This window comes from Mytilus californianus, unplaced genomic scaffold (genome assembly GCF_021869535.1).
Source record: "Mytilus californianus isolate M0D057914Y unplaced genomic scaffold, xbMytCali1.0.p SCAF_11, whole genome shotgun sequence".
Classification (NCBI taxonomy): domain Eukaryota; kingdom Metazoa; phylum Mollusca; class Bivalvia; order Mytilida; family Mytilidae; genus Mytilus; species Mytilus californianus.
In genome coordinates, this window is record NW_026262593.1 from 26,445,504 (window position 1) to 26,589,682 (window position 144,179).

Consider the following 144,179-nt stretch of genomic DNA (forward strand, 5'->3'; position numbering starts at 1 on the left):
GGAAGTTACAAAAATGCTTATTTTTGGCCCCTTTTTGGCCCCTAATTCCTTTACTGTTGGTACCATAAACCCCAAAATCAATCCCAACCTTCCTTTTGTGGTATTGAACCTTGTGGTAAAATTTCATAGAGATCCATTCACTTAAACTAAAGTTAGAGTGCGAAAACCAATGTGTCTTCGGACGACGCCGGACGACGACGCCAACGTCATACCAATATACGACCACATAAATTTTTTTGCGGTCGTATAAAAACTGCAAAATTTCCTTAAAATTACCAATTCAGGGGCAGCAACCCAACAACAGATTGTCAGATTTGTCTGAAAATTTCAGGGCAGATAGATCTTGACCTGATAATCAGTTTTATCCTATGTCAGATCTACTCTAAATGCTTTGGTTTCAGAGATATAAGCCAAAATCTACATTTTATCCCTATGTTCTATTTTTAGCCATGGCGGCCATCTTGGTTGGTTGGCGGGGTCATCGGACACATTTTTGAAACTAGATACCCTAATGATGATTGTGGCCAAGTTTGGTTAAATTTGGCCCAGTGGTTTCAGAGGAGAAGATTTTTGTAAAAGTTAACGACGACGGACGACGACGACAGACGACGACCACGGACGACGGACGACAAGTGATGAGAAAAGCTCACTTGGCCCTGTGGGCCAGGTGAGCTAAAAACTTATTTCATTGAAATGGGGATTCATTCTTACTTGCGAAAATACACTTCCTGTATTCAACATACCTTTTTTATATGTAGATTTCATAGTTTGTCTTCTTTTGAAAAAAGAGATCATGTTAATCCTTTTAAAGTCATTTATCTTTCAGACATAATTTAGAGAATCACTTTTATATTTAGTGTAGATCAAAAGTAATAGGCAATGAATAAATCTATTATTTCTGTATATCTAACATCTAATATATACATTTGTGTAATCAATAATGAGGTCAAGTATTTGTGTATTGAGATGTATAATGAAGGGTCTGTTTAATTATGCAAGACTGAGGTTGATTATTAATTTGGTCAATATGATTGTCATATGTGTTTTTCATTGATTGCTTTGTCATAAAATCAGGTTGTTTTTCATTTTTTGTCGTTTGAATTGCTTTCACATTTTGTCATGTCTGGTTTTTTATAGCCTGCTCCAAAGCAAGGCCATGGCTATGTTTGAAATTTGTGTTGCCTTTTTTTTTAAACTGCAAATCAGAGCTTCATAAAATTCTTTATCAGGATTGTGTCAGCATGCTATACTGTTCATGTGAACAGGCTTTATCGTACAATATGTTTTAAATTTTTTTCTCTTCAATTTCCTGATTACCAAAAACTTAAAGCAGGGGTATCATTAGGGAGTAATAGCTCACAGTTCTACTTATTTATTGTTCATTTGGACAAGGACGTATATTAGATAGTTATACGTCCTTGTTCCACACTGGGAACAGTATATCTAATATATAAAAGGAATGTGATTACAACAAATTTGAAGTGACAGAATACAAGTTTGATACACTGGCATCACTATAAAACTAGTTTGAATGACATTTTATTGATATTATCAGAAATTATTAGGATAATAGCGAGTACGTTTTTAACACATGTCCGTTTCCGTATCGTATCTTTATTACCTATGACCCGACGATAAAATCGGCTACAATTAGGTAGTGTCAAGTCCCGTCAATATATATGTTCCTGTTCCACATCACCATATTTTTATATCAACATACCTTTCAATACCTTTGATAAAACCATATAAAACAGAAAATAAGACATGAATCAGGTAAAGAATTTTTATATCTTAATTCAGCATAGTCAACAAAACATGTATAGTAAAATTCAAATATACAAGGTAATGTACAAGAAAAATTATATTAATATACATTTGTATAAGGAAATGTACAAAATTTGAATAATATTTATATGCAAATATACAATAAGTCGTCAACAAAAAGGAAAAATATAACAAACAAGAATTATTTTAATATCTTGACAGGAACACATAAATCTACTGTTATTTTATATATCATCTACATAATCTAAGGAACAAAATAGCAATATATAATTGGTCAAAAACAAACTATTTTGCCAATGTTTGTTTGTCTATAATTAACTCCACCCTTAAGCAAATGAAAATACCGCTTTTCTGGATCAGGAACGCTCAAAACCCAAAAATTTTAAAGCAAGTGATGTTTAGGTTACCTATCCTGATTTTGCCTGCTCTACATGTTGAACCAATAAACAAATAGATATGGTTAAAAAAAAAATTCAATATGTCCTTGTATAATAAAACTAGACAATTATTGAAATTTTAGGGTATCACCACTCTTTTTCATATATTTTGAATCTTTTTTAAATTTTCACAAAAATTATGGTTTTAATGGAACAATGTCCAATTGAAATTTCAAGTTACATGCAGGTTTTATATGTAAATAAACAGACATCAAAAACATGAACGCAAAGGTTGGATTTGAAATATACACCACAGGCTGCCCATTTTACGTGCTTTCTATTAAAACATCAATTTACTATATTAAAAGTGGTTGCATAGTATGTAACAGGCATTATCTACATGGTAAGCTGAATGAGTTTTCATATTATATGGTATACATTAATATATCTATATTCATGGGATTGAATCATCATAGATAATCTAAAGTGTTGTTATCAGACAAAGATTTCATCACATTAAAGGTGTTAACTCTATTAAGAATAAAGAAAAGATTACATTTTTTCTATAAATTTTGAAAGACTGACATTTTGAAGGGGAGCTTAAATATAACTTTTCTTATAAAAAACTTTAAAGAATGCCCTATCTTAATTATCATTATATGATTATGAGCAGTTATTCTATGGTAAAGAGTTGACACATTGCCAGAAAAAGGTATAAAACACTGTTTATACAACAAATGAAAAAAACATTTTCTCAGGTTGAAATCTCCACTTCCGGAGGTTTTAAATTGTTGTCAATATTGAAATCAAAGGTCAACACTCCATTGAGCATTATTTTCTTTATACATTAAAACACATTTATTAAATATAATAAGGAAAGCCTATCCTATTTCTAAAACTTTGACCAAAGTCGTAATGCTAGATTTTCTGATATAATAAGACATCTGTAAATAAAATGCTTCGCTGGGCGCAGCTTTATACGACCGCAGAGGTCGAACCCTGAACAGTTGGGGCAAGTATGGACACAACATTTAAGCTTGATACAGCTCTGAATTTGGATTGTGATTAAATATTTGACACAGCATAGGTTTCTGACACAGAAAGAATGTGGTCTAAGAACTTCAATTTTTTTAATTTACCTATTATTGTCCAATGTCCAAAATCAAAATACATGGTTAGATTCAGCATATCAAAGAACCCCATATATTCAATTTTTGTTGAAATCAAACAAAGTTTAATTTTGGACCCAAACTTGGACAAACTTGAAAACTGGTCCCATAATCAAAAATCTAAACACATGTTTAGATTCAGCATATCAAAGTACCCCAAGAATTCAATTTTTGTTAAAATCAAACTAAGTTTAATTTTGGACCCTTTGGACCTTAATGTAGACCAATTTAAAAAACGGGACCCAAAATTAAAAATCTAAAAACACGGTTAGATTTGGCATATCAAAGAACCCCAATAATTCAATTTTTGATGAAATCAAACAAAGTTTAATTTTGGACCCTTTTGACCTCAATATGAACCAAATGATAGCGGGCCCACAAAATAAAAAATCTAAATACATGGTAAGATTCAGCATATCAAAGAACCCCATATATTCAATTTTTGTTGAAATCAAACAAAGTTTAATTTTGGACCCCAATTTGGACCAACTTGAAAACTGGGCCAAAAATCTAAAATCTAAATACATGTTTAGATTCAGCATATCAAAGAACCCCATATATTCAATTTTTGTTGAAATCAAACAAAGTTTAATTTTGGACCCCAACTTGGACCAACTTGAAAACTGGTGCCATAATCAAAAATCTAAACACATGTTTAGATTCAGCATATCAACGAACCCCAAAAATTCAATTTTTGTTAAAATCAAACTAAGTTTAATTTTGGACCCTTTGGACCTTAATGTAGACCAATTTAAAAAACGGGACCCAAAATTAAAAATCTAAATACACGGTTAGATTTGGCATATCAAAGAACCCCAATAATTCAATTTTTGATGAAATCAAACAAAGTTTAATTTTGGACCCTTTTGACCTCAATATGAACCAATTTGATAGCGGGCCCACAAATAAAAAATCTAAATACATGGTAAGATTCAGCATATCAAAGAACCCCACATATTCAATTTTTGTTGAAATCAAACAAAGTTTAATTTTGGATCCCAATTTGGACCAACTTGAAAACTGGGCCAAAAATCTAAAATCTAAATACATGTTTAGATTCAGCATATCAAAGAACCCCATATATTCAATTTTTGTTGAAATCAAACAAAGTTTAATTTTGGACCCCAACTTGGACCAACTTGAAAACTGGGCCCATAATCAAAAATCTAAACACATGTTTAGATTCAGCATATCAAAGAACCCCAAGAATTCAATTTTTGTTAAAATCAAACTAAGTTTAATTTTGGACCCTTTGGACCTAAATGTAGACCAATTTAAAAACGGGACCCAAAATTAAAAATCTAAATACACGGTTAGATTTGGCATATCAAAGAACCCCAATAATTAAATTTTTGATGAAATCAAACAAAGTTTAATTTTGGACCCTTTTGACCTCAATATGAACCAATTTGATAGCGGGTCCACAAATAAAAAATCTAAATACATGGTTAGATTCAGCATATCAAAGAACCCCAAGAATTCAATTTTTGATGAAATCAAACAAAGTTTAATTTTGGACCCTTTTGACCTCAATGTGGACAAAGTTGATAACGGGGCCCAAAAATCAAAAATCTAAATACATGGTTAGATTCAGCATACCAAAGAACCCCATATATTCAATTTTTGTTGAAATCAAACAAAGTTTAATTTTGGACCCCGATTTGGACCAACTTGAAAACTGGGCCCATAATCAAAAATCTAAATACATGTTTAGATTCAGCATATCAAAGAACCCTAAAAATTCAATTTTTGTTAAAATTAAACTAAGTTTAATTTTGTACCCTTTTGACCTTAATGTAGACCAATTTGAAAACGGAACCAAAAATTAAGAATCTAAATACACGGTTAGATTCGGCATATCAAAGAACCCCAATAATTCAATTTTTGATGAAATCAAACAAAGTTAAATTTTGGACCCTTTGGACCTCAATGTGGACCAATTTAAAAACGGGGCCCAAAATCCAAAAACTTAATACACGGTTAGATTCAGCATATTAAAGAACCCCAAGAATTCAAGAATAAAACCCCATTGAAATTGATCAAGAAATAAGCAATTTATACGAAGTATCTTCTTTTGCACAATACTGTGCAATTGAATATTTCTTGCTATTGTGCAATACTGTACAATTGACAATTTCTTGCTATTGCGCAATATTGTGCTATTGGATATTTCTTGCTATTGCGCAATACTGTGCAATTGAAGATTTCTTGCTATTGCGCAATACTGTGCAATTGAAGATTTCTTGCAATTGTGCAATTTTTTCTGTGCAATTGAAAATTTCTTGCTATTGCACAATACTTATTATATAATAATTTACACATCCTGTTTGGTGTGTATCTCCTACTATATCATTATTATTTGCTTTTAAATATTAATCAGAAATAACCAACTTAAAATGGAAAATTTTAAAAGAAAAAAAAAAAGGAAAAAAAGAAAAAAAAAGAAAAAAAAAAAATCCCCCCCCCAAATTTTTTGAACCCCCTTATGATTCATCACCTCCAAACTCAATCCCAGCCTTCCCTTTGTGGTATGGTACCTTGCAGTACAATTTCAGAGAGATCCATACACTTGAACACAAGTTATTGTCTGGAAACTAGAAAAATGCTTATTTTTGGCCCCTTTTTGGCCCCCTATTCCTAAACGTTTCGGGCAATTACCCACAAACTCAATTCCAGCTTTCCCTTTGTGATATGGAACCTTGTAGTACAATTTCAGAAATATCCAAACACTTACACACAAGTTATTGTCATGAAACTAGAAAAATGCTTGTTTTTTGCCCCTTTTTTGGCCCCTAATTCCTAAAATTTTGAGGCAATTACCCCCAAAATCAATTACAGCCTCCCTTTGTGATATGGAACCTTGTGGTACAATGTCAGAGAGATCCATACACTTACACACAAGTTATTGTCTGGAAGTTACAAAAATGCTTATTTTTGGCCCCTTTTTGGCCCCTAATTCCTTAACTGTTGGTACCATAACCCCCAAAATCAATCCCAACCTTCCTCTCGTGGTATTGAACCTTATGGTAAAATTTCATGGAGATCCATTCACTTAAACTAAAGTTAGAGTGCGAAAACCAATGTGTCTTCGGACGACGCCGGACGACGACGACGCCAACGTCATACCAATATACGACCAAAAAATTTTCAATTTTTGCGGTCGTATAAAAATACTTGGGAAAATGTACCAGTCAACATCATAATATATAACTTATCACTTTCTTTCGGCAAATTCATTCTACATTGGCTAGAGGTATAGGGGAGGGTTGAGATCTCACAAAACATATTTAACCCTGCCGCATTTTTGCGTCTGTCCCAAGTCAGGAGCCTCTGGCCTTTGTTAGTCTTGTATGTTTTTTTATTTTAGTTCATTTATATGTTATGGAGTTTAGTGTGATGTCCATTTTCACTGAACTAGTACACATTTTTATATAAGGGCCAGCTGAGGCCCGCCTCCTGGTGCAAGGTTTTCTCGCTGTGTTGAAGACCCATTGGTGGCCTTCGGCTGTTTTTATGCTCTTTGGTCGGGTTGTTGTCTCTTTGACACATTCCCCATTTCCATTCTCAATTTTATTGGTCTACATTTGGAATCCCCCTCCCTTCCTCCCTCCCTCAGTGAGACTTTATTTTCACATTTTCTTGTTCATATCTCTAGTCCTTCTTATACCTTTAATTTATAAGATGGACATATTTTCATGATTATATCTTTATTTAAGAATTTAGAAGAAAAAACCTTTGTGAAATGTACCACTTTACAATATTTGGATGTTAATATTCTGAGTCTATGATTTGGAGAATATACATAACAGAATTATCAATGATGAAAATTAATAAAAAAAATGAATAACAAAACTATGATGATAAAATAAGTACTGTTTTTTATATTAATTCCACATAATGAAGTAACTACTTACAAACATGATAAATGACATATTTTACTGTCAGAAAAATACAATTTCAACAAAAAAATTCTTTCTTAAAAAAAAAAAAGAGTATGGAATGTCAAAATTAATATCTGGAATTTATTGCAATGAAATTCAATATACCATGGGGTCAAACTGTTGGAAAATATATTAGTTTATAAGCAAAAAAAAAATTAGGGAAAACTTATGAAATTAATTTGACTTATTGAAAATAACTTACACAGTGGCTTTGAACAACTTACATAGTTTTTTCATTAAGTTAAATGTCAGATATCTTATTCTTATTTTTTGTCAACTTTAAAGCTAATTAGGCATACAGCTCACATAGTCTTGTAAAGGTATGCTTCCAAAAATTATTTTTAATTTCATACATGTAGAAAACTTTTTTATGTAGTAGTGGTAACAAACTAGCTGATTTGATTATTTATATTTGAGTATTCAACCCCTTTAAACCATGGAAGCTCTTTAGCCTATCATGAATGATCGTACAGACATTGCACAGATGAAGAACAATAATTAAAATCATGCTCCATTAATATATAGTTATTTCTCATCATATTGTCATGTGGACAGCCACTAAAGGTTACACAATATACTCTAGTTTTGCTTGTTGTTGACTTCCTCGGTATAAAGGATAGTCATTTATTTTTAACCACAATCATAAAGTCCTATTTTGATATATTTCAAACCTTTGACATTCATATATGTATATTATTTCTATACTGCTGCAAAAACTAAAGTTGAAAATAATAAAAGATGACAAAGGAGTAGGTCCGGTAAGGGCCGATTTTGGCCTCAAATTCAGGTTCTTCTGATGAAAGATTTTGGACACTTTTTAAACACTTAAGTGTCTACTTCAGTCTATTCAATTAGTTTATGTGAAAGATTTGAACTGATTTAGTCATTAAATACGCTCAAATACAAGCTTAAATATGACAAATCTATCAAATATGCCATAATTTGTCACTTTTCAGATGGTTTTTGTCAAAAATGAAAGTGGCCGCATCCGTGTTCACTCTCAATCTTTATATATGTTATGTATTATCATCAAATACAACTTACATTTAAATATTAAGAATGAACACAAATGCGGCCACTTCCATTAAAGACAAAAACAGTATAAAATTTAACTCAAATGCTAAAATTGTGAAGATTTCATGATTTAGCATGACTTAATGATGCTAGTACCCGATATATGTGCATTGTTTTGTCAAAACAAGCCCATATTTATGCAGCAGAAGTATTCTACTTTCCAATAAATAGCTAAAAGTTTACATTTTAACAATTTTGTAAAACTGCTATATTTTGGGGCCAAAAAGGGGTCTTACTGGACCTACTCCTTTAAGAATGTCACATTTTAACAGCCAAACAATTTGCACCATATATGCCTACTCTGTATGGACAACTATGATTTTCCTGTTTTATATAAGTTAGGTTAAAGTTCCTACTGTGAAAATATCACCGAGACAGAAATAGTTACCGCAATCTTATTATCACTGCATGTGTCATTTTTGTGTGAGGTATATGCAAAAATTGAGTTATGCACCTTTAATAAATAAGTCAAGTGAACTAACACCTTCTATTGGTACAAGTTGGTAATCATCAATTGGAGTTGGACAACGAAGTATGCTGCAGTTGTCTTATGCACCTTTAATATGAATTATTATACATATGTACCAGTATATCCTTTTTTGTTATGACTTTTCCACAATATAAATGCTTCAGGTCCTTCAAACATTATCTTTATACCCAAATTATTCATATAAATTTTACTTTACATTTATAACATTGTCTATTTTCACTATCAAATAATAAAATCATGTTCATGTATAAATCTTCTGTGTCAATAATCTTATAAACATAACAAATCATTTATTATTACAAAACAATTCAAATGCAAAAGTGGTATTGATAACTTTAAGCTTTACAATATAACAACCTTCATAAGTACACATTTTGAGAGAGAAAATATACATTTCCCAAAATTTCACAACAATACAGCACAAATCAGCTGAAATTCTCGAGTTTTTTTGTTATTTATCCAATGTGTAAAACATTTTTCTGAAAAAAAAAACAACTTCCTTAAAAACCCAGAAACTGTCAATTTAAAAAAAAATGCAAACATTTCTTATATACATAAAAGAGAATAAAGATATATATAAGTCAATGAGACAGCAACCTATCAAAATCATTAATCAAAAAAGAGACACCTACATCAATTTTACTTGATATTTTACAACCCTTTCCCTTAACTGTAAACACTGGAATTCAACTATAACATTGTGGTATGAAACCAAAATGTGGTAATTTTATAAAATATTCAACAAGGCTAGACCTTTAGGCCAAGGTGATCTACCAAAATGGTAACTTTTATATCCTTGCTGAACCCCAATTTGATGCACTAGTGATTTCAACATTTCTCGAAAATAAAGTTCCATATTATTCTCTTAAACAATGTTACAGAGCACATATACCGGTACACATGAACAATATACGAATAAGTGATGCATGTATGAAATAAATACAAATAAACAAGTTTCTAAACATGTGGAACAACCTTCTCTTGGATGATCTTAATAAAATTATAGAGTTCTTGTAATAGAACTGCTTTGTTTAAAGAAACAATTGTTCAAATTTTAAAATGTTTTCATTTTTGTGACAAAATTGGGGGAGCAGATTTTTTCAAACATTATAAAGTAGCTACGTGACATAGCATATTGGTGTTGAATGAGGTATAGAATAACTAATATATGACAATAGTAACTTCTAAGTATAGTTATCAGATATTTGAACGTTGAATGACTTGTGATTTCAAATTTCCTGTTTTATTTTGTTCAAACTGAACATTTCTTTTAAATCATAACATAATTTTAGGGGTCTGTAAAATAGAATATTTAAGGATGAAGGATTTTTTAAAGATACTTACCTAAAATATACCAAATTTTGATAGAAAACTTAACTTGACAACCAAAAAATTAAAAGATAATTAACAACCAACAAATAACATATCTATAGTCCTAAAATTATATTGTGTTTAAATTATTTACCAATATGCAAATATATTATTTCTAACCAGTAATTGAATAAAATGAATATTCATTTTGTTTGAATACAGTAAAAATGGTTCAACAGTTCTGAAATTCAAAACTTCATTTTTTGTGTAGGTCATTTTAGTATAATCAATACATTTCATATCTCGAAACAATAGAGCAAATTTTATCCAGAAATTCTATATTAAATATCACAGAAACTACTTTTGTATAGTAAAAGACAAATTGAAAAAATAAAATATGGAATAACTTCTGAAGAAAATGAGATTACCCTGAAATTCATTACAATGAGTAATAGTCACAAAGAAAAAATAACATTATTTGCAAGTATTATTTTACAGTAGTTTAAAAAGTATTTAACATTACAAATTGAAATATTACCACAGCTAAAGAGGCTGCTCTCATTTTTGACAGGGTGAAGCAAGTTTTCCTCTTTGATTGGCATATAAAATATAGACCCTGTCAAATTTGAAAGAATACAGAAAAATTTTAATTTCCCTTGAAAACTGTGGCATATGCCAGGTATACCTCAAGAAAATTCTTTTTGAGCAAGCTCTCATTAAATTGGGAGCCAATATATTGCAAGCAACAACACAGCTTAGACATAAGCTCTACAACCTTTGTATAAAATACTGAAGATTCATTTAGATTGATTTTCATAGGTAAAAAATTTCATTGGATACCAAATTTCTTGGTCTTGATAAAATCTACACAAGACGCTTTAGTATATTTGTATTTTGTTTGACACTTTAATTTGGGGTTCATGTTAACCCATGAAATCATAGAAAATTGATGCCCAATGAATAACAATGAATCCAATAAAAATAAATTATCATTTGATTACAATTTCTACTGCTGTTTGCAGTTTCCTTGTTTGTCCTTCTTTGAATTCCCAATTGAAGATTTTCTTGTCTTCTGTTTATCTGATGCTGACCTTCTTTGACCTTGAACTGGTTGGAATTGACTTATAACTGGTCCCTCTTCAGAAAAACTATCATTTGCTCCTCCCATTCGGTCTGCAATTCAAGAAATGCCTTCAGTTCAATTACATTAACATGAATCTATCTTTTGAACTATGCCATTTGACATCTATTTGTTAGACATCATAGAAATTATCTACTCATGCAATTTCTCTCGAAGTAATAGTTCATTAAATGCAGGACATATAAAAATAATAGGTTATTTTCAGTAAAATATCGACTTTTTAGTATGAGGCTTAGAAACTAAAAAGTGAAAGCCACAACAAGCCATTCAAAAATTTTATGCTGAATACAAAAAAAGTTGATATTTTCTGACATATATCTAAGATTGTTTATAAATTGCAGCTAAAAGTTGCTACAATTATAGCCATATAAAAGTTAACACAAAAATATGACTTATTTTCCATCCCTAAATGAGCCCCTCATTGTGAAGAAAAGTGATGTGACATGTGATTGACCTTGTACGTATAATTACACATTTGAAGTGTTCCAGCAGCAGTATAAAAATCCTTCCTAATTAGTTTGGTTGAAAAATATTGTTTGCAATCATCTATATAACACATATTGGAGGTTCTAAAGTAAAAGTTAAAAAGCTCTCAGTGCTAAAAATACAGAAATTTCTGTATGCATTTATCATTGAGATTGGTGAAAAATGGTCCAGAATTGAAGATTTATAGCGATCTTAGGAAATGCTGCATACACATAATGCTTTCAAAATTTAAAATAAAGTTCTAAATTTTGCAAAACATACATGAAATTTTTGCAATAAGAAATACATCGCAACTATGTTCTGAATTTACAGCATTAAACTATATTTTTAACAGTAAATGTATTAGAACAAACAGACACTACTCTCTGCATTAATTGAAATCCGTAAAGTAGTATCCATGATCTCTGAAAAGTTGTCATAAAATTTTCTATACAGATGTCAAATAGAAATAAAATTGGCACTGTACCTTTAACTTTTCATCAAGTCATTTTTTGAGGATACAAAAGGCATCAATCAGCACTAAGGTAGATGGCTAGACCATGATGTTACGAGTGCATGTTTCTCTATGAAAATTTATATAGGTGGAGTTCCTTTTGATTTTATACATATAAATATTTTTGTTAATTTATTGCAACCTCATCTTTAATAATGTTTTTCTTTTCATAAAAGTATTACCTTTTGAGTAAGTTGAGGACACACAATTACGCAAATGTAATGATTGAAACAGATTTCCACATAAAAAAGTGGACCATGCTGTTCTAGTTTGACTCGATCTCTCTGATTAACCCTACTGTAAGGTGACAGTGCCCATATGTTGATGTTTTCAAAGAGGATGCTGTATTGACCCAAACATTGCATAGATTTTTTATGTTATCTGTGACTTTTCTGTGTTGGAAATTGGACACAGTAATACGGATTATCTTGGAACTAGAGTATTGAAGTAAATAAGCATTCTGTTTGGTTAAATTACAAATAACCATATACTGTAGCTCAAAGCAATTAAAATGTATATTGTAACTAATAATTTCAGAACACAAATATACAGAAACAACATAAAGAAAAATTTAAGCAGAATTAAAGCAAGCTTGTAGTAGGTAAAAACAGCATTCTTGTTTCAAGAGCATGCACACTTTGGTTCAGCTAAGAATACCAAAAACAACAACATGAACTATGAAGGACAATATTATTCACCTCAGAACATATGTGTCCAACCAAATTACGGTACTTTGACTTAGTATAATTTGTTAGAGTTAACTTATCTACCCCTAGAAAGATTGACTTTTAAAGGCATTATTAAATTATTAACTAAACAAAAACAAATTTAAATAAAAGCAACAGTAGAAGTGCATGCTTTAAATATGAGGAATTTAAATTGCAAATAAAAATTCCCAACATAATCTGAGGCAAATTCAGGTTTACTTATATAATCAATATTAGTACATTATCTTCAATTCTTTATTTTCAATGAATGTCTCTTGTAATGAGCTTGTTGTTCTAAGACTGAGAAGAATTTCAAGCAAAACAATTGATAACATAGTTTATATGCCAGATATACATTCTAGATTAAAAAGAATCAATTGTTGAATCTTCTTTATATTTTAATTTTTTACCATCTTAAGGCCACACCAATTTCCTTTTAAGGTTTTAGATTTTAGGCATGCAAAAAATTGTTTAAGCTGGTAAATTTTGTTTATTTTTTTTTTTATTACAAAATGATGGAATGGTACAAATAAGATTTATTTTCTTTTTCTTCTTAAATATTTTCCTTTAAAATTGAACCAGGAAAATTTAAAAAAAACATCTTCAAACTGAATTGGTATGGCTTTAAAACTGGTTGTCTTTTTAAGCTTTACAAATATGACAACCGAATTGAAGACAATATTTCCCACCCAATCCTCATTTCAAAATTTAAAGGTCAATCGAGAATGTATTTCATTTAGAAATTTGTAAGTAATAGATGTCTATATGTTGTGTATATATGTTTATATGAATATTAAAAGTTTCAGAAAGTTAGTAAAACTAATACTACCATGATAGTTGTTGGCAGCTAAAGGGTTCCAACTTCCTTTTGGTCTGCGAAGACTTCCACGTAAACTGGGGTCCCATTCCAGGTCGAATTCTAGTGCAACACAGAAATGAACTCAAGAGAAAGTGCTTTGTAAAATATGTGTGATAATGAAATAATATGAAATGAAGTATGAATGATATGATTTGATTTTTATAAGTTAGTATGATTTTGTTTGATAGCAATGTGCAATTTTCATATCGAACGGTGAACTAATTACTTTTTTATATTTGTTTCAGAATCATCAATAGTCCATATCAAGTCATTCAGTACAGTGGATTCCTTTATTTTTGTGGATACCAATTTTAGTGGATTGAAGAATTATATTTTTTTTTTAGATATTGGATCTTGTGGTATTGACAAATTCTGCATTCTGGCCTAAGGAAATTTTGACTTCGTTAAACACTAAAATTCATGGTTCACCAACAAATACCCATGAAATCCAAGAATAAAATAAATATGAAAAAATTTGAAAACTTAAAACATCATACATTGCGAAAAAAAAAAATATCAGATTGCTTGACACGAAACAAAAAGCACTTGAAATGCTAGGGAATACTGTGGATTCATTTATCTTAGTGGATACTAATTTTTGTGGATTGAGAAAATATAGTATTTTAATGTATACTAGATTTTATGGCTGCAACACAGTCTGGTATACAAGCTAAGGCTACAGTAAATTTTTACTATGTTGAGTACTTAAATTAGTGGTTCATCTATGACCAAAATCATAGAAAATTGGTAACTAATGAACAATTATGAATCCAAAGGAAACTTTAAAGAAAAAGAACTTTTAACGCTGTTCTTTATCTTGAATGTTGATGGGGAGGTCTTTCAGAAATGCACACTTAAAATGATGATCAAGGCAGATCTATAAGTCAACATGAAATTGGTCCAAAATGTCCAATTTTATGTTTACTAAGATAACTGAAAGCACAGGTTTCCTCTAAAAAATTATTCGGGACATTTAATAAATTCTAAAGTAATATTTAGACCTACAGGCAAATTTAAACTTTTTATCAATCAAAATCTGTACAAACAATTAAACTGACATAATAAATAGTGCTTTCAAATAAAATCATTAATTTCATCCAATAATAATTTCATGTATTTTACATCATCAGTATTCCTGATGTTCATTTGCCTGATTAGAGAATTACTCTACTACAACAAAGCGTAATTTGTATTAAAAATCTAATAATCCATGCATTGTTTACTCAAGTGTTAACTTTAAACAAATAACAAATAAACAAAACAGAAAAACATTTGAAGCAGAAAATCCTCAACATTTATTGATATTTTAAAAATGTTTGTCTACATACATAATGCATCTCTCGCTCAATTCTAGTATTGCAGACATAAGAGATATATGTTTATTTATGTTGTGAAGTTAAAGTAATAAGTTTGCAAAGGAGTACAAAACTGACTGACTAATAGACAGACGGACCAGGAATTTTAACCCCCCTCCTAATATCCAAGGGGAAGACATAAAATGACCTGTTAAAATTTTTTAATTCATATCAAAGGTTAAAATAAACATAGAACTTTCATAGAAATTAGAATGCAAGGGCGTCTTTTATAAATTTTTTGTAAAACTGAACATGAAAAAAACTTAGCAAACACAAAAACAGGTAACATCAATATTAAATAATAATGCAACTAAATATACTTACATAGACACAGCTTTAAACCATGCAAATATTGGATAGATGAAAACCACAATAAACATGAATGTAATGTGTCTGTTGGTATGTTAATTGAACTGAATAATTTGTGTATAAGTTTCAATGTGTACAAAAATCAGGAAGAATTAATAGATGTGGGGTTAGTTTCAATGTGACGGCAAACCTGTGACACAAATAATCACAACATATAGAGGGCAGATCAGAATGATGTGCTATAAACCAGAATTTAAGAAGGAATTGTGACTATTTTGCAAGATTGATAATGATGTGGATGATACATGAATGACATATGTACATGTATGATGTGTGTGTAAATCTTAAAATACATTAAGGGGTTTTCCATTAAAATGGACGTAAGAGTGTAGAAAGGGGTTTAAAAAATCCCCCCACAACCAACACACCAACTTCTTGGAGTAATTTAGCATACATCAAATGAACATTTAATCATAAATCTATGACTAATGTCCATAGATGTCCAAAATCAAAACATCTCTTCCTACCAATCCTCAAGTATTTTAATGGAATATCCCTCAGTATGGTTAGTACCCCTTTCCCTGTATATTATAGATGCAGTAACAAGATACTCTTGAAGAGGAATTATAACCTGATTTATTTTTTTCATGGATACTAATTATTATTGTATGAGGAAATTAGTATTTTTGTGGATGTTTGATTTCTTAAATTATACAAAATTTGAATACGAGCCTAAAAGAAATTTGAATGTTGTCAAACATTTAAATTTTGGTAAAAATTTACTTACAAAATCAAAGAAAATCAGTACCCCATAAATTATTATGAATCTATATAGCATTTAAAAAAAAAATACAATATGACACGGTAAAAAATCAATATAAAAGTTTTCTTAATTATTTTTTTTAATACAGGGATCTTCAAGAGTATCCTGGAATGCAATGCATTGCTTTTGTAAATTGACAATTTTGTATCACAGTTTTTAATTGTTAAATAAATAAGTTGCATTAGAAAATTTCATGAACCTTTACCATCACAACATATAAATTGAAAGTTAAACACATCACATTTAAAAAACACAAAATCATAGTTTGTATGTTTTTTGGCATGTTATTTTGAACCAATGCAGACACCATGCTTAGAAATAAGGGTAATTTATAGTGTTAGATAACATCACAATCATGTAACATAGAAAAGAAAACATATTACCAAATGTGGTGGTCCAAGCATTTCAGTATTACAAAATAAGTTATCTTTCATAATTTTTGAAAAACATGAAAGATGCTTATTTCAAATTCATTAAAACTAATAATTTTCTTGGACTTGTTTTTGCCAATCTTACCTTCGGGTAAAGGCATAGATGATGATAACACTGGCATTTTCATGTTAGTTTCGTCATGTGATCCATTTCTAGGTTGTCTTTTGTAAGTAGGATCTATTGCAGCTGCTATATTAAAACCAAGGGGATTACTAACTGCATAATGGTTACCATTTTGTTGGCTATTTACTCTGGGATTTGAGGGAGGTGGTGGTGCTCTGTAATTAGATATATATTTATCGAAATTATTTTGAACATAAATTACACAGTAATGAAATCCTGACATGTCATGAGATAGAAAACAAATATATATATTATGACTACTGTATTTTCAGAAATCAATTCGTGCTTTTATAATGGCAAAATCTAATTAATCATTTTCAAAAATGTTATGAAGGAAAATTTCTTCTCAAATTATGAATGCAAGTTTTTATTATTGCAAACATGATACTGTCTCATTTTTTGTATTCATAAAAATATCATAAAAATTTTTGAGTTAAGAGTACTTAATATATAGTGTTCTGTTGCAGGCCTACATTACAATAAATATCATTCTGAATATGCATGAAATATTTCCCAGTAGACAATAAGCAAGCACCAATCAATCAATTAATGAATCATACATTACAATATATGAAAGGCAACTGGATTTTTTTTTTAGAAAAATTAATCTCTATGACGAAAACAAACAAAACAACTGTTGACAAGACAGCAATCCAACAGAAAGTCATTGAAATCATGTGAAAACTGTGTATTACTGAAAATGGTTGACAAAAATGTTTAGTGAAATAATTGTGGATGATTAAATCATATATTAATGATTTTTAACTTCACTGGGCATGATGAATTATAAACAACACTTAAATATATGAATTATGAATATATCGAAATACTATACAGTGAAAAACGGAAACAAAACATTATCTCCCTTCCCAACAGAACTCTTCAATATTAGGAAAGTTCTCTGTGAGGAACAAATAATTATTAGATCAAAAGATAACATTTGGTTAATAAAATAGTAAAAAACAAATAACAATAAAAACGAGTAATCATATAATTTTATCATTTCCGTCTAAATATATATATGTATATGTATGAAAAAATAAGGATATGTGGAACAATTGCCAACAAAACCTTGAATGGCTGAAATAAAAATTTAAAGCTTTTTTTCATTTTTCAAAGCAGCATGGGATTTCTACGTTTTGTAAATCAAAACAAAATTCCCTAGACACTTTTAGTGGTGTTAATGATACAAATAAATGGTCACCAATTACTTCCAATATCATATATAGCAACACAGTCTGATTAAGTACAGAACCTGTGTCCAAGCTTGGCTTTCAACGATCTGACAATACTCCTATCTATTTTCTGTTCTGGTGATTGTTACATCAGCCAATGATTTTTCAGCCTTTAAATTTTTGAAGGTGTGCATCTATATGACAAAAACAAAGGATTCTGAAAGATCTCTAAAACAGAAAGTAAACGAAGCATTGTCAGATTCTTGTAAGCGAAGCTTGGACACGGGATCTGAATTTTTATCAGATTGATAGCAACAATAATTTAACTAATATTTAATAGATTAACCGAACAATAATACATTATGCTAGGCTAATTATTTAAAGATCTGGTTGATAATCATTTGAGATTTTTTGTAAATTGATATGTTAGTACGTACTTATAAAATAGCTTTAAAGAATCTGATAAATAAAAAGTATATATATATCTATATTGTATAAGATATAGAAATATGATGAAATCTGTTAATAACTACAAGTGTCAGTAGGACACTATATCCATCTCATACAGCAAAGTTTACGCGAACAAGGGCTGTAAGGTACAGTTTGGGGCTTTATTTGACCCTTTAAATTTACCAAAAAATCAAAATAGCATGCTTGGTAATTTTTTATCATCTTGAATTTTGAAAATGAATAAAAAGAGAGGTGAGGTTTACATCATAAGACAGCAATCCTACAACAAATATTACCAAGGACATCTAGAGGACAACATGTGGTACCAACAATACCATAGGTCTAGCTCTAAAATTTCCAAAGCATAAAAAAGTTTCAGTCAGGTTTTTGACCTTTATTACAATGAGTTAAACAATTGTCTTGTGATAAAGTTACACTTTACAGTGAGCATTCATTTAAGGTTAACATTGTCCAATCAACAAAATTCATAAGAAAGCAGACTTTTCACTCATAATTTGGATAAATTAAAATAGTACTCAGCTGTTCTGTAAGGTTTTTTTAGGTGATAAACCATAATAAGATACAACTACGTTCCAAAATTCAGATCTATATCTGGAGAAATAGTTAAAGAAAAGTGCTAAAAAGTATTTTTTAAACTTTATAATTTCTTCAAAAATAATTTTAAAAGTTTATATTGATGGAAGGACAGACAAGGGTAAAACTATATGACACTTGTTAACAGTAGTATAATAAAAATATCTGATATTTCTTCCATGCAAAAAAGAAAAGAGATACAGTATCTTAATTTATTTGGCAGTGAAGATTCATAGATGTAATTCATTTGATTTTCAACTCTTTGAGACTGTATTTATGCATACATCTATCTTTTTTAATAAAAAAATTCCTTATGATAAAGAGATGCAGGTACTGTAAATTCAGAAATTTGTGTGTACATTTATCATTGAAGGTGAAGATTAATTGTTGCTTTTTCAGGAAAATCTACATAGAAATAAAGCTATTAAAATCTGCTAGTATCATATTTGCTAAACTTTACCCATCAAAATTTAAAACATTAAAAAATTTCAGATTTTACAGTAGCTCTCTTATGTGGAATTATTTCAATAAGAAATCCCCCTTAATCTTTAAATTTAACATATCTGAATCTGGTTTATTCCAAGGATGAATTACAGGAATGAACTGTATCCCTTCTTACTAGCTGTTTATGTCCTATACTCTTAAGAAATACTGCTTATACTGGAATATTTACCTGACTAGATCATTTCTTATTACGCTTTAAAATAATCGTTTTCAATAAGAAATATTGAAGTAAGTGAAATAAACTTTTACAACATTCTATTTAAAATAATAGCGTGTGCGTCAACAAAACTGAAAGTTTGTATAACAATATTCCTACGAACAAAACAATAAAAAAATATTTTCAAATTTCAATAGACCCAAAAAATGAAGACATGAACAAGTTACAATCTATTGCTCAGAAAAACTTTTTTTTAAGTATTTATTGATTGACAAACAATATGATATAGTATCACACAGAATTCTGATATGAAAACTCCCATCATTCAAGTATGATTTTTTCTTTTAACAATTAAAACAAAAATTAAACTGAACCCTGGAAAACATGACATCTATTTGGTAGTATTGAATGTACCATCTGATTCTCAAGAATCAAATCTTATTTACCTGTAAGGAAGTTCATCTTCACTGTGGTAACTTCCTGGAGGTGAAGGTGATGGGATCATTTCATCTGAACGATTTGATGGAAGTCTTCGTCTTTCATGTTGATAATTTTGTGTCTCTCGGGCAGAATTAAGTACCCATTGTTCAACACTATGCACTGAATGTGATGGAACTTCATTAGGTGTAGGAAGTCGAGGTCGGTTTAATGGATCTAATGACTGTTGCCTTGACGGTTGTCGTTGGGAATTCCTTGACGATGTTGTGCTCTGCTCTGATTCAGGAGTTCGAGGTTGTTGGGAAGACCTATTTTCTATTGACTGTATAAAACTGTCTCTGCGTAATCTATGATGGTCATGTGACCTATTGACAGGTGGATCTGAGGAGATTCGTTTTCCAGGTAAATCAGGAAGTGGTCTTGTTGCAGGATTGGTCATTTGCATCTGAATAAGTATAGTTAACAATAATTCATTGAAAGAATTTGTAACACCTTTATATAAAGGTCCCCATTGGTACTAGAGGAAACTGACCTGATAAGAGAGACGACCTTTGAATCAAGGTTCAAAATGCATAAATGTCACTACAGCAGGACAAGAAGAGAAGTACCTAACAAGACAGGTTTTTCTTTCCCTTACAGTACTAGTGGATTCATTATTATTCATGGGATATCAACTTTCATGGATTCTGTGGGAAAGGTGAACCACCAATTCAAATGTTCAATGAAGTACACATTTTCTATAGGCATGTATGCAGACTAAGGTAAAACCATGAAAGGAGAAGGTCCGGTAAGGGCTTGTTTTGGCCTAATATTAGAAGTACATCTAATGAAAGATTTTTGACATTTTTCAAACACGTAAGTGTCTACTTCAGTCGATTCAATTAGTGTTTGTAAAAGATTTGGACTGATTTGGTTATTAAAGACGCTCAAATAGAGGCTTCAATATGAAAAATCTATCAAATATGCCATAAAACGTCACTTTTCAGATGATTTTTGTCTAAAATGAAAGTGGCAGCATTCGTGTTCAGTCTCAACCTTTATATATGTTATGTATTATAATCAAATACAACATATATTTAAATATTAAGACTGAACACAAATGCGGCTACTTCTTTATTTTAACAACTTCGATTTTAGACAAAAACCGCCTTAAAATTAGCACAAATGCTAAAATTGTGATGATTTCAGTAATATTGCATCAATTTATGATGCTATTACCTGATGCATGTGCATTGTATTGTCAAAATCAGCCCATATTTATGGAACAGAAGTATTCTTCTTTCCAATAAAAAGCTAAAAGGTTACATTTTAACAAATTTGTAAAAATGCTATATTTTGGGGCCAAAAAGGGGCCTACTCCTTTTAAAATATCCACAAACTTTTTTTTTTTTTTTTTACTCAATCCATGAAGATTCATGCATTTACATTCCTTTCCCAAGAAAGGATAATTTAGAGTTTTTTTGTGCGAATGTGCAGCTTACCCCTTCAGAAAATTACCCTGTACCTTATTCAAACAACTGCAACAACTCTATAGGAGCGGGATCACTTACAACATTAATCATGTAATGAAGACATTATTTTAACAACTTCGATTTTTAAACCATTCTGATTCAGTCCTAGTAAAGATTAAAATTTGAGACGTAAATCATGAATAACAAATGTCAAGATACCTTTAAATGAAAGCAAATCAATTGATGACCTTGATGATAGTATTCTATATTTTTTCCGCCTTTAAATTCTAGCTCATGTCTTTCAACAATTTATAGATTTTTTTTTTTTTAACAATTCACAGAATTTTTCTTTTTATCTTTTAAAAGAGTTTTCATTTTTCATAGATCTAGTAATACCTGTTGTTGTTGTCTTTTCACATCATCTTGCTGTTTTTTCTTTTCTTTTGCTCGTTTTGCCCTGAGTTTTTCTTGTTCCTGTATAATTTTTGCTAGTCGTTCATCTTGCTCCTCTATTTCCCGTAATTTGACACGATCAACTTCTGCTTTTGTTCTCTAATTAAACAATAAAAAATGTATATGTAGAGATGGCCATCACTTTTCAATTAATTCATATTTACATATAAAAAACTATGACACATAATTTTCTGCATCCTAATAAAGTATTATTTCTCCTAAGACAATGTTTTACCATGGCATTCATTACACAGAGAAATGGTGGAGGTATATCCAATTCTGATTTCCATATCCAATACAAAAAAAAATTAAATTTAACCTGATATCAGACAGACAAACACAAAAACAGACAAATTTCCCCACCAGGAAACAAAGTGCATCTATCCTAGGCAAGGCAAAAAAATGCAATTTTGAAACACATTCTTAACATTTATTTCACAAAATTTTTATTCATTCAATCTCTGGTAGTTCAAATATTTCACTTCTCTTTTTTTTTCATATTCATTATACAGTTAGACTTGTTCTTGTAAATGTATAAAATTTTTTATAAAAATCTGTATACTGTAAATTCAGAAATTATTGTGAGGATTTTCTTATCTCGAATGATGCATCTGTGTGACTATCCCAATAGTGTGAACTTGCATTCTAAAATCTGACACATATATTTGTATTCAGCTTTTCCTGTAATCGTAATAATTATTCTCACATTATGGTCTGTCATGTGGAAATTGCAATAATTTCTGAATTTACAGTACTTGGCCATGATATGTCATTGTCAAAATAAAGAATTTCCAACTTAAGGATGTATTCTTCTGACGTTTCAGTCTCGTTGAAATCTCGTTCTGGAATTATTTCCAAAACATGTGATACAAGTGGAAAATATCAATGAATTTAAAAAATATTGTAATCAAACTTAACTCTGTGAAAAAATTGTGTATTTACAATAAGTAGTTTTGAGTAATAAAATTTTCAAATTTTATAACCAATCAAGTCAGTCTCATCAGCCAAAATGTTGAGAAAATGGGTGAGGGTACAAGAAATGATTTTACCAGATACATGTACATACCATATCTTTTTTTCTTTTCAAATTTCTAAGATATGTATTTTTTCAATCATTTATGACAAAGAAGTTGAAATAATATGCTTTTTCTTCTAAAAAAAGAGAAAAATCCCAAATTTACAAAATTGACAACATGGTAAATTTGACACGAAAAAGCAACAAAATTTTATAAAACTTTCTTATATTAACACCTACCCATAGTTTTTTTAAGTCAAATTTATTCAGATTAGTCCACTTCATCTTTAGTGAAAGTATGAAAAAAAGTTCGTGAAACTGTGATTTTTTTTTTGCAAGACATGCACAATAAAGAAAAAGACATACTTAGGTGTTCTAAAAAAGTGTCTAAATTAGGTACATTGTATATCTAAATGGAACCATTCAAAAGATGAACTTAAGTAATAATTGTTTACCTTATGTTCTTGTTCTTGTAGGAGTCTTGCAAGTTCCTGAAGTAAACAAATACAATGTCTGATCACTTATAAAAACATTTAGCATTTTCATGATTATGAACCCATAAAAAATATGAAGAAAATCCTTACCAGAAAATAAATGACACATTTTTCATCAAATAAGAGCTTGCTTTACGTTTGTAAGTAACCTACATTTTTCTTCTTTGTGTTTCATTCATTTTTTTTTACTTTATAATGTTACTGCTATTTTTCTATTTAGCGAGACTTCATTATTCATTTTAGTGTAGACTTCATTATTTTACTAAGTGTATCTTTCATTTTCTAAATTTTTTCCTTTATCATCAATGACATCATGTTAGTTTTCCCTTCAATGCTAATTTTGATGATTCCTTTAATTTTTATTTAAATCTTTTTGTAAACTTTTGATAATCTTTTTCATGATAAAGGAGTAGGGCCACGAAGGGTTAAAAACGGCCCTGTCTCAGAAATTGACGTAATTACTGCAGAAGGATCACTAACTAGTGTAGTTCATAAAACGATAACCATTAGACTTGTAACTGTGTTTGTATAATTTTCCAGGGCGTCAGAAAAGACTAAGGTACAATGGTATTTTAGCCATTTGCGCGTAACGTTAAAATTGTTTTCATTAACGTTCTAGTAATATTATAATCATTTTACCACAAGAACTTTTTTCCAAAATATTTCTTGAATCTCGTCCATATATCTTGTTTGTTTTTTAAACTCTATTAACAGAAATTTACTAATATTAAGGTTTAAGCTGCACATAAGCGCTTCAATTAAATTTTGTATAAGTGGCCAGAATACTCGTTTTCTGTATTGATATTCTCGAAATAGAAATTGCAGAGACTACGTAAACAAACATAATTCTATAGCATAGATTAAATCAAAAGTCATAAAGGTTATTAAAACATACGCAATGAATGTCTTCTATTGGGCAGAAGGAATTTAGATTGACAACTATAAAATATCTTGGTACCTTTATCTCTAGTAAAGAAGTAAAAGATGAAAACACAGATAAAGATAAACATTGTGTATAGACAGTACATAGCATTACATGTACTTCAATAATCATAGAACACATTATAATTGTACAGACGTCATCAGACACCAGAACCACACGTGCACTCATAAACATCATCCTCATTCCGGAGGATTACATGCTTACTCTCAAAGCAACATTCAGAATTAAACACACAAATGAACAATATTTTCATATAATACCGCCATTCATACGTCACTGACCACATTACATAGTACTGCTATCTCTAATTCTACCTAAAGTGCATGAAATATGTAGTCATCTGTAAAAATTGAAATATAATTCTTTCAAATGGTTCAATGAATCCTTTTTATATTTTCCCAGAACTTTTTACTAGACAAAGTAATAGATTAAAGGCAGTGGCTATTTTGCCGGCGCCGCCAAAATTGAAAATATGCTATTTTGCAAACTCTCGGTAAGCGGAAGCCAGCCGTGAAGCCAGCATGCCAGTAAAAAAAATTTTGTTTACAGCTATGCAATTCAAAACTGACTATTATTTCAAAACTAAATTTAATTTAAACATTTTTGATTTTGAAGCTATGTGATTGATTTTTTTAAGACTGTATAATGTTTTTATCAAATCGATATGCTATGAGATTTTGTCTTTCATTTTTTTACAGCATAGTTTAAAAATCTGAGATTTTATTCTTATGCATACATGTAGCATTAGACTGATATTAGAAGTAATTTCAACTACATTTTTTTATATGATTTCATTGCTTCAAATGGATAGTTTTTGTTTTTATTCCTTTTTACAAATTCTTATTTTCACTTGGACTCATGCATGTTTTTAAACGATTATATGTATCTCAAATATTGTGACACTTATTTTATTCAGCTATATGTCGAATAATAATTTGATTCTTTTATGTTGACAATGCACATTTTCGTAGTATTTTTCACAAGTAAATACTAAAATTCACTCTTTACAAAGAACCGGCAAAATAACAAATTCACTATATTGCCGGCGGCGGCAAAATAGTCATTGCTATCGAAATATGCTATTTTGCTTGTTTTAATTAAGATATTTTAATCAAAGACGACAAAATAGCATATTTTCTATCTTGCCGGCGGCGGCAAAATAGCCACTGCTTAGTTTAAAAAACTCAAAAATTTGACAGAATACTCATTCTCAGTTGTCCATTGTGGACGATTTCATTTAGCGATTTAGCTAAATTCAATTAAATCTATCCGACTTTTGCATGTTTCTATCAATTACGTTTTAAAAGAACAAATACTTTTATTATTTTATGATTCGTGTTCTCGTTAAAGACAGACAGTTTGGTTCAGTTTTGTCAAAATAAGCAAGGAAACATCGCTAATGAATTATTCACTTGCAAGTGGATAATTTGACCTCATTAAATCCGTATTCATGTGAAGTTCAATTGAACCTCTTAGCTAGAGATGAGTTACGCATGAACTAGTCTTGTTCAGGTATTAAAAGAATAAATGTGGATAGTGTCCACATGTGGACACAGATGACGCCCCGCTTGCATATCATATAGTTATAAAGGGACATAACTGAAGAACAGTAAAAGTGACGCTACCCAAATTTGAACTTGATCCGAGTTTTGTGTGTAAGTCTCATAACATTTGGTTGAGGCTAACTTAAGTAGAGAACAGAAACTAAAAATTCAGCACTTTTTCTATTTATAAAGGGGCATAACTCAATAATGGTTAAAGTGACACTACCCAAATTCAACTTGATCTGTGTTTTATCAGTGAAAGTCAAAATTACACATTGCATTGTATAAAGCATTGATTGTAGTTGATTCAACTATAATCATGGACAAAGGACGATAACTCCAATTTTAAAAATAACTTGATATTTAGAAGAAAATAAAAATTTTGCAATTTTTTCCATTTATAAAGGGGCATAACTCTAGAACGGTTAAAGTGACGCCATCAAAATTCAAACATGATCTGTGTTTTGTGGTAATAAGCATTGTGAATAGGTTTCATAACATTTGGTTGAGGCAAATTTAAGTTAGAGAACAGAAACTAAAAATTTTGCAATTTTTCCATTTATAAAGGGGCATAACTCTAGAACGGTTAAAGTGACGCCACCATAATTCAAACTTGATCTGTGTTTTGTGGTAACAAGCATTGTGTATAAGTTTCATAACATTTTGTTGAGGCAAACTCAAGTTAGAAAACGGAAACCAATTTTGGGACGTACAGACGGACGTTCGTACGTACGTACGTACGTACGTACAGACGGACAAGGGTAAAACTTAATGCCCCCACCGCTACGGCGGGGGCATAAAAAGAATGTCAACATAAAATACACACGAAATGCTGATACATATTATCGAGTCTATTTTATACTTTTTTCAATTTGGATATACGTTTTAGTATGTTATAAGTCGAATATGAGAATTTGAGTCAAATCAGTGAACATGAATTTGACAGCTAATGCCCCTTTAAGTTTTAAACTGAAATTCTTTTTTAAGGTTTTCACAATTGTCAATTTATTCTTAATTAGCTTTTATCTTGTAATCTTAACTAGTCTTGCTCGTGGTTAAAGTGTTCCGGTATTCCACATACAACTATCATTCTTATCTCAAAAAAAGTTCGAGTGTACTTTGTTATCATCTTTATTATCATTTGGTCAAATTAAACAGATTCATGCCTCAATCCGTATGAAAAAAAGAAGATGGAATATTATTGCAAAGAAGACAACTTTCAACCTCAGATACCGAATGACATGCATGGATTCATTTGAAAACTAATAGAAATCCTTGAATTCAGGGTTTTTTTTATTTGGCGTTGATTGTAACGATATAAGTGTATGTAAGCTGCGTCCATTCAAGAAATGTATTATCTATAACTATAATGATATACAAGATCAATTATTTTCGTCTATATATAACAAGGAGATGTGGTATGATTGCCTATGAGACAACTCCCCACTATGTTTGTTTCCTTTAAAGTGAAATGAAATGTGAATTATTTCTCATGGATATGTTATATTAACCTGTAAAAATGTTTTAAGAGTTTTCAAAAAGTTTGCTTAGTTGCAAAAAGTACGATATAAACAAATAGGTTTCAAAAAGATGAGCAAGAGGAATACTGAGATAAACGTCAATGCAATGTGACAGCTACCTAACAGTGATAAAATTAATATTCTATTCTTCAACTACACTCTGCTCACTGCCACTTTCGTCCATGGCATGTGGGTTAAATTCTGCATCTTCAAGAGAAGCTCATCAATTCTGGACTCCATGTGTTATGTCCAGGTTATGTCTTGTATACCCTAGATACCAGAGTATAGAGGCAATGTGCGCAAATTACATGTTCTCGTCCAGAATATGCATCTAACTTGCCACAAGACGTTAAACAGTCATCCATCATCATGAGACAAACAACTCATGTAGTAAAATGGTGTGTTTCTTTGATATTAAATATTCTTTTTTTTTCTTTTTTCCCAAAAAGTGAAATAATAGATGCGTAAATATCTTCTAAAAAGATTTTAAAATCTTTAATCATTTATTTAATTATGTTAAAAGTCATTATTATACTGTAATTTTAGAGGAGATATGATTGATAGATGTTTAACGAACGTCCAGTGGCAAATACTTCATGCATATTTATGACGGAAAGCAATTTAGAGAATCTATTTCAAACAGGAAACAAGAAATTGCATGTGTTGTCATTAAACATAAGAGAAAATTCTCCAAAAGGAAGGGGGGGGGAATAAAGAATCATAAGACCAATAAAATCATACAACACCATGAACATATAGAGGCGACAAAAAAAAACCAGCAATAATAAAATATAAAAACAGGTAACTACAGATTAAACACGAACCTCGGGCCATCACAAGAAACGAAAAATCAGAAATATAAAGTTATCTGATAAATAATTCATTCATAGTAAGCAGCCATTTTTGTTGGTCGCTTGTAAAAAAGGGACGAAAGATACCAGAGGGACAGTCAAACTCTTAGATCGAAAACAAACTGACAACGCCATGGCCAAAAATAAAAAGACAGACAGACAAATAATAGTATAGATGACACAACATAGAAAACTAAAGACTAAGCAACACGAACCCCATCAAAAACTAGGGGTGATCTCACGTGCTCCGGAAGGGTAAGCAGATCCTGCTCCACATGTGGCACCCGTCGTGTTGCTTATGTTATTACAAATCCGGTAAATAGTCTTATTCGGTAGGTCACATTCGTAAAAGGGAAGGGTATTGTAGTTACGACATAAGGAACATATCTGATATCATCTGTGAAACGGTTATTCCATAACGGTCAACCAACTCGTGATGGCGTCCGAAAAATTTACGAAGGGATGATTTCAACTTCACCATTTGGAACTCTTGGTTTAATAGCTTCCTTGTGAGCAGCAATCCTCTATCAAGGAAATCATGATAGGAAATACAAGCCCGGGAATATCGTATCAAATGGGAGATATATACTCCGTATGCAGGCGCTGCTGGAATGTTGCTACATAGAAATGGAAATTTCACAATTGGGAAGCTGAAATCATCTCTTTTGTCGTAAAGTTTTGTTTTCAACCGACCCTCATTGTCAATTTCTAGATGTAAGTCAAGATATGAGGCAGACTTAATAGTTACTTATATGTTATATAAGTTATGTTTATACATAGTTTGATTTCCATTACACTCAGTAGTCATTATTTTAGGATTTTCCCAGGATTTTTTGTTTTCTTTACTATTGAGAAGAAGCAGATTTATCATATCTTAATCAGCTACATGTGAGTTTATCAGGTGTTTCTTAGCAGGGTGGTTTAATTACATCAGTTCCATTACAAATATACATGTTTTGTTAATTAGTGACCACTTGTGGCATCTGGCTTTCCTTTATCCTTTGTTTGTTTGTTTGCACATAAACTTTGGTATAGTTTAGCTCCTCCCATTTAGGAATATCCCATTAAGTAGTTGTATATTGAAAACCAGTACATGCTGCCTTTAGTGTCCAGTTTTTTCAATGCAGATTAAGCAGTTAAAAGAATAATTTTTGCTCAAAAAGTGGCTTAACTAAAAACTTGCCTCCCACCAACCCCAACCTTACACCTTCAATATTGCCATGACAGGGGAATCAATCTCAGCACAGTTTATATAAGATTCTTATTGATTTTTCTGTATATGTATATGTTACAAAAGTGCTTAAAAATTTCATTCCAACATCAGTTCATATCAGTAGATCTCAGCAACCAGTAGTGAAAAAAGTACTTTTAGGAGCTATGTTGGATTGGTGTGATGTCAAGCCAGGGGTCTATACTTTGCTACTTTTCAGTACGCACATGTACATAGGCTGCTGGTTTAGGCATGGATCAGATAAATAACCTCAGCATCTGAAACACGTCCATCATGTTTGGACATTTATGAAATTTTATCACTGGTTGTTTCAAAAATTTCACTCATCCCCCAAGAATTTCTGGGGATAAACTGTCAAATTTCATACAAATTCATTCTAACACCAATTCAACATCAACACTACTTGGCTTCCTCATAGCCACATACTAGGCTTCCTCATAGCATCATTATAGGCTTCCTCATAGCCTCATAGGCTTCCTCAGACATAGCCTCATAGGCTTTCTGATAGCCTCATAGGTTTCCTGATAGCCTCATATGCTTCCTGATAGCCTCACGCATTTATTTGGAACCATAGATCCAATTGGATTGGTGTGATGTCAAGCCAGGGGTCTTTACTTTGCTACTTTTCAGTACGCACATAGGCTCTTGGCTTAGGCATGGAGCAAAAATTTTAATTTTAGCTGAGTAGATTCCCAAGGGCCAAAATTAAGTGATGAATATAAAATAATAAAAGTTATAGTTCATTTATGATTTATGTTTCATTCAAACCTGGATACAACTGGCACTGCTACGCTATACATGTATTTACACAGAAGTTTATTTATAATGGGATAGAGCAGGATTTTGAATTATGTTGATTTTTTTGTTGATATGAGTACTAAATGCTTAATTTTACATATCATGAGTTCAAATGGAGAGTTCTGAAGCAAATCAGGATAATTAAAATGTTGCTTAAATTAATTGTCTTAAGAACTCATTATGTGTGACTTTGAGGATTTTGTTCATTGGGCACACATTTCAGCAAGTTAGACTTATACTCAGACAGGTTTTTAATGTCAGGTCAAAAGATTTTTGCAAGGAGGTAACTGTTTTTCTGGATGTTTACTCAGGCGTTATATACTTTTCATTATTACAAAACACACATCCACTAACCAAAGGAGAAATATGCACAGTATAAACAACAGACACTTTAATATTAAGTACAACATTACAACAAATTATGAATGGACCTTTAGTATATCTACAATCCAGAATCGGTACTCTAGTCAAACATGGAACAAATTACAGTTAAAAATATTCAGGAACATGGAACAAATTACAGTTAAAAATATTCAGGAACATATCTGAGGACTTTGTATAAACTGTATCTGTAGTATCCTTTGTCTCTAGATCGATGGGATAGATTCGTTCAACATAGTCACCAAATTTTGTATTATTTAGTGAGAGAACATCATCTATATAGCGGAACGTAAAGTTGAAGGATATAGTCTCACTCAAATTTAAACGAGACCACCAAAAAGGGACCAAATAAACAATTGCTCCTTTTATGCATTCTGACCAATTATGCACGCTATCCCGCGTGAATATCAGATATTTATTTGAAGTTACCCAAGCTATATGATTGTGTAGGATAGCTTTGTTTCATCTTTATTTCAGTTTTCATTGAAAACAAATATTAGTTCTGGTTGAATGTCACGGACAGAATACACCATGCCCTCTCATTGCGTCGTAATTTTTATTCTAATTAAAGAAATATTGAAAAGCTTATTTAACCACTGTGCAATATGATATCAAAATTCTCACGTGGTTTCTTCTTATGTCCTACGATTTTCTATGTATGTTATTGTTCATAGTTTTGTAATTTATTTACACCATCCGTAGTAATTATGTAAAATGTTAACTTGGCAAGCCAAACATGATAGAAAATGCGGACGTGAAAGAAAGCACTTCATCAAAGCGTCAACATGAGATTACATTCCGCGGAGGTTACATCTCGACGATTTCGTCTTTAAAAAACAAAATACGTGTATCTAAAAGGAAATTGGTATTAAATTGTTATGTTGACACCCATATCGATCTGCTGGATGCAGAATTTTACGAAAAAAAACTACAGCTCTAATTCAAAACTGTCATATTTGTGTTTGCATAGCACAGACCGGGCTAATACACCTTATCGCTAATCCCGCTTGACCCGAGAATCAGTCCCGCTCGAACTTTTGACGTCATACAACAATCACTTTTCCATTGTGGCGTCAGATATTTTCTATTATGACGTCAAAATTTTACGGGAACTTGTGTGATGTCCAGTAATGTCGGAAAAATAGCGATAAGGTGTATTATAACAAAATATCGTGGAAATGAACTTTAAAATAATTTGCAAATTCATAATTTTTATTTCCACCAATTGGTCTTGTTTTCTAATAAAAACAGTTATGAGGACGTATCTATCCATGTTTTTAAAAAACCTCACCAGATCGGCGGTTAACAAAGCTTCACTAAAACAAAGACTTGTTATTCCATTTTCTTCTTTTTTGTTTGTTATAAATAAGAAAATAATAAATTATAGAATTTATTCTATTTGTAGCTATTGTACAAGTTCTTGGTACAGTTATTTCGTCACAGAATATATCGTACCTCGGAAATGGCGGCGTTGAATCAGGATTTGCTTGTTAGCAAAAGTTAAATTTTTGATGTGGCCACAGGCCTCGACCACGCTAAATATTGTTGCAAACTGAGTCAAAGTGTCAAACAATCAAAATAAGAGTAAAATTACTTTGGTCGAGGCCTGTGGCCAATGCGAAATTTAACCAGGAAGTGTGAAATTCTTTAAGAATTTGGACACTTTGAGCGTTCCGGTTTGATTCCGGGTATTACGTCACATTAATGACGTCACAAAAATATGATTTTATACTATAATAACAAATAACGATATACGTAGATATGTTTTAGCTATAAAGGATCCACCTTATTTCTCTTTTATTTTTTGTCGCCTCACAGGGCCAATATCGGCACTTCGTGGCCATACTCCTTTAGTTTTATGTTAATATTACTGTTCAGCTTTTGTTTTTGTTTTTCCTTTATATATGTTGTTTCTCTCATTTTTTTTTTTTTAACTTTTTTTAGAGTTTACACTCTCATTATTTTAGTGTCCCCTTTGATCCATGCATACACAAATTTCTTTCAAAAATGTGTAGCAACTGGCTTTAATGTTAATCAAATTGTAATAAAACAATATTAGTATATTGTTCTCAAAAAGTGGTATCTATCTTATGTGCCCAAGTTACAAAATGAAAAAAAAAACCATAAAATAATTAGATTTTATATATAAGAGTGCAAGCATCTTAATTGTCGGAAACAGCATACCTAATTCTCATTTTTTGACTCCGTCAAGGCGAGACAAAAAAGCACTTAAAGCTTTGACTTTCATAAACCTTAAGTGGGCATATCAGAAGTTCAATTGTACACACATTTTCTTCTATTGTTTATTCAAGCCTTTGTTGCTTTAACTGTTAACGAAATATTTATCTTGCCAAATGACCAATTACTGATACCTCATCTTGAAGCTGCTGTAGACGTGACCTATGTTCTTCAGGAATGTTGTCAGGTACAGCAAAGAAATCTGTGAAGTCTCCTTCATCTTCTATTCTCCCTGATGGTGTTACTCTGTAAATGTAAATGAAGGTCAAAGTTAATCACAAATTGGTTGACCAATACTTTGTGTCTGTGTCTCAACTCACAAGTGACGTTTTTCTCAGTTTTACATCTTTAGATACCAGAATAGTCGTCCAATCTGTAAATTTATAATTTGTGTCCTATTCCCAATTGTGACATTTTGACTAAGTGTGTATTCGCAAGGCATGACTTACCCTGTATATTAGATTCCTTCAGGTTTTTTTTACTTTGGTTTCTATCTTCTGAATGGATTCATAAGATTTGAACATCAAGTAACTAAAATTGTCTTTTATCTTGGATTGAGTTTCTATTGAAGGAACTGAAAACTGCTATCTTAACACTTTTTACTCGATTCTTGAGAAAAAAGGCCCCCCTTTGGTAATTCAAAGCACTTGATGGCAAAATATCTGACTAATGTGAGTGTATCTTATTCTATATTTATTGGATGGGTCATTTATAGAAATTAGACCATAATTTCAAATCTTTTCACTGAAATGAAATGACTCTTTCATAAATATGAAAATTCCTACTTTAATTCATTAAGTCAAACTGCAAAACATTCAGTTTTTTGTGACTGAGCCAAGAAGGCAAATAATAATATGTGTCCACAAGACACTATACCCACTAACAATACTGTTCACAGCATAAGGAACATGTGTACAAAATTCAAGGTTTATGTAACCACAACATTATAGTTAATTGTATGCGCCTTAAACCAAAACTATACCCTACCTTACACAAAATAATAAACCTGATTCGGAAAGGATGGCTGGACAGACACACTGGATGATGCAGACACACCTTAACTGTTTATCAAACATCTTTAACTTTACACCTAAACAGTTAAATGTCCATATGAATGGATTAACAATATTTTGTATGGATTTTTGTTAATATAAATCTTTAATATGTTCCCAAAAGTATGAAGGAGGAGTGTGATAAGAGCCATTATTTGGCTCTTGAAATTGCCAAAAAATGTAAATTTATTCTAGCTTTCAAAATTACTGTAAATTCAGAAATTATTGCGATGTTTTTATTATTGCGAAAGATGCGACAGGGTTATAATCGCAATGACAAAATCGCAATAATAAATGCACGCAATAATTTCTGAATTTACAGTATGTTTATTTTATTGATAAATGAACAGGTTAATATAATCTGGACACTTTAGTGCAGAGAGGTCACCTGTGATGTCATTATTACATAGTAAACATGTCAAAATTTACACATATTTGCCCTGAAATAGCCATTTGATGCATAGTTTTTAATCAAAATTTATATGAGCAAAACTTGACTCAAAGAGATATTTTTCACATATTAACATCTCTGTAAAATACATTTCTAGCAAAATGTCTTTGTCGGTAAGGCTGTTGCTCATATCTAAGTATTAGTGACAAGATTTAAAATGACGCTATTTTGGTAGTTATTGCTTTTTTGCACTAAATGTAAAAAAGTTGAAGCCCTAATGTCAATATGTAAAACAAAATTATAAATACTGATCTCCTCCAACAAACTAATGTCTGATGAATATCTGAAGGATGTTATTTGGTAGGTTTATAATACTTTTTGGTCTTTGAATTCAAGCGGCCAAAAAAGTGGCCTTATCATACTTCCTCCTTTATGAGTCCTTTATGACTGATGCTGGGAAATATTCAAATGCAAACATGTATCTTATAACTTACAGGCTGAAAGGTCAAGAATTAAATATTAGGCGAGGCTACTAAACTTGGTATTGATTTCTAATGCTACAAGATTTTCTAATGCACTGGGAAATGCAAGGCAACTGAACTATAATATAATTTATAAACTATTGGGAAATGCTACTGTAAATTCAGAAATTTCAGCATTGATTAATTTTTCGTGAAAAATTGCGTTTTAAATTTCTATATCATTATTTGTGTGCAGCAATTTCTAAAATTGCAATAATTAATCTCCCATTTTTGTCCTTTGTTCAATGATCACAATAATAAGTGCACACAAAAATTTCTGAAATGACAGAATTTACTGATAATGCTAGGTATATAACAAAGTGCAGTGTGCAGATTTAGTTAAGGTTAGTAGTAAAGAACATCTCATGGATTCCAAGGTCAAAGTATGAGTAAAATAAAATCTAGAGGTCAAGATACAGTGTACAGAGATTGGACAGGTACCTTTACAATATGTCAAGCTTTAATTATTCCAGAGTCTAAAATAAATTTCAGGGGTTAAAAATTGTACAAATTACTTATACTAACAGAAATTGATTAGACAAAAATATTTATAAGTTTACAATCAGGCTTAACTGACAGGGTCTTCCAAATGTTTAAAAGAAATTAAATATAGACCCCTTATAACCTATTCCAACAATTTCAATGATTTTTTCAATTTTTTGTTTCAACAGTAATACACATTTCACTTTTTAATTTACAGTCCATCTTAATCTCAACTATGGGCAACTGTACTAATACTTCTCTGACAAGTCAGGAATATGACAGTTGTTATCCATTCGTTTGATGTGTTTGAGCTTTTGATTTTGTCATTTGATTAGGGACTTTCCTTTTTGAATTTTCATCGGAGTTCAGTATTTTTGTGATTTTACTTTTTTCTGTAATATATTTTCACACAATTCCCGTCATGTCTTAAATTATATTTAAATTTCAAACAGGATCTGAAAATCTGTGATTAAAATTTTTACTCTCTATGTTGCATAGTTTAAACTTGGGCTAATATATTTGACAATCTTCCTCCAAAAAAGATGCTTAAATTCATGGCTATCCCCAATGTTTGTTTAAAAGCAATTTTACTTGCTGATTGCTTTTGAATGAACATTTTAAATTCTTATCTTGCTGATAGTTTTCCTATTTCTAACAATAAATATCAAAGATGACCAATTGCATGAACTGAGATGAGCCGGGAAAAATCCTAAAACTGAAGAAAAAAATCCTTGTAGCATAAAACAGTTCACAGAATCTATGAAACCCTAAAGAACCCCTATAGTTAGTTTAGTATTAGTAAAGTGATGACTACCTGTACATATACCTAGTGTAACCATTACGTTCTGACCTGCTGTTTCTGCCTGATACCGCCATATCACCCATGGAATGCTGCACATCTCCGACATCTATAAATAGACAGAAAACAAAAGTCATCAGTATTATTATTTTGTTCATTGTGTATGTCATAATATACAAGAATGCACACATTGTCATGATACACATACCCCCATGTGGAATATTCATAGTATCTGAAAACTTGAATTTAGTGTCTGATAGATCTGAAAAGCACACACACGTTAAAATTCATCAATATAGACTTCCTGACCAAATATAAAGTTATTCTGTTAAGTAGTTTTTGAAAAGTTTGAATGGTGAACAGACAGATTGACGGACAAGAAAATTACAATATAGTCCCTACTTCTAGAGCGGGGGTATAATATTATTCACCAACCTCTTTATGTATTTGTGTGTGCTATATATAATCTATTGATGACACAATGAATTTCTTCAGTTGTGCAAGATATGGTCAGACAGGAGCAGCTGTGTAAGATTCATTTGCACAAAAAAAACCAACAATGTGTACTCAATCTGCCAGTCACTATGTGGTGAAGTTTGTCATTTTTTTCACTTAGCATTTTTAAGAACAGATTCATATGTCATGCACAACTTATGTAATACTTAATAAAAAAGTTTTCTTGATAAGTATGGTTATGCACATATAAATCATTTTATAACTTGAATATATGAGTATGTATTATCAATCAATTACTAGTCATGGGAATGTTAATGATCTAAAGAATGTTCACCCCATTGCCCAATGTTGTCTGAACTCTCAAAGGCAGAGATGAGGCTTGGAAGATATAGCTATTGAGCCTTTGACATAAAGTTTTTGAAGGCATTTCATGCATTCATTACCCCCAAAACATGCCATGGTTTTTAATTATGAAAATCATACAAATTAAGACCACTCAAATGCTGTATATCTTTATTATATTCCACTGTGGCATACTTGGCAAATTTTAGAACATGATATTTATTTGAAAATTACATGACTAATGGTTAAATTATGTTCTGGTGTTAAAATTCCTTGTATACAGTGTGGCTTGTCTAAATAATAACAAACTATGGCAAGAAGATACTAATTTGTTAACACTAAAATGTAAATACTATTGTGTGAAATAATATGGCAAAAAATATTATGTGTATGTCATGTTACATTAGGGTTAAACTTGAAGGGTTGTAGATTGTCATTTTTATAATTTTCCCAAATAAAGAAACTTGAAAAAAAATTTAAAAAAACAAAGAATCTTGTATTCCTTTTTTCTTTCAAGGGAAAAAAAGACAAAAATGTTCACTTAAAAGTTTGTACCTGAAATATGTAGGATTGAATTTAAAATTCAGAAAAAGGACATGACACATACATATTTGTTTTGTTGGCCTAATATTTGAAAGCAGTGCATAGTGCGTTGACCATATTATATTCATGGACATTTTTATTCAATCTTTTTATCATTTGAAATTAACAACCATTGAAAAGAAAACTTATCTTTTAAAAGTTCATAAATTCAGGACCTCACAAGGTAAAAATCTTTTTTTCTTCATCTTGTGGATTCTTAATTATTTGTGGATTTCATACATAAAGGTTAACACCAAATTTTAGCATTCAACAGAATTCAAATTTTGTATAGGTTTGTATGTAAATTTGTTACTACCACGAAATAATAAACCAAACATTAAGACTGTATGACTGCCTGGTGGATAATTTAAATGAAGTCACATTAAAAGCCAAAATGTTGGTTAGATATTTACCTAATTTATCAAATTTACAAATCAAGTATCCATGAATATAGATTTTTTTTCTCAATCCACAATAAAATGCTCCGCTGGGGCGCAGCTTGATACGACCGCAGAGGTCGAACCCTGAACAGTTGGGGCAAGTATGGACACAACATTCAAGCTTGATACAGCACTGAATTTGGATTGTAATTAAATATTTGACACAGCATAGGTTTCTGACACAGAATAAATGTGGTCTAAGAACTTAAAAATTTTTAATTTATCTATTCAAACCATATCATTATTATTTGCTTTTATATATAAATCAGAAATAACCAATTTAAAATGGAAAATTTTAAAGAAAAAAAGGAAAAAAAAATCCCCCCCCCAAAATTTTTTTAACCCCCTTATGATTCATCACCCCCAAACTCAATCCCAGCCTTCCCTTTGTGGTATGCTATGGTACCTTGCAGTACACATACATGTGATGGACTGTGAAACTAAGATCAGGAGTTTTGGAGATTAGGACTCAGATCAGGATGTTTTTAAGTGACATAAATTCTGTCGTAAATGTAACCGTGTGCTGTAGAAATTGTCTGTTAAAGTGTGTTTTCTTCAACTTTCCATCCGAATGTATTATGTTTATAGTACCTTTGTACTTATAAATTATATCTATCTATTTAAACTTTCAACTTGTTCAATCTAACATTCTTCTTTTTCAGTATGTTCTTTAAATTTTCTAGGTCATATCTTTTTTACAATTATTCATTGCAATCAGAACATTTGCTTATCTATCTGCAATAGATCTTTAATTTTTATCTTTATGCAAGTAGATTTTTAATGCATGATAAGTAACACATTCAAACTGAAATATGGGTCATAGTAATTATATAAATTTCAATTTAAGCCTTGAAAGGAAGTATAGAACCCTCAAATAATTTTCAAATTATTATTTTTTTATTTGTCCTAAAACATTTAAAATCATTTAATTACCATCCTTTTATGATTATTTGTTCAATTTATATTTTATTTATATTCTTTTAAAAATTTACATTATTTAAAGGAAAGTAACTTAAAACAAGATAAATCAAGGGAAGTAACCCAACATTCATTTTAAATAAATAAAGTTTTATTGCACAACGGCAGTTAGCCTGAGGTAAAAATCGTTTATTACCAGTATGTTTGACACCCAAGGTGACAAGTGAGGCCATGTAACTATGCATGTTAATTGATTTACAGGTAAAATATAACTTCAGTAATGTCAGTTACACCAGATATGTTGGGCTGAAATTTTTCATTCATGAAATATTTCATACACGGGATTTGTTTGTATTCAATGGGAGGTCGGGAGGAGACCCCTGAAAACGGGATTATTGTACTCCCGTCGGGAGGTTCACATGTATGAACTGTACAATTTCAGAGAGATCCATACACTTGAACACAAGTTATTGTCTGGAAACAAGAAAAATGCTTGTTTTTTGGCCCCAAATTCCTAAACATTTAGGGCAATTACCCCCAAACTCAAACCCAGCTTTCCCTTTGTGATATGGAACCTTGCAGTACAATTTCATAAAGATCCATACACTTACACACAAGTTATTGTCCTGAAACTAGAAAAATGCTTGTTTTTTTGCCCCTTTATGGCCCCTAATTCCTCAAATTTCTAGGGAATTACCCCCAAAATCAATCCCAGCCTTCTCTTTGTGGTTTGGTACCTTGCAGTACAATTTCAGAGAGATCCATACACTTGAACATAAGTTATTGTCTGGAAACTAGAAAAATGCTTATTTTTGGCCCCTTTTTGGCCCCTTCTTCCTAAACGTTGTGGGCAATTACCCCCAAAATCAATTCTTGCTTTCCCTCTGTGATATGGAACCTTGTAGTACAATTTCATAAAGATCCATACACTTACACACAAGTTATTGTCAGGAAACTAGAAAAATGCTTGTTTTTTGCCCCTTTATGGCCCCTAATTCCTAAAATTTGGAGGCAATTACCCCCAAAATCAATCCCATCATTCCCTTTGTGATATGGAACCTTATGGTACAATGTCAGAGAGATCCATACACTTACATACAAGTTATTGTCATGAAACTAGAAAAATGCTTGTTTTTTTCCCCTTTTTGGCCCCTAATTCCTAAAATTTGGAAGCAATTACCCCCAAAATCAATCCCAGCATTCCCTTTGTGATATGGAACTTGTGGTACAATGTCAGAGAGATCCATACACTAACACACAAGTTATGTCCGGAAGTTACAAAAATGCTTATTTTTGGCCCCTTTTTGGCCCCTAATTCCTTAACTGTTGGTACCATAACCCCCAAAATCAATCCCCAACTTCCTTTTGTGGTATTGAACCTTAAGGTAAAATTTCATTGAGATCCATTCACTTTAACTAAAGTTAGAGTGCGAAAAACAATGTGTCTTCGGACAACGACGCCGGACGACAACGACGACGACAACGCCAACGTCATACCAATATACGACCACAAAATTTGTTTGCGGTCGTATAGAAATTAGTACTCACTGAAATAAATTAATCCACATTCTACTACTTGTTTGTCTTTATTTATCATATATAATATGTAGAGACAACAACATCTGGGTTACCGCAAGGTGATAGTTTTATTGAGTCTACATGTTTCGCCACTTACGGTGGCGTCTTCAGGACAATTTAAACATAGAAAACAAATACTGAAGTACATGAAATGCGGTGCATATGGGGTTACAAAGGTTAACAAGACGTAACGTCACAATAATTGATTTGACAACTTTAAAATGAAAGTGAAAGTAAAAGTTAATAATGCATTGTCAGTGTCTTTTCCAAAATGGACAACACCTCACAGGACATTCCGTACCATTCCAAAAGGCTTCACTCGGAAAGAGGTACTACTTCCAATTGCGTCGGGAATGTTGTAAGATGTATGGTAGTCGCACATGTAGGGCATGGTGGAAGTTGTGGTGAATTGGTTACATTTTGCGGTTGTGGTACACTATCCATGTTGCAAGTTTATTTCAACAATAATCGTGCGGTTCTGCGGTTCAGTACGTTTTGCGGTGGTCTTCTTTTTCGCGGGTTTTCCTTTTCTTCGAGGTATGGGCGGTTTCTTCAGTGAGGTTGGTGGTAGAATGGAACTGGTCGGTAGACATGAGGCTAACGGTTGTAACTACAACGCAGGACGGCTAAGGTGGATCGTGTGCGGATGCAGGGGTTCACAGAAAAATAAATAATTTGTGACGAGTGAACCAACACCTTCTAACGGAAAAGCTGAAGAAACCGCCCATACCTCGAAGAAAAGGAAAACCCGCGAAAAAGAAGACCACCGCAAAACGTACTGAACCGCAGAACCGCACGATTATTGTTGAAATAAACTTGCAACATGGATAGTGTACCACAACCGCAAAATGTAACCAATTCACCACAACTTCCACCATGCCCTACATGTGCGACTACCATACATCTTACAACATTCCCGACGCAATTGGAAGTAGTACCTCTTTCCGAGTGAAGCCTTTTGGAATGGTACGGAATGTCCTGTGAGGTGTTGTCCATTTTGGAAAAGACACTGACAATGCATTATTAACTTTTACTTTCACTTTCATTTTAAAGTTGTCAAATCAATTATTGTGACGTTACGTCTTGTTAACCTTTGTAACCCCATATGCACCGCATTTCATGTACTTCAGTATTTGTTTTCTATGTTTAAATTGTCCTGAAGACGCCACCGTAAGTGGCGAAACATGTAGACTCAATAAAACTATCACCTTGCGGTAACCCAGATGTTGTTGTTTATTTATCATAATATAATTTTGAATGACTTCTCCATTTTTTTATAATTTTTGTAAATGAGTGATTTAGTATCTATCTAAAAGCAAAGACAATATAACAAGCTCCATGTTAAATCTGGTCAATGGTATTAATTGACCATTCATGTGTTTAACAGTTTTCTTATAAGTAGTCAATGTCATTCTGATTGCTACAGAGGCTTTTAAGAGTTAAAGTATTTACTACCTAGTGGTTGAAAATAAGCTTGTCAAAGTGAAAAATTAACTCTGGTAATTTTACTATAGACTTATCAAAATTCTATCTAAGCAGTTTTGACTTCAACAGCTGACAATTGGTTTTAAAGTTGTTGTAATAGTTTGCATCATAGACGTAATCCATTGTAAGAACATTGAAGCAGTCTTGATTTTAACAGCTTACAATTGTTTTAAAAAGCTCTTGTCATGTCTACATTATAGAATTAATCACTTGCAAGAAAACTGATGAACAAATGAATCCTTCACACTGTAAGAAATAGAGATACTTAACATGTAGTCAGGAATATGAGTGTAGTAAACTGCTCCTCTATACAAGAGCACTATGAGAAGAAAAGCCAATATTTTCTATGTGCCTCTGTGTCTAGAGGTCTAACACTCACTCATTACCTTCATCTGATGTACCTTCATCTTGACTAGATCGGAGAGTCAACCGAGCATCCTGGGTATGTTGTTCTAACTGCTTCTCTAATATTTTACGCTCTGTTTTAAGTTCTTTGAGTCTCTGTTTCTCTATGTATTTCTCATATTTTTTCTTTTCTTTTTCCTGAACCGTTCTTGCAACTTCCTGAAAGCAGTAGATACATAAAACATTTAAAACTGTATGTAAAAGGCAATTGTATGTTATTTATTATCAAGACAATGTCCAGTTTATCTGTATTTACATTATCTAGCATGTAACTATTTTTATTTTTTTTTAAATACACTGAATTTTGTGGTATATCATATTTGTCATAAATAAACTTCAAATATGATTCCTATTGCCTCCACTTATCATTGGACATTATACTTTGATTGATTTTTTTTTCTACACAGTGAATGCATGGATTCCCTCTTAAAATATTTCACCATTTGACTCAGTTTAATTTCACCACAAATCTCACTGAATGTTGATTACTTAACATGAAGTAAGTAATAAAGAAATTATATCCAAATGCAGAATTATATAACTTTTACATGACACATATGTTTTGTCATGTGATAGTCATGTTACCTCATCCTCTAATTCTCTTTGTCTCTTGTGAGCTTCTTCCTCACTCATCAATTCTTCTGTAACTCTCCTAGCAACCTCCTCATCTTCTTCAGCTCTGTGAAAAAAATTATCAAATATTTTTTCAAGGGAGGTTACTGCTAGCTTAATAATTAACTTTCAATGTCCAGTAAAAACAAGTTTTGTTTGTGATGTCATCATAATCGCATGACTAAAATTTTTAAATAAAAAAATTACAAAGTTTTAAAAGAACTAATTTGTTGTTTTTTAAAAGAAATGAAATTCTTAAACTTGTATTTTGCCATAGTTGCAATTTGCAGGGTATATAGATAAACATCTAAGTGGTGAAGGTTAATTTCCCTTTGAGACTTACTGGGAAGGGTGAGTGATCACAAAACATGCTACACCCCACCACATTCTTTTATTTTCCTGTCTCAAGCCAGGAGCCTGTAATCCAGTGGTTGTTGCTGGTTCCAATATTTGAAATTCGTTCATTGCTGTATGATAAATCAGGCCAATTTTTTCTCTTTTGAATTGTTTAATATTTTATCATACCAGAGTATTTTTTATTATACAGTATGGGTTTAGCTCATTGGTGAAGGCTGTTCAGTGACCTGCAATTGTTCACACTTTTGTTTGTTTAGCCATTACCATGTATATGGCTGGTTGTCTAATTGGCAATCATAATACATCTATTTTTTTTATTTTAGTCCCTTTTGTTTTCTTTCTACAAGCTATCTCTTTACAAAAATTGTTTACTGAATAACTGCCATAATACAGATTACCTCAGGTTACAGGTTGCCTTCCTATGGAAGTGTTAGCATAATGGAAAACTCTTATATATAGTTGATATTTTATTTTTCAATTTTAAAGTTGACAAAAAAAATCAAAATTGTGAGTGTTATTTTCTCTCAAATAAACACAGTATCCTATGTTATATTTTTTTTTTTTTGCTTTTCAAAGAGCTGACCTTGCCCTACAACATACATAGAAATCAAAATACAATGTAAAACAGACTCCCCTTTAGTACACAATGACTGAATGGCATTTTACTTTTTCTTTTTCACCAAAATCAATTTTAGCACGCTTCCAAGAACAAAATATAGTCTTTGAAATTTTTTAATTAGTACATAAGTATGTGACCTCTCATCAGCCTACCTAATGGTAAACGCATAACTTATAGGCTGCAGGTTTTTTGCAATGTTTTTTTTTTTTATTTTATATAACAGATTTACAACATGTAAATTTTAATTCATACCAAAAATTTTCAAAGCAGCTCTTAAACTTTGATGCACTAGGTTAATCTCCGGTACATGTATACTTAACATATTACATAACAGCAAGGGGAGGTTTCAATAATTACTCATTTGTTTACATAAATTTTTTGATCAGTCATTTTTTGCCATCAGAAAAATGTTTGGCCAAGACCCAAACACCTGACTGTAGGCTACAGGTGTATCCGTATTCACAATATGATAAAACTAATCAACAAGATAGTCATATCAAATCATACTACATTCTATTATGTAAATTACAACTTTAAGAGATACCTTTGGACTAGATTAAATTAAAGGATAAAAAAAATTAACAGTAGAGGGACAAATTTTTCCCGCTTGGACCATCTGTTTGATGTGAAAGTTGTCATTACAACAAGTACTACTTTCACAAAGTAAAATTCCTAAGGTTATAAGAGAACATGACTGATTATTTGTAACGTCAATGAAATTTTTGTACTTACTGAGCTTTGAGGGCCTCTAGTTCCTGGAATCTCTCTTGTTGTTGAATGACCTCTTCATCATCCTGTACCACACGAGCCACTGGAATGTCATCTCTTATAGTCCTTCTGTTATATCTGTTCAATCCATAATGGAAATCAACTGGGGAAATAATATGGAAAGGTTATACTTTGCTAAGTGTTTATAAACAGGTGTTCTTTTGAGGTTTTAAAAAGGGAGTCTTGTTTTTAGGGGTTTCTTTTAGAGGAGGGAGAACTATCAGATTTCGTGCAGATCTAGTTAAACTAACCATACTGAAAGACGTAAAATTACCAGTAATGTTACTTTTTAAAATCGACAATTGTCTGCAGAACTAACTCATTTTTGCTTCTTGCAGTAATTTTCATTATAACTTTCGTCACCATGAAATGAAGAACAAAACATTTTTTTATCAAAAAGAAGAATGACTTACTCTCTTTGTTCTGTAATTGGTAGGCTAAAGCACCATCTTCATGGACTAACCATTGCTGGCACACTGAAATAAAAAGTAACAATTATTTACTTGTATATTCATGACTACCTAATGATGTTCTTGGTTTCACTATATCTGTTTAATATATTTCTGTGGATTGGCTTTTTTTCAGGGATATCAACTTATTTAGGATCGTGAACAAATTTTGTTGTTTCATGAATACTTGCTTTTATTGTTTTGATAAATTTTGCATACAAGCCTACTGAAAATTGGGAAATTAAAATTAATGTTTTCATCTATACCCATGAAATCCATGAAAATTAGTACCCAATGTAAGATGATGAATCCATGGCAGTGTTTTGACAAAGTAAAGATGTATTTACTATGATAGAATTAAGGAATAACAGTACTGTAGTTGAAGAGATGCCACCGTCAATTGGCGATTTGACGGTCGCAAATGCAGTTTTACTGGCGACACGTAGCGGAGACAGTAAAACGTCAATTTGCGACCGTCAAATCAAAATTGACGGTGGCAACTCTTCAACTATATTATTGTTATTCCGATTCTAATGCATAATATGTTAGAGCTTGAAAAAATGTATAAATTTGAAATAAAAAAAAAATCTGCAAACCTTTATGAATGATTTTTGCACAAAGACGTTATGGCTAAACGTGACGTCATACAAATGAAAACTTACAAACTGGAGGTTATGACGTTACCTCTACGATTCAAATTTGAATGAAATCACATTAATACGGCGATTTTGAGGTTGGTGATATTTAATTTGCGATTTTATTGAGAAATCTAACAGTTTTTGATTCAATCAATTCAAAATGGAGGGTCCCTCCTTAGTTATGACTGGTCAACTGTGAATTTGACGGCAACTAATAGCCAATGAAAAAAGTGGTTACATAAAAATTGCATTAGAATTGTATATCTATGGAGAACAATTTGAGAATTTTTTATACCGCTGGAACCATTACCTATTTTTCTTCAAACAAAAACAGGCAAAAGTCAGGATTATTTGCTTAAATAACATACGTTTTGAAGGATTAACTTAAATAACATACGTTTTGAAGGATTAACTTAAAAAATATACGTTTTGAAGGATTAACTCAAATAACATACGTTTTGAAGGATTAACTTAAATAACATACCTTTTGAAGGATTAACTTAAATAACATACATTTTGAAGGATTAACTTATTTTTAAGGATTAACTTAAATAACATACGTTTTGAAGGATTAACTTAAATAACATAATTTTTGAAGGATTACCTTAACTAACATACGTTTTGAAGGATTACCTCAAATACTATCTTAATTTAAATCTAGCTGTAGCTTTAAATCATTATCATTCAAATTTATATTTAAATTTTGCAGGTAACAAATACATGATTGATGAACAGGTAGTGGAAAAAACCTGCTGATAATTGTTATAATCTCAAAATATATATTATATCACTATTTTCACAAGTAAATAAAGAAATGACATAAGAAATTTTCACATTGCATCAAATAACTAAAAACACCCAAACAGTCATAAGTCAGGAACTTTGTGAGTTGTTGTCTTAATGGGAGGGATTGTGCTTGATTTTCATATGATGAAGACATAATCTTTCGATCAGTTTAACTGAGGTCTGGAGCTGGCATGTCAGTAACTGCTAGCAGTCCTTTGTTAATTTATGTTGATCATTTTCATTTTGCTTAGTTTCTTCTGTTACCTATTGAGGCTATTCTAACATTGGACTCAAGACTTCTTTTAACTTTAGTTTTACTGTGCGTATTGCTGTGTGTTTATTTATTTTAATTTATTCAGAAAAAAATTATTTGAATTCTGGAATAACGTATGTAAAATAAAATAAACTGATACATTATATGTACCCTGGGTCATGAAAACATTGTCTTGTATTCATGTCAAATATATTTATTAATTAGATCACATTTTTTTCATTACTTAGGAATATCATTATAAAATAATCCAAAACGTGTAAGAATGCCAATTTACTGTAATATTCAGATATCCTTGACACAAATGAGAACTGTAAAGAAGCTGTAAAATAGTTAACTAACTAAAGAGCTACAATCTAGCTTCTATATAACATTAACTACTATAGAGATTCACTTATTAAACAAATTGTTTGATGTAATGCAAACAGATTCCATATGACACTTAATTATACAATAATTCTTGTATGAAAACCTGTTACTTTTAATTAACTCATCATTTATAAGTATCAAATCTCAGTTAATAATATTGAGCTCCCTGTGTTTTTTATAAAGCCTTTAGCATTCTTAACTGTTATTCATGCTAGTTTATAATGTAGGGTAATCATGACTAGAGGTTTCCTGAGCTTTAATTGATCACCTTGCAAAAAAAGCTTACATTGGTTAAATACATGTGGATAGTGTCCACATGTGTCCACAGATGATGCCCCCGCTTGCATATCATATAGTTATAAAGGGACATAACTGAAGAACGGTAAAAGTGACGCAGCCCAAATTTGAACTTGATCTGAGTTTTGTAGTAATAAGCATTGTGTGTAAGTCTCATAACATTTGGTTGAGGCTAACTTAAGTAGAGAACAGAAACATAAAATTCAGCAATTTTTCTATTTGTAAACACGCATAACTCTAGAACGGTTGTGTATAAGTTTTATAACATTTGGTTGAGACAAACTAAAAAATTCAGCAGATTTTTATGTTTATAAGCACACTGAAATTCTGAAAATCCATGTATTAAATGTTGCTGGTCTTTCAGCAAATATCAATCAAAATATGTGTTTCAGTGTACCTAAAAAAAGGTGTATTACATTCTACATAGACTACCTTGAAAATAGATTTCAGGTTTTATGTGTATAACTTTCTTCTTAATTTAATGATACATGTATGCACAAATCTGCACTTACTTTATGAGTAATTTCATCCCTGATTTTGCAGTTTATATGTTATATTGTTTCTAGTTCAAAAATTGCTACATAAATATGTTTTTACTGTGATATAGATAATAGAGATGCAGTCATTGCAATATATCACGGAAAATTAAGTCAAACCTATTCAAATAAATAACTTGAGCCATGGGAAAAAGATTTTAATGTCTTCTTTCACACCATGTTTTTATTATTACCAACAAGTGCACAGAAGTATGAAAATTTCTCAAAACTCCCAAAATTACATTAAAACAGCAACTATTTCAGTGTATGGTCACGACTTCAAGTAAGAAGATCTAGTCACCACTTACTATAAGTGTGCTAGGGGAAATAGTCACTTTAGTTTTAATTGTTTAAAGAGGGCGGTTTCAATTGTGAGTCAATCTAAGCAGGATTTTCTCATATAAATGATAAGATGAATATACCTGTCTGTCTGCCCATCTCAGGTCAGAAACTCTACAAAAGACTATAGCTACATAAGATATTTATAGAAGTATTAACAAGTCTTAACTAACAATGTGCCTGCGACTATAAATGGGCAAAATAAATGTAAAAATTGAAAGTGAGGACCAATCCTTTGGGGCGGGAGTTAATGTTTCTTAGTACATTTTCCTGATTTTTTACACCAGTCATATAATTTTTATTAAATCCTGGATCTGCCACTGGACATAAACTGCTGTACATATACTAGTAGTATATAACATTTAATTCTTAAAAAAAATATTTAAGAATGAATTGTCCAGGTTAACTTGATATTATTCATGGAAACATCAAATGCAACACTCCCCTCTATTGCCTTTTGCAATGAGGTGGCGTAAAGCAATTATCAATCAATCAAATGTAGTAATAATGTAGTTACTGTATAATAAATTGTAAGAAGTACAGATTTATAAATGTAAAATACATGTATGTCAACACTTCACATTACTTCTGTTCAATGGTTTCTCAAATATAACCAAATTTCAAATAATTTGGAGAAAGCTAAATTAAGATTTTGAATATAAACCTGAAATCTGATTACATACTTTCACAAAACCGAGGACCATTCCTCAGAAATAACAAAGATGAAATACACAACTGTATGCCAAAGTGTGACAAAGTCTACTTCAATATTTTGTAAATCAAAAATGATTCTGTCAGGGCTAACATTCAGTTTTTTACCAACAACATAAAATTGGACTATGGAAACCATCAAGGATTACATAGGACTAATCAATTTAACAACTAATGTTTGCATTAAAACAGAGAAATGAAAAAAAAATCCTACATGTCAAGGGAGATAACTTAATATTTACTTTCTAATCTGTACTGCCTCATTAATGATATATTATGTAGTCTCATCCTACGATGCATGTACACAGGATCAGACAGATGTTCCTTCCTTTCAAGTACTAATTCCTTATTCATTGTTTCCACTATATAGTTCTTAAAGATGCAAGTAACTTATTGCTTTAATTTTAATTTTCATTTATCACATATATATCCATTAGGTAAACCACATTACAAGTTATCCTATTCGACATATGATCTTTGCAGCATATTAATTCCATTTCATAAACTCTAAAATTGCAGTATATATTGTTATCATGTTACAGAAGTCTTTTGATTTGTAATTCAATTAACAGGGTGTTTCAACCTTGACAGAGAAAAAGCAATGCACTAATCTATTAAATAGGAAAAGCTTTCAGACTGTCACACTCAATGTTGAGTCCATTATCCTTTTAAAGAATTAAGACACTTAAAGTTTTCTACTGTTTGCAACATAAAAAAACATCATATTTCAGAAACAGATGTGATTTCAGAGCACAAAACTGGTATCATTTCTTTCAACTAAAAACAGGAAATAGCACTATTTTAAAACATAATTTTTACATCCTTATAAATATGACGATAAAATTTTACTTCACCAGCTCCAGAATTCAGACTTTTTCTACTGTTTCAAAAAATATTCCACATTTTTGCATCCAAGCTACATGTACATACTGTACTTTAAAATGCACTGTCAAGTATATATACCTTCCAATTATATTCTACACAGAATTCAACATAACGGATCACATTTCTTTAATATGTACTTCAAACAAAAATGTGACATGCATGTTCTTTTTGAATCTATATCAATTTCAAGAATGCAGTAATACATGTATACAATGCCCTTCAACGATTGTTTTTTTCAACATGGAAACAGCTGAGTTTGACATTAAAAATGTAGATATTATTTGCATCAAATCCTAATCTATTTCACAATCAATAATCATGAATTTCCCACAAAAAAAAAATCTCATCTCACACTAGTACAATGAATCATTATTAGCATATTAATTATGTTCTGAAAAGTTCTCAAATGCAGCAATATGATATCCAAAAATAATGGTTTACTATTCAACTTCTCACATTAAATATCCTCTTCTCAATACGACAAAAATTTCTCAACTTTACAATTTAAGTATTGTATTTTCTTAAAATGTAATATTATTCCAGTAAGTGTAAAAAGGGTTTCTAGATTTCATTCTTACATTGTTATGTTCTCCATAGTAAAAATGACATTAATCATTTGTAAATGGAATGGATACAACTTGTGAACAAAATCTAAATTAAAATGAAACTGCAATATGTTTCCTTTTCATCAAATGGCACTGTAGCTGAATAATCAAATTTTTAACCATTTTTTTAAGCATTTTAACTCTGTTCATTACATTTACAGATCAGATCATTTCAAAATTCCAATGTTATTGGATTCAGATGTAGGTATTTTATAAACCTCCTTCAACTTGTTGCAATTAAAAGCCTTTTAACAGTTAGAAATGAAGCTGATGAAATTTGAAAAACTGAATCCAAATAAATTATATCCATCAAATCCAATCCCGTAAGGAATCTGTTATAAATTGATTTTCCCCAATTCCTCTACGAAACTGCAATTGAAAGATTTCACCATCAATGACTTTGATTAATCTGAAAACACTTATCATGGCTCTCTCTAAGTTTGGATAGATACAAATCACTTTATACAATTAATAACACTTTGCTGTTTTTAAACAAACTGAACACATCTGCACATTGTATTTCTTCTTGAAAAGTCAAAAGTATAAAATTCCCTAAAAAGTCATAGTCTCCATTCTATAAAGTAGATTTACATGTCATATAATGATTTTCTTTTCAGAAATGATCAACTAAGTCAAAGATGTAGATTTAAGAAATAAATGAGAAATGTGTTTTTCCTCTACCTAAATTTCAGCATATCTTATATACTAACAGTATAGTACTATATGTTGAGGGGGTATGGCACATTCCATTACAATACAATTCTATGATTATTAGAAGTCAGAAATGAATGTTTCTCTACATCAAACCATCGTCATGGTTATTATGCAACTTTAGTTTTTTCAACATGCCATGACTCTCATTTATACCTGTAACATACATCAAACAACACAGATATCCTACACAATAAATTAGTAGTAATGATTATTTTCAAGGGAGGGTTTCAAAGATGTAATTTGGCAAAGTATAGTTTTCACTTGTAATAATGTCCTTATCATTGCCAAAACCTTGGGCAATGACACTGATTCCTGCAGTCAGCCCTACCCAATGTGTCCTTATTTTTCATATAAATTTCCCTCAATATATATTGCCACCCTTATTTACTGCTTATTTATATCTGGTCCAAAAGCTGGCATTATAACGAGGTATACTGCACTCCCCCTGACCCCTTCTCTTGCTTTCAAAAACACAATAAACTAAAACCTGAACTGAAGATAGCAAAAATTTTACTTTTCAAACTTTGCACAATTTCATGCTTAAATTACATTTAAAAGTGTTGCATTTTTGTATATTTACATTTTGAACAGTCAGCAGATGTTCATCTCATACAATTAAAAAACATATAACCATGTCTGCAATATAGACAAAGATGACAAACTCAGGAAGACAATTATGTCATATTAACAGTCTTTAGAGCATGAATGGCTTGATGCTTATTAAAGTATACACCTATAAATGTTAGCAATGTATGTATGCATAAGATTTATGCACTTGTGGTGCAAGGGAAAAATGTTTCTGTTCAAGTCTTGTAGCAATGCCTGCTGGAAATAATTCACAACTAAAAATCTTATTTATAATTTTTTAATAAAAAATAAGTCTCAAAAGGCCGGGTTGCATTATTTGTAACTAAATTTTGCCGAAAAATTCTAATATCTGGAAAAATGAGAAAAAATTCCTCAAAAAATTCCATAATAGCAGATCCATAACTTCAACATGTGTGCAATCTTCCTGTGAAGTTGCAGGGAACTGGCTTGACAACTTTAGGAAGAGTTGATTATACAAATCTTGTACCCTCTTTCGTAACTTTTGCTTAAAAAATGACTGAAAAATCTTATCAAATTATTGTAACTTATATTCTTAAGCAATTTATTTTGTCCACTTTTTTAACCGAGAAAGCAATTTTTCTCTTTTTCCCATGTCTCATTTATACAAATGATTCCTACAAACTGACAAAAGAACAACTTTTTTATTGTCATTCCTATAGAATGAGTAAGATATATATTAGATATAATTACACCATTTGATGACGGATATTTATATATATAAAACGCTTCATGTATGTAAACAGAATTTTTATCTACATATATTGTAAGGCTAAGTTAATGAATGCATGACTAGCTAACATAAATTTTAACCTTGTTGAAATTGCCTATTGATTGTTACTTAAAAGGTGAATATTAAGAACTTTATTCATTTTTCATTGCATCTACATAATAAAGCAAAAATCAACAACTCTGAACCTGATTAAATTCTGTCTGACAAATATATATGGTAATGTGACCCAAAATGGAAAATGACAAATTTTACTAGCTCCTGGACTGCATCTACATGTATCTTTAGTATAGTCATGCCAGTATTATCTGTGTACATGTATATAAGAAAGGTATCTTTTATCATCAATGTAAAATTTTCAACAATACAACCAGCTTTTAGACAAAAAAAAATAGCAGTTAGCATATTTGGCCATTAACTAAATCAGCTTATCATAAGTGGTGGGTACAGACAACAAACATTATATGGACAAATGACCTTGTAAAGCTAAATAAACAATGCATGTATTCAGGTTCAATGTCTTCCTAGTAAACAAATATTAATACCAGTATATGTTCAGGGCATTTGCATCACTGGTATATACATGTATATATGTTTACATACCTTGTTTTTTTTTATCAAAACCAGATAAAGAAATCACAAGTGTCTAAATATATATATATATATATCTTAATTATTAACATTGATTAATATATTCTAAATAGCTTTCTAAAACAGGCCACCCACTTAACAAATAGGCATGTAATTATCTAAAATAGATAAAGATATATTGTAAAGACCAGGAGTTAACACACCTGTCTTTTTAAATAGTTTTTCCCTAACCTATGTCCTTTTAAATAGTTTTTCCCTAACCTGACAGCCAGCAAGGGCATCACATCGATCAAGTACAGTATAGTCTACAGCCAGCAAGGACAAGGGCCAAAAGTGATTAGTAGTCCAAACAGCCAGCAAGGAGATAGGCCAATGAAGAAGTCTTCACAGCCAGTTAGACCAAAGTGTCTAATAAGTCAAACAGCGAAAGGAATGTGGTATCTACAGGAAAAGACCACACATCTATGAACTACCACATTCCAGAATATATGTAATAATAAGTCACAGTGTGTTAAAGTGCTGAACTACCTTTTAACCGAAAGTATAAAATTTAAACAACTCAAATATTACCTGACTGAGATATCATGTTTTAATATTGCAATACCCATACCTGTGTTAAAAGATTGATATGTGTGTTTTATCTCAGAGACAACAACCAAATATCATATAACAATAAACAGCTGCGCCATGAACTTTTTCAATAGATATAAACCAGTCACCAAAGTTTCATGAGAACTGCTCAAAGCATTTTTGAGTAATTGTCCGAAAACTGGAAAATCCCCCTTTTTTAATGAATAAAACCTTATAACTTGGGAACGTAAAACCTAAAATTATAAAAATTGAAAGGGAGCTCACATCAATAGACATAACAATTCACCAAAGTTGCATGAAAACTGTTCTAAGCATTTTTGAGTTATTGTCCTAAAACTTGAAAATCCCCCTTTTTTAATGAATAAAACACCATAACTTGGAATCGTAAAATCCAAATTTTATAAAAATCGAAAGGGAGCTCAAGTCAATAGATATAAACAATTCACCAAAGTTTCATTTAAATTGGTTCAAGCGTTTTTGAGTTATTGTCCGACATGTTGACGATGGACGGACAACAGTATACCATAATACGTCCCATAAACAGGCATATCAAAAGGCATCAAGAGTTCAACAAGTAGTCTTCAGCAGTAGACACATGTACAACTGTATACACTACATGTACATGTTTGTCAATCACTGGCCGTGGTAGTCTAAGTCTAAAAAATCTGACTTAATAAAACAGAGTTCTCAAGTCTAAGAAAAAGTACAAAAACTCTACCATAAACACATAAAAGATACAACATTCTGTCTATCATTAGTTTTACTGAGCAACTACAAACAAATGTATTAACATGCAAAGTACATCTATGGATCTATGAATCTGTAACAAAACCTAGCCAGAAAAGTTCACAACAAGCATCATATCATGAAAAAGTCATTAATTAAATTCTGCAGAAGACTGAAAAAAAAAATCCACTATTTCTGTGGACTAGAGTGCATAAAGCATACATGTCAGGATATAGTTAGGAAATTTATTGATTTGCTACATACAAAATGTTACATAATATGCAGTTAAGACATTAGGATGCCTCATAAAAGCTTCTAGAAACAAATAATTAATAGCATATTGTTTCACCAGTCTATGTTGTAAGCTTGTGAACAGTTTTATTTTACGAGTGAAAATGTAGTCAACATTAAACCAACACAGTAGCTAAATAATATTGCAAAACACAAAGTTAAATTGTATATTATACATATATATATATATATATACATTTGAGTGTCTATGTCAAATGACAAAAAATGTCACTTGGTGTAAAGCAGACAACAATCAATCAATCAATGACAAGAAACTTTTATGTTTGTTTGGGTGTTCAAGCCACGTTCAGCCACCTTGGCTGTATCATGTGTGGCCAGGTTATATTGAATGCTGCCAAAAAAAGCGCCCATAAAAAGCTGTTGTGGTAATGCGCAAAATCCTTTACATACAGTTTACAATGTACATTTAATTTATACAATACATATAGAAGAACTATATTCAATAATTTAGGCAAGATTTTTAGAAAAAATATCGCAAGTTTCAAAAAACTAAAGAATGTAATACCAATATTAAATCCTAACTTATTCACTCGGATTTCAGGAAACAAGGGGTCAGTAACTTATAAGACATCAGACAACATTATCAAGACAGAAACTGCCTTTATTCAGAAATCTGTACTCATATTTTTGAATAGGTGTGGGCTAAAGTTATGATTTCAGGACATTTCATTATTATTCAATGCTACATGTATATAACTAGAAAAAAACTGCTTCGCTGAGCGCAGCTAGATACGCCCGCAGAGGTCCAACCCTGAACAGTTGGGGCAAAAATGGACACAATATTCAAGCTTGATTCAGGTCTGAATTTGGATTGTAATTAAATATTTGACATATTATAGGTTTCTGAATAAATGTAGTCAAAGAACTTGAAATTGGTTATATGAATTGAATTTATATTCAATTGAAGATTTCTTGCTGTTGTGCAATACTTAGTAAATCTGTTGTCAGACTCATAATAAACAAATAAAGTTCAATTAATTCTCAATGTCATATTAGAAATTTATGAAAATAAAAAGGGAGCTTACATCAATAGATATAAACAATTCACCAAAGTTTCATGAGATTTGGTGAAAGCATTTTTGAGTTATTGTCCGAAAACTGGAAAATCACCCCTTTTTTTAATGAATAAACCCCCATAACTCAGAAATACAAAAACGTAAAATTTATAAAATTCTAAAGGGAGCTTACATCAATACATACAAACAATTCACCAAAGTTTCATAAGAATTGCTGAAAGCATTTTTGAGTTTTTGTCCGAAAACTGGAAAATCCCCCCTTTTTTTATGAATAAAACCCTGTAACTCGGAAACATAAAATCTAAAATTTATAAAAATGGAAAGGGAGCTCATGTCAATAGATATAAACAAATCACCACAATTTCTTGCAAGTTGGTGAAAGCATTCTTGACTTATTGTCCAAAAACTGGAAAATCCCCTTTTTTATTGAATAAAACCCCATAACTCAGAAACCTAAAATCTAAATTTTATAAAAAACGAAAGGGAGCTCACGTCAATAGATATAAACAATTCACCAAAGTTTTATGCAAATTGGTTAAAGCACTTTTGAGTTAATGTCCGACATGTTGACGACGGACAGACGGACAGAGGTATACCATAATACGTCCCGTAAACGGACGTATAAAAATAAGGAGATGTGGTATATATACATTTGAACCAAAAAGTTTTAATAATCTTCATTTCACAACATTTGGTACAATGTATGAACCTGGCAAATTGTAAGTAAATTTTTCTGAATTTATTAGTTCATTTATATAAAATAAAACTTACTAACGTTTATGTAATTCAAACTGCAAATTCTAACTTTGTCTTTGCAATAACAAATATAAAATAAAAAGAAATGAAAAACAGAGCACAGTCTGCTGCACTGCTTATTTTATTTGTTATTTTGTATAGGTTTTAATGTGTTCCGGAAAATAATATAAAGGGGAAAACTAATTAATATATGTTTTAAAAATAATAAAAAGAACTTAAGATTTCATACTGCATTAGGTCGGCAGATAAAAATGTGTTTTTGTCACTTTTTTTCCACTTAAAATGAAAGTAACTTGCTGTCTTTTTCCGTCTTTGTGTATGTCATGAGATCATTTGTGCTTTATTGTAAAATAAGGAGATGTGGTATACTTGCCAATGAGACAACTATCCACCAGAGACCACATACATAGATGTTAGCAACTATAGGTCACCATACTGCCTTCAACAATGAGCAAACCCATACTACATATACATTGTTTCATGTATATAGAAAGCTATAAAAGGCGCTAACATGATGTAACACAATTCACAAAGAGAAAACTGACATAGATCAGATTCAGATAAGTCACATACAATTGCATTTCATGATTTCATCTATAGGAATTTCAAAATAGATTCTTAGAAATTGATTGACTGATTGTTTCTTATTTAATGTCCAGCATTAAATGTTTCAGGCATATTTAGGACAAGTAAATTTGCTGTTGCTTTGAAAACAAGGAAAATTTTGAACCTGTCATGACTTTTCCCAGTTAAAACTTAACAGTTGATACAGCTATACATACATGTAGATATATATAGATATATATTAAATTCACAATATTTTTATGTGAATATCTATAGCTAACATCAGTTTCTTTGCAGTTCATACGATTGTAATATGTACATGTACCTTAAATATACATATTATAATCAACACTGCCACAGGACATACTTCATCTAACATGTATAACCACAAACCACTTTAAAACAGATTGAAATTAACCCTGATTCACTATATGGTCTCAAGATAACTAAATAATTATTCTGTTGGACTGTCAAAATATTACCTACTAAACTTACTATAAATTCAAAGATAACATTTGGGCCTGGAAATTACCAAATTCTGAAGGCTTCACTACAGCAACTTTTATCTATGCCTATGTTATATTTTATATAAAAAAATTATGATTTTCAAAAGAAAATACATGGTTTTTTTAAGTTAATTAACAGATTTTCTGTATGGAGATACAAGTACTAGGAATAATCTACTTCTATGCAGCTCTAAGGAGTATGATAACATCTAACAGGACAAAACTTTCACACTAATTACAGAAGGTTCTTACAACCCAGGAAGGTTCAAAACTAGAGGCTCTAAAGAGCCTGTGTTGCTCACCTTGGTCTATGTGCATATTAAACAAAGGACACAGATGGATTCATGACAAAATTGTGTTTTGGTGATGGTGATGTGTTTGTAGATCTTACTTTACTGAACATTCTTGCTGCTTACAATTATCTCTATCTATAATGAACTTGGCCCAGTAGTGACAGTGGAAAATATTTTGTAAAAATTTACAAAAATTTACAAAATTTATGAAAATTGTAAAAAATTGAATATAAAGGGCAATAACTCCTTAAGGGATCAATTGACAATTTTGGTCATGTTGACTTATTTGTAGATCTTACTTTGCTGTACATTATTGCTGTTTACAGTTTATCTCTATCTATAATAATATTCAAGATAATAACCAAAAGCTGCAAAATTTTCTTAAAATTACCAATTCAGGGGCAGCAACCCAACAACGTGTTGCCTGATTGGTCTGAAAATTTCAGGGCAGATAGATCTTGACCTACTGAACAATTTTATCCCATCAACTTTGCTCTTAATGCTTTGGTTTCAGAGATATGAGCCAAAATCTACATTTTACCCCTATGTTCTATTTTTAGCCATGGTGGCCATCTTGGTTGGTTGACCGGATCATGGACACATTTTTTTAAACTAGATACCCCAATGATGATTGTGACCAAGTTTGGTTAAATTTGACCCAGTAGTTTCAGAGGAGAAGATTTTTGTAAAAGTTAACAGACGACGACGACGGACGCAAGGTGATGAGAAAAGCTCACTTGGCCCTTCATTTATAAATTTTGTGTGTCAAAAGTTTTTTTCTCTATTTACCTTCATCAGGAACATTCAAACCTAAACATGAAAGCCAAGGATGTATAACATGTTACTTTGTATAAATATCTTGAAAATTCATGAGCTAAATGGCCAAAAGGGCCCAAAAAAACAAAATCAAATTCATCTTATTCTAAGGTCAACCAAGAGAAGGTGTCTTAAAACTACTTCATAATTTACAAAATTTGCTTAGAATGATGTGAATAAATTTAACACACACAATCAAAGATCTGCCAATTAAAACCAAAATAACGTAAAAATTTAAAGATATGAAATATGACAACATCTGACAAGGTTACTGACTTGGGATAGGCATATGAAAATGTGGCAGAGTTAAAAAAAATGTTTAGCTTGTTTCATCTTAACTTATAGTATTACTGTTCAACAGCATCAGAGTTCAACCCTACTATTTTTGTTTTGTTTTCTTGGTTTTTTTGTGTTTTTTTAAGGGGGGGATTCTTAATCTTTAGTTTTTCTGCCCCTATAAAATTATAAGGAGATGTTGTATGATTGCTTATGAGACAACTATCCACCAGAGACCAAATAAAATAGCTGTTTTAGAATTTAGTACAAATGTATGTACAAATGTACTCCCAATTCTTACTAAATTGTAAACATGGTAAATAGTACATGTACATGATGTATGTGTATACATGTCATACAAAATTTTTCATCTAATTTTACTAACATTGTATTTGTGTTTTCATGATTAAATAAAATAATTAATTTTACTATTAAGTTTTAAATTCATTTCATTTCATGATGCTTAGTGATGATTAGTGGTACAGCCAATCGTGTTACCTACCCTCTATAGATAAAGAACTATTATCATTGTAACTTTGCAACACATTTCTAATGCAAATATATGTGTAGCCTAGCTAAATGCAACAAAGTAATGAACCAATTCAGTAATGATGTTGTGACATGGCAACTCAGGATCTATTGTTCTAAACAGTTGGACTAGAAATAATATTTGAGGATCTTGAGACTGTACATGTGAATTTCAATTAACAAGAATGAAAGTTTCTGAATCAGCTCTTTAATGGCACACTGAGTATTTGTCCAGCAACAAACTTACTTACACATACTTGCACAATGAGAACTGGAGGCTAGAAATGTCAAATAAAAAGAAAATCCTTCAGAAATCTAAATGATTAAGGTCTTGTATATCTATACATTCTATGTCATCCACAGGGACGGATTTCACTTGTTTGAGACTCTTAACATATTGTGTATTAATTAGAGAAAGAATTGGTCAAACAAATCTAAGACAAACAAAAAACATGGACAAATGTGAACAGTTTTCCCAATTAAGATGTAAATGTATAGATAATCCTCCCACAAACTTGAAATTTGGTCTAAATTGGTGAACATGCAGCAAAAGAATTCAATTTTGATTGTTTTTTATATATTTACATACATGTACATATGATACAACTAATAGTTAGAGACTGAGAGTAAAACGTTTATTTTTTATTTCATTTTTGTTCATTGCTAAAAAGTGTCTACACAATTTGAGCATTCTTGTGGGTGACAAGTTCCCTTAGTGTGTTTACTAAGCAATATGATTGTATGCATATGTAACAAAAAAAATTTACAATTCACTAATACACTACACTGCTTTACATTTTTTCAAACATAAAATTGATTAAATGCAGGAAATAAAATAGGTATTCAAAAATATACAAAACTGGTATTCAGTATATATAGAACTATTCAAGCAAAAAAGAAATTTAATAATTTATCCTTTAAAAATGACTCTTTCTGCACAAAAATTACATATTTAGCAATGATCATGATGATACTACATGGTACTATGAAACAACAATTGCAAGACGTCTCAACTTTTCTGTGAAAAAAAGGTTAAAAAATCATATTGCCCAATATTTTCATTTCTGGGAGTATTGCACAGATCAGGAAAATCTGGGATTTCCCGCCAGGTTAATACTTTGAATACATTTTTAAAAAGGACAATTTCAATCAAAATATAATTTTTTTTTCAACACTGAGAAAATAACTGCATTTGATGATTAATTATATTACTTAAAGATGATCTATATCACATTTGGCAGGTACAATTTAGTGATATAGAATACAAACTAATTTAGTTGCTCTAACATTACATTAAAAGTAATATTAAAGTTAACTGCAATAATACATTTTTTATATATATATGCCCTACAAGTTTTTTTTTACAAAATTAAGCCAAATTTATTATAGGATTAAACGCCTTTTTAATCCTTATAATTCTTTAAAATTGGAGATAAAGAATTGATTTTTCCACATTCGTAACCTCTATCACACGTATATTGTATATTTGTGTTATTGAATTGGCCTGGTGCATGAATATATGTGTTGGTTAACGCAAAAATATGTACTCCATGAAATTTGCTATCTGATAAAAAATAAATTACAAAAATAACTTATCATTTAAATGAATGTTTTTGTATTTATTATTTATTTTAACGATTAGCACGAAGTGAACTTAAATATTTTTAACGTCGAGCCGGATTGTGTAATTATCGCCGTCATCTTGTTTACATTGGTTACAAAAAGTAGTCAACGTCGTCTATCGAAAAATAAACAATGTCAAGATCCACTACCGGAAGCCCTCTCGACCAATCATATTAACGTATTCCCTAATATGCAAACCATATAAGAATTATAATCTTTTAAATACAGGGGTCCTGTTCTCAAGCTTATGATTAAAATCAAAGAAAAAACATCTTTTTTCCAACATGTCACAATTTGATATTGCTTTTTTGTTAGCAATGTTATTCATGTTACTACCAACTTCCCCTGTAATTTTATTGACATTGTATGCCTTTAATATTCCAGCCAGAGATTGTGTTAGGAAATAAAGAATATATATAAAAGTCTTTATTAGTTGTAATATTTCTAAATATTTATTTTCTCTGATCAGACTGATTAACTTTTTGGGGAACTTATTAGTTCTGAATGTCATGAATGTATCTTGTACCAGTATTACTATAAGCATCAGGTTTTACCAACAAAATTCCTTAGCCGGACTTTACTAAGTGTAGAATATGTTGCCCATTCTGTGGATATAATTTACGGATCAACTGAACTTGGCGACCACAAAACTTGTATACTAGTATTGTCAACAATACTCGTATATAATTAATGTACAAGTATTGTAAAAAAAATTTAAAAAATCAATAGGGTTTGTTATCAATCATTGATGTGTTTTATTAACAACTAATTGGTGTTTTTTTGTTCTAATGCATTTAGGCAGATATAAAAATTGAGACTATATGTATGTTGCTTTATACTTTTATTTATTCACATACATACAAACATACTTAAATTAATCTGGGACTATCATACTACTGTAAATTCAGAAATTATTGCGAGGTTTTTATTAATGCGAATTATGCGAGTGGATGAAGATCGCAATAATAAGAACTCGCATTCTGATACCTGATACTTATATCTGTATGCAGATTTTCCTGAAATCGCATTATTTAATCTCGCATTTTAGTCCATTCTTCAAAAATCGCAATAATAATTGCACGCAATAATTTCTGAATTTACAGTAATAGTATGGGACTATTATACTAACAACTTAAATTAATCTGGGACTATCATACTAATAGTATGGGACTATTATACTAACAGACTATTATACTAACAGTATAATAGACCCAGAATTAATACACAAGAAAATATGTACAAAGAAATCACAATAATAAATCAGAAACGTTCATATGCTGCAGCTGTAAGCAGGGTGGTTCTCATCTGGTCAATTGTCTTTGTGTCCATCTGTATGCTGACGCATTATGTTGATGAATTATAGTCATTTCGTACCCTAACCATATCGTACCCTGGCAAAAAACATTCGTACCCTGACCATTTCGTTACAAAAAATGAATAATGTTTCTAATTTTCTATCCTGAAATACATATTTTTTCAAATCATTACATTACTTTTGAATATTTTCGAGGAAAGGCAGTAATAATTAATCTACTTCAATGTATTTATATTTTATATAAACAATACTATGACAATACTCGTACACAATACTTGTACATTAATTATATACGAGTATTGTTGACAATACAAGTATACAAGTATTGTGGTCGCCAAGTTCAGTTGATCCTATTTTACAATTGTTTCATATTTCTAATAGGTTAAAAGACAATAACAAGATTTTCAGCGGTTGTCAAAAAAACTTCTTTTTCTTTAACACTGTCACTTATTCATGTTATTTCATTATATCAGAGACATATAATAAAATTGTATTATATGTCTCTGATTATATTATTTGTATTTTCTTCAAATTTACCTTGATTGACTTTGCCTCTTTGTGGTAATGTTTCTCTTCCCGTTTCCCTTGAACTACCTTCTGCCATTTTCTTGTTAATTCGTAATCCTACATGATGAGACTATTAACCGAATTAATCATAACATTTTTCAAGATTTTTTAATAGGCGGAAGTTAGAAGTAAAACGGAAATGAGTGTGCTGGAAATAACTAAAAACCACAGATGATAATTCCAAGTTGAACCACTATGGAGGCGGAAGAACTTTCTGGGTATTTAAAAAAAACTGTTTTCGACAGAAAGAATATTTTTCAAATCAATTTTTGACCAATATGATATATTTATATGAAATTGAAATGTTTTCGTCCTGAATATGCATAAAAATTTTGCCACTGGATTTTAGCAACACTCCATCACTGCTTTTATGAGCTTGTTTCACCCTTAGATTTGGACTGAAGCGAGTTCAACTAAGGTGTACACCTCTGAGGAGCCAAACATTTCTAGATTTAAACTTTTTTTCTTAACCTGATTTTTGGGTTCTTCTGACTGTGAGAAAGTAATTGATGAAGAAAAAAATGAGGGTGGTAAAGGGGGGTGCTTGCACGGAAAAAACGTGAAATAAGACATAATTTCACGTTGAACGTGAAATAATTTCTGTCATGAACGTTGCACGAAAAATAAAGACTTTGATGTGAACCTTTTGTGACTGGGTCACTGTCCTCTTGTATATATAAACTCTCTGTTTTACTTAATATTCCGGATTAAGTATACACATTTATGATATAAATGGTTTACGGCTTTTAAAAAAAGTATATAACGATCTTCTTAACTTTTAAAATGCAAATATTGGAACAATATCATAGGCCTTTCTGCTTTAGCAAAAAACAAAATTCAATCATTTGTTTTACTTGACGATCCCTGCTTAGTGTTTGAAACTTTATTTGAAAAATACCGAGCACGCACAATAAGCATTTAAAATTCACGATGCACGTAAAATTAAATAAGCAGAACACGTTGAACGAGGCACCTGTCTTGCACGACTGAACGTCAAATAAAAAAGTTATAACACGTTGAACGTGAAATAAAAAACGGCGATCACGTTGCACGAAAATAACCCTTTACCACCCTCAAAAATCATATGTGCACCCTTTTTTGGCTACGGGCATTTATAAGTAACGTCACGGTACCCAAATTGCACCGAGTACCCAAATTGCACCTATTCAATATAAACAGCTGAGAAATTCTTAAAAAGTTTTCTTTGAGACTAAACAATTTGTATTTTAGTTATTTGACATTATACACGTCTTATAAAATAGGTGAATATATTCAAATATACACTAAACGTTCACAGTTTATATCAACAGATGAAGCTTTCACTGGAAAAGAAAAATGTACGAAAACGCCGCGTTCACAAAAAGTCATCTTTTAAAAATGAACAAAAAAATATGTTACAAGCATCCCTCTTAAAAAAATGAATAGTGAGCATGTACTAATTTCAAATTGTTCTAAATATTTGAAAAAATAAAACAAAACATTTGTTATTTGATTTTTAATGATGTGAATTTAAGCATGGGTGCAATTTGGGTACTCCTCGTTACAGAATCATGGATAGTTTGGAGGTCGATTCAAACCCATTTTTCTATGACTCAATAGGGATTAAAAATCAAATTGGTGTACCTATATAATAAAGAAGGATACGGCTACAAAATAAACACAGAATGGAAATTTTTGACTTTATCATAAAAAAACTTATGTGAAAAAACTGTCAAAATAGGTGCAATTTGGGTACCGTCTCGTTACCTATTTTTAATGATTTTCCCATTTTCCATCAATTTTTACCTTTTTTTTTTGGCTATGTTCATGAAAAAAAAATCATAGTTTCACAATGAAACTTTTTTTCATACTTTCACTAAAGATGAAGTGGACCAATCTGAATAAATTTAACTTAAAAAACTCTAGGTTGGTGTTAATATTAGAAAGTTTTATAAAATGTTGTTGCTCTTTCGTGTCAAATTCACCATGCTATCAATTTTGTAAATTTGTGATTTTTCTCGGGTTTTTTTTAGAACAAAAAGCATATTATTTCAACTTCTTTGTTATAAATGATAGAAAAAAAACATATCTCAGAATTTTGAAAAAAAAATTATATGGGATGTACATGTTTTGGTAAAATCATTTCTTTTTACTCCTCACCCATTTTCTCAACATTTTGGCTGATGACCTTTACCGGATTGGTTATAAAATTTGAAAATTTTAATACTAAAAAAATACTTATAGTAAGTACACAATTTTTTCACGGAGTTTAGTTTGATTATAATATTCATTAAATTCATTGATATTTTCCACTTGTATCACATGTTTTGGAAATAATTCCCGAACGAGATTTCAACGAGTCTGAAACATCAGAAGAATACATCCGTTCAGTTGCCTCTAATGATCGACGGATAGATTGAGAAGCTGTTCCTTTCGCGATACCCAGTTATCATCAATTGAAAATGGGAAATATAAATTTTTCGCCGCTTTCAGTTTACATTAATTCTGGAAATAGTAAACTAAAGGCAGTGGCTATCTTGCCGGCTTTGTCAAAATGGCCTCTTAGGTGCTACTTTACCGACTCCGGAAAAATAGCCTCCTTAGTGGTATTTTGCCGGCTCCAGCGAATTCGCGATTTATATAGAGTTTTGCTATTTTGCTGGTCTTATTTCAATTTTTTTTCCAGACAAAATGAAATAATTTTTTTATTGACATTATTGACGTTCGAAAATAGAAGACTATATACTTCGTTGTCAAAAAAACTTGAAAAACTCTATGGTCAACTCATATGAAGAGCTAAAGCAGGATCTGAGCACTTTAAAAGACCAGTATGTGCAACTGCGCAAACGTGATTCAAGGACTATAAAATTTATGAAAAAAAGCGCACCAAACAAAACATTTAAAAACCATCTAATCTATGGTGCAATAAAGTAATGCTGTGTTTATGGCGCAAAGAGCACAAATTCATCCACTGATAATCAAGTTGTTTCATCATTACATGTTCATGTATCTTCGTTTTTATCTTGCAACTATATACATTAACGAATGGCGGCACGCATTTGTGATGACAAGAAGCTAAATGTTCAAAACATGCGAAGTTTTCCGTCATTCAACATCTTTCAATCGATTATAAACAAACTTGGTATACGGTCTTTGCACTAACAAGTGCGTTCTAATAAAGTGCATTATATTACAAACCTAAAATAACAAATAAAACATAAGTGTGTTATTCTCGCTAAACAACAATTCATAATTAAACTATTCTAAAAACCTTATCCACCAAGTGTTATAATTGTGCAGTTCATGTCAGAAGTGGCAGCATCTTTCTTGTACAAGACTACAAGATGTACCAAAAGCAAGGCACTGGTTTTGTAACATTCGTAAAGCATTTTGGAGTTGTTTAATTTCACTTTTAGTTTCAAAACTTAACGGATATTTTTGTCATAATTTTTAATCAAAATATCAATTTAAATGTATTATATTCTGAAAAAAGGATGTATTTTTTTTATGTAAAGTAACTTTTGATTCCAAAATTTATGAGACACTTTTGATAAGAATATCAATTTTAATATGTATGCTTTGCTCATGTATGATTTTTTTTTTTAAAAAGGCACATTATTAGATATTTCTTATTAGCATGTTTTAGTGTATGTTTCTCCATTTTTAATTAATTTACTGAAAAATCTTAATTAAGACCGGCAAAATAGTAAAATTCTATATAAATCGCTATTTTGCTGGAGCCGACAAAATAGCGCTAAGGAGGCTATTTTGCCTGAGCCGGTAAAATAGCAACTTAAAGGCTATTTTGCCGGAGCCGGCAAAATTGCCACTGCCTAAACTAAAATATATTATGTCCCAGATACAGTCTATAGATATAAACAGTTTTCCTATTTTATGAGTTTTTCGGGTTATATTTGCTACATATATATTAATTTTGATGTTTTTCTTTCGACATTCATGTGTATAATTTCTAAATGTATGCAAGGTTTTATAAAACCAAAAATTTCGCCAAATTACGTAACAGTACACTTTGCCTGAAAGGGGCCAGAGACACCATAAAGTCTCTGAAGGGGCATTAGCTACAATTCATACTTTAGACTAAAACAATGATTTTCACGGTTTTGTTTCTAACATTTATAAAAGCGGAACGTTGAAATAATATTCCAATTTTATCAAAATAAGCTAAAAATGATTGCTGGTGTATTTTTTTTTTTTTTTTTGCGGGCAACCTTTTTTGAATCCGTATTCATGCGATATTTGAATTTACCATTGTTGGCGCTATTTTGCGCATGTGCTCAGCATGTACAGGAATTTCGAATGTCATTTGGAAAAGGGAAACTAGAGAAGACAGGATCAGGAAGACAAATTACGATGACCGATTCGACCCAATCTGAATTCAACCCGCAAACTGAAAATAAGTCTTACACAGGTTATGAGTAATTAATTATAATGATTTATGTTTTCATCTGTGCAATTGGAGCAAACAGAACTAGAACAAAAAAAACAACAAATATAACGGATTCCCATTTACATATATACTTACCTGTCTATAGCTCATGATTCGTATTTTAAGTTTTCCAGTCTGTTTATATTATAATTATAACGGGTCGCATGTCCTTCGATATGTTTTCAGCAACGTGGGTCAATACACACGAAATGGTGATGCTTTAATTTAATAGTACAATTCCAGACTTTGTGTATTTTTCTCTTTGGAACTTTTACAGTTCTGAATAACGTTTTAGTAAAAACATACATTAAATGAAATTTAAGAATTTGAATAATCAAATTCGATGCAGGGGCGGATCCAGACATTTTTAAAAGGGGGGGTGGGGGTTCCAACTATATGTCCCCATTCAATTGCATTGATCGTCCAAAAAAGGGGGGGTTTCAAGCTGTCGGGTGAAAATTTTAAAATGAATATTTAAAAGGAAAGTTTATTTTGTGGCAAATACAGGACTAAAATTCGAAGATAAAAATCTTGAAAAGAGTCTAATCGAGAGTTCGATCAAGTGACCGATCGAGAGAGAAGACCCCTTTGTTAATGTAACCCGTAGAACTGAATTGGAAGCTCACGAGAGAAAAAACATGGAATTCTAGGAAATAACTTGTAATAAAATATCGAATATACAATATAAATATGGAGTGTTGTATGATTGCCAATGAAACATCCAATCATCAGAGACCAAAATGACGTAGATGTAAGCAATTATTGTTCACTGTACGCCTTTCAACAAATGAAAAAAAACCAACACCGCATACCAAGCTATAAAAGGCCGCGAGATAACAAAATGTAAAACAATTCAAACGAAAACAAAAACACCGCCACAATTATGGTTAACATGTGTAATACATGAAATTGAATGCATTTATTTTGTAAAAATGTCCATAAAGAACAATTGTTTCAAAAATATTAGTATGTATGCGTCCGCATTTTATCAAGTTAAATCATTATAATATAAGAACAATAAGATGCAGTATGATTGTCAATGAGACAACTCTCCACAAGAGACCAAATGACGCAGAAGTTAACAACTATAGGTCATCGGTTGGCCTTCAACAATGAGCAAAACCCATACCGTACAATAAGCTATAAAATGACCCGAAATGTCATATCTAAAACAACAGGCACATACAGAATGTGGCGGGGTTAGACGTGTTTGCGGGCGCCAAACTCTACTCCTTACCTGGGACATTGGTGTAACACTACAACATAAGGACATTCTGTATAAATCAGTTGAAAAGGGTTTTACTCATCATGCAGATTGACACAAAGAACAAACAAACTAACAAAAAACTAAAAAGACACAAAGTACAGATCTTAGAGTAATTGCACTTATTGGAATCTAGTTCAAAGCACACGACAACTGAAACAAAAATCATGTATCTATAAGCTTAACATATCAATTAGTACACCATCCAACATCCTATGGATTTAGTGTATAGATGTCTTTAACAGTCGGAGAAAACCATGACCTTGTGCAATGCCAAAATATAGGTATCGACAGATTGTAGGACAGTACATATGTGTATAACAATAATATTAAGTTTGATTTTTTACATTTAATAATATATTGCCAAAACTTTTTAACTTTAATCACTTAGTAAGTACTTAAAATGATCAAAGAACAAAAAAAGACAACTGTTTTATACACTGTGACGGCTGATCCAAATGCAAACATTCATTGAATGTATTACACAGTCTTCAGGTAGAGCAAAATACATTTAACTTTTTTTAAGCTTTCCCTTCGACCCTCTTTGCCTACAGAACCTAGCCAATTGATTAAATGTTATCGTCTTAAATGTGGCTGAAATGTTTGACACTCGACTTGAGAAAGCAATTGCAAGTTTCTTCTAGTAGTCTACACGTAGATGGAATAATAATGTATAATGTATTCACAATCAATCAGATCTTGTGTGTTTCCGAGTAAACCGTACGTCAGTACTTTGATTTTACTGTTGTAATGCTACTAATGTATAATATTCAACACTAAATTTTATTCAGGCTTTTAAGATATTCGTGTGTACAAATGCGTGTTTAAAAGGCAAGCGTGTTCAAACATTTTGCCGTTTGCTCTTACTGTATAGTTTTCTTTGCTATATGTTACAATACACGGCTTTTGTGTTTTCCTAAATACGACCACGTACGACCCTTTTTAGCGTAAGATTAGATCCCAAACCATCATCTATTAAACGACAAAACGGATATGGTGAAGCTCGATGGAGTCATCTTTTGTATCTGTGTAATTGAAAGGTAAAACATCACTTTCCTTCACAATAAGGAACCGACCAGTTAGGCATCTTTTTTCTTACCCCTTTTTTGTTTGGTTTGGGGGGGGGGGGGGGCTATTTACCGTGGGACAAACACATTTTTGGACTCTGATATAAAAAAAAATGTCCAATAACATACAGGAACACAAAATTTGTTTTTGAAATCCAGTGTCAAACTATTTTTTCACTTCCCTTCTGAAACAAAAATAATATTTCAAGAAATTTATAATAAGTTAGAACCAAATAATTTTTAATAACCATGCCCCTCACAAAAGGTGAATGATTTGTGCCTTAGTTTCTCCAATATCATTTCCGTCGATGATTACTCATCATCTTCAGGGCGCAAGTACTTCTTGTTCTAAAGTGTCCGCACAAAAAATTTCACATAAAACATATATATCATTTATTCCAACGTAATTAAATATTCATTGACCTCCGGATATCAGAACATAGGCTTGTAAATATAACACTTAGCGTAAAAACTATCAAAGAATCAGTTAAACAAAACTCATCATCCTGAATTTTAAAGAAAATGAATTTAAGGAAATATTTGACTAGTTTAGAGGAGGGAAGTGGATCGTAACCCTTGGCTAGCGAAGATGCTACATGTATGGTCTTCTATTCTTTGTGTGTGTGTGTGTGGGGGGGTATGCCAATCTGATTGCAAAGGACAGGATTGCGACGTAGAAATGCCATTGTTGGATGGTCTGAATGCATCACTAATGCCACGTTTGGTCGTCTCTAAGTATAATGTGAAGTTGAAAGCATACATCAAAAGAGAAATACAGAAAGGGATAGATTCTGGGATAAAGGACATGATTTTCAAATATTACACAGGAAAAGGTACGAGAATCCGTTGTCAATATGGAGTCGCCTTTAGTGAATAGAATTGATATACTTGAAGCTAGATTTACAAACGCGTTACAAACGACATTAAAGGTAATGATTTAACCAAAGTTTTACGTGACATAAAATTCTTTGTAATAATGAATCATTTACGAATTTTCTTGTTTTACATGAACTTTTATATGAAATGATTGTGAAATTATCTTACATGATTCAAGTATAAAATCGCAAATCATTTGATTTTGTCTAGAATACAGTCAGAATATATTAGTATCTAATTTTGTACATAAATTTATATTTGGCCCCTCGCCCAATTGAACGGGTAAAATAATAAGAGTCGGAAAATTACATTTATGATAAATCATTCTAATTCACGATTCGAAAGCGTCAAAAAGAACAAAAGTTGTTATATTGATACATGTAGTCTTAAATTCTAGCTGTAACCTGAAGAAGGTGCTCTCCGGATTTTAAAGATTTAAAAATTGTTTAATGCCAGAATTTGTTTTCAAGCTAGACAATTTTAGACGTTGTTGACTCCGCTTTTACGGTCTTTTACAAACCGCACAATTAACTTTTGGAACTTTATTTATTGATTTTTAAAAATGTATCAACGTAGAATTTAAGAAAGGTATATTATTAATCATATCAGTACCGAAGCACTGACTATTGAAATTAAGGGACAAGCATTCCACCGGCAGCGACCGGTATTGATCCAGTGCTAGAAAATGAAAATAATACTTTATAATTTAAGTGAGTCCGAAGCGCTTCTATGGATACCGCTTCTATCGATACCGCTTCTATGGATACCGCTTAAATGGATACCGCTTCTATGGATACCGATTCTATGGATATACCTTATCAGGAACGCTCAAACCCATACATTTGAAAGCCAAAGATGTATAATAAAATTGAGAATAGAAATGGGGAATATGTCAAAGAGACAACAACCTGACCCAAGAGCAGACAACAGCCGAAGGCCACCAATGGGTCTTCAACGCAGCGAGAAAATCCCGCACCCGGAGGTGGTCCTCAGCTGGCCCCTAAATAAAATTGTGTACTAGTTCAGTGAAAATGGACGTCACACTCAACTTGAAAACATATAAATGAACTAAAATTAAAAAACATACGACTAACAAAGGCCAGAGGCTCCTGACTTGGGACAGGCGCAAAAATGCGGCGGCGTTAAACATGTTTTTTGAGGACTCAACCCTCCCCCTACGAGAGTAGCCACATGATCAAAAGGAAAAATGAAAATGTAAATGCTAGACTAAATTTTAAGCCACAGATGCCAACCTTGTTAAAACATATCTCAGTCTGGTGATTAACAACCATACACGTCATCTTTTAACTCCAAATGGTAGTTATATACGATGAGTGGTCATGGTTTTGCAAGATTGAAATAATTACGAATTCCACTAAAAAGTTTAATTTTCCCATGCATATACATACACATTAACACATACAAATATATATAATTAAAAGTTAAAAAGATAACAACGAACCACAAACATATAAATAAACCCGAATAAAACACAGAAAACCTTAAATTCTAATAGTCTGATACTATATACTAGTATACAAGTTGACAAGCACCTTTCGTATCAAGACAAATATAGCATCTACTCAGAACTCTTCCCGTAGTCATCTTATGTATGGTACAACATGAATAAGTAACGATTGTTTGTAATTTCCCGAAAAAGTCGTCAGCAAAGAACTACTTTTGCTCATGTAGTACTTTTAATTTTGCTGTTTCTTTCAGGGTAGAAATCTAAGATCCATGATACCACCTTTCATATCAAGACAAATATAGCATCTACTCAGAACTCTTCCCGTAGTCATCTTATGTATGGTACAACATGAATAAGTAACGTTTGTTTGTAATTTCCCGAAAAAGTCGTCAGCAAAGAACTACTTTTGCTCATGTAGTACTTTTAATTTTGCTGCTTCTTTCAGGGTAGAATTTCAAGATCCATGCATGATACCACCGTCGCATTCCATGCCAAGCTGACAAAACATACAAGCATTAGTTCCTCGCAAACCATTGTTTTCGGTCATATGATCACCAATATCGGCAACGGTTATAATCTTCATACTGGAATTTTTACTGCCCCATACGATGATTTTTACCTCTTTATTGCATCTTATATACCATTTGGGAGTTGCTGGGTGCATTTACAAATGATTAAAAACAGCGATGAAATAGTACGTATGAGATCTGGAACAATGCAAGCTGTAGTGAAAATACAGAAAGGCGGTGTTATCAAATGTCGCCTGCGTTGGCTACAGCAGAAACCATACACGGGGATTACAGCTTCTTTTCAGGATACTTAATCACACGGGATGCTTAATATTATTAGATTGGTGATTTAAAAAAATAAAATAAATAATCTTTATTTCAACAGGATAATTCCATTAGGTATTTATTTTATTAATCACATGACGTCTTAACAACTACGCTCCCCCTGGTATATCAAAATAGATAAAAACCCTTTCCCTTAGCTATAATTGGCAAAACCTTTTGTTATTTTGGGTCCTCAATGCTCTTCATTTTCATACTTTATTTGGCATTTAACTCATTTGATTCAATCATCACTGATGAGTCTTTGGTAGATGAAATACATGTCTGGCGAACAAAATTATAAACCTGGTATCTTTGAGTCTTTTCCCCATGAAATTGATTTAGATTAATTATACCCTACTTGTTTTTAGTAAGTGCCATCTTTAAAGAATATTACAATAGTTTACACTCAGGAAATGTCTATTTTTCAATAATAGTAAATATCCAATAAAAGAAAAGGTATATTTTTGAATTGTATGATTGATAGTCACAACACATTTTGAATATTATAATTCGGTTAACTGTTTTCAAATAGAAATACATTAACTAATAACCCTGTTTGTTCATGATAATTCTAGCTGTAGAAATTACACACCCATGCTTTTTCCCTATTAGGGTTTTTTAATGCAGGGTGCATGTTCTACGATCTTGCTATATTTTATGCCATATATATATATGTAGTATAAGTTAATTGCTACATTAATCTTTTCTCTTTTTAATAAATAACAATAAATTAAATCTGTTTCTTTTGTGAAATATACAAACTCCTTATTTAGTCCCTTTTTGAAGATGTACAAGTTTGTCATAGATAACTTGAGTGTAAAAGTTCAAAGCTTCGGATCTCTGGCTGTGTCAAACCACTTGAGACTTAATCTGGTATTTGCATGCTGGTTCTCTGTCAATTATTTATCATTTGGTTGCAAGAACAAAGACTAGTGGCCTGGAGTCAGAATAATGTTTCATGGTAATAATGGTGTTCCATGTTGATTTTGAGGTTAACTTCTTGAAGGTCAAACTCTAGAAATAGACTCAAGTTGGTGCATGAAAAATTGATTGATGTTAAACGCCACTTTTCAGCACTATTGGCTGTTCCTTGTGGTCAGTTTTTATTGGAGGAGGAAGCCATAAAGAACTTTACTGACCTTTGGCAGGAAAACACAATCCTAGTCAATTTGATTTTTTTTTTTTTTTTTTTTTTTGTGTTTAACACCACTTTTAAGCACCGCTTTTGGGCTATTTCGTGGCGGCCAGTTTTTATTGGTGGAGGAAGCAGGAGAAAACCACGACCTTCGATAGGAAAACTGACAATCCTAGTCAATTAAGATTGGAGTAGAGTGCACCCGCACGAGCGGGATTCAAACTCACAACCTCAGTGTTGACTGGCTTGTGATTACAGTAGTAACTACTTGGACCACTCGGCCACCGAGGCCCCTTCCTTAGGCTAGTCAATTAAGATTGGAGTCGAACGCACCTGCCACCTGTGCGGTTATAACTCACAAACCTCAGTGTTGACAGACTAGTGATACAGTAATTGAACTACTTGGACCATTCAGCCACCGAGGCTCAAATGCATGAAAGGGTTTTTCTGATAACTGTAAAAGGTTTGCTGTTATTGGAACCAAATTTGTATATATGGTCACAAAATCCAAATTTACTGTGAAGTCGACATGTCTTAAAGGTCACAGATCCTAAAAATAGACAACAAACTATGGAGGAAAAAAATTGTTTTCACTGAACCTTACAAGGAACTGAACTTGGATTCATAGTCACAAATAATACACGACAGATTCCAACTTTGTTTTTGTGATTCAAAATAGAAGATCAAGGTCATGAAAGAAAAAAAATACCAGCTGGTGAAGAACCAAATTAGGGCTTTCTAATAAGTTGCTAAGTGCCCTATAATAATAATCAGTGTGTTTCAGTCCATCAGCCCTAGCTTTAATGTTGTACCACTTATCAAGGTTACCTGAACTCATTTCCATAAGTTGTATGTGGTGTTTATAGCTATACAATGAAGATCCTTAATATTATTTTGGTGATTAAGAAACAAAAATTGTAGTAAGAATTTAGTTTTTATCGCACCTCTGTGAGGTCGAAAAAGCTATCCCTGGCTGGGCTGGACCACTTACAACTTAAACTGGTATAAGTATACAGCTTCTTTGCCAACTATACAACATTTAGGAGCCAGAACAAAGACTGGTTTGCATGGGAGTCAGAATAATGTTGTAGGGTATGGTGATCCACGGATTTTTGCTTGTTTTTTCCATCAGCATCAGCAATGTATTAGTTTGTGATAAGGTCAGTTTAAGGGGAACCACTAGTCGTGGGTCAGTGATATTTGGTATGCAGATGAATATGAATTGGGACATCTAATTTCTATGCAAGTTTTTTGGCCCTGTCTCCTCAGTCGTGGTTTATTGACTTTGAAACTTTGGCATAGTTTACATGTTAAAATTTGTGATTAGGTCAGTTTAAGATGAACCACTGGAGGTAAGACTGATATTTGGTATGCAGTTGCATAAGCATTTGCATGTCTTATTTCCATGGAGATCATATAGCCTCACCCTCCTCATGGTTCAGTGACTTGCATAGTATAAGTGTTGATAGTTTGTTACTATATAGAAATAAGAAGATGTGGTATGAGTGCCAATGAGACAACTCTACATCCAAGTCACAATGTGTAAAAAGTAAACAATTATAGGTCAAAGTACAGTTTCAACATGGCCTTGGCTATGTCTGTTTAATATGATTCATTTATGATAAATCTTGTAACCAGTTATATCAGCTTTTGTACAGCTCATAGTTAACATATTTTACATGTATTTTAGTAATTATACCCCCGCTTTAAAAAGTGGGGGTATACTGTTTTACCTCTGTCTGTCCGTCCATCCGTCCCATGAATATTTTTTGTCGCATCTTTCTCAGGAACTACATCATAAGGATTTCTGAAATTTGGTTTCAGGGTTTATATAAATCAGCTATACCGTGTGATGCGTTTTCAGAATTATCACTCAACAACTTCCTGTTTACCAAACACATATTTTTACACTATTAAAATTATCCATTTACGGCAGGGGTATCATCAGTAAGCAGTAGCTCGCAGTTTCACTTGTTATGTCAGTTTAAGGAGAAGCACTGCTGATAATTCAATGATATTTGGTATGCAGTTGTATTAGCATTGGGATATCTCATTATTATTTGTCTATGTGCCTCCAGTCATGGTTTCATTGACTTTGAAGGTTTTTGCATAGTTTACATGTTGAAAGTATTGCCTTTTACTATCAAATTACAAAAAAGTAAAACAATATCTACTTTTTAATTGGAACTTACTTTGGATTGTTTGATTGTTACTTGTTTAACCTTGAACTTTGGATATAAGGTCACAATCAATAAGAGCAATACTTTTATTTTTAGGCTAATATATCCAAGTTCATGTTCACAGTAACTGAAAGTAATGGACAAACAGGACTTCTTGATGTTAACTGAAAAATTGTAATTGGTATTGGACCACACTTAAGTTTTTAGTCACATGTTAAGGGAAGAAAGATTAGGATAGATTTGGGGTCACATCTCTTAAGGTTAATGTTTGAGATACTAAAAATAATTTGTGCAGAAAAGGGATATCCATATGACTTTAGAAACATACCTTAATCAAACTTATATACCACTATATGGGACCATCTGTTAAAAGTAAGAGTTCTAATTTTCAGTTCATTAATTTGAAGGTCATAGTGGTATGACATTTTTATAAAAAAGTCTAAAACTTGGAAAAAGGGATTTAAGGATTAAAACTGGAACCTTACATAGGACTGAAACATACTTGTATGAATTTATATACATAAATGCTTTAATCATTATGCATTTTGGACATTATTTATTTTTTCATGTTAAATTTCCCCAAGTTGCAGAAATGTATTTTACAATCCAGTTTCAGTTGAGTAAAATTTGTACCTTAGCCTGCTTAGGGTTTATTTTCTTTGTTACAATATTTCATCTATTGCCGTGTTTAGAAGTATATAGTGTATTTTATTGAATAAACATATGTTTAAATTTTAGTTACACTTCAGTAAAAAAAATTGTAAAAAACAATTTGTGGATTATTCCAAGGAAGATAATCCAGTAAAAAATTTATTTCAGAAAATCATAAAAAGTACATATTTAAACAAGAGGCTCTCAAGAGCCTGAATCGCTCACCTGTATTTCAGAGGAGAAGATTTTTAAATGTTAGCAAACTTGATGAACAAATTGTGTAAAATTGTCTTTAAAGGGCAATAACTCCTTAAGGGGTCAATTGACAATTTTGGTCATATTAACTTTTTTGTAGATCTTACTTTGCTGAACATTATTGCTGCTTACAGTTTATATATATCTATAATAATATTCAAAATAATAACAAAAAACTGCAACATTTTGTTAAAACTACCAATTTGGTGGCAGCAACCCAACAATGGGTTGTTCGATTCGTCTTATAATTTCAGGGCCGATAGATCTTGACCAATTAAACAATTTTACCCCATGTCACATTTGCTCTAAAAGATTTAGTTTTTGAGATATAAGCCAAAAACTACATTTGACCCTTATGTTCTATTTTTAGCCATGGCAGCCATGTTTGTCGATGGATACAAACTTCGGATACAGTTTATAAACAAGATACCCTAAGGAACATTTAGTTAAAGTTTGAAGGTAATTGGCCCAGTAGTTTCAGAGGAGAAGATTTTTAAATGTTAGCAAACTTGATGAACAAATTGTGTAAAATTGTCTTTAAAGGGCAATAACTCCTTAAGGGGTCAATTGACAATTATGGTCATATTAACTTTTTTGTAGATCTTACTTTGCTGAACATTATTGCTGCTTACAGTTTATATATATCTATAATAATATTCAAAATAATAACAAAAAACTGCAAAATTTTGTTAAAACTACCAATTAGGTGGCAGCAACCCAACAATGGGTTGTTCGATTCGTCTGAAAATTTCAGACCTGATAGATCTTGACCAATTGAACAATTTTACCCTATATCACATTTGCTCTAAAAGCTTTAGTTTTTGAGATATAAGCCAAAAACTGCATTTGACCCCTATGTTCTATTTTTAGCCATGGCGGCCATGTTTGTTGATGGATCAAAATTTCGGATACAATTTATAAACTAGATACCCTAAGGAACATTTAGTTAAAGTTTGAAGGTATTTGGCCCAGTAGTTTCAGAGGAGAAGATTTTTGAAATAGTTTACGACGACAGACGACGACCACAGACGACGGACGCCAAGTGATGACATAAGCTCAAATGGGCCCCATCGGGCCCCGGTGAGCTAAAAACTATTCAGGCTTAAGTCCATTAAAAATGTAAACATAACTCCATTTGATATTTTTAGTGAAAGAGTTGATAATGCAGTTTTTTTACTACGATTTGTGGGCTCTTGGTTTAGTACTTTCTAAAACTCTCATGAAGAAGGCCTAAATTTATAATTTCTCTCAATGAATCAATGAATTTAAAATATTAAGCTGTAGATAATTTTGGAAATATAACTTACTTTATAAAAAGAATTATAATATTTAGCAAAGTTGGTCAAAGTAACAATCATCATAGTATCTCCATTTGTTGTTAAAGTGAAATACTCAATCATGCCTTTAAGCCTTTAAGCTAATAACATGTGTGGGTTCTTGTTTTAGTTCTTTCTATAATTCTCCTCAGAAAATACCTAAATTTACAATTTTTCTCACTGAAAGATTATGAATTTAAAATATCAATCTGTAGATATTTTTGGACATGATAGTGTTACTTTTTCAAAGCATAATAAATGTTAGTCAGAGTAACAATGAACATAGTATAAATACAATATCCGATGCCATAAATTAGGGTGTGGATAGGGGTTATCCAAAATAAAGAATAATGGGCAAAAAATATTAAGATTAGAGAAAAATGGACCAAAAATATAAAGAATAGAGAATGACGAGGTGCTAAAATATAAAGAATAGAGAAAAATGGCCTAAAATTTAAAGAATACAGAAATGAAGGACCCCCACCCTCATAAATATTGATTTTCTATGGTACAAAAGGAAATAATCCAGTAAAAATGCATTTTCCAAAATCTTAAAAGTACATTTCTTTAAAACTATCCTGGCTTTGGTCCATAAAAAATATAACTATTCTTCCATTTGTTAGGTTAAGTGAAAGAGTTAATAACACATTTAAGCTAGTCAAAAGAGTGGACTCTTGTTTAAGTACTTTCTAGAACTCTCGTAAAAAATGCCTAAATTTACAATTTCAATGAATTAACAGATTTAAAATATTAATCTGTAGATAATTTTGTAAATTTAAGTGTTAACTTTTCAAAACCATTATAATATTTAACAATTTTAGTAAGAATAACATTGAACATAGTACAATTATGATATCTGATGCCATGAATATTGAGTTTCTATGGTACAAAGAGAGATAATCCAGTAAAAATTAAAAAGTATCTATCGTTTCCAAATTTAGCATCCTGCTCTTGAAACATTATTTGTTTTTCTGTATTTCCTTTTTTTATAAAGTAAAACAAGCATACAAAAGTGTAATAAGAGAATTTTATATGACCAAGGGGGATAATTCTAACAAATCAATATAATAGATTCAATTATCAAAACAGACTTTAATTAATTTATTCTGTCATATTTTTACTAGAGTTAACTCAGTCAACATTTATAAACAAATCTTTGGTTGTCTTGATATTTGTGTTTTTATGAAATTATTATATATCTACTTATTTGTGACCTTAAAGAAAAGTGAAAGTTAAATGGGTGTTTTAATTTAATTTTTACTCGGTTTATTTATATGTGTATATATGTCTCTGATAAAAGTTAATTAGGCCTGATGGACAAAACGATACAAAAGGATATACAACAAACATGTTCCTATAGTGTACTTTGAAAATAATTTCAGAGACTGTATTGTAATATCATTAGATGAAGTCAAACGTAGGTTGCAAATTCAAGACTGAAATGTGCAGTTCATGCTGGATCTAAGGACAAACCACTGAAGAAAATCATCTTACCACAAAACTGTGATGTAAAATATGCATGTCACAATACATTCACAAATATTTGTCATAAAAACTTATTAGACAGAACAAGAAGCAATAATTTCACGTGGTAATGTCCTCAACTGATCTTCACGTTCAATGTATGCAATGTTTGACAGAACTTCATTTAAGTCTGAATCATGTACTTCATCTGCTTCATCATTTTTTTCTACTTTAAAATTTACAGAATTGTCCACCAATTCATTTGTTTTATTTAAGGTAAAGTTTCCTAAATAAGCTTCTGATCTAATTTGTCGAAAACCATACTATTGGTTTCATCTAACCTTGACCTCATTTTCATGGATTATTGGTCGTTAAGTTTTTGTGTTTTGTCATTTCGATCCATATGTGTTGTATATCTTTCTGCATAATCATTCACACTGTTTGATGCTAATGAGCTATGTGTATTGACTTTAATATGTTTAATTGTTCTGTCATGTTATTTACATATATTGTATTATATATTTGACCTCATGTTACACGTTTAAATGTGTCTGAGTGTTTTCTAATAAATCGTTTGAAAATTGTTTGGTATCTATGATGATTTTATTGTCGCCTTTCTTGAAGTATGAAGTCCGATGCCCATTCTGATAACTTATATATCTGTTATCTTGTTGTTGTATGTTGCTGTCTGTCATATTTTTCTCGTTTATCATATAAATCAGGACGTTGGTTTTCTTCAGTATGAAAAACTGAACTGAATTTCTGGAACAAGAACACATTCTATTATTGCCAATGTGTATACAGGAGGGTCTGGAAGGGGGTCCTTCATTTCTGTATTCTATTTTCACTGAACTAGTATACAATTTCATTTAGGGGCCAGCTGAGGACCACCTCCGGGTGCGGGATTTTCTCGCTGCGTTGGAGACCCATTGGTGGCCTGTTGTCGGCTCTTTGGTCGGGTTGTTGTCTCTTTGACAAATTCCCCATTTCTATTCCCAATTTTATTCTAACTATTTATGCCATTTTTCTCTATTCTGTTAACCCCTATCCAGACCCTAATATACATGGGCATAACACAAAAATGACCAAATTTTATCAGTTTTGCGTTATCTTTAAGCATTCAAAATTTCGCTCGATGTTCAGAAATAAGTCACAATATTGTTATATTAGAATCTCATATATATAGTTTAAGGGCATGCGATACAGTTACAGGGGAGGTAATGACGTTGCTAACGTCAAATGTTATGTTTCACGACATCAAACTATATAGGGAAAGATGCATTTTCGACTGAATTTTATCATTCAGACTGATTTAACTTGAAAACGAGTTCATGGACCCCTCTTTTTAAAAATGGCATTCGGCTTAATTATGTATGAAGATTATTTGTGGCAATTTTTATGAACAAATCACCGATGAAATTATTTTTAGATAGATAAATATACAGCAAAAAATGTCGTTTTTTGACTAAAATCATGAAAATGTGATAAAAATGTATAATTTCGAAAGAATTGTTACACAAATTCAAAGCACACTTATTTAGAGAAGATATTCAAGATGCTTTTACAAAAATCCGCTTGCATTTATCTTTTGAAACAAAAAAATTAAGTATGTCTTTCCGAAGGATAGAAATGTCCAAGAAACCGAAATTCCAGTAAATGTCTAACATTTCGACCCCATTTATTTCTAAAAGTAGCACATGAAGGTATATTTCAAACTTGATTGAACTGATAAAACTTATTTGCGGTATCAGGAATTTGGAGAGATCTAGAGTAAATACAGGTATAATACAAAACTATCAATTGGGAAAAAAAACATCACAGATATTTCGAGCTAAAAGAGTTTAAGATAACGAGAGTCAGCTGTATATCTTCTAGTTAATACGATATGCCAGGGGTTGGCTTTCTTGTTCAAGTTTTACTTGATATTGGGTTTCTGCTAAAAGAAAGCTATTAAGCCAGCGTTCTCAATGGTAAAGTCGCTAGTTTTAAAGACGCCATCATGCTTTGGTTTTTCGTCATGGAAAGTCTGTCACAGATGACCACGGATATATTCTACTTGACGTTGCCACAATCTGGTCGGCAGATGCGTATCCAGGACTTTGAAAAAGGGGGCCTGCGGGCCCCAAACTAGACAAAGTTTGGAGTGGAACCGATAAAAAGTCTAGATTAACCATAAATATAGCTCCATAAGGTCCCCCCCCCTAAATCCGCCTCCGGGTCCTCTTTTCCTCGATCGTAACATTACTGAATGCGACTTTTAACCTTGTCATGAGCAACATGACGGGTCCTTCTGGTGGAGCATCTGAGTTCACACCTAGGTCCTTGTTTTGTTATGCAGTGAGTGGTTATTGTAACTTTTGTTTTATTTTTCATTGTTGCATTTCTTGTTCAGGTGTGAATGGGGGTCCACAGAATAGAGAATAAGGGGCAAACAATATTAAGAATGGAGAAAAATGGAAAAAAAATAAAGAATAGAGAATAATGAGGTGCTAAAATAAAAATATGAAGAATACATAAAAATGGTCTAAAAAATTAAAGAAAACAGAATTGAAGGACCCCCCACACAGACCCTCAATAATCAGCAACGCTTCCATTAAACATGTGATTTTCAATACTAAGTTTTTGACACTTTTACCTTTAAAACTGTACGGTTGTACAATTGACTATTTTTTTTTTATTTTCGTAGTGGTAAATACGAACGCCATTCTCTCCTTAATTGTGTTATATTAAAATTTTGTTTGTTATAGTAAGATTATGAATTGCCAAAGACAAAATTTTAATATAACAATTGTTATGATTTTTGTAGACTGCTGTGCTTTGTACCGATAAATAAACATACAATTTAAATACAAATTGTTCTGTTTTCTGTAAAAAGCTCAAAAAGGTTCGGCTACCGATAAATATGTTTGCATTTCATGTACCTGTTATTTGCTTTTCTAATCAGCAACTCGTGTCAATCAATTAAATTCTGTTGACTTTACTTACCTGTTAGTTAATTAATTAGCTTTTGAAACTTGAAATGTAACTCTTACACTTCGTTTAATATTTTGAATATGTTTATAGATTTCACGAAACTGTAAATTATACACCGGTTTTAACGTCTGCTCGGTTCTTTATATAGATCTGCAGACGACATTACACAATTCCGTCTGATGCTTTAGGTATGTATTTTCTGTTTTGTATACTTTCACGATATTTTGATTATAACTTTTAAAAAAACTTGATAAATGGTTATTCTTAAAACAAATACATAGGGTACATTATAGTAAGTTCTCTTTTTACTTCAAATATCATTTGGGAAACACATATTTAGAAATATATGCCAAAAAGTGTCTGCGGAGAAAGATTACACTATTCTCTGGTAGTAAATGAGTTGGATGAACTTCAGTCGTTACCCTTTATTAGTTACAGTTCGCATGTTCAAATTGTCTGGCGCAAATACAAAATTTCAATCCTGGTATCTATGATGAGTTTATTTACAACCACTGGGTCGATGCCACTGCTGGTGGAGTTTTTATTCCCCGAGGGTATCACCAGCCCAGTAGTCAGCACTTCTGTGTTGACATGAATTATCATTGATATGGTCATAATTATAAATTAAATGTTTACAAAACTTTGAAATTTTGAAATACTAATGGGCTTTTCTACCTCATTAGCTGTATTTGGCAAAACTTTTAGGAATTTTTGGTCCTCAATGCTCTTCAACTTCGTACTTTATTTGGCCTTTTTAACCTTTTTTGATTTGAACGTCACTGATGAGTCTTTTGTAGACGAAACGCGCGTCTGGCGCAAATACAAAATTTCAATCCTGGTATCTATGATGAGTTTATTTCCTCCCGATGTTTAAGGTATGAACTTTCTATTTGACTATTCGAAAAGTTTTGATTAAAAAGTGAAAATAAACTTGAAAAAATTGCTCTTCTTAAAGTAAGTATATGGTGTATATTAAAGCCAGATCTCTTTTTACTTAAACGGGTGGGAAGCAATCGCACAAATGGGTTAAAAAAATAAACATAAATTTACATTGCAAAAATAATAATTTTGTATATAGAAAAGTGCATTTGTTTAGACGAGGACGCGCAACTTTTATTTACAATATATTTTTTTACCGGAAATTTATATTTCATTTTGAGTATGGGTCTTTATATATCCAATTTCAGCGATTGGTCCCAATCTGTTAAACTGGCATTCGGAAAACAATTTAGAAACATATTTGCTGTCCAGTTCACACTAAATTTTGATTTGTAAACATTCTTTTAGAATAAATGAAAAGATCAAACAAGAGTTACCATGTCATTACCCTTTCCAGTTCGCTTGTTCAAATAAACCTGGGACTATTATAATAGTCTTTGAATAAACTATACATTTATCAACAAATATTCTAAAAGGCCGTTCCTTCATCTATTTCTAATTTCTCCAACAAACTGCATGAAGATAGTAAGAATAAGGCTGGTGATGGTGATCTTCCGATCTTAAATCCTTTCATTAAATTGAGTTTGAAATACAATCATTAATGTAAATGAGGGTAGGAATGCCCTTTACCGTCTGACGTCAAACTGTCATTTTCGGCTACCGTTAGCGTCAAATTGGTTAAAATTTTACCGTGATTCGTCAAAATATCCTTATCGTGATTCTTCAGAGGTCTCAAATAATTATCGTTACCGTTTTTTTGGGAAAAAATTAAACGTGATTCGTCAAAATCAGTCGACTTTTTTATCGTCTATAAGAAAGTGTACGTTTTATCGTCATGCACCAAACATTACCGTTAACGTCATTTGGTAAGATTTTTTTACCGTTATTCGTCACGAAGGTATCCCCATTACGACCCTCGTAAATGTCACCTTATAAATTTAGTGCGTCCGAAGCGATATCAACCTTCATCAGGAACGCCCAAACATAAACAATTGGCTATTGTTGGCTCCCCGTTCCTCCGGAACGGTGAGCTTTTGCCATCACTTGGCGTCCGTCGTCGTCTGTCGTCGTCCGTCTGGTGTAAACTATTTCAAACATCTTCTTCTCTGAAACTACTGAACCAACTCCAACTAAACTTGAGCTGAAGGATGCTTAGGGTATCTAGAATAAAGCTTGTACTTTATTTACTGTTTTGTCAAATAACATGGCCGCCATGGCTAAAAATAGAACATAGGGGTAAAATGCAGTTTTTGGCTTATATCTAAAAAAAAACAAAGCATTTAGAGCAAATCTGACAGGTGAAGTTTTATCAGCCCTGAAATTTTCAGTTGAATCTGATTACCCATTGTTGGGTTGCTGCCATTGAATTGGTAAATTTAAGGAAATTTTGCAGTTTTTGGTTATTATCTTGAATATTATTAATGATAAAGATAAACTGTGAACAGCAAAAATGTTCAGCAAGGTAAGATCTACAAATAAGTTCATATGATCAAATTGTTAATTGACCCCTTAAGGAGTTATTGCCCTTTAAGGACAATTTTACACAATTTTTTTATCATGTTTTTTAACTTAAAAAAATCTTCTTCTCTGAAACTACTGAACCAATTCCAACCAAACTTAAGCTGAATGATTCTAAGGGTATCTAGAATAAAGTTAGTGTTTTATTTTCTGTTTCGTAAAAAAACATGGCCGCCATGGCTAAAAATAGAACGTAGGGGTAAAATGCAATTTTTGGCTTATATCTCAAAAACCAAAGCATTTAGAGCTAATCTGATGAGAGGTAAAACTGTTTATTAGGCCAAGCTCTGTCAGCCCTGAAATTTTCAGATGAATCTAACAACCCATTGTTGGCCACTTAATTGGTAATTTTAAGGAGGAAATTTTGCAGATTTTGGTTATTATCTTGAATATTATTAATGATAAAGATAAACTGTAAACAGCAAAAATGTTCAGCAAAGTAAGATCTACAAATAAGTTCGTATGACCAAAATTGCCAATTGTCCCCTTAAGGAGTTATTGCCCTTTAAAATCAATTTTCACAATTTGTTCATTTAGTTTGCTTACTTTAAAAAATCTTCTCCTTTGAAACTGCTTAATCAATTTCAGAAAAAAACTTGGGCTGAATGAGTTTCAGAGTATCTAGTATAAATTTTGTATTTTATTTTCTTGTACGTCAAGAAACATAGCCACTATGGCTAAAATGAAACATAGTGGTAAAATGCTTTTCTTTGATTTTGAAGAAAATATGACAGATACAAAGAACATTTGAATGGAAGTTTTAAGCCATTCTTTAATATATATTGAAAAGCAAAAATAATCATTGATGAAAGATTTAAACAAAAAATTACAGGTGAGCGATTCAGTCTCTTGAGAGCCTCTTGTATTTATGTCCCTATTGATCAACATTAAATGCTCTTCACGTGTTTCCCTGTTGATCAACATTAATAGCTCTTCACGTGTTTCGGTACTTATTAATCCTTGGATTTCAAATATTTGGCTTTGAGCGTTCCCGATGGACGAAATTCCATGAAAGCGCTTCGGACGCATTATAAAGTGTTGTTTTCATTTCAAGTCAGTGATGTAACAATACGTGGAAACGTGAAATGATTAAGATTAAGAGCCAGTCTGCCAGAAAACCATGCAAAATCCAAAATATTGTCCAAATGGCATGTCGTAACTTTTGAAATATTTTTATACTTTTGGAATCTTATATATATAGGAAAGGTAAAAATGTAACTTATTATTATTATAGACTTTGTTGCATTGTGTCTATTTATAGAAACAGCCTCATTTGCATAAATGCCTAAAAATCACTAAAATGCTAGTGAAAAATGTGTATAGTTTCAAAACAATCAATTCTGATTTTTAACAGTGCTACTGGCCATTCAAACTTATATTTGCTAAAAATGACCTGGATAGACAAAAATAAACCATGTCAGGGTAGATTTGTCTCGAATGATTATTCGATAGAGAGTGTTAAAGAAGGCCTTAATTTTTGTAGGCCACAATGAATTTTGAAGGAAGTATGCGTCCATCAATCTCCTAAAGTGGTATTTATTTTTTCAAGAAATAAGCATCAGTGAATAGACAAATGGATATTGTCAAAAATAGAAAAAATCCAATTTTGGCAAATTGTTGCAAGATATTGAAATTTGCATCTAACTTTCCTATATTTTGATAAATTTCTGATTTTTTTCAAAATTCTAATTAAAACCCATTAACTCTAAGCTATGAATTACCTTTGACCTGAATTACATAAAATTACTGCATGACACATTTTACATACATAATGTTATAATTTTTATGTTTTATTACCAAAAAATCTCTGAAATAGGAACGTGAAATGATTTAGATTAAAAGACATATTTAGCCTTGTTATGATAAAATTGTAACAATTTTTGATGGTCGAATTAACAAAACATGCAGAAACAAACTAATGGCAAATAAATTGGGCTAATATAACTTATCAGATTCTTTGTTAACATTTAAGGGAATTAAATATTAGTCAAAGTTTAGCGATGGAAATTAAGACACGTGCTTAAAAACTTGTAAGAGTTGAATGTAAGAAATCCAGGAACTTCTTGTTCACGAAAAACAATTTATGATACCGATTTTAGAGTAAATTACGTGACACAAGTTCAGGGGTGAATGTAAACCGAAAGAAAAAAAATGTTCCAGTCTAGATTTGATTGATAACCACCGACCATTGATCTTTTATGGGGTGAGGGGCTGACTATTTTAAATAAAATGATCGACTCTAAATTGCTTAAAAACAAAACAATTCGTTTCAGAATGGAAGTGAAATAAATGTAAAAACAACATTGGTTTAAAAGAATTCCTGTTTGTTAATAAATCAACACCAATGCCCACACAAAGATGGATGTGCGTATTGTTATGCGTTTACTTTTCTACATTGGCTAGAGGTATAGGGGGAGGGTTGAGATCTCATAAACATGTTTAACCCCGCCGCATTTTTGCGCCTGTCCCAAGTCAGGAGCCTCTAGCCTTTGTTAGTCTTGTATTATTTTTAATTTTAGTTTCTTGTGTACAATTTGGAGTTTAGTATGGCGTTCATTATCACTGAACTAGTATATATATTTGTTTAGGGGCCAGCTGAAGGACGCCTCCGGGTGCGGGAATTTCTCGCTGCATTGAAGACCTGTTGGTGGCCTTCTGCTGTTGTCTGTTCTGTGGTCGGGTTGTTGTCTCTTTGACACATTCCCCATTTCCATTCTCAATTTTATGGTCGATGTCTTAGTAATTTGCATTGGAAAGAAGGTATATAGCTTTACCAAAAACATAACGTTTTATTGATTTCAGGGAAAGACACTATAGAAATACCATGAGAGAAGCCATGTATCGTTACCATACAAACCGCCAAGGACTTGTGCCTTTAGGAAAGGGATCGTTGTGCTCCTCTATTTTAAAAATTTCCTCAAATACAAGAGATCGTGCGGTTAAAGCAAATCTTGTGGAAATTGCAAAAACTGAAAAATTAAAATCCATTTTTGATCAGCAGAAGAAGGAAACTGAAATGCTAACGGAGAAAGTCATAAATCGAACTTGCAAATCGTTGAAGGAAAAATGTGCATGGCATCATGTGTTAAATACAAACTATTCGACTCCATATTTCAAAACTTTACAACATGGATTCAACAAACGAGACGTTTATACTCCAAAAACTTCTCAACACATTAAAGTTGAAACTAAAGTCTATGACATTGGATGGGACAGATCCATCTTCAAAACCGATATTTATCGACGATTAGTACAAACAGATCCACGAAGGAAACTAGTCTCGATTACCCAGACGCATATTTAAATATAGCGTCTGGGGTGATTAACCGGACTGGTCAGATATTTATAGGGGGCGTAACAAATAATTGAATATAGAACATATCTATAAATAGCACTTCCGTTATCCCCAATTTGATTTAAAAAAACAAAACAGTAAACAGTGTACATGTAGATTATTAAAACTGACATTCTTGTAGCTCACCCTATGTTGCCCAACTTGCTGATGGGCAATTTTAATACAGACGTGATGTCAAATAAATAAAACTACTTAAAAAACCATTTCACACGTATTCTTGTCCTCAGAGTTCTTGTCTCGGTGATTTATAAACACTTAATAAAGTATAGTCAAAATTAAGCTTTAATTGGCCGTACTTATAGCTTAATATTCAGATTTCGGACATTTGTTTCGTTGATTTAAAGTACTTTATATAAGTTTTAACCTTATTTTGTCATGATTTTTATCTAAGACTTTATCATTAACTACTTTTCTAGCTTAAATTTTTTAAAAAAAAACTATCAAAAACTGTAATTAACGGTGATCTTTTTTTCCTGAATTTCGTACATGTACATTTTTTTTTAAAGAAAAACGTGAATTGGTAAAGAAAGGTCGAACTAGAATTCACAGACAGTGACTAGGTTCCATTCTTTGGCGGCTTTGTTTATAAAGTGTTATTTAAAATTTGTGTTATTTTTAGTGAAGCGTTGGCCTCACATTTGTTCCGCTTTTTCTACTATCAAACATGAACCTCTGCTGTAAAATGGATATGATGTTTGATGGAACAAGATTCTAGGCAAGTATCTGTCAGCCTGCTCTGATAGCTAACCTAATGCAGTTCTTCGTTACGGTAAATATGAAACAAAAAACGGTAAATATGATACAAAAACGGATGTAACAAGGTATTATATTTCGACCCCTAATATTACAATTTGTGGCCAAAAGGGGGGGGGGGGGGGGTCACACCTGGTTGCCTCAGTCGGCGGCACCCAAACACATGCCTCGTTTGATTCTGAGGCCTAGTTACGACCCTGTCTAAATGTTATAGCACTCGTCATAGACGGATCCAGCCTCCCCCCCTCCCTTTTCGTGGGAAAAATTTGGTTAATTATATTAAGAAACACTCAGTGTAGCATGACTGTAGTGCCCCCCTTAAAACAAGTTCTGGATCCGACACTGTTCGTGTATAAGAGGATACCGAGCTCTCTGTGCACTAAGAGAGGGATCCGGAGGTGGACCGTTGTACATAAAGCTAAATTTCTGCCTCAATACAATATACCCTAATTTTCTAGTGAGTCATAATTTCTCCGATCTGTATCCCGAACGGGCTATAATTTAGGACCTCCTTTTTTATATTTATTGTTATTTTTTTTCGTCCTGAACATTACCATTATTTACCACAAGACGATAACCAAGCAACCCAAAATCGATCTATCCTATATTATAGCACACCACGTTATTCTCTTATCTTCATACTATAAAATAACATTATTCTCTATTTTTCATATTATAGCACACCACTATTCTCTATTCTTTATATTGTATCACATCGTCCTGGACATGCATGAGATATTTGCCACTTGACGTTAAGCAACCGACAGTCAGTATATTGTATCACCGTTAGTCTGTATTCTTTATTTTTTATCCATTTTTCTTCGTTTTGTCTCATTATTCTTATTTCTGTTCTTGTTATAATTTATGCTTTCCTTTTTATATATTCTTTCAGATATCTGATGCACTTACCTTACAAAAAAAGCACACATCAAGTTACGTTTATGTAAAGAAAAACAACTCATACAAATGCTAAGATTACAATGTAGAAAAACTTCCTTAACAACTTATCACTGATCGATCACACAATGAGCCAACTCAATTTTTATTTACAAAATTAACTGATCTTAAAACTGAAAACGACAGAATAGTCTGAATGTTTCTTAACTGTTCCACCAATAATCTATATCGCCTAATCCTTTTTGTGAAGAAAATATTTAGGAACCAACCTTCACACAATACCACTTTGCCAGTGTTACCCTGTGTCTATGGAGAAATACAGAACTTAACTAGTCATTCATGAAACCCAATACTCTTTGAATGCATGTTTGAATCATGCAAATGGAAAAGATGGAATGGGATTTATCCCATACTGCATGGTAACTTGTAAAAAAAAATAATAACTGAAAAGTGTATTCTACTTCTCCAACTATTATAATATCCATCATGTATTAGCATGCAATAAAGGACAGCTTCACAAGAACAATAACTTCTCCTGTACGTGTGAACCTTAATATAAAATAAGGACATTGGTATGATTGCTAATGAGACAACAACCCAGCAGAGTTCAAATGACATGGATATACGCAAATATAATCAGTTTCACTGCTCGGCCTTCAATATTAAGAAAACTCCATATCATATAGTTAACTATAAAATGGCCCGACATGAAAATGAGATACAATTCAAACGTGAAAACAAACTGTTTACTTGTTTATATAATTTTTAATTTGTTTATACTAATCTTAATTCTCTGACAACAATGTGTTTTTGTTTTATTTACTTAATATACGTCTGTGTACCTTTTTTCGTTTTGTGGTTGCTGTCAAAATAATGTTTACCCAACGTTTTTGGTACTGTGATTTATTTATACTGATTGATGCTTCAGTTATTAAAAAAAAAAATCTTTGAATCTTGTTCTTATAAAATTGAAGCTGTTTATGATACAATGAAAATTCGAATATTATATATATTTTTTTAATTCTTCACATTTTACACATAACATCTGTGTCCAGAAATCATCATTTGTCTACAAAAGAAAGTAAATATTAAAATCATTTTAATTTTTGGTCACCAGCATAGCATATATGAAAAACAAATTGTTTGAAAAAAAAATCATAGAAATATATTTTTAAAAATGTCTTGGGGTAAGCTGAATCCCGCTTCGGGATGCGAGATTATCACGCTGCGTTGAAGACATAACCCATTGGTGGCATTTGGCTGTTTCCTGCTCTTTGGTCGGGTTGGTGTCTCTTTGACACATTCCCTGTTTGTATTCTCTATCCAAACCATACATGAATTTTTCTCATTGTTGAAGACTTCATTTGAACTTGGGTGGATAATTGTCTCATTGGTATTTATACTGCATCTTCTTATTTGTATATTGTTGACCTTTTTGGTACTTTTATCTTCACTTTTTGTCTTAGTCTACATGATGACCTCTTAATCATGTTGATGTCTACTTTTGGTAATGCATGTCATTTGGTTCACCGGTTGTTGCCTCATTTACACCTTTCATTGATGCTGAATCTATTGTTTTACTGTCTATTATTTTGCAGAAAATCGAATTTTCAGTGATTTTCTCATGCCATCAACATTAAGAAAAATATAGTGACAGGTTAAGATAGCCACTTGGTATCTTCCCTGACATTTTTATTCATTCATGAACTTTTTTGTGTGTGAAAAAATGCCTTTTAAAAGTGCAATAAAAGTGCAAAAAATGTATTTTTCTATTTTAAGTTGACCGATCCAGACTTTGTTTACTAACAGTATATTTTAAAAAAAATGGAGTATAAATCATTTTGACCGTTTGGTGTATGTACACAATGGCATCTTCTAGATACACTTTGTTTTTCTTCTACTCATGGTTTTGGATTGCGTTCCCTCCTTTGAATGTGTACATCATTGTGTATCTCTCCTCCCCCTTTTTTACACATATCAAGATGCAAACTCCCTATTACAAATAGATACAACAAACTTATCTTGGATGAAGGTCACATTTCGGCGTCAAAGCAAATTTTCCATCAAGTATTTATAAAGTTAAAGATACTACATATCAACCCCAAAATGTATTTATAGCGTATACGACTGTTCGAGTGGTCCCATTCAATACAAAAATTGCCATTTATTGTATAATTATTAACTCGCTTGCGTAGCACGGACATGCATGAAAGAATATAACTACTCGGTGTATCAGGTTGCATTAAAATTTAAGTAACAGTTTCTGTTATATCATCTTACCAAGGTTGGATGTGCTGTTATTTTCCTTCGTGGCCATGCAAGCCATGCTGTCTGGTGTTTTCCATGACTTGTATGTCGTCACAAAAAAATATAAATAGCTTTAAACAACAATCGATACACTCGGACTTTTCAATAATATTATCGTAATGTCATTTCTTCCGAAGTCAATAACCAACTTCTTGGTTATTCGTCTTGGACATTATCTTTAAAAACAAGCTAAAAAAGCCGATACTATTCCGAATGTCATAAATAACCATTTTTATATCACTTGTCATCCAGACGCTATACTTTGAAAAATAAAGCGGCTGGATGATCGAGACTAGAAGGAAACAAGAACGAGAACGGAAACTCTTGCTCAATAAATCTAAAAGAAAAAGCCAAATTGTAATCGATCGACAGATATCAACCTCCGCTTTTTATCGTCTGCTTCAGGATCCAAGCAACATTCATGAATACAAATATGAAAGAAAACCAACAATAGTCACATTCCAAGACGAAATGAAGACTTTAAAAGAAAAATCATTCGAAGCAGACATTTTAACCAATGATGACAGAAACTGAATTGTTTTTTTTTCCCAATCAATTCTTTATTGTTATTTATCTATTTTTTTTACATTTTGACGCATCCTTTGTTAGTTTAATCTTTTAAGCTTTCAAGATGTAAGAAAAATTAAGTGTTATGAAAACAAAACGCATAAAGTTGTATGTCTTAGATATTACATTGTTTTAACTTATGCGTATTAATAAAACAAAAATGATTCGCACAAATAAAACATTTTAGTTATGCCGATTTACACAAATGAAGACTTGTTAAAACGGTACACAAGTGAATCTCAAGCATTTCAAATGTGTTAAGAGAACTTTTTAGGTTCAAGCTTCAACGAGAATACCAGTGCAAAAAGGTTTGAAACGCAGACCCCAAAGGATCGACTTTCGTTTTCAGCCATATTGATATCTGGATGACCTTCTTGATTAAACTGACTTGATGGCCAGGGGATTGCATCGGTTGTTGTAGTTCGTGGTATCTCTTTCACTACTAGGCCAGCAGCTACAATTATTGGTCGTTTTATTTTCTGAATAATTTGTCGAGTTTTAAGTGACATGTCTTCTTGTTGACTGTTAGATAGAACGTCACACATGTACATGTTAGGTGTATAGATCTTTGTTTTGTCCTTCGTTTCTTGTACAGTTCGTTTAGTACGTCGTAGAATATGTAAAAAAAACATGATTAGTATTTTGGCTTTAATTTATTTTGAATACTTTTATATTATATAAAAATAAAAAGATGTGGTATAATTGCCAATGAGACAACTCTCCACTAGAGACCAAATGACTTAGAAGTTACCAAATGTAGGTCACCGTATGGCCTTCAACATTGAACAAAACCCACACCGCATAGTAAGCTATAAATTAAATGACAAAAGTAAAACAATTCAAACGGGAAAAACTAAAGGCCTGATTTATGTACAAAAAAAAAAAAAAAAAAAAAAAATATGATATACAACAACAAACGACAACCACTGAATAAGAGGCTCCTGATTTGAGACAGGCACACACATAATGTGGTTATACATGTTTGCGGGTGCCCCTAAACCTGGGACATTGGTGTACATTTTAACAGCACAACATACGAACAAACTCAGTTTAAAGGAGTTTAATTCATCAGATCGATACAAAGCACAAAAACAACTAAAACTAAAATGCTCCGCAGGGCGCAGCTTGATACGACCGCAGAGGTCGAACCCTGAACAGTTGGGGCAAGTATGGACACAACATTCAAGCTTGATACAGCTCTGAATTTGGATTGTGATTAAATATTTGACACAGCATAGGTTTCTGACACAGAATGAATGTTGTCTAAGAACTTAAAAATTTCAAATTGGACATTCACCTATTATGGTCCAATATCCAAAATCTAAATACATGGTTAGATTCAGCATATCAAAGAACCCCAAGAATTCAATTTTTGATGAAATCAAACAAAGTTTAATTTTAGACCCTTTTGATCTCAATGTGGGCAAAGTTGATAACGGGGCCCAAAAATCAAAAATCTAAATACATGGTTAGATTCAGCATATCAAAGAACCCCATATATTCAATTTTTGTTGAAATCAAACAAAGTTTAATTTTGGACCCCGATTTGAACCAACTTGAAAACTGGGCCCATAATCAAAAATCTAAATACATGTTTAGATTCAGCATATCAAAGAACCCTAAAAATTCAATTTTTGTAAAAAATCAAACTAAGTTTAATTTTGGACCCTTTGGACCTTTATGTAGACCAATTTGAAAACGGAACCAAAAATTAAGAATCTAAACACACGGTTAGATTCGGCATATCAAAGAACCCCAATAATTCAATTTTTGATGAAATCAAACAAAAAAGTTAAATTTTGGACCCTTTGGACCTCAATGTGGATCAATTTAAAAACGGGGCCCAAAATCCAAAAACTTAATACAAGGTTAGATTCAGCATATTAAAGAACCCCATATATTCAATTTTTGTTGAAATCAAACAAAGTTTAATTTTGGACCCCGATTTGGACCAACTTGAAAACTAGGCCCATAATCAAAAATTTAAATACATGGTTAGATTCAGCATATCAAAGAACCCCATATATTCAATTTTTGTTGAAATCAAACAAAGTTTAATTTTGGACCCCGATTTGGACCAACTTGAAAACTGGGCCCATAATCAAAAATCTAAATACATGGTTAGATTCAGCATATCAAAGAACCCCATATATTCAATTTTTGTTGAAATCAAACTAAGTTTAATTTTGGACCCTTTGGACCTTTATGTAGACCAATTTGAAAACGGAACCAAAAATTAAGAATCTAAATACACGGTTAGATTCGGCATATCAAAGAACCCCAATAATTCAATTTTTGATGAAATCAAACAAAGTTAAATTTTAGACCCTTTGGACCTCAATGTGGACCAATTTAAAAACGGGGCCCAAAATCCAAAAACTTAATACACGGTTAGATTCAGCATATTTAAGAACCCCAAGAATTCAAGAATAAAACCCCATTGACATTGATCAAGAAATAAGCAATTTATACGAAGTATCTTCTTTTGCACAATACTGTGCAATTGAATATTTCTTGCTATTGCGCAATACTGTACAATTGACAATTTCTTGCTATTGCGCAATATTGTGCTATTGGATATTTCTTGCTATTGCGCAATACTGTGCAATTGAAGATTTCTTGCTATTGCGCAATACTTTGCAATTGAAGATTTCTTGCTATTGTGCAATACTGTGCAATTGAAAATTTCTTGCTATTGCACAATACTTATTATATAATAATTTACACATCCTGTTTGGTGTGTATCTCCTACCATATCATTATTATTTGCTTTTAAATATAAATCAGAAATAACCAACTTAAAATGGAAAATTTTAAAAGAAAAAAAAAAGAAAAAAAGAAAAAAAAAGAATAAAAAAATCCCCCCCCCCCAAATTTTTGAACCCCCTTATGATTCATCACCCCCAAACTCAATCCCAGCCTTCCCTTTGTAGTATGGTACGTTGCAGTACAATTTCAGAGAGATCCATACACTTGAACACAAGTTAGTGTCTGGAAACTAGAAAAATGCTTATTTTTGGCCCCTTTTTGGCCCCCAATTCCTAAACGTTTCGGGCAATTACCCCCAAACTCAATTCCAGCTTTCCCTTTGTGATATGGAACCTTGTAGTACAATTTCGGAAATATCCAAACACTTACACACAAGTTATTGTCATGAAACTAGAAAAATGCTTGTTTTTTGCCCCTTTTTTGGCCCCTAATTCCTAAAATTTTGAGGCAATTACCCCCAAAATCAATTACAGCCTTCCATCCATACACTTACACACAAGTTATTGTCTGGAAGTTACAAAAATGCTTATTTTTGGCCCCTTTTTGGCCCCTAATTCCTTAACTGTTGGTACCATAACCCCCAAAATCAATCCCAACCTTCCTTTCGTGGTATTGAACCTTATGGTAAAATTTCATGGAGATCCATTCACTTAAACTAAAGTTAGAGTGCGAAAACCAATGTGTCTTCGGACGACGCCGGACGACGCCAGACGACGACGACGACGACGCCAACGTCATACCAATATACAACCAAAAAATTTTTAATTTTTGCGGTCGTTTAAAAACCACTAAATACACAAAGTACAGATCTGAGATCTGAGAGTCAAGCTAGTTCAAATCCTATAAGAACTATTAAAAAAATCATGTATCAAAGACTAAAATATCAATCAGTACACATCTAACATCCAATAGATTTAGAGTAAATTCGTTATTTAACAGAGAAAAACAAGATCTTGTTTAATGCCAAAATAAAGGTGTCAACAGAATATAGGACCGCGAATGTTCATAGGTGTATAACAATAATATTTAGTTTTAATTTATTGATAACAAAGTCAATATTAATACCAATAAAAACAATATTCAAAGATCTTATTACAGTGTTGAATTGGTAACCTTTTAGAACAAGTTTATTTAAAGGATTGAATAGTTTACCCGGGACGTATCTAAATTTTGCGGGCTCGATTAATAAGATTTCCGTAAAAATTAGGACGTGACGAATTTTACTTTTGCCGTTAAGGAGTTATATGGACCTTGATTGATTGGAAAAACGGCGCATTATGTCGACCTCGTGCGATTTCTTGACAACGATTGATAAGGCCCGAATATGGCCCCTATTTCTAGCTTAATTTTCAAATAAGGATTTAACAGCCATTATCGCAATGTATCATAACTTTAACATTGGCTATATAGGGCATAGATATTTTTGTTTAAAATTTACGTATTGAACAGTGTTCTTTTTATAACCTCATAATTTGCCCACATCTTAATTTTTTACCAAATTCAATGAAAACACGAACATTTCAATAATATAGCGCATAATGTTTGTTATGACAAATGAAATATCGGACTTAAATATTCAGTCTGTTGAGGCCTGCGCACTGTTTGTTAGGCCTGATTGTGGATGAAATCAAGGAGAAAATCTCTATTTTCGACCTAATTGAGGTGTAACTGGCAATTCTTTGTAAGAAAACTGGATAAATGTTGCCCATTTCACTTTCTCACACATACATGCATCAATTTGGAACGCTTTTCATCTTGAAATAATAGACTTAAAATTTTGGGCCAAACCTCCTTTTACATTTTGAACCTAGCCCCTTTAATTTTCAAGATAACATATAAGAGTGCACATATTTAAAATGTCTGGCCTGATTTACTGATTATGATTGAAAGTTTTAGAAAAAGGGTTATAAAACAAGTATGACATAAACTAACATTAACAATGATGCATGAACAGGAGATAAAGGTCAGATTAACACCGTCAGATGGACCTGTATGCCTTACAATCATTCCATACACCAAATGTAATTAACCTATTGATTATAGTATCTGAGAATCAGACCTAAACAAGAAAACTAAACTGTGAACCATAAAATTTAGGGCAAGTTCAAATTAATTCTGGCAGACATAATTCCATAGGAACCAAATATAGTTGACCTACTGCTTATAATACTAATGTGACAACGATGTTGTTACTGGAATGTTTGATACAGTGCAACAGATTATGTTGCTGAAACTGGCGAAGATGCCGAAACCAAAGAAAGTGACCGACGACTGGTTCCCTCTCTATAAACCCCACTGGCGACACTAACTCACAGACTGGTAGAGCGAATACAAACGATGACTTTCAGTATGGACTTTTTTTCACTTTAAATGAACGGATGGTGTCAGTTCAAAAGGCTGACTCCGACTGAAGAGTTAACTTCAGTCGACAAATTATAAAGATAGCAAATGTTTACAGGTTACCAAAGAATTACGATTACATAATAATAAAGTGGAAAAATTTTACAAACATAGAATTAGCACTTGAAATTAACAAAAGACCGTTATTGAAAAGCGGATTAATGTCATTGTGATCATACATGTACCGAAAAAGAACTGATAAAATAGATATTGAAAAGAATTATCTATGTACGCTATAAACATTAACGGTTTAAAAAAATAATGAAATGAAATAGTTGTGTAGCATAAATTATGTGGGGAAAAAGATCTTATCATGCTGATCTTTTATACAGTTTACACTTATATATTTTGTTTTCAAAACAATAGCCATAAAACGCCATATATTTTGTTTTCAAAACAATAGCCATAAAACGCCAAAAAGTTTAAAAAAACCAACAACACAAAGTGGCAATAACTTAAAACTGGTCGAAAGATTTCTCAAGGTATATTGAGCTTGTCGTGTTGACCATTTTTTAATACCCTAAGTTAATTTACTCTATAGTTGCTATAGGTTAAAAGATATAAGCCAAAAACTGCAGTTTTACCTTTATGTTATATTTAAACTGCAGTGACCATTTTTGGTTGATCGACCTTGAAGAAACATCATGAAAAATTATTTGACTTTCTTTCTTATAAACCAGACTCTCTTAAAATGGAAAGAAAATATTGGATTGGATTGGATATAATCACAATAAGTTAAAGCATATGTTCTGCCAGTATAAATGATCATGTATGAAATGCTCCACCAGTAAACAGAAAATCACAGTTTATTTGACTTTTAAAGTTACTAACACTATTGTCTGTACCTTTCAAAGTATAAAACGGGATTTTACCTATTTTCTTCGAGGTAGAAATACAACATCGGCCCCCCATGAACCAGACTTTTTAACATCTAAATTCTCACATGGAGTATCAAGATTTGAAGAAACGTCTTTTAAAACGTCATTACAGTAAAAGGGTTCAAAATCCCATTCTTTAAATTTTTGCAAAAGATATTTTCCAGATGTAGTGTCCCTGTGATAATACCATTCAATGTATATTCCCTTCACCTTTCCGGACTATATTTTCCAGATGTAGTGTCCCTGTGATAATACCATTCAATGTATATTCCCTTCACCTTTCCGGACTATATTTTCCAGATGTAGTGTCCCTGTGATAATACCATTCAATGTATATTCCCTTCACCTTTCCGGACTATATTTTCCAGATGTAGTGTCCCTGTGATAATACCATTCAATGTATATTCCCTTCACCTTTCCGGACTATATTTTCCAGATGTAGTGTCCCTGTGATAGTACCATTCAATGTATATTCCCTTCACCTTTCCGGACTGAAACAGTTTTTCTGCACCTTCAAACACCTTATGTTCAAAACCTTGGACGTCTATTTTTAGGAATACTTTTGATATTGCTTTGAATTCGGGAAGAGTAATGATGTCATCCAGTTTAGCGGCTTTCAGGAGAACAGTATTCTTATTGTAGAAATTTCCCCAAAGCTTTGACATTTCCTGCACAACGTCGTCTTTCTCTTGTTTTCCTTGTTCTACAAATCCTAATGCGAACTCTCCTTTCTTTGGAAACGCAAATGGTACATCTTTGTGATCGTTGCTAAGGGCATTATGAACAACGGTGATCCGATCAGAAAATCCATTCTCTATAATAGAGGCACACAGATGCTGTGTATTTTGTGGTGTTGGCTCTATAGCAATAACCTTCCTTCCCATATTAGCTAACTGCAGTGCAATAACACCTATGTTGGCACCCATATCAATAACGGCGATTGAAGGATCGTGTCGAATATATTTGTATACAGTATTGATTCCCCAAGGTTCCCATACATTTTTATCATAGATGTCGCGAGATACAATATCCTCCTTCGGATCATTTATGTATATATCTATTTTCCCATAATCCGATTTTATAACACCTTTCTGGAAATAATGTTTTGATTTTAATTGATGTAATTTTTCCATTTTACAAACAGTGACATTTTGATTCCAAGCAACATCACTAAATGTGTATATATATAGCTGGGTCATCAAAACTTTTACCTGAAAATAATGATAGGACATGTAAATATATATTTCGACGGTCTGTTTGCCAAATAATTTAATTTCCACGCGAACAACTTGTTGAACAAAAAGAAATTTCGTATGCAATTTTATGTAATAATGATAACAGAAAATGTAATAAAATTATAATATTGATTACTGTCAAAACTTCGCGTATGCATTGCTCACTCGTAAACTATGAATATACCCAGAACGCAGATAGATAAAATGAACTTTGAATGTAACACAGTATCTTTTAACAGTCCATCATTTGAATTTTATAAATCAGTATATAACCTCGTGCGCATCAACCTTTCCTTTTCCACACCCTCTATAAATAAGAGTCATACCAAACATGTTCTAAAACAGAAATGTACCAGTTAAAGTACGAATTTTAAAAATCATAATTTACCATTTATTTGGATATCATGTTAGTATTCTTAATTTTTTTTGCCTATTTTTTTCTTTTCTTTATTTTTTTTGTAGTTCATTATCCATTGTTTGCCAATAATTCTATATTCTATATTCTTTAAATCCCATTCAGACCTAGGAAAACTAAATACTATATATATGTTGAATAAATCTCTTGTCAAAAACCTTCAATAGCAAAAGTCTCATATTAACGTATTTACGTTTATCGAAACACTTTCTTTTTGGTGGAGTACACTCCCTAGAACAGACTAAATACACAACAGTTACTACTAGTTCCTAGAACAGACCAAATCACAACCAATGGGAGGATACTCCCTAAGGGCAGCATCAGCATCACTATAACGCTGATGTATTAACTAAACGTGATATTTTATAACAGTTTGTCCATCTTTATTGTGAACTATGTACATATTTGTACTCATACCTGATCTTCTGAGTCCAGGTGAGACTTTGTACATAAACCACGATATCAGGAATAAAGATAATAAGACAAATCCAACCTGAATAAAATACTTCGATCTTCTTATGTTCGCCATCTGTAAAGTTAATATTTTGATATATTTCTGATAATCGAACTGAATATTTGCCACTGAATATAAAGCAAATAAAAATCAGTCTATCAATCTTAATTACAAATTTAGTTCAACCAAATTATGATATACTGAACAGTTTGCTTTATATTGTATAATTTAATAGTGATAAGTACACTAAAGTATTATAGAACAACACTATGAAAAATGCTTTGTTGAGTAATAAATAACTGTATGATACCACCTCATCCGACGGTGATACTCAGCTATCAACAATATAAATGTTACAATAATACCGGCGCGTTACGTTTGCGCGACAGAAATTCAACGTTTGAGCGACTTAACGCATAACGTTTGCGCAAAATGTATCTGTTGAAGAGATACTACATTTGCGCAGATTAATTAAATTTTTCAGTTTATGTTTATGAATCCTGCATTTTTTTTTTTTAATTAGAAACAATAATATATTCTCATTCTTATTCTTAAACTAGCCTTTGGTAGACTTGCCATATTCTCCTATTTGTCACTCGATCATCATTGTCAAATCACACAGACGAGTTTTATTTGCCCACTAATCAGATATTTCTTATTGAAGTAATGAGACAGAATTGCATATTTTCCTGCCTAATAGAACTATCTATCTATTTAATTTTTTCACACTTTCTGAATACCAAAAATATTCTTATGTCCTCATCTTTTCCTAGGGTTTTTCAGTATATGGATATGGATAGTAAACTGCGAATTGCTAGAAAAGAAAGAAATATTGATGGTGGAGGTTTCTTTCCCGAAAGTTATCATCAGCCCAGTAGTCAGCACTTCTGTGTTGACACGAATTATCATTAAAATTATCATGTTTATAAATTAACTGTTTGCCAAAAATTGAATTGTTTGAAATACTAGGGATTTTCAATCCAAGGAATGTATTACCTTAACTGTATTTGACAAAACATTGCGGAATTTTTAGCCCTGAATACTCTTCAACTTCGTACTTTATTTTGGCTTTTAACGTTTTTGATCCGATCTCGAGCGTCAATAGTGAATCTTTAGAAGAAGAAACGCGCGTCTGGAGTACAAAATTATAATCGTGGTATCTTTGATGAGGTTTTTTACTGGTCGAAAGATTTCTCTATTTTTTCAAGGTATATTGAGCTTGTCGTGTTGACCATTTTTTAATACCCTAAGTTAATTTACTCTATAGTTGCTATAGGTTAAAAGATATAAGCCAAAAACTGCAGTTTTACCTTTATGTTATATTTAAACTGTAGTGACCATTTTTGGTTGATCGACCTTGAAGAAACGTCATGAAAAATTATTTGACTTTCTTTCTTATAAACCAGACTCTCTTAAAATGGAAAGAAAATATTGGATTGGATATAATCACAATAAGTTAAAGCATATGTTCTGCCAGTATAAATGATCATGTATGAAATGCACCACCAGTAAAAAGAAAATCACAGTTTATTTGACTTTTAAAGTTACTAACATTCCTAACACTATTGTCTGTACCTTTCAAAGTATAAAACGGGATTTTACCTATTTTCTTCGAGGTAGAAATACAACATCGGCCCCCCATGAACCAGACTTTTTAACATCTAAATTCTCACATGGAGTATCAAGATTTGAAGAAACGTCTTTTAAGGTGGTACCTAACACTACAGGGAGATAACTCTGTAAAAATCATCTAAACGTTTTAATCACGTTGTATTGTTGTAGGAAATATTAAGCTTCTCAATGATCAAAATTAGTGTTTGTCAAACTGCTATATAACCAATGAAATTTTTCTGATAAAGTGGTTGGTTCAAATTTTTTGAAATTTTTATATTTTTGTCAAAGGGTCAAAGTAAACATTTTGTCAAAATATTATGAAAATTAAACGAGCCAAATTAATATTAGTCAAGGTGTTGGGTACCACCTTAAAACGTCATTACAGTAAAAAGGTTCAAAATCCCATTCTTTAAATTTTTGCAAAAGATATTTTCCAGATGTAGTGTCCCTGTGATAATACCATTCAATGTATATTCCCTTCACCTTTCCGGACTATATTTTCCAGATGTAGTGTCCCTGTGATAGTACCATTCAATGTATATTCCCTTCACCTTTCCGGACTATATTTTCCAGATGTAGTGTCCCTGTGATAGTACCATTCAATGTATATTCCCTTCACCTTTCCGGACTATATTTTCCAGATGTAGTGTCCCTGTGATAGTACCATTCAATGTATATTCCCTTCACCTTTCCGGACTGAAACAGTTTTTCTGCACCTTCAAACACCTTATGTTCAAAACCTTGGACGTCTATTTTTAGGAATACTTTTGATATTGCTTTGAATTCGGGAAGAGTAATGATGTCATCCAGTTTAGCGGCTTTCAGGAGAACAGTATTCTTATTGTAGAAATTTCCCCCAAAGCTTTGACATTTCCTGCACAACGTCGTCTTTCTCTTGTTTTCCTTGTTCTACAAATCCTAATGCGAACTCTCCTTTCTTTGGAAACGCAAATGGTACATCTTTGTGATCGTTGCTAAGGGCATTATGAACAACGGTGATCTGATCAGAAAATCCATTCTCTATAATAGAGGCACACAGATGCTGTGTATTTTGTGGTGTTGGCTCTATAGCGCAATAACCTTCCTTCCCATATTAGCTAACTGCAGTGCAATAACACCTATGTTGGCACCCATATCAATAACGGCGATTGAAGGATCGTGTCGAATATATTTGTATACAGTATTGATTCCCCAAGGTTCCCATACATTTTTATCATAGATGTCGCGAGATACAATATCCTCCTTCGGATCATTTCTGTATATATCTATTTTCCCATAATCCGATTTTATAACACCTTTCTGGAAATAATGTTTTGATTTTAATTGATGTAATTTTTCCATTTTACAAACAGTGACATTTTGATTCCAAGCAACATCACTAAATGTGTATATATATAGCTGGGTCATCAAAACTTTTACCTGAAAATAATGATAGGACATGTAAATATATATTTCGACGGTCTGTTTGCCAAATAATTTAATTTCCACGCGAACAACTTGTTGAACAAAAAGAAATTTCGTATGCAATTTTATGTAATAATGATAACAGAAAATGTAATAAAATTATAATATTGATTACTGTCAAAACTTCGCGTATGCATTGCTCACTCGTAAACTATGAATATACCCAGAACGCAGATAGATAAAATGAACTTTGAATGTAACACAGTATCTTTTAACAGTCCATCATTTGAATTTTATAAATCAGTATATAACCTCGTGCGCATCAACCTTTCCTTTTCCACACCCTCTATAAATAAGAGTCATACCAAACATGTTCTAAAACAGAAATGTACCAGTTAAAGTACGAATTTTAAAAATCATAATTTATCATTTATTTGGATATCATGTTAGTATTCTTAATTTTTTTTGCCTATTTTTTTCTTTTCTTTATTTTTTTTTGTAGTTCATTATCCATTGTTTGCCAATAATTCTATATTCTATATTCTTTAAATCCCATTCAGACCTAGGAAAACTAAATACTATATATATGTTGAATAAATCTCTTGTCAAAAACCTTCAATAGCAAAAGTCTCATATTAACGTATTTACGTTTATCGAAACACTTTCTTTTTGGTGGAGTACACTCCCTAGAACAGACTAAATACACAACAGTTACTACTAGTTCCTAGAACAGACCAAATCACAACCAATGGGAGGATACTCCCTAAGGGCAGCATCAGCATCACTATAACGCTGATGTATTAACTAAACGTGATATTTTATAACAGTTTGTCCATCTTTATTGTGAACTATGTACATATTTGTACTCATACCTGATCTTCTGAGTCCAGGTGAGACTTTGTACATAAACCACGATATCAGGAATAAAGATAATAAGACAAATCCAACCTGAATAAAATACTTCGATCTTCTTATGTTCGCCATCTGTAAAGTTAATATTTTGATATATTTCTGATAATCGAACTGAATATTTGCCACTGAATATAAAGCAAATAAAAATCAGTCTATCAATCTTAATTACAAATTTAGTTCAACCAAATTATGATATACTGAACAGTTTGCTTTATATTGTATAATTTAATAGTGATAAGTACACTAAAGTATTATAGAACAACACTATGAAAAATGCTTTGTTGAGTAATAAATAACTGTATGATACCACCTCATCCGACGGTGAGACTCAGCTATCAACAATATAAATGTTACAATAATACCGGCGCGTTACGTTTGCGCGACTGAAATTCAACGTTTGAGCGACTTAACGCATAACGTTTGCGCAAAATGTATCTGTTGAAAAGATACTACATTTGCGCAGATTAATTAAATTTTTCAGTTTATGTTTATGAATCCTGCATTTTTTTTTTAATTAGAAACAATAATATATTCTCATTCTTATTCTTAAACTAGCCTTTGGTAGACTTGCCATATTCTCCTATTTGTCACTCGATCATCATTGTCAAATCACACAGACGAGTTTTATTTGCCCACTAATCAGATATTTCTTATTGAAGTAATGAGACAGAATTGCATATTTTCCTGCCTAATAGAACAATCTATCTATTTAATTTTTTCACACTTTCTGAATAACAAAAATATTCTTATGTCCTCATCTTTTCCTAGGGTTTTTCAGTATATGGATATGGATAGTAAACTGCGAATTGCTAGAAAAGAAAGAAATATTGATGGTGGAGGTTTCTTTCCCGAAAGTTATCATCAGCCCAGTAGTCAGCACTTCTGTGTTGACACGAATTATCATTAAAATTATCATGTTTATAAATTAACTGTTTGCCAAAAATTGAATTGTTTGAAATACTAGGGATTTTCAATCCAAGGAATGTATTACCTTAACTGTATTTGACAAAACATTGCGGAATTTTTAGCCCTGAATACTCTTCAACTTCGTACTTTATTTTGGCTTTTAACGTTTTTGATCCGATCTCGAGCGTCAATAGTGAATCTTTAGAAGAAGAAACGCGCGTCTGGAGTACAAAATTATAATCCTGGTATCTTTGATGAGGTTTTTTCCGATCCTCTGAAAAAAATCGGTCAGAAACTGTCATGCGACCTGTTGCAGAAAAGTTTTTAGAACAGTTCTCCTGACGCCTGTATAATAGTTTTTACAGAAGCGATTTTATGAGTTCATAAAAATATAAGAAGATGTGGTATGGTTGCCAATGAGACAACTCTCCACCAGTGACCAAATTATATAGAAGTTTACAACTATATGTCACCTTACGGCCTTCAACAATGAGCAAACCAGATACTGCATAGTCGGCTTTAAAAGGCCATGAAATGACCAATGTAAAACAATTCAAACGAGAAAACTAACGGCCTCATTTATGTAAAAAAACAATGAACGAATAACAAATATGATACACAGCAACAGACGCCAACCAGTTTTCTCGTTTGAAATGTTTCATTTGTCATGCCAGGGTCTTTTATAGCTTGCCATGCAGTATGCGTTTTGCTCATTGTTGACGGCTATAAAAGAGAGGCGAAAGATAACAAAGGAACTTTCAAACTCGAACATAAACTGACAACGCCATGGCTTAAAAAGAAATAGACCAACAGACAAACAACAGTACACAAAACACAACATAGAAAACTAAAGACTAAGCAACACATAAGGTGACCTATATAGTTGCTAACTTCTTTTAGTATGGTATCTGGTGGAGAGTTGTCTTATTGGCAATTACACCACACCTTTCTATTGTTATATATAGTACATATATATCATACCTTATTCAAAACAAAACACTATACAATGTATGTTATATTTATTGTATGAACATTGAATATGAATGCTTGTTAAAATCCGTAGTAGATACTTTATTTTTAAACTACACCAAAAACCCTTATATATGTCACAAGTAGAAGCACAAATATTAAAAAATGAACAGAACTTATGTCCTCCAATAAAATGAATATGTATGCATGATTGATAAAGCAAAAGGTGGAGTTAGCTCTAAGTCGTTACCGGTAATAACTTTGGTTATTGTATAATCGGAAGCATGCTACATTCCGTGAAGTTAAGATTAGATGTTAGAATCTAAAATAACAAGAAATTTTGATATATTTATATTCCACTAACACTGTTTATGAGAGAAAAAGTTTGTACTCAAAAATTGTCCACAGGGACAAAACTGCACAGTAAAGATATATTTTGATGTGTAAAATAACTGACATAGTGTTCGAGTGGACTAAAATATTCTCATGTAAAAATTCTAATTGGAAGATCACGAAAATTAGTCAACTTTTGAAAATGGTATATTATTAAAGCACCTTTACATACGATTCAACGGGGGCCTCGGTGGCCGAGTGGTCTAAGTAGTTACTACTGTAATCACTAGCCAGTCAACACTGAGGTTGTGAGTTCGAACCCCGCTCGTGCTGGTGCACTCGACTCCAATCTTAATTGACTAGGATTGTCAGTTTTCCTATCGAAGGTCGGTGGTTTTCTCCGGGCACTCCGGCTTCCTCCACCAATAAAAACTGGCCGCCACGAAATAGCCCAAAAGCGGTGCTTAAAAGTGGCGTTAAAACACCAAAAACATCAAATCAAATCATACGTTTCAACTCGATACAATGTCATATTAAAAACATGGTAGATCAAAGACTTCCTTTGTTTTCTCTTACATCATGTAACGTAGTTTCCATTCCATTTGAAAAGAACAACAATGACAGTTGTGCATCAATTGTCCCAATAATAATAGTTTAATGAGATTTTCCCAAATTAGGCAGAGATTCTGACTATAATACGGGTTTTGCTCATTCCCGTATGGTGACTTATAGTTGCTTACATTCACATTATTAAGACTATGGTTGATAGTTTATCATTAGCAATCATAACAAATCTCCTTATATATATATATATATATATATATATATATATATATATATATATATATATATATATATATTAGACCCCTCTACCAAGAAATTTGTTTTGCATGCACACGTATAAAAATTGCGGTTTTTATCCAACGCAATCATAGGATAGAACGTTGTTTTCAATTTAGACTTGTTTATATTTTTTCGTTTGGGCTTGTATTATATTTGCCTTCGGGTTTATATGATCCGTTCATCCTATTTTGACTCTTTCAAAATTCAAGAGTCTATCCTAAATTGAGGTAAATTATATGGCCTTCCAAATACCGTTTCGATTCCTAACATCACTGAAGAGACATAAATTGTCGAAATCCGGATATGGTGTACAAATTTTTGCACCTGATGTTTGCGGTATACCATCTTTTCCGCAGGTTTATTGTTTTCTGTTTGGTAATAATTTAATAATAAGATCTGTTTTGTTACATCTTGTGATCCGTTTATTTGGCAATCGCCAATGGCAGTCAGCAGGGTTTAAGAACATCAGTTGTTCGACCTGCTAGTCAAATGCGTTTTGTTAAAATATACTTTTTCACTCATTTGGTCTTTTGGAAAATGTTGTTTGTGCTGTATTTAGACCCCTCTACCAAGAAATTTGTTTTGCATGCACACGTATAAAAATTGCGGTTTTTATCCAACGCAATTATAGGTTTGAACGTTGTTTTCAATTTAGACTTGTTTATATATATATATATATATATATATAAAGAAAAGTCAAATAGAATCCGTATGCTGGTAACATATAAGAAAAATAATATAAGATAATGACGGTTTCAATTCATCACTTTTACTAGCGCTTTCACTGCTTTCACAGATCTTCAGGTAATGTGACTTGTATACATAAATGTGATAAAACAATTGATTCACGTTAACAATAGTATGACGTTAACAAATACAAGGGAGACTACTAATGTCATTTTAAAATTGGAGTAAAGTCTTCAAAATGTTTCGTAAAAATTAAAATATTATTTATCATTTAATCCCGGGTTGAGAATGTTTATGAATAATTATTACATTGGTAGCATTGAATTACATTGATTTCCCAGTCAAATAAAAACCGATAATTTCACATGTGAAATAAACGTGGTTATTTCACTCTCTGACGTCATACAACAATAGGCGTTGTCAAGACGTCGATAACGTCGGATCAAAACAAATTGTGAATGCGTAGAAAAAAGATATAGTTCCTTACATTTTCTACATTAATTTCATTAAAAAAAGCCATTTGCCAATGTAATAAAAAGAATAACTAATCAAAGAATTCAAATATCGAAAAATATTCAACTCGTGACCGAACAACACTGATAATTAATCATCCTGTTTTCATACTAACACCTAAGTAAAATTGATAAAAAAGGGGGATGTAATGATGAGAAATTGAAACGTCTTTATTTCAAAATGTCTGTAGGATGCAGTCATGTATTTGACAGTTCCATAGGCTTTCATAGAAAACAGCTGATCTTTATTTTTTTGTTCAAATTGAAATGCTGCACAGAAAAATTTTCCATGTATATATCATGTTTGTAGTAATGGGAAATTGTGATTTGATGGAAAAAAGCCCTCATGCCACGAAGAATAAAAAGTTATGAAACATTGAAGTCAAAACTACTTTTTTTTTACTTTCTGTTTCCTGTATTTACTAGTGCGTACCATCTCCACTAATCATGATATCCGTACCAAAAAAAGATGCAATATTTCTTTACATCCAGATAGATGTTTCAATTTAGAATAAACCTTTATTCAAACAGAAAACCCTGAGTCCAGAAAAAGTACAAGACGGGTATCTTTAGTTAGCATTGATGACACATGTGCTTCTTTTATAGACGACCAAAAATATAAATTATGTTCTAGGTATTCGGCGCCTATATTATCCAGTTTTGTTCGGCAACAAACAAAAAAAGTACCCACCATAAGAATAAATTACAAGTTCTATTAATTATACCACCTTGATATCCATACTCATGCATTACATACATTTCCAACAAATCAAAATGAAATCAAAATTTAAAAAGAATGTTTTTCAAACTAGAAGAGAGGCGAAAGATACAAAATGGACATTCAAACTCTTTAAGTCGAAAAGTCATGTAAGTACGGTGATGAGTCTTATTCTGTAGGTCACATTTGGGGAAAAGGAGGACGGGATTGTGGTTACGACGAAGATACCGGTCGTCATCTGTGAAACAGATATTCCATAACGGTCAACCAACTCGCTAAGGCGTCCGTAAAATATTCGATGATTTCAACTTGACCGCTTGGAGCTCACGGTTTCATAGCTTCCTTGTAAGCAGCAACCCTCTATCAAGAAAATCATGATAGGAAACGCAAGCCCTGGAATATCATTCCAACTGGGAGATTTCTGTTCCATATGCAAGCGCTGCTGGAATGTTGCTACATAGAAATAGAAATTTCACAATTGGGAAGCTGAAATCATCTCTTCTCTTGTCGTAAAGTTTTATTCTCAACCGACCCTAATTGTAAATTTCTAGATGTAAGTCAAGATATGAGGCAGACTTAACTGTATCTGTTGTATCATAAATTTTAAGTTCGATGAGATAGATGTATTCAACATAGTAATCAATCTTCACAAGAAGGGTCTCTATAAATATCAAAATTCATATAGAACAGAGAATCATCCGAAATAACACTTTTTATAGTCTGCACTCCTCCCTTTCTGTGTATCATAATGCACAAATGTAGCTTTATAGGAGTCTTGCAAAACATTCCGTTCAACCGCTGCTTAAGGCGTCTCGAATTTGTTGTGAGGTGTGATCTTGTGCTCCGTGCTGAAGGCCTCACTTTCTCTGTCAGATGTAGAAAAGCAATAAAAGTGTCTTTTGCTTAAGTTTTGACGAAAGGTACGTGTAGGGAGTTTGTATCATAAATAGATACACAATATACATTCTTGTCCATTAGTTGAAGTAAATAAGCCATATAAAGCTTAAAATCATTCAATTAGCTATTAATTCAACAATGATGTTTAAAATTCTTATCCTTCTTATGATTTGAAGATTAAGTATCAAATATGACAAAAAAGAAAAGAAAATCCGACTTTGACATTTTAATTTTTTTCATTTAAAAAAAATACAGCAAGCAATACACATATATTTATAAAAGTCCTTACTTATAATTGTAACAAACATCTCGACAGAAGCATGTCACATAAAAAAATATCATATTCACATTTGAAACATTAACAGTATTCTTCTGTATAATATTTACCTAAAAATACTCTTAAGGTAGATTAACTGTATACCGCCGTTTTGCATTGTACAATAGCAGTACACAATCGTTCTAGTTCTTTGCTTACATCTGCAAATTTTGAGACAGAATGTCAATTTGTGTATAAGATTGTTTTGTAAATAAAAAAAGTGAATCATAGTATTATTTAGACTGTTTTTAAAATACCAAGTATATTTTTTTGTTCGATTCAACATAGCCATGTGAGGGGATATAACTCTTAAAGTAATGTTAATGAAAGTTTCCTTTTTTACTTTTAGAAAGAAAACAATTTCGGTGACACCATTTTTTATTTTGATTTTTTAAAAGCAAATCATAAAATATATCTTTCTAATATTTTGTTTCAAAATTCTTTTTGATAGATTTTCTTTTCTTTTCACAAAAAAGTCCTTTTTTCATGAATAATTTTAACAGGAAATTATATACTATAACTTCGATAAGTAATATCAGAATTGTCTTCGGTTTCTTCTGATAAAGGAGCAAATAAAACCTCCTCTGTGTGAATTGAATGCCCGAGTGTGAAAAATAAAAAAAAATGACAAGTTTACCTAGTGTTTAAAGTTCTATTGCTTCCTAGGTTAATTGTAAAAATGAAAGAAAAAAAACTAACACAAAGCTGTAAGATTTATTAATTAGTACTTGTACTTGTTACAATCTCTACATACAAGGTGTTTAATGCTGCTGCAGATAATGTGAAATTTTTAAACATTGTCACAATCTAAAACGTTATTTTACCTAAGGAGTTAAGATGTTAAGCCTGAGTTACAATCTGGAAATGCATTCATGTGTACCATAATATTTAAGATTACAGCCAAAAACTGCAAAAATATGTTAAAATAAATAATTTAGGGGCAATAACTCCAAATGGACTGTTAGATTTCAGAGTAGATATTTCTTATGGTGCTGATAATTTTTTGATTTTTTACACTAGCTCCTATCATTTTATACGTAACAGTAAAACTAATATGAAAAAATATCTTTGAAGGGGTTGTCGTCAGATTTTGCTGAAGTTTTGGGGAAGTAGATCTCATCGTGCTGATCATTTTTAAATTCTCACTTTTAACCTCTCTCCAATTTTTTTGAGACAATAAAAAAAATCTGCTAAAAAAGTTATAAAAAAAACATCCCCAACGTTAATGCTCAAAAACTGATTGACAGATATTTCTAAAATGTTCATGGTATTTAAAGCTTGTCTTGCTTACCATGATTATAGTATTAGTTTTTGTTAATTATTATAGTTTACCAGATATAAGCCAAACACTTCAGTTGATCCGTAAGTTTTGTTTTAAATCTACAGTGCCCATGTTGGTTGGTGGACATGGGCAAATATAAATTACTTCACAGTATACATCCTATAGATGAAAAAGACACCCTTTGAGCCAATCGATTCCGCTATTTCAAAGGAGAATGATTCCCTTTTAATCTTTCATAACATTTATTAATAAATATGAAAATTGAATTAAATGTAATGCACATAATCCATCTTTCAAAAAAAGATCCAAGTTTATTTGACTTTTTTGTTCACTAAAATCTCTTATCTTCCAAAATCATTTTGTCTGATCCTTTCAAAGTACATTGAATTTAATCTATTTTCCTCGAGGTAGCCATACAACATCAGTTCCCCATGAACCAGACCTTTTAACATCTATTTTTTCACACGGAGTATCAAGATTAGAAGAAACGTCTTGTAAAACGTCACTACAGAAGAAAGGTTCAAAATCAAATTCTTGAAATTTTTGTAAAAGAAATTTTCCAGATGTCGTGTTTCTGTGATAGTACCATTCAATAAATACTCCGTTCACCTTTCCGGAATGAAACAGTTTCTCTGAACCTTCAAACACCTTATGTTCAAAACCTTGGACATCTATTTTTATGAATACTTTTTGCATTGCTTTGAATTCCGCAAGAGTCATGATATCATCCAAAATAGCAGCTTTCAAGGGAACTGTATTTTTACTATAGAAATTTCCAAACAGCTTTGACATTTCCTTTACCACATTGTCTTTTCCTTGGTCTGCAAATCCTAATGCATACTCTCCTTTACTTGGAAACGCAAATGGTACATCTTGGTGATCGTTGCTAAGGGCATTATGAACAACGGTGATCCGATCACAATACCCATTCTCTATAATAGAGGCACACAGATGCTGTGTATTTTGGGGTGTTGGCTCTATAGCAATAACCTTCCTTCCCATATTAGCTAACTGTAGTGCAATAACACCTATGTTTGCACCAATATCAATCACGCCGATTGAAGGATCGTGCCGAATGAATTTGTACACAGTATTGATACCCCAAGGTTCCCATACATTTTTATTATGGATGTCGTGAGATACAATGTCTTCTTTCGGGTTATTTATGTATATATCTACTACCCCATACTCAGATTTTATAACACCTTTCTGGAAATAATGTTTTGATTTTAATAGCTGTAGTTGTTCCCTTTTACAAACAGATACGTTTCTATTCCATGCAACATCACGAAAAGTGTATATAACAGGGTCATTCAGACTTTTATCTGCAAATAAATACAGGAATAATTAATACATATTTCATTTGTCTTTTAAGCCATTTTTATAACTAATTGATTAAAGGAAGTTTACTAATGCAATATATGTACTAAGTATAATAGAAAATGTTATAAAAAGTTTTCTATTAATTACCATGTAAATAACCGTCAAAACACTTTGAACGTAGTTAAATAAAATTTATATTGAATGTAATGGTATATCTTTTAATAGCCAATCTTATGCACTTTATACTTGAACTCGATCAGTACCGCTGCTGGTGAACTATCAAGTCAGAGGTCAGTTCTCGAGGCTGATATAATATGTAACATACTTTTTCAAAAATCCTCAGTTGTGTTATTAGGAAGTTTTTAAGACACAAAGATTACAACTGCCTCGGGCAAAGTTTATCTTGGTGAATTTGGCTTCTTGGTATACCGGTAATTTGAATATATCATTTGGTCATATCGATCCTCACATTTTTAAGTTTTATACTTCATTGGATTTCAAGCGTTTGTGTTTGAGCTTTCCTTGTGAAGCTAAATTTAGAAAAGTGCACGAAATTTTCGATTTCCGTCTTTATAAGTATATAGCTTTTCTGCATATCGACTTTTTTCCACACATCAAGAAAGAAAATGTTTATACTAACATTTTCTAAATTGAAATTTATCAATAAAGGTTTGGATTTAATCACAATTTAAAAATTTTTCAGAAACTATAAGGTTTCAAACATAAATACCACCATATTGTAATATCTAAGATTACATTTTACCGTATTTTAGTAACGGTGGTCATGGTGAATCGACGTTCGAAGTATATGGTTGCAAGCTGAACTTTAAAGGAATTGACGGAAGGGCTTCAACAGGTGTGGAGACTGCGGCTTAATTTGACTCAAAACAAGAAAATCCATCCGTCCCGGACACAATAAAGAATGATAGATTTCTTGATTCGGTCAGCGGTTCTTAGTTGGTACACATATTACACGATAATTGTCATGCGGGTCTGGAGGAGCTGTCTTCGTTCTGTAATTGTTAAGGTAATTTATCATATATTCTTTACTTTTTGGACCATTATTCTCTATTCTCTATTCTATATGTTTTAGCACCCAGTAGTACTCTTATATTTGTTTGCCTATTTTTGTTCATTCTTCATTTTATGCCGATTATTTTATTATCTGAAAATCCCATCCAGAACCTCGTTCATCAGAAAAGTTAAATACTATATGTTGTGTAAATCACTTTAGAAATACTTTTAATCTCAAAAGTCTAACCTTTAAACATCTATACTTCTTAGTGAACTACACTCCCTGGAAAAGACTATTTAGCAGTTTTGAATTTATACAACCACTTTTTCCTAGATCAGAGCATACCAATTCACAACCACTGTAGGAACAGGGGGAGTAGGCTTACTACCTAAGACAAATCAGGCAATATAACTCTGTCGTATTATTCAAACGTGATATTTTAACGTGTGATAGTGGTTTTGCCCATCTTTATTATGACTTGAAATTAATCTATATACCTGAAATTTTAATTCCTGACGAGTCTTTGTACATGAATTTATCTACATATCTTTACTTATACGTTATAAAATTGAGAATGGAAACGGGGAACGTGTCAAAGAGACAACAACCCGACCAAAGAGCAGAAAAGTATTGTATTGTACACCTGATCTTTTGAGTCATGGTGAGACTTTGTACAGAATTTATCTACATGTCTTTAATTATACCTGATCTTCTGAGTCTTGGTGAGACTTTGCATATGAATTTATCTACATGTCTTTACGCATATCTGATCTTCTGAGTCCTAGTGAGACTTTGTATATGAATTTATCTACATATCTTTACTCATACCTGATCTTCTGAGTCCTGGTGAGACTTTGTATATGAAACACAATATCAGGAATAGCACCAATAAGACAAATCCAACCTGAATAAAATTCCTCGATCTTCTTATGTTCGCCATCTGCAAAGTTAATATTTTGGTATTCTTTTGATAATTTTTTGATTAGAAATGAATGCCACAACTATTACATTTAAATTGCAGACGTACATGTACTAGTATCCAGATAGAATCCATGGCACTTTGAATGACGCCTATGGTTTTAAATCATACTAAGAATTTATCACTTTTACTTAAGTAAAATCATGTTTTTACCGAAGCAAAGTAAAAAACAAATATTTTTACCTTCAACACCATTGAGCAAAGCTTAAAGTCGTTCCAAAAAGATTTCTAAATAATTGAATTTGATTAGTGATGCCTTATTCAACATACGCATTGACAGAAAACACAATTGACGCAAGAATACGTTCAAGTGCCTGTTCCAAGTCAGGAAACCCGTTAGTTGTTGTCTTATGTAATAATAACTGAATGTATTATTGTTATTATTTTGAAACTTTGGTCTGATATTTTTTGTTTAATCTATATACAACTCATTAATTCTCAGTAAATTATTCGACATTTGTTATACAATTGTGTGTTTGTTGTTGTCCGGTGTTGCTTAGACGTTTGACGGACTCGCTCTTTCTCTCTTTGTAAGGAGTTGTAACTTATGCTTTTTTTTTTAAAAAGCAGCATCAAACTGACCCTTTTTACAAGATACGTATTCTATAATAATAAAGCATCTCGTAGGGATTCAAACATGTATTCAAATTCAATTTATAAAATTTAATGTTCATATAATATGTACTGGTATATTCACATATATTTAATGGTGTTTTGTTTTAAATAAGTTATGATATATATTGTACTATATAAACAATAATAATGTGTGGTATGATTGTCAATGAGACAACTTTCCCCCAGAGACCGAAATGACAGTAGTTAGCACCGCATGGCAAGCTATAACAGACACCAACATGACAAATGTAAATCAAACGAGACAACTAACAGCCTGATTTATGGACAAAACAAGAAACAAAAACAAATATGATATACAGCAATAGACGACAACCACTGAAATACAGGCTCCTGACTTGGGACAGACACATACAGAATGAAGCGGTGTTAAACATGTTTCTGTGCGCCCAATCCCCCTTTTAACCTGGGACAATGACGCAACAGCACATCATAAGCACAAACTATATAAAGCTGTTCTAAAGATGTCAGGAGAACTGATCTACTTTATTTGTCCTTTTTAAAAAAAATGTATTCGAGCGTCACTGATGAGTCTTTTGTAGACGAAACGAGCGTATGGCGCAAATATAAAATTTCAATCCTGGTATCTATGATGAGTTTATTATCTACATACTGTTCTGCAAAAATTGTCCTGACAGTTCCTCGCAGATTTTGCGAGAGGTTAGAAAATAAACGCATCAAAGATACCAGACGTATAATGTTGTACGCCATACGCGCGTTCCGTCTACAAAAGACTCACCAGTGATGCTCTAATAAAAAAAAAGTTTAAAGGTCAAATAAAGTACGAAGTTGAAGAGCAATTGAGGTCCAAAAGTTCCGAAATGTTTTGCCAAGTACAGTTAATGTAATCTATTCCTGTGGTTGAAAATCCTTAGTATTTCGAACAAATCAAAGTTTTGTAGACAGTTAATTTATAAATACCGCTATGACAATTTCAATGATAATTTATGTCAACACAGAAGTGATTACTAATGGGCTGGTGATGATAACCTCGGGGACAAACATTTCATCATCAGTGGTATTGAGCCAATGGTTGTAAAAAAAAACCTAACAAAAGATACCAGGCTTATAATTTAGAGCTGGTTCCAACTGTAACAGAAACAAGTGAAGTCCTTGATGATTCGACCATCTTTTTAATGTGATATTGTATCGAATTGAAAAATATTATTTCATCTAAAGCATGTCTTAAGTTTAAGACGTTTTTAAGATTAAGTTATTCAAACCAATTTCTTCTCCGGCACTTTACACATAGAATTAGATCTTTTTGTGCAGTTTTGTCCTCATGGTCATTTTTTAACTGCACTCTTTCTCTCTCTCATAAATAGCGTTAGTTAAAAATATAAACATATTGAAAATGACCTAACTCACCTTTTTTCCCTTAGATGTCCAACATCTAATCTAAACCTGACCAGTTATTATAATATTTTGACCTGTCCTTGACATATCATCATTGTAACTAAAGTCATATATGGAATGTAGTGTGCTTCTCATTTAAAAACATAGAGTTCATAGCCGGGTTAAAAAAATTTAAACCAAGCAACAGCTTCCGGGTTATCAATCATGCATGCATCTTGGTGATGTAGGATACATAATTATTGTTCGATTTTTTTCAATATTAATTTTGTGCTTTCTACATGTGACATCTATGTATAGCATATTTATAAAAGCAAATTATGTATGCAACATATAAAGGTATTTAATTAACTTGACCAGTTATCATATTTTGACATGTCCGTCACAGGAACTCGGGTTAGCAGATTAGAATTTTGTTTGTCAATGTGTTTCAAATTATTTTTCGTATTTCCTGTCTAGTTTTATATATAACATTATTAAAGTATTGAACGTTTGCGTCAATATTTCTGTTTTTCTAGCAATTTGCAGATTACTATCCATATTGATCTACTGAAAAATCCTAAAATCTTAGGATTTTTTTCAGTATATGGATATGGATAGTAAACTGCACATTAGATTTTTCAAATGATGCACAACAGTCATTTTCCTTAGTTTCAAATGGAATGGAAACTACGTTACATGATGTAAGAAGTTACATGTTTTATCGAGCTGAAACATGTGTTAAGGTGCTTTAATAATGGAGCATTTTCAAAAGTTTCCTGATTTTCGTCAATTTTAAGATGAAAGTATTTTCGTCAACTCGAACACTATATCAGTGATTTTACTCATAAAAATATATCTTTTTGTGCAGTTTCGTCCTTTTGGACAATTTTTAAGACACACTTTGTTTTATCTCATAAACAGTATTAGTTGGATATAAATCTATCGAAATTTACTTCTTTTTATTTTAGATTTGCAACATCTAATCTAAACTTCACCGGTTATTCTGACCTGTCGATGGCATAATATTATGGTTACTAAAGTCATATGTGGGTGTAGCATGTTTCCGATTATACAATAACCCAGTGTATTACCCGGTAACGACTTCAAGCCTGCAACAATTTTCACTTTATCAATCTTGCATACATCTTCATTATATATACGTGGACACATTAGTTTTGTTCGATTTTTTTCAGTATTTGTGCTTTCTACTTCGTACATATATCAGGGTCTAGGTGGGGTTTACTTGATAAAGAATAATGGGTAAAAAAAATATAGGATATATTAATAATAAAAGAATAGAGAACAAAAGGGTGCACAAAAATAAAGAATAGAAAACAAAACATCATAAAAAATCAAAGAATACAGAACAGACGAAGACCTTCCCATTTAGACCCCTAAATATTTTGCTAAATTAACCGCGTTTTTATACAATAAAAAACGTTTCTGCAAAATATAAAGTGGTTAAATCATATACAGACAAAAGCCGTTGTTTTTATCTTTTGGATTATTTCACATTTTGTCATCCCGGACTTTTTAATGCTTACTTTACGGTATGGGTTCTACTTACTGATGAAAGTAGTACTGTGACCTGTAATGGTTTGCATCTTTGTATTTGGTCAAATCGACCCTACTTATCTTTAATTAAGGTCGGCGGAAATCTTTTGATCGTAATGTTCACTATGATAGGATGTAAATGTAAACCGACGTAACTAAGATTACCATACAAGGACTGACCAGTCGTTTGAGAGATGAGTTGACGAACATAAAGAGGGGTATCGAATTTCTTTGTAACTTGACGCCAAAGTGGGGGCATTAAACTCCTTTAGTAGTTCAGAATTCAGACAACAATATATGCAGGTATATTCTATTACGTTTAATAAGTAATTTCAGAATTGTCTCAGGTTTCTTCTGAGAAATGAGAGAATAAAACCTCCTCTATTATATGTGATTTGGATGACCGAGTGATAGATAAAAAATATGGCAAATTAACCTAGTGACCTAGTGTTTGAAATTCTATTTCTTCCTATTATTTGAAGGTTAATGGTTAACAATGAAATTTGAAAAGTGAGAGTTTATTGTTATTCATTTGTAAAAACTACAAGCTGTAAAATGTTTTCATTAGTATTTACACCAAGATGTCGTTAAAAAAAATGGATACCCTGCATTTAGTTTAAACGATATTTTATTTTTTCAAAAGTCCACAAATTACAATTATACAATAGAAATACGGGGATTCGGAAACAAGTAGAACTTATACAAATCTGTCTCTCTTAACCTTACCCTGCATTCATCATGCTTTTCAATAACATATGGTTCAAATCGCTGAAAGATCCCGTCCTAAATTATTGAAAACTATCGTTTTGCTTGACATTAATATCTTAGTTAAATAAGATACACCCATTCGGGCTAACACCCTTACGGTATATCTAATACGTGTACTTGTTACAATCTATAACTCTACATATAAGGTGTTAATGCCGCTGCAGATGATCTGCAATAATAACATTCAGAAATGTTAACACCGACTTTTAAACACTGTCACAATCTAAAACATTATATTACCTAAGGAGTTAATTCGCAAATCTAGAATGTGAAATGTTAAGTCTGAGTTACAATCTAGACATACATTCAAATCGATAATCTGACTTTAGTTAACTACTAGTTTACCTGTAATTTGCAACCTAGCTACTATGATATTAAAGATAAAAGCCAAAAAGTGCAAAAATATTTTAAAATTAATATTTTAGAGGCAATAACTCCAAAATGGGTTGTTGGATTTTTGTCACATTTTCACGTTAGATATTTATTATGGTGCTGATCATTTTTTAATTTTTACACTAGCTTCTATCATTTTTAATGTAACATTATTTATTTATTTTTATACTATCAGTTTTCTTAATTATAATAGTTTTCTAGATATTAGCCAAAAGCTGCAGTTTATCAGTAAGTTATTTTAATCTACAGTGGCCATTTTGGTTGATGGGCACGGGTGAATATCACAAACTTCAAAGTATACATCTTATAGATAAATCAAACAAAATCTGAACCAATCCATTCAGCGATTTCAAAGGAGAATGATTCAGACGTACGACGGAGGCAAGGTGATGACAAAGGGTCACGTTGTCCTTCCGGTCATTTGGTTTGCTGTCAATTTGACAACTTCTTGTTATAAATGTTTGACATTAAACAGAGCTCCAAATCTGATACAACTGGAAGGAAAGGGTCTTATGCAATTTTAGAATTTTTTCCTTTTTAATTTTTTAACTTTTATTAATAAAGATTAAAATTAAATTAGATGTAATGGAATAATCCATTAGTCAAAGGAAGATAACAGTTTAGTTGACTTTTTTTTGTTTACTTAAATCACTTGCAAAACGAAATCATATTGCCTGATCCTTCAAAGTACATTGAATTTAATCTATTTTCCTCGAGGTAGCCATACAACATCGGTCCCCCATGAACCAGACCTTTTAACATCTATTTTTTCACACGGAGTATCAAGATTAGAAGAAACGTCTTGTAAAACGTCACTACAGAAGAAAGGTTCAAAATCAAATTCTTGAAATTTTTGTAAAAGGAATTTTCCAGATGTCGTGTTTCTGTGATAGTACCATTCAATAAATACTCCGTTCACCTTTCCGGACTGAAACAGTTTCTCTGAACCTTCAAACACCTTATGTTCAAAACCTTGGACATCTATTTTTATGAATACTTTTTGCATTGCTTTGAATTCCGGAAGAGTCATGATATCATCCAAAATAGCAGCTTTCAAGGGAACTGTATTTTTACTATAGAAATTTCCAAACAGCTTTGACATTTCCTTTACCACATTGTCTTTTCCTTGGTCTACAAATCCTAATGCATACTCTCCTTTACTTGGAAACGCAAATGGTACATCTTGGTGATCGTTGCTAAGGGCATTATGAACAACGGTGATCCGATCACAATACCCATTCTCTATAATAGAGGCACACAGATGCTGTGTATTTTGGGGTGTTGGCTCTATAGCAATAACCTTCCTTCCCATATTAGCTAACTGTAGTGCAATAACACCTATGTTTGCACCAATATCAATCACGCCGATTGAAGGATCGTGCCGAATGAATTTGTACACAGTATTGATACCCCAAGGTTCCCATACATTTTTATTATGGATGTCGTGAGATACAATGTCTTCTTTCGGGTTATTTATGTATATATCTACTACCCCATACTCAGATTTTATAACACCTTTCTGGAAATAATGTTTTGATTTTAATAGCTGTAGTTGTTCCCTTTTACAAACAGATACGTTTCTATTCCATGCAACATCACGAAAAGTGTATATAACAGGGTCATTCAGACTTTTACCTGCAAATAAATACAGGAATAATTAATACATATTTCATTTGTCTTTTAAGCCATTTTTATAACTAATTGGTTAAAGGAAGTTTACTAATGCAATATATGTACTAAGTATAATAGAAAATGTTATAAAAAGTTTTCTATTAATTACCATGTAAATAACCGTCAAAACACTTTGTACGTAGTTAAATAAAATTTATATTGAATGTAATGGTATATCTTTTAATAGCCAATCTTATGCACTTTATACTTGAACTCGATCAGTACCGCTGCTGGTGAACTATCAAGTCAGAGGTCAGTTCTCGAGGCTGATATAATATGTAACATACTTTTTCAAAAATCCTCAGTTGTGTTATTAGGAAGTTTTTAAGACACAAAGATTACAACTGCCTCGGGCAAAGTTTATCTTGGTGAATTTGGCTTCTTGGTATACCGGTAATTTGAATATATCATTTGGTCATATCGATCCTCACATTTTTAAGTTTTATACTTCATTGGATTTCAAGCGTTTGTGTTTGAGCTTTCCTTGTGAAGCTAAATTCAGAAAAGTGCACGAAATTTTCGATTTCCGTCTTTATAAGTATATAGCTTTTCTGCATATCGACTTTTTTCCACACATCAAGAAAGAAAATGTTTGTACTAACATTTTCTAAATTGAAATTTATCAATAAAGGTTTGGATTTAATCACAATTTAAAAAATTTTCAGAAACTATAAGGGTTCAAACATAAATACCACCATATTGTAATATCTAAGATTACATTTTACCGTATTTTAGTAACGGTGGTCATGGTGAATCGACGTTGGAAGTATATGGTTGCAAGCTGAACTTTAAAGGAATTGACGGAAGGGCTTCAACAGGTGTGGAGACTGCGGCTTAATTTGACTCAAAAAAGGAAAATCCATCCGTCCCGGACACAATAAAGAATGATAGATTTCTTGATTCGGTCAGTGGATCTTAGTTGGTACACATATTACACGATAATTGTCATGCGGGTCTGGAGGAGCTGTCTTCGTTCTGTAATTGTTAAGGTAATTTATCATCTATTCTTTACTTTTTGGACCATTATTCTCTATTCTCTATTCTATGTGTTTTAGCACCCAGTAGTACTCTTATATTTGTTTGCCTATTTTTGTCCATTCTTCATTTTATGCCGATTATTCTATCATCTGAGAATCCCATCCAGAACCTCGTTCATCAGAAAAGTTAAATACTATATGTTGTGTAAATCACTTTAGAAATACTTTTAATCTCAAAAGTCTCACCTTTAAACATCTATACTTCTTAGTGAACTACACTCCCTGGAAAAGACTATTTAGCAGTTTTGAATTTATACAACCACTTTTTCCTAGATCAGAGCATACCAATTCACAACCACTGTAGGAACAGGGGGAGTAGGCTTACTACCTAAGACAAATCAGGCAATATAACTCTGTCGTATTATTCAAACGTGATATTTTAACGTGTGATAGTGGTTTTGCCCATCTTTATTATGACTTGAAATTAATCTATATACCTGAAATTTTAATTCCTGACGAGTCTTTGTACATGAATTTATCTACATATCTTTACTTATACGTTATAAAATTGAGAATGGAAACGGGGAACGTGTCAAAGAGACAACAACCCGACCAAAGAGCAGAAAAGTATTGTATTGTACACCTGATCTTCTGAGTCCTGGTGAGACTTTGTACAGAATTTATCTACATGTCTTTAATTATACCTGATCTTCTGAGTCTTGGTGAGACTTTGCATATGAATTTATCTACATGTCTTTACTCATATCTGATCTTCTGAGTACTAGTGAGACTTTGTATATGAATTTATCTACATATCTTTACTCATACCTGATCTTCTGAGTCCTGATGAGACTTTGTATATGAAACACAATATCAGGAATAGCACCAAAAAGACAAATCCAACCTGAATAAAATTCCTCGATCTTCTTATGTTCGCCATCTGCAAAGTTAATATTTTGGTATTCTTTTGATAATCATTTGATTAGAAATGAATGCCACAACTATTACATTTAAATTGCAGACGTACATGTACTAGTATCCAGATAGAATCCACGGCACTTTGAATGACGCCTATGGTTTTAAATCATACTAAGAATTTATCAATTTTTACTTAAGTAAAATCATGTTTTTACCGAAGCAAAGTAAAAAGAAATATTTTTACCTTCAACACCATTGAGCAAAGCTTAAAGTCGTTCCAAAAAGATTTCTAAATAATTGAATTTGATTAGTGATGCCTTATTCAACATACGCATTGACAGAAAAAACAATTGACGCAAGAATACGTTAAAGTGCCTGTTCCAAGTCAGGAAACCCGTTAGTTGTTGTCTTATGTAATAATAACTGAATGTATTATTGTTATTATTTTGAAACTTTGGTCTTGAAGCAGATCTTTGATATTTTTTGTTTAATCTATATACAACTCATTAATTCTCAGTAGATTATTCGACATGTGTTATACAATTGTGTGTTTGTTGTTGTCCGTTGTTGCTTAGACGTTTGACGGACTCGCTCTTTCTCTCTTTGTAAGGAGTTGTAACTTATGCTTTTTTTTAAAAAGCAGCATCAAACTGACCCTTTTTACAAGATACGTATTCTATAATAATAAAGCATCTCATAGGGATTCAAACATGTATTCAAATTCAATTTATAAAATTTAATGTTCATATAATATGTACTGGTATATTTACATATATTTAATGGTGTTTTGTTTTAAATAAGTTATGATATATATTGTACTATATAAACAATAATAATGTGTGGTGTGATTGTCAATGAGACAACTTTCCCCCAGAGACCGAAATGACAGTAGTTAGCACCGCATGACAAGCTATAACAGACACCAACATGACAAATGTAAATCAAACGAGACAACTAACAGCCTGATTTATGGACAAAACAAGAAACAAAAAACAAATATGATATACAGCAATAGACGACAACCACCGAAATACAGGCTCCTGACTTGGGACAGACACATACAGAATGAAGCGGTGTTAAACATGTTTCTGTGCGCCCAATCTCCCCCCTTTTTTAACCTGGGACAATGACGCAACAGCACATCATAAGCACAAACTATATAAAGCTGTTTCAAAGATGTCAGAAGAACTGATCTACTTTATTTTTCCTTTTTAAAAAAAATGTATTCGAGCGTCACTGATGAGTCTTTTGTAGACGAAACGCGCGTCTGGCACAAATATAAAATTTCAATCCTGGTATCTATGATGAGTTTATTATCTACAGACTGTTCTGCAAAAGTTTTCCTGACAGTTCCTCGCAGATTTTGCGAGAGGTTAGAAAATAAACTCATCAAAGATACCAGACGTATAATGTTGTACGCCATACGCGCGTTCCGTCTACAAAAGACTCACCAGTGATGCTCTAATAAAAAAAAAAAGATTAAAGGTCAAATAAAGTACGAAGTTGAAGAGCAATTGAGGTCCAAAAGTTCAGAAATGTTTTGCCAAGTACAGTTAATGTAATCTATTCCTGTGGTTGAAAATCCTTAGTATTTCGAACAACATTTTGTAGACAGTTAATTTATAAATACCGGTATGACAATTTCAATGATAATTCATGTCAACACAGAAGTGATTACTAATGGGCTGGTGATGATAACCTCGGGGACAAACATTTCATCATCAGTGGTATTGAGCCAATGGTTGTAAAAAAAACCTAACAAAAGCTACCAGGCTTATAATTTAGAGCTGGTTCCAACTGTAACAGAAACAAGTGAAGTCCTTGATAATTCGACCATCTTTTTAATGTGATATTGTATCGAATTGAAAAATATTATTTCATCTAAAGCATGTCTTAAGTTTAAGACGTTTTTAAGATTAAGTTATTCAACCAAATTTCTTCTCCGGCACTTCTACAACCATTTCACACATTATTAGAATTAGTCCGAGATTACTCTGACGTCCAACGGCTGTTTTGCCAGACAAGCTGGGGCCGTGGGACGTCAGAGCTCGTCCCATATCAAAAAGTGGATATTTGCCCGTCCAAAATAGATGCGCTGCTTCGTCGCTTCTGGTGCCAACGGACGGCCTTGGAATTATATAAATCGGGTATCAATTTGTTCATTTTTCATTTATCTCTTCATTTATGTAAGTTTCACCTACCTGCCACCCTTTATTTTCTCATATTTAGACAGTTTTCACAGTGACCCATCGATTCAGACATTTTTACTTTTATTTTCAAATGGCCGTCAAGTTACGAGAGATTTTGCGACCTCGAGACTCAAATATGCAAATATTTATACTTTTTTCACCTCCTTTATAGATCGATATTTAACATTTAGTAGCCAACCACGATTTTTCATCTCCTTTACAGGAGATCGGTATTAAGCATTTAGTGCCAACCACGATAACATTCGGAAGCTCTCTGATATTTACATTGTTTGCATCGTAAATGAGCGAGGTGTTAGATTATATATTCATATTGACCTAGGGTCATATGCATACATCATTTCCCATAGTCCATTGTGCCTTACTTTTTTCTCGTGATCACATGACAATCTTTCAAAATGAAAGTCAAAATGCCAGAATCGGTGGGTCACTGTGAAAACTGTCTAAATATGAGAAAACAAAGGGTGGCAGGTAGGTGAAACTTACATAAATGAAGAGATAAATGAAAAATGAACAAATTGATACCCGATTTATATAATTCCAAGGCCGTCCGTTGGCACCAGAAGCGACGAAGCAGCGCATCTATTTTGGACGGGCAAATATCCACTTTTTGATATGGGACGAGCTCTGACGTCCCACGGCCCCAGCTTGTCTGGCAAAACAGCCGTTGGACGTCAGAGTAATCTCGGACTATATTAGAATTAGATCTTTTTTTTGCATTTTTGTCCTCATGGGCATTTTTTAACTGCACTCTTTCTCTCTCTCATAAATAGCGTTAGTTTAAAATATAAACATATTGAAAATGACCTAACTCACCTTTTTTCCCTTAGATGTCCAACATTAAATCTAAACCTGACCACTTATTATAATATTTTGACCTGTCCTTGACATATTATCATTGTAACTAAAGTCATACATGGAATGTAGTGTGCTTCTCATTTAAAAACAAAGAGTTCATAGTCGGGTTAAAAATTTAAACCAAGCAACAGCTTCCGCTTTATCAATCATGCATGCATCTTGGTGATGTAGGATACATAATTATTGTTCGATTTTTTTCAATATTAATTTTGTGCTTTCTACATGTGACATCTATTTATAGCATATTTATAAAAGCAAATTATGAATGCAACATATAAAGGTATTTAATTAACTTGACCAGTTATCATATTTTGACCTGTCCGTCACAGGAACTCGGGTTAGCAGATTAGAATTTTGTTAGTCAATGTGTTTCAAATTATTTTTCGTATTTCCTGTCTAGTTTTATATATAACATTATTAACGTATTGAACATTTGCGTCAATATTTCTGTTTTTCTAGCAATTTGAAGATTACTATCCATATTGATCTACTGAAAAATCCTAAAATCTTAGAATTTTTTCAGTATATGGATATAGATAGTAAACTGCACATTAGATTTTTCAAATGATGCACAACAGTCATTTACCTTAGTTTCAAATGGAATGGAAACTACATTACATGATGTAAGAAGAATCAAATGAAGTCTTTGCTTGATCTACCATTTTTTTTAATATGACATTGTATCGAGCTGAAACATGTATTAAGGTGCTTTAATAATGTAGCATTTTCAAACGTTTCCTGATTTTCGTAAATTTTAAGATGAAAATATTTTCGTCCACTCGAACACTATATCAGTCATTTTACACATAAAATATATCTTTCCTGTGCAGTTTCGTCCTTTTGGACAATTTTTAAGACACACTTTTTTGTATCTAATAAACAGAATTAGTTGGATATAAATCTATCGAAATTAACTTCTATTTATTTTAGATTTCCAACATCTAATCTAAACTTCACCGGTTATTCTGACCTGTCGATGACATAATATTATGGTTACTAAAGTCATATTTGGATGTAGCATGTTTCCGATTATACAATAACCCAGTGTATTACCCGGTAACGACTTCAAGCCTGCAACAATTTTCACTTTATCAATCTTGCATACATCTTCATTATACATGTATATACGTGGACACATTAGTTTTGTTCGATTTTTTTTTTATATTTGTGCTTTGTACTTCCGACATATATTAGGGTCTAGGTGGGATTTACTGGATAAAGAATAATGGGTAAAAAATATAGGATAAATTAATGATAAAAGAATAGAGAACAATAGGGTGCACAAAAATAAAGAATAGAAAAACAAAATGGCATAAAACAATCAAAGAATACAGAACAGATGAAGACCTTCCCATTTAGACCCTTATATATTTTGCTAAATTAACCGCATTTTTATACAATAAAAAACGTTTCTGCAAAATATAAAGTGGTTAAATCATATCCATACAAAAGCCGTTGTTTTTATCTTTTGGATTATTTCGCATTTTGTCATCCCGGACTTTTTAATGCTTACTTTACGGTATGGGTTCTACTTACTGATGAAAATAGTACTGTGACCTGTAATTGTTTGCATCTTTGTATTTGGTCAAATCGACCCTCCTTATCTTTAATTAAGGTCAGCGGAAATCTTTTGATCGTAATGTTCACTATGATAGGAAGTAAATGTAAACCGACGTCACTAAGATTATCATACAAGGACTGACCAGTCGTTTGAGAGATGAGTTGACGAACATAAATAGGGGTATCGAATTTCTTTGTAACTTGACGCCAAAGTGGGGGCATTAAACTCCTTTAGTAGTTCAGAATTCAGACAACAATATATGCAGGTATATATTCTATTACGTTTAATAAGTAATATCAGATTTGTCTCAGGTTTCTTCTGATAAATTAGAGAATAAAACCTCCTCTATTACATTTGATTTGGATGACCGAGTGATAAATAAAATATATTGCAAATTAACCAAGTGACCTAGTGTTTGAAATTCTATTTCTTCCTATTATTTGAAGGTTAATGGTTAACAATGAGATTTGAAAAGTGAGAGTTTATTGTTATTCATTTGTAAAAACTACAAGCTGTAAAATGTATTCATTAGTATTTACACCAAGATGAGTACCCTGCATTTAGTTTAAACGATGTTTTATTTTTTTCAAAAGTGCACAAATTACAATTATACAATAGAAATACGGGGATTCGGAAACAAGAAGAACTTCTACAAATCCGTCTCCTTAACCTTATCCTGCATTTATCATGCTTTTCAATAACATATGGTTCAAATCGCTGAAAGATCCCGTCCTAAATTATTGAAAACTATCGTTTTGCTTAACATTAATATCTTAGTTAAATAAGATACACTCATTCGGTCTAACACCCTTACGTGTACTTACAATCTATAACTCTACATACAATGTCTTAATGCCGCTGCAGATTATCTGCAATAATAACATACAGAAATGTTAACACCGACTTTTAAACACTGTCACAATCTAAAACATTATATTACCTAAGGAGTTAATTCGCAAATCTAGAATGTGAAACGTTAAGTCTGAGTTACAATCTGGACATACATTCAAATCGATAACCTGACTTTAATTAACTACTAGTGTACCTGTAATTTGCAACCTAGCTACTATGATATTAAAGACAAAAGCGAAAAAGTGCAAAAATATGTTAAAATTAATATTTTAGAGGCAATAACTCCAAAATCGGTTGTTGGATTTTTGTCACATTTTCACGGTAGATATTTATTATGGTGCTGATCATTTTTTAATTTTTACACTAGCTTCTATAATTTTGAATGTAAAAGTAAAAAACTATGAAAAATTACCTTTGGAGGGTTATAACCACTTATAGGGTTGTCGTCAGATTTTGTTGAAATTTTGGGGAAATCAATGTTATCGTGGTGATCCTTTTTTGAATTCACATTTTCAACATAGCTCCTATACTTTTCGAGACAATAGCCAAAAACTGCTAAAAAAGTAAAAAAAATACAAATATTTCAGGCGAAAGTGCTTTATTTTTATACTATCAGTTTTTTTTCATTATAATAGATTTCTAGATATTAGCCAAAAGCTGCAGTTAATCAGCAAGTTATTTTAATCTACAGTGGCCATGCTAGTAGATGGGCACGTGCGAATATCACAAACTTCAAAGTATACATCCTATAGATAAATCAAACAAAATCTGAACCAATCCATTCAGCGAGAGAATGATTCAGACGTACGACGGAGGCAAAGTGATGACAAAGGGTCACGTTGTCCTTCTGATCAGATGGTTTGCTGTCAATTTGACAACTTCTTGTTATAAATGTTTGACATAAAACAGAGCTCCATATCTGATACAACTGGAAGGAAAGGTTCTTATGCAATTTTCGAATCTTTTCCTTTTTAATTTTTTAACATTTATTTATAAAGATTGAAATTTAATTAGATGTAATGCAATAAATACATTAGTCAAAGGAAGATAACAGTTTACTTGACTTTTTTTTTGGTTTACTTAAATCACTTACAAAACAAAATCATATTGTCTGATCCTTTCAAAGTATTTTGAATTAAATCTTTTTTCCTCGAGGTAGCCATACAACATCGGTCCCCCATGAACCAGACCTTTTAACATCTATTTTTCCACACGGAGTATCAAGATTAGAGGAAACGTCTTGTAAAACGTCACTACAGAAGAAAGGTTCAAAATCAAATTCTTGAAATTTTTGTAAAAGGAATTTTCCAGATGTAGTGTTTCTGTGATAGTACCATTCAATAAATACCCCGTTCACCTTTACGGACTAAAACAGTTTCTCCGAACCTTCAAACACCTTATGTTCAAAACCTTGGACATCTATTTTTATGAATACTTTTGGCATTGCTTTGAATTCTGGAAGAGTCATGATATCATCCAATATAGCAGCTTTCAAGAGAACTATATTTTTACTATAGAAATTTCCAAACAGCTTTGGCATTTCCTTTACTATATTGTCTTTTCCTTGGTCTACAAATCCTAATGCATACTCTCCTTTACTTGGAAAAGCAAATGGTACATCTTGGTGATCGTTGCTAAGGGCATTATGAACAACGGTGATCTGATCAGAATACCCATTCTTTATAATAGATGCTGTGTATTTTGGGGTGTTGGCTCTATAGCAATAACCTTCCTTCCCACATTAGCTAACTGTAGTGCAATAACACCTATGTTTGCACCAATATCAATTACGCCGATTGAAGGATCGTGCCGAATGAATTTGTACACAGTATTGATTCCCCAAGGTTCCCATACATTTTTATTATAGATATCGTGAGATACAATGTCTTCTTTCGGGTTATTTATGTATATATTTACTACCCCATATTCAGATTTTATAACACCTTTCTGGAAATAATGTTCTGACTTTAGTAACTGTAGCTGTTCCCTTTTACAAACAGTTACGTTTCTATTCCAAGCAACATCACGAAAAGTGTATATAACAGGATCATCCAGACGTTTCCCTGCAAATAAATACAGGACTTATTAATACATATTTCATTGGTCAGTTAAGCCACGTTGTCTTTTCCATCTACGTAACTGGTTGACCAAAATATATTTACTAATGCAATATATGTAATAAGTATAACAGAAAATTTAATAAAAAGTATACTGTTAATTACCGTCAAGACACTTAAGTAGACTCTAAGGAGTCTTTATTGTTCACCTCTAATCTAGGCATCTCCTCAGTATGCAGATAAATAAATGTTATATTGAATGTAATAGTGTATCGTTTTATACTCAATCTTATGATTTTTCTTCTTGTACTCGGTCAGTACTACTGCTGGTGGACTCTTCTTCCCCAAGGTTGTCGTCAGGTCAGTAGTCAGTTCTCGAAGCTGATATGATTTGCAACATACTTTTCTAAAATTCTCAGTTGATTAATTAAGAAGTTTTTAAGAAAATAAGGTTCTAGCTGCCTCGAGCAATGTTTACCTTGATGAATTTGGCTTCTTGATATACTTTTAAGGGGTCATTTGGTCATATCGATCTTCCCATTTTTAGGTTTTTATACACCCTTGACTTTCAAGCGTTTGGGTTTGAGCGTGCCTTGTAAATGGTTAATTAGTGGAGTGCTTCGCATGCACGAAATTAAATTTTTTTCGTTTTGATAAGTATATAGCTTTTTTGTGCGTCTCGATTCCTTCCACACATCGACAAGGAAAATAATTATACTTAAAATTTATTATAAAGGTTTGGATTTAACCAACATTTCTGGAATTTGCAGTAAGTTACATAAATACCACAATATTATGATAACCAAGATAACTTTGTACCGTATGCTCTATTTTAGTAACAGTGGTTATGGTTTAATTGACTTGGGAAGTATGGTGGCAAAGCTGAAACTGGAATTAAAGGAAGGGCTTCACCAGGAGTGGAGACTGCGGCTTAATATGAATCAAAACAGGAAAATCCATCCGGTCCGGACACTATAAGGATTGACAGACTGAGAACTCTTATTTGATTCGTTTGGTGGTTCTTAGTTGGTGGAGCGATTTGTCTAGTTAATTCCGATAACGAACGAGACTCTAGATGAACGATTAGAAACTGTGGATTGTGAAAAACGTCTTGGTTTATACATCGACAATTAACCTAAATTGGAATGAGCAAAAAGATAAAAATGTCATGTACAATATCAAAAAGAATCAACTTATTACAAAAGATACGAAAGTATTTATACCTATGCATATACGTATTATTCATTTTAATGCTTATATTCTACCATTGTTCGATTATTATTGCAATATTGTGGTAGTTGTAATGAAAGTGGAATAAAAAAAAATTAATTAAGTTATTAAAGAAATCCGCTAGAGTTATAGAAGAAGCTGACATAATGACATCCTCCACTTTATTGTTTAATAGTTTAAATTGGTTGAATGTGGAAAACCGAATTAAATATCAAAAGGCAATACTTGTATTTAAATCATTAAAGGATATGGTTCCTAACTATTTACAAGAAAACTTTCATTTTACTGATAATCAAAATTATAATTTACGTTCAGCTGATGAAAAACTATTGAAACTTCCGATGCTAAAAACAAATTTTTTGAAGAAAATTTTTATATATTCTGGTTCTCAAATATGGAACAGTTTACCAAATGAAATAAAGATGAGTGATACACTTGTATCTTTTGAAACAAAATGTTACAGTTTTTTTTCTTGAAGAAGGCAGATTAATATGCGTTTTCATTGATATCTATATAAAATTGTATATTGTGTATATATCATTATAATATTGTATGTACTTTTATATGTATATGTTATTATTATTTTGAGGACGCTCAGGAAGATTAGTTTTAACTAATGAGATAATCCTCTTGAAATAAAGATTTTTTAAAATTTATTTAGCCTTCTAAATAGTTCGCCGAATCCCGTTTGCGTCGGCGCAAATTTGCAGATGGACAAGTGGCGTCTATACACGCGGGATTAAGGAATAACAGGTCCGGGAAGGCCCTAGATGTTCAACAAATCCGAAAATAGTCATTCTGACAATTGTGATTAAGTTTATATTCAATCGGCTTGGATATGATATATTATGAATGGTGTATACGTAAATGAGACAGCAACCCAACGACAAATATCAATTACATTACAATAGCATTGATTTACCTTTATTTTTAATTGATCGTTATTGCTTAAATTCAAAAATGCTTTGCTTTGTAATATTATTGAAATAATGAGTTTGATTTATTTTGTTATATATTACAAGTGTGGACACAGATCAGTGTGGACAGTATGATTGGATGATTGACAGTGTTTTATATGACAAAAGGAGTTCTATGTTTTATGTTTTCTATGTATTAACTGTGTTGCACAATGACAACCAACATGAGCATTAGGGGTGTTGTTTATGTAATATTTAGTTTTTTATGTTCAACACGGGCATGGAAGAGATACTAATTGCATTAATTACCAAATGATTATGATAGAATATATATGTTCCACATCTTTGATTTTGGATACATTTTGTAGCTAGGAGAGGAACACATAATAGGTTCATTTTTTTCTTAATGTGATTTTTTTTTTATATGGGAGATGGTATCTGAGAACATGTATTTGCTTACTGATTGTATGGTTCTATTTATATTACTTTGTGGGGGATTGTCAGTATCATAAGTAAAAGATTTCGGTTAAATGTGGAAATTGTTTCCCAGTTTAGAAGACATTTAATGTTTTTTAGTAATGACAATGCCTGACATGATGATTGGGGCTAGATGAGCTAGAAAGTTAATTTCTGTGTTATTTTTTATTAATTCTTTGAAAATATCTCCTCCAAAGCTGGTCAAAGCAAAAAAAAGTTTTGACCAGTATGAAAATGATATCAACAAAAGAACCTTTGTGAGCATGCTTCAAAGACTCATAACTAACTACAGAAGTCATATGATAAAATGTCAAGTGGATATTATGAACATCTACTTAATATGTATAAATATCTAAAAAGTTTTAGTATTCAATATGAAAAAGCTATTGCAAAAGTATTCTCTTTTCAGTTTTTTTGTTATATGGATACAAATATAAGTGATACCAATACAGTAAGGCAGTTTTGTTATGGTATGAAAGTGTAGTAACTAACATTTACTGTTAATTCACACAAATTAAGAAATAAACAAATGAATGATAAATGTTGAACATGTACAATGAAATATATTTTAGAAATCAATTAGGCCAGATAGGCCTTATACATTCTGATCTTTTTTTTAATATACTGAATGACCATTTACACTCAGGACTGAGTCACCTGTAGGCAGTACAGATGTTAAAAAAAAAAATGTGGATAGTGTCCACATGTGGACACAGATGATGCCCCCACTTGCATATCATATAGTTATAAAGGGACATAACTGAAGTGGTAAAAGTGACGCTACCCAAATTTGAACTTGATCCTAGTTTTGTGGTAATAAGCATTGTGTGCAAGTCTCATAACATTTGGTTGAGGCTAACTTAAGTAGAGAACAGAAACTAAAAATTCAGCAATTTCTATTTGTAAACACACAATAAATAATTATAACTCTAGAACGGTTGTGTATAAGTTATATAACATTTGGAAGTTAGAGAACTGAAACGAAAAATTCAGCAATTTTTATGTTTATAAAGGGACATAACTCAAGAATGGTAAAAGTGTTGCCACCAAATTTCGTACTTAATCTGTATTCTGTAGTAATAAGCATTGTGTATAAGTTTCATAACATTTGGTTGAGGCAAACTAAAGTTAGAAAACGGAAACAAAACATTTGTACTTGATCTTAGTTTTGAGGTAATGAATATTGTGTATAGGTTTCATAATGTTTGGTTGGGGCAAACTTAAGTTACAGAATGGAAACTAATAATTTTGCAATCTTTCAATTTATAAAGGGGCATAACTCAATAATGATTAAAGTGACGCTACCCAAATTCACCTTGATTTGTGTTTTATCAGTGGAAGTCAAAATTAAACATTGCATTGTATAAAGCATTGATTGTAGCTGATTCAACTATAATCATGGACAAAGGAAGATAACTCCAATTAAAAAATTACTTGATATTTAGAAGAAAATAAAAATTTTGAAATTTTTCCATTTCTTAAGGGGCATAACTCTAGAATGGTTAAAGTGACGCCACCAAAATTCAAACTTGATCTGTGTTTTGTGGTAATAAGCATTGTGTATAAGTTTCATAACATTTGGTTGAGGCAAACTAAAATTAGAGAACGGAAATGAAAAATTCAGCAATTTTTCCATTTGTAAAGGGGCATAACTCTAGACCGGTAAAAAGTGATGCCACCAAAATTATACTTGATCTGTGTTTTGTGGTAATAAGCATTGTGTATAAGTTTCATAACAGTTGGTTGAGGCAAACTAAAGTTAGAGAACAGAAACGAAAAATTCAGCAATTTTTCCATTTGTAAAGGGGCATAACTCTAGAACGGTAAAAGTTACAAAACCAAAATTCAAACTGGATCTGTGTTTTGTGGTAATAAGCATTGTGTATAAGTTTCATAACATTTGGTTGAGGCAAACTAAAGTTAGAGAACGGAAACCAATTTTGGGACGTACGTACGTACAGACGGACTAGGGTAAAACTTAATGCCCCCTCAGATACGGCTGGGGCATAATAAAGTGTAACAAAAGAACCTAGCATCATATTGCTAGTAGCGCCAGTAGCATTGTTTGGTGAATTTGTGCTTCTTTTTTTTAGTTTGGCTAATGGACAAAAAATGTTTGGTTCAAATCTAAATAAAATGCTTTTATCTCCCTATTACTTACATTGTTCATAGAATGGATACTACTTTGACAATTTCTTGTACATGAGAGTTGTCTGTCAAATCTTTATTTCACAAAGAATGAATTGCATAACAATGAACTGAGCTCAAAGCAAAGCACTTTAATAATACACTTAGACAATGAGCTCAATCCAGTGATATACTTTGTACTACAGGTCCTTCATGAACATCCTACTGGCCAAAACCATATCTCACAAACATGCCATACTACATGGTTGGATCAGAAGTCCTGAAAAAGACATGAACTTTATTAACATATTTTAAGTATATACACCGGTTAAAACTTTCACAAATTTGTGGTAAAATTATTCAGTATCTAGCAACTATCAATCGCTTCATGCACAAATTGATATAGGCTGAGTACCCCTCTGTCAGGAATAAGAACATACCTCCACCTAATTTTAGTTAACTGATGAAGAAACATTCAAAACTATAAAATGTTATCTAATAGACTAGCTGCAATGAAATCCCAGTTTTCTAAAATGGTAGGTGGAACCTAAAACTCAAAAGATTTTAAACTATGCATTTTAAATATTGCAAATATACATGCAATAATCTCAAAAATTCGCTCTATTTTTCCTCATTTTGTCTTTTGTTCGAGACTGTATATTGACCTCTAGATGTCTTTCAATTACATCCAGTTTGGCGTGGGTTGATGTTTGATTGTTGTACATGTTATATATCGACGTGGGATTTGTTTATATAAATTAGGCGTGAAATAATTTTGGTTAACTGAAATCCTTTAACTTATATAATTACTTCCAAATTAATGTTAATACTGAGGGAAAAAATTACATTGCTAAATAACCACTTTAAAACACATGCAAACTTTTTGAGAGGAAGGCATAATGCATGTAACATCTATTAGATCTTTTTTTAAACCATTCTAAACTACTGATAAGTGATAAAGTTTGTTAACTGTTACTTACCTTCAAAAAGGGGATTGCATTCACTTTACTACATATACATATAAATATAATCAACAATACTGAGTGCAACACCTAGGATAAATAGAGGATTGTTTTGTAAGAATAGTTGCTGAAATAAGCAGGCAATATTCAAAGTAGAATAAAAAATATTACAGGACTGTGTTTTAAAGTAATAAGCATTGTGCAGGGCTCACGTTACCATGCTACTGGGGCGACAAAGTCGCTTTCCCGGTCGCCACTTCGCTTTGACCGACCTTCAAAATCCGAAATCTAGTCGCCCTGTTGTTTACGATACTCGCTTTCAGTCGCTTTCGTCATCGGCAATATTCAACATTTACCAAGTCGATGAAACAGCAATTTTTCATTGGAAAGTAAAGAAATTCAAAGACGTAAACAATTTATTTTCTTTAGGAGGTTAAAGCATTGATTTTAAAGTTGGTTGCATGTTATTTTCATAAAGACAATTTTTTTTATCACTTCTGGTACTTGTTACTCAATTGTAGATCAAATCATTCTAACTTTCAGCAAAATAAGCTTGTTACTTCATTAGAACGTGATGAAATTAAAGATTTTTTGCTGTTGTGCAATACACTGTGCTGTTGCGCAATACTTAGTAAATCTGTCGTCAGACTATAAACAAATAAAGTTCAATTAATTCCCAGTCATATTAGAAATTTATGAAACTGTAAAGGGAATTTGCATCAATAGATATAAACAATTCACTCAAGTTTCATGAGAATTACTGACAGCATTTTTGAGCTATTGTCCGAAAAACTGGAAAATCACACCTTTTTTAATGAATAAAACCCCATAACTCAGAAATGTAAAATGAAAAATTAAAATTTTAAACAGAGCTTACATCAATATAAATATAAACAATTCACCAAAGTTTCATACGAACTGCTGAAAGCATTTTTGATTTCTGTCCGAAACTGGAAAATCCCCCCTTTTTTCATGAATAAAACCCTGCAACTCAGAAATGTAAAATCTAAAATATATTAAAATCAAAAGGGAACTCGTGTCAATAGATATAAACAATTCACCACAATTTCTTGCAAGTTGGTGAAAGCTTTTATTGTCTGAAAACTGTAAAATCCCCCTTTTTTAATGAATAAAACCCCATAACTCAGAAACGTAAAATCTAAAATTTATAAAAAACGAAAGGGAGCTCATGTCAATAGATATAAACAATTCACCAAAGTTTTCTGCAAATTGGTTAAAGCTGTTTTGAGTTAATGTCCGACATGTTGACGACGGGCAACAGTATACCATAGTACGTCCCGTAAACGGGCGTATAAAAATGATAGGGTGTCATACCACACCAAAACCTTCTGAAAGAAACACTAAAGTTGGCAAACAATTTTTATTTTTTCATTGACAACCCTGTATAACCTTGCAGCAGTATTGAGTCTACATGCATTACCTTGTATATTTCATGTACATTGAACTTAAAAATATGTGGTCATTGTCAGAGTTAGTTATGTCAGTTATAATTTACACATTTACTAAAACATGCCAGAGAAGTGCATGTACAAACTTTTGAATTTAATCTGCAAACTGGGAAAGCCATCCTTTTTTACGAATAAAATCCCACAATTTATTAAATTGAAAGGGAGCTTGCATCAATAGATATATATAAACAATTAACCAAAGTTTCATGACAAATAACAACTGCTTAAAGCATTTTCGAGTTAATGTCCGAAAACATGGAAATCCCCCTTTTTGAATGAATAAAACCCCTTACATTGTAACTGGATAATGTAAATTCTAAAATTCCAAAACAACCTAAAGGGAGCTCACATCAATACATAAATACAATCCCATATAACTCTGAAACGGGAAACCTAAAATTTATAAAGTAATCAATTCACAACAGTTTCATGCAAATTGGTGAAAGCGTTGAAGAGTTGGTGAACAAAGTATTTTTTAGAGTTAATGGGCGTTAACATGAATATCCCCCTTTTTTAATGAATAAAACCTCACATTTTGAAAATGTATATTATAAAATTCCTAAAAATCTAAAAGGGAGCTCACGTCAGTAGATATAATCAATTCACCAGAGTTTCATGCAAATTGGTGAAAATATTACTGAGTTAGTGAACAACATGCTAGAAACAGACAGATCAGGGCAGACAGACAGACAAAGGCATACCATAATATTTCTCATGAACAGGCATATGAAAACTGTAGGGTACCATTCCAGGCCAACACCCTCTGAAGGAAACACTATACGGGAGCTTCCTTTCCATTTTTATAGGGGAAAAAGGGGGGGGGGGGGGCTAGGATGAAAAATTTGTTTCCTGCATTTTTTTTTAGTTCGAGATGTAATCTGTCCTGCCTTTTTATTTTTCACTCTTTTTTGTCCTGCCTTTTTTTCTATTGGTTTATCCCGACTTGTTTACATAAATTGTCATCCTGTCTTTTTTTCAAATTTCATCCTAGACCCTCCCCCCCCCCCCCACTAAAAATCAAATGGTAGCTCCCTAAGTTAGCAAACAAATTATTTTATTTTTACATTGACAAACCTGTATAACCTTGAAGCAGTATTAAGTTCATGTATTATCCCGCATATTATTACATGTACATTGAACTAAAACAAATTGTGGTCATTGTCAAAATTATAGTTTACAGTTTACTTTTCCAATGCTTTAAATTTAAGATTAGGGCATTTTTGTCATTGGAATTGAGTTTTGTAGTCGGAGATTACTCTAACCTCCAACGACTGTTTTGCGACACCAGCTAGGGCAGTGGGACTTCAGCTGGTCCCATATCAGATAGATGATATTTGCCTGTCCGAAGTGGAGGCGACTGGATTCATATAAATCAAGCCTCAATTTATTTATTTTTCTCTTCATTTAAGTAAGTTTGATCAACCTGCCAACCGTTATCTTCTCATATTTGGACAGTTTTCACATTGACCCATCAATACTGGCATTTTAGAGGGTATGAATGCCCTTTACCGTCAGGCGTCAAACAGTCATTTTCGGTTACCGTTAGCATCAAGTTGTTTAACATTTTACCGTGATTCGTCAACATATCTTTATCGTGATTCGTCAGAGGTCTCAAATAATTATCGTTACCGTTATTTTTGGGGAAAAATTAACGCGATTCATCAAAATCTGTCTATTTTTTTATCGTCTTGAAGAAAGTATTTTATCGTCATGCACCAAAAATTACCGTTAACGTCATTTGGCAGGATTTTTTACCGTTATTCGTCATGAAGGTACCCCCATTACCACCCTCATTTTAACTTTCACTTTATAATAATGTCACATGACCAACATTATGGGAACTGATTTATGCAAATGACCCATATTCCATAGGAAAACATAATCTATATAAATCGAGCCTCAATTAAGTTCATTTTTCTCTTCATTAAAGTAAGTTTAATCGACCTGCCACCCGCTATTTTCTCATATTTGGACAGTTTTCACATCGACACATCAATACTGGCATTTTTACTTTAACTTTAAAAGATTGTGACATGACCAACAGAAAAAGTAATTTACAATGCATTACATGTATGAGAGCTGATTTATGAAAATTACCCTTATTCAATAGGAAAACATAATCTAACACCTCGTTCACTTATGATGCAAATAAGCTGAATGGCCGAGTGTGTTCGATTTGAAAATAAAGAGTTAAAATGCAGGAATCCCAAAAACAGATGTTGGACACCAGAGTAATCTCGGACTATGAGTATGAGTTTTGGGCAATTTGTAAAGGGGGGAGGGTTCAAGGGAAGCAAATGCTCTTTAAATTATGCATGTTTCAAAAATTGGGGAAAATTACACAGAGAGTTGAGTCATTTTTTTTCAGACTTAATTCAAATAATGACTAATGTAGAATTACCTTCTAATTCTATAAAAAAAATAAAATGCTTCGCTGGGGCGCAGCTTGATACGACCGCAGAGGTCGAACCCTGAACAGTTGGGGCAAGTATGGACACAACATTCAAGCTTGATACAGCTCTGAATTTGGATTGTTATTAAATATTTGACACAGCATAGGTTTCTGACACAGAAAGAATGTGGTCTAAGAACTTGAATTTTTTTAATTTACCTATTATGGTCCAATGTCCAAAATCAAAATACATGGTTAGATTCAGCATATCAAAGAACCCCATATATTCAATTTTTGTTAAAATCAAACAAAGTTTAATTTTGGACCCCAACTTGGACAAACTTGAAAACTGGTCCCATAATCAAAAATCTAAACACATGTTTAAATTCAGCATATCAAAGAACCCCAAGAATTCAATTTTTGCTAAAATCAAACTAAGTTTAATTTTGGACCCTTTGGACCTTAATGTAGACCAATTTAAAAAACGGGACTTAAAATTAAAAATCTAAATACACGGTTAGATTTGGAATATCAAAGAACCCCAATAATTCAATTTTTGATGAAATCAAACAAAGTTTAATTTTGGACCCTTTTGACCTCAATATGAACCAATTTGATAGCGGGGCCCACAAATAAAAAATCTAAATTCATGGTTAGATTCAGCATATCAAAGAACCCCATATATTCAATTTTTGTTGAAATCAAAAAAAGTTTAATTTTGGACCCCAACTTGGACCAACTTGAAAACTGGGCCCATAATCAAAAATCTAAACACATGTTTAGATTCAGCATATCAAAGAACCCCAAGAATTCAATTTTTGTTAAAATCAAACTAAGTTTAATTTTGGACCCTTTGGACCTCAATGAAGACCAATTTAAAAAACGGGACCCAAATTAAAAATCTAAAACCACGGTTAGATTTGGCATATCAAAGAACCCCAATAATTCAATTTTCGATGAAATCAAACAAAGTTTAATTTTGGACCCTTTTGACCTCAATATGAACCAATTTGATAGCGGGGCCTACAAATAAAAAATCTAAATACATGGTTAGATTCAGCATATCAAAGAACCTCATATATTCAATTTTTGTTGAAATCAAACAAAGTTTAATTTTGGACCCCAATTTGGACCAACTTGAAAACTGGGCCCATAATCAAAAATCTAAATACATGTTTAGATTCAGCATATCAAAGAACCCCATATATTCAATTTTTGTTGAAATCAAACAAAGTTTAAATACTGGACCCTATCTTGGACCAACTTGAAAACTGGGCCATTAATCAAAAATCTAAACACATGTTTAGATTCAGCAAATCAAAGAACCCCAAGAATTCAATTTTTGTTAAAATCAAACTAAGTTTAATTTTGGACCCTTTGGACCTCAATGTAGACCAATTTAAAAAACAGGACCCAAAATTAGAAACCTAAATACACGGTTAGATTTGGAATATCAAAGAACCTCAATAATTCAATTTTAGATGAAATCAAACAAAGTTTAATTTTGGACCCTTTTGACCTCAATATGAACCAATTAGATAACGGGGTCCACAAATAAAAAATCTAAATACATGGTTAGATTCAGCATATCAAAGAACCCCATATATTCAATTTTTGTTGAAATCAAACAAAGTTTAATTTTGGACCCCAATTTGGACCAACTTGAAAACTGGGCCAAAAATCAAAAATCTAAATACATGTTTAGATTCAGCATATCAAAGAACCTCATATATTCAATTTTTGCTAAAATCAAACAAAGTTTAATTTTGGACCCTTTGGACATTAATGTAGACCAATTTGAAAACTGGACCCAAAATTAAAAATCTAAATACACTGTTAGATTCGGCATAACAAATAAATAAATGTGATCAAAGATTTTACAAATCTAATGCGCCATACTGTGCAATTAAAGATTACTTCTTGAAATTTTTCAATATTTGAAATTTGAAAAAAAAATAATATTTGAAGAATAATTCTTTTTAATTTCTGAAATCTGAAATGAGAAAAAATTGGCCCCCCACAATTTTTTTTTATCCCCCCCCCCTTTTTCCCCCAAAAAAATTCTTTCCCTCAAGATATGGTCATAATCTCAATTCAAATTTCCAATGGAGTAGGCAACCATAATTACCCATTTAAATTTACCATAGTGCTAACTTAATCTATTTTATAATAGAACCAATAATAATATAGTGTCAAATCTTTCATATGGATTTTTTTGTAAAAAAAAAAGATGAAAACATTTGCAGATATTTTTACTGGTCTTCCTTTATAAATATGCATTTCTTTAAACATAATTTAAAAGCAGTGTAAGGGAAGTAACCAAAACGTTGTATTTGGATTACCTCCCTTACACTGTTTTAGATTATCTTTATTGTTCATT

At 31.9% G+C, this 144,179-nt stretch overlaps 5 protein-coding genes and 1 long non-coding RNA gene across 14 annotated transcripts; 1 reads left to right on the forward strand and 5 right to left on the reverse strand.

Moving 5' to 3' along the window:
• Nucleotides 1-1,769: 1,769 nt before the first annotated feature.
• Nucleotides 1,770-5,579, reverse strand: LOC127719837 (uncharacterized). Its single transcript, XR_007990501.1, has 2 exons — nucleotides 4,725-5,579; nucleotides 1,770-4,202 (listed from the first exon to the last, which is right to left on the reverse strand). It is a non-coding gene; the product is annotated as an uncharacterized LOC127719837 (long non-coding RNA).
• Nucleotides 5,580-6,698: 1,119 nt separating this feature from the next.
• LOC127719801 (trichohyalin-like) lies at nucleotides 6,699-63,476 on the reverse strand. Of its 9 annotated transcripts, none has more exons than XM_052226086.1 (14): nucleotides 63,307-63,476; nucleotides 45,334-45,396; nucleotides 44,885-45,023; nucleotides 43,150-43,243; nucleotides 42,546-42,723; nucleotides 36,374-36,467; nucleotides 33,247-33,358; nucleotides 23,568-23,603; nucleotides 22,041-22,196; nucleotides 20,202-20,638; nucleotides 19,768-19,791; nucleotides 16,837-17,030; nucleotides 13,804-13,893; nucleotides 6,699-11,320 (listed from the first exon to the last, which is right to left on the reverse strand). In XM_052226086.1, exons 1-14 carry the CDS (start codon nucleotides 63,371-63,373, stop codon nucleotides 11,154-11,156), a joined length of 1,851 nt encoding a protein of 616 aa, XP_052082046.1. In that variant the 5' UTR covers nucleotides 63,374-63,476; the 3' UTR covers nucleotides 6,699-11,153. The 9 variants fall into 9 exon arrangements, with proteins under 9 accessions (XP_052082046.1, XP_052082044.1, XP_052082042.1 ...); XM_052226084.1 differs by lacking the exon at nucleotides 63,307-63,476 and adding an exon at nucleotides 49,559-50,390 and having other exon boundaries at nucleotides 36,386-36,467; nucleotides 42,561-42,723; XM_052226082.1 differs by lacking the exon at nucleotides 63,307-63,476 and adding an exon at nucleotides 49,559-50,390 and having other exon boundaries at nucleotides 42,561-42,723.
• A 19,914-nt stretch (nucleotides 63,477-83,390) lies between these two features.
• LOC127720842 (uncharacterized) lies at nucleotides 83,391-93,702 on the forward strand. The gene is made up of 3 exons (XM_052227590.1): nucleotides 83,391-83,432; nucleotides 88,504-88,978; nucleotides 93,305-93,702. Exons 2-3 carry the CDS (start codon nucleotides 88,526-88,528, stop codon nucleotides 93,545-93,547), a joined length of 696 nt encoding a protein of 231 aa, XP_052083550.1. The 5' UTR covers nucleotides 83,391-83,432; nucleotides 88,504-88,525; the 3' UTR covers nucleotides 93,548-93,702.
• Nucleotides 93,703-111,737: 18,035 nt separating this feature from the next.
• On the reverse strand, nucleotides 111,738-115,718 carry LOC127720843 (uncharacterized). The gene is made up of 2 exons (XM_052227591.1): nucleotides 115,709-115,718; nucleotides 111,738-114,449 (listed from the first exon to the last, which is right to left on the reverse strand). The coding sequence occupies exons 1-2, from the start codon at nucleotides 115,716-115,718 to the stop codon at nucleotides 113,518-113,520; spliced, it is 942 nt and encodes a 313-aa protein (XP_052083551.1). The 3' UTR covers nucleotides 111,738-113,517.
• Nucleotides 115,719-121,827: 6,109 nt separating this feature from the next.
• Nucleotides 121,828-127,042, reverse strand: LOC127720844 (uncharacterized). Its single transcript, XM_052227593.1, has 3 exons — nucleotides 126,892-127,042; nucleotides 124,601-124,712; nucleotides 121,828-122,759 (listed from the first exon to the last, which is right to left on the reverse strand). The coding sequence occupies exons 2-3, from the start codon at nucleotides 124,710-124,712 to the stop codon at nucleotides 121,828-121,830; spliced, it is 1,044 nt and encodes a 347-aa protein (XP_052083553.1). The 5' UTR covers nucleotides 126,892-127,042.
• Nucleotides 127,043-131,239: 4,197 nt separating this feature from the next.
• LOC127720845 (uncharacterized) lies at nucleotides 131,240-132,449 on the reverse strand. The gene is made up of 4 exons (XM_052227594.1): nucleotides 132,435-132,449; nucleotides 131,862-132,115; nucleotides 131,718-131,802; nucleotides 131,240-131,534 (listed from the first exon to the last, which is right to left on the reverse strand). The coding sequence occupies exons 1-4, from the start codon at nucleotides 132,447-132,449 to the stop codon at nucleotides 131,304-131,306; spliced, it is 585 nt and encodes a 194-aa protein (XP_052083554.1). The 3' UTR covers nucleotides 131,240-131,303.
• Nucleotides 132,450-144,179: the final 11,730 nt, after the last annotated feature.

Bases quoted from the DNA above. Each gene is read 5' to 3' on its own strand.
- LOC127720845 (XM_052227594.1), bottom strand. The intron at 131,803-131,861 runs GCATCTATTATA...TAATGCCCTTAG, and splicing joins CCAACACCCCAAAATACACA to CAACGATCACCAAGATGTAC. The intron at 131,535-131,717 runs GTAAAGGAAATG...AAACTGTTTTAG, and splicing joins ACCAAGGAAAAGACAATATA to TCCGTAAAGGTGAACGGGGT.
- LOC127720842 (XM_052227590.1), top strand. From the start codon at position 88,526: ATGAGAGAAGCCATGTATCGTTACCATACAAACCGCCAAGGACTTGTG. The intron at 88,979-93,304 runs GTCTCGATTACC...TGGATGATCGAG, and splicing joins CAGATCCACGAAGGAAACTA to ACTAGAAGGAAACAAGAACG.
- LOC127720844 (XM_052227593.1), bottom strand. From the start codon at position 124,712: ATGGCGAACATAAGAAGATCGAGGAATTTTATTCAGGTTGGATTTGTC. The intron at 122,760-124,600 runs GTATGAGTAAAG...ATTTATTTGCAG, and splicing joins ATCAGGACTCAGAAGATCAG to GTAAAAGTCTGAATGACCCT.
- LOC127719801 (XM_052226080.1), bottom strand. From the start codon at position 49,670: ATGAATAAGGAATTAGTACTTGAAAGGAAGGAACATCTGTCTGATCCT. The intron at 45,024-45,333 runs GTAAGTCATTCT...TTATTTCCCCAG, and splicing joins CCAATTACAGAACAAAGAGA to TTGATTTCCATTATGGATTG. The intron at 43,244-44,884 runs GTAAGTACAAAA...TTTTTTTCACAG, and splicing joins CTAGAGGCCCTCAAAGCTCA to AGCTGAAGAAGATGAGGAGG.